The 126,728-nt window shown below is 66.3% G+C and overlaps 13 protein-coding genes and 1 pseudogene across 34 annotated transcripts; 8 read left to right on the forward strand and 6 right to left on the reverse strand.

The window, feature by feature from the left end:
• The first annotated feature begins 795 nt into the window (after nucleotides 1-795).
• On the forward strand, nucleotides 796-4,503 carry DPP7 (dipeptidyl peptidase 7). Of its 5 annotated transcripts, none has more exons than XM_057725177.1 (13): nucleotides 796-901; nucleotides 972-1,085; nucleotides 1,170-1,309; nucleotides 1,393-1,556; nucleotides 1,794-1,929; nucleotides 2,029-2,110; nucleotides 2,204-2,370; nucleotides 2,561-2,621; nucleotides 3,005-3,123; nucleotides 3,217-3,373; nucleotides 3,536-3,600; nucleotides 3,929-3,999; nucleotides 4,123-4,503. In XM_057725177.1, exons 1-13 carry the CDS (start codon nucleotides 814-816, stop codon nucleotides 4,256-4,258), a joined length of 1,500 nt encoding a protein of 499 aa, XP_057581160.1. In that variant the 5' UTR covers nucleotides 796-813; the 3' UTR covers nucleotides 4,259-4,503. The 5 variants fall into 5 exon arrangements, with proteins under 5 accessions (XP_057581160.1, XP_057581161.1, XP_057581162.1 ...); XM_057725178.1 differs by having other exon boundaries at nucleotides 803-901; nucleotides 1,812-1,929; XM_057725179.1 differs by lacking the exon at nucleotides 2,561-2,621 and having other exon boundaries at nucleotides 803-901; nucleotides 2,179-2,370.
• A 988-nt stretch (nucleotides 4,504-5,491) lies between these two features.
• Nucleotides 5,492-15,161, reverse strand: MAN1B1 (mannosidase alpha class 1B member 1). 4 transcript variants are annotated; one of them, XM_057723286.1, is made up of 13 exons: nucleotides 15,028-15,161; nucleotides 14,738-14,846; nucleotides 14,238-14,353; nucleotides 12,712-12,863; nucleotides 12,295-12,404; nucleotides 11,571-11,756; nucleotides 10,693-10,841; nucleotides 10,124-10,312; nucleotides 8,945-9,135; nucleotides 8,108-8,228; nucleotides 7,373-7,570; nucleotides 7,154-7,285; nucleotides 5,492-6,430 (listed from the first exon to the last, which is right to left on the reverse strand). In XM_057723286.1, the coding sequence occupies exons 1-13, from the start codon at nucleotides 15,130-15,132 to the stop codon at nucleotides 6,227-6,229; spliced, it is 1,962 nt and encodes a 653-aa protein (XP_057579269.1). In that variant the 5' UTR covers nucleotides 15,133-15,161; the 3' UTR covers nucleotides 5,492-6,226. The 4 variants fall into 4 exon arrangements, with proteins under 4 accessions (XP_057579269.1, XP_057579271.1, XP_057579268.1 ...); XM_057723288.1 differs by having other exon boundaries at nucleotides 12,712-12,866; XM_057723285.1 differs by having other exon boundaries at nucleotides 14,229-14,353.
• Nucleotides 15,162-17,022: 1,861 nt separating this feature from the next.
• On the reverse strand, nucleotides 17,023-17,123 carry LOC130847329 (U6 spliceosomal RNA; annotated as a pseudogene).
• A 6,309-nt stretch (nucleotides 17,124-23,432) lies between these two features.
• UAP1L1 (UDP-N-acetylglucosamine pyrophosphorylase 1 like 1) lies at nucleotides 23,433-29,339 on the reverse strand. Its single transcript, XM_057724389.1, has 9 exons — nucleotides 29,051-29,339; nucleotides 28,251-28,455; nucleotides 27,837-28,012; nucleotides 27,340-27,512; nucleotides 27,038-27,231; nucleotides 26,444-26,584; nucleotides 25,693-25,878; nucleotides 25,067-25,133; nucleotides 23,433-24,626 (listed from the first exon to the last, which is right to left on the reverse strand). The coding sequence occupies exons 1-9, from the start codon at nucleotides 29,337-29,339 to the stop codon at nucleotides 24,543-24,545; spliced, it is 1,515 nt and encodes a 504-aa protein (XP_057580372.1). The 3' UTR covers nucleotides 23,433-24,542.
• A 4,227-nt stretch (nucleotides 29,340-33,566) lies between these two features.
• SAPCD2 (suppressor APC domain containing 2) lies at nucleotides 33,567-41,173 on the forward strand. Its single transcript, XM_057724390.1, has 6 exons — nucleotides 33,567-34,152; nucleotides 36,696-36,808; nucleotides 37,242-37,388; nucleotides 37,672-37,779; nucleotides 37,876-37,980; nucleotides 38,065-41,173. The coding sequence occupies exons 1-6, from the start codon at nucleotides 33,567-33,569 to the stop codon at nucleotides 38,191-38,193; spliced, it is 1,188 nt and encodes a 395-aa protein (XP_057580373.1). The 3' UTR covers nucleotides 38,194-41,173.
• Nucleotides 41,174-49,211: 8,038 nt separating this feature from the next.
• ENTPD2 (ectonucleoside triphosphate diphosphohydrolase 2) lies at nucleotides 49,212-55,731 on the forward strand. Its single transcript, XM_057725242.1, has 11 exons — nucleotides 49,212-49,311; nucleotides 49,838-50,045; nucleotides 50,110-50,464; nucleotides 51,679-51,796; nucleotides 52,369-52,519; nucleotides 52,707-52,866; nucleotides 52,944-53,171; nucleotides 53,627-53,881; nucleotides 53,969-54,088; nucleotides 55,057-55,191; nucleotides 55,277-55,731. The coding sequence occupies exons 1-11, from the start codon at nucleotides 49,212-49,214 to the stop codon at nucleotides 55,478-55,480; spliced, it is 2,034 nt and encodes a 677-aa protein (XP_057581225.1). The 3' UTR covers nucleotides 55,481-55,731.
• A 1,592-nt stretch (nucleotides 55,732-57,323) lies between these two features.
• NPDC1 (neural proliferation, differentiation and control 1) lies at nucleotides 57,324-63,082 on the forward strand. Of its 2 annotated transcripts, none has more exons than XM_057725122.1 (9): nucleotides 57,324-57,574; nucleotides 60,230-60,376; nucleotides 61,539-61,673; nucleotides 61,763-61,936; nucleotides 62,018-62,084; nucleotides 62,174-62,258; nucleotides 62,339-62,421; nucleotides 62,533-62,629; nucleotides 62,714-63,082. In XM_057725122.1, exons 1-9 carry the CDS (start codon nucleotides 57,463-57,465, stop codon nucleotides 62,780-62,782), a joined length of 969 nt encoding a protein of 322 aa, XP_057581105.1. In that variant the 5' UTR covers nucleotides 57,324-57,462; the 3' UTR covers nucleotides 62,783-63,082. The 2 variants fall into 2 exon arrangements, with proteins under 2 accessions (XP_057581105.1, XP_057581106.1); XM_057725123.1 differs by having other exon boundaries at nucleotides 62,342-62,421.
• Nucleotides 63,083-68,122: 5,040 nt separating this feature from the next.
• Nucleotides 68,123-69,282, forward strand: FUT7 (fucosyltransferase 7). Its single transcript, XM_057724865.1, has 2 exons — nucleotides 68,123-68,153; nucleotides 68,241-69,282. The coding sequence occupies exons 1-2, from the start codon at nucleotides 68,141-68,143 to the stop codon at nucleotides 69,254-69,256; spliced, it is 1,029 nt and encodes a 342-aa protein (XP_057580848.1). The 5' UTR covers nucleotides 68,123-68,140; the 3' UTR covers nucleotides 69,257-69,282.
• Nucleotides 69,283-71,578: 2,296 nt separating this feature from the next.
• Nucleotides 71,579-91,590, forward strand: ABCA2 (ATP binding cassette subfamily A member 2). Of its 3 annotated transcripts, none has more exons than XM_057723139.1 (48): nucleotides 71,579-71,708; nucleotides 75,281-75,374; nucleotides 76,380-76,491; nucleotides 76,566-76,729; nucleotides 77,002-77,129; nucleotides 77,291-77,377; nucleotides 77,670-77,888; nucleotides 78,265-78,635; nucleotides 78,794-78,953; nucleotides 79,780-79,908; nucleotides 80,003-80,170; nucleotides 80,244-80,361; nucleotides 80,471-80,644; nucleotides 80,711-80,813; nucleotides 81,051-81,165; nucleotides 81,397-81,587; nucleotides 81,687-81,837; nucleotides 81,912-82,116; nucleotides 82,235-82,399; nucleotides 82,493-82,673; nucleotides 82,767-82,979; nucleotides 83,067-83,263; nucleotides 83,346-83,528; nucleotides 83,682-83,866; nucleotides 84,450-84,570; nucleotides 84,848-85,084; nucleotides 85,164-85,370; nucleotides 85,622-85,724; nucleotides 85,825-86,144; nucleotides 86,217-86,430; nucleotides 86,522-86,627; nucleotides 86,724-86,835; nucleotides 86,920-86,980; nucleotides 87,055-87,229; nucleotides 87,345-87,460; nucleotides 87,548-87,695; nucleotides 87,822-87,945; nucleotides 88,069-88,201; nucleotides 88,333-88,450; nucleotides 88,544-88,722; nucleotides 88,794-88,935; nucleotides 89,005-89,139; nucleotides 89,265-89,368; nucleotides 89,447-89,539; nucleotides 89,639-89,741; nucleotides 89,815-89,952; nucleotides 90,036-90,242; nucleotides 90,647-91,590. In XM_057723139.1, the coding sequence occupies exons 1-48, from the start codon at nucleotides 71,643-71,645 to the stop codon at nucleotides 90,680-90,682; spliced, it is 7,311 nt and encodes a 2,436-aa protein (XP_057579122.1). In that variant the 5' UTR covers nucleotides 71,579-71,642; the 3' UTR covers nucleotides 90,683-91,590. The 3 variants fall into 3 exon arrangements, 2 of the variants coding, with proteins under 2 accessions (XP_057579122.1, XP_057579123.1); XM_057723140.1 differs by having other exon boundaries at nucleotides 80,244-80,340; XR_009051435.1 differs by lacking the exons at nucleotides 89,815-89,952; nucleotides 90,036-90,242; nucleotides 90,647-91,590 and having other exon boundaries at nucleotides 89,005-89,117; nucleotides 89,639-89,684.
• Nucleotides 91,591-93,837: 2,247 nt separating this feature from the next.
• On the forward strand, nucleotides 93,838-99,434 carry CLIC3 (chloride intracellular channel 3). Its single transcript, XM_057723092.1, has 6 exons — nucleotides 93,838-93,928; nucleotides 94,766-94,875; nucleotides 94,957-95,082; nucleotides 95,196-95,302; nucleotides 95,384-95,559; nucleotides 95,638-99,434. The coding sequence occupies exons 1-6, from the start codon at nucleotides 93,893-93,895 to the stop codon at nucleotides 95,794-95,796; spliced, it is 714 nt and encodes a 237-aa protein (XP_057579075.1). The 5' UTR covers nucleotides 93,838-93,892; the 3' UTR covers nucleotides 95,797-99,434.
• Nucleotides 96,444-98,401, reverse strand: PAXX (PAXX non-homologous end joining factor). Of its 11 annotated transcripts, none has more exons than XM_057723090.1 (7): nucleotides 97,781-97,915; nucleotides 97,649-97,709; nucleotides 97,414-97,463; nucleotides 97,144-97,334; nucleotides 96,994-97,065; nucleotides 96,736-96,820; nucleotides 96,444-96,632 (listed from the first exon to the last, which is right to left on the reverse strand). In XM_057723090.1, exons 1-7 carry the CDS (start codon nucleotides 97,897-97,899, stop codon nucleotides 96,614-96,616), a joined length of 597 nt encoding a protein of 198 aa, XP_057579073.1. In that variant the 5' UTR covers nucleotides 97,900-97,915; the 3' UTR covers nucleotides 96,444-96,613. The 11 variants fall into 11 exon arrangements, with proteins under 11 accessions (XP_057579073.1, XP_057579072.1, XP_057579068.1 ...); XM_057723089.1 differs by having other exon boundaries at nucleotides 96,444-96,636; XM_057723085.1 differs by lacking the exon at nucleotides 97,649-97,709 and having other exon boundaries at nucleotides 97,781-98,401.
• A 2,660-nt stretch (nucleotides 99,435-102,094) lies between the features above and the next one.
• Nucleotides 102,095-104,782, reverse strand: LCNL1 (lipocalin like 1). 2 transcript variants are annotated; one of them, XM_057725280.1, is made up of 8 exons: nucleotides 104,771-104,782; nucleotides 104,319-104,533; nucleotides 103,827-103,966; nucleotides 103,234-103,307; nucleotides 103,036-103,146; nucleotides 102,767-102,825; nucleotides 102,407-102,432; nucleotides 102,095-102,232 (listed from the first exon to the last, which is right to left on the reverse strand). In XM_057725280.1, exons 2-8 carry the CDS (start codon nucleotides 104,415-104,417, stop codon nucleotides 102,142-102,144), a joined length of 600 nt encoding a protein of 199 aa, XP_057581263.1. In that variant the 5' UTR covers nucleotides 104,418-104,533; nucleotides 104,771-104,782; the 3' UTR covers nucleotides 102,095-102,141. The 2 variants fall into 2 exon arrangements, with proteins under 2 accessions (XP_057581263.1, XP_057581265.1); XM_057725282.1 differs by lacking the exon at nucleotides 104,771-104,782 and having other exon boundaries at nucleotides 102,181-102,232; nucleotides 102,724-102,825; nucleotides 104,319-104,677.
• A 36-nt stretch (nucleotides 104,783-104,818) lies between these two features.
• Nucleotides 104,819-108,972, reverse strand: PTGDS (prostaglandin D2 synthase). Its single transcript, XM_057725283.1, has 7 exons — nucleotides 108,788-108,972; nucleotides 107,728-107,867; nucleotides 107,546-107,622; nucleotides 106,885-107,001; nucleotides 106,642-106,743; nucleotides 105,985-106,010; nucleotides 104,819-105,734 (listed from the first exon to the last, which is right to left on the reverse strand). The coding sequence occupies exons 1-6, from the start codon at nucleotides 108,899-108,901 to the stop codon at nucleotides 105,985-105,987; spliced, it is 576 nt and encodes a 191-aa protein (XP_057581266.1). The 5' UTR covers nucleotides 108,902-108,972; the 3' UTR covers nucleotides 104,819-105,734.
• Nucleotides 108,973-110,061: 1,089 nt separating this feature from the next.
• LOC130846799 (collagen alpha-1(I) chain-like) lies at nucleotides 110,062-117,748 on the forward strand. The gene is made up of 10 exons (XM_057725252.1): nucleotides 110,062-110,271; nucleotides 110,558-110,667; nucleotides 110,986-111,182; nucleotides 112,999-113,099; nucleotides 113,413-113,574; nucleotides 113,725-113,808; nucleotides 115,022-115,966; nucleotides 116,767-117,042; nucleotides 117,275-117,306; nucleotides 117,547-117,748. The coding sequence occupies exons 1-10, from the start codon at nucleotides 110,062-110,064 to the stop codon at nucleotides 117,746-117,748; spliced, it is 2,319 nt and encodes a 772-aa protein (XP_057581235.1).
• The last annotated feature ends 8,980 nt before the right edge of the window (nucleotides 117,749-126,728 follow it).

Here is a 126,728-nt window from a genome sequence, read left to right on the forward strand (position 1 = left end):
AACCTGCTCTGGGCCTGGCTCCCTGCCCTCATCCCCAGCGGGACTGTGGTCCATCCCCACCTGTGCCGAGCAGACCGCCCAGCTCTGCGTGTCCGCCCCTCGCCAGGCCCTGGACTGGCACTGGGGGAGAGGGGGCCCTTCTGCCCTCTGGGTACTGAGGAGCCCGTGAGGGGGCTGGCCTGAGGGGAAGGGCAGAGGGTCCCAGATCCCAGCCTCGTCCTCCTAGCCTTCTCCACCCCCACAGGCTGCCCGAACTCCTGCCTGGGCTCCGAGGCCCCGGCTCGCCTGCCCCGTCCCTGCCCCAGCCACAAAGGCCCTCACTGTCGCTTGGACAGGCTGGGCTCCTTTCTGAGAGCCACTGACCCTCTTCGACAGACCCTGCACCCCTGTCTTTCTAAGGCTCCCTCTCTCCCCCTCAGGGGTTGGTCAGGCAGCGGTCCCCAACCCTGCCCTCGAGTGCGCCCCTCCCCCGGGCCTGCCCACAGGGGACCCGACCCTGGACTTGGCCGTGTGGCCGGGAGGGCTGAATGTGTGCATGGCACGGCGCGCGGGCCTCGGCAGTGGCCATTGGAGGACGGGTTTCTGGGCAGGCACGTCCCCCACCCCAGTGCCAGGCCCTTGAGCCCTCAACCCACTTCCTGTATCCCCATGGTGACCGTCTCCATGGTGACACAGGGGCGCCGGAAGCTTGAGGACCCAGAAGGAAGGACCCGGAAGCCTGGCGGCACTGCTCACAGCCCCGCCCAGGCGGTCACGTGAGGGGTCCCGCTGGTCACGTGATCTCACCCACCTGACCCGAAGCTGCCGGGCAAGATGGACCTGAGCGCCCAGCGGCGGGCGGCCCTGCGCTGGGCCCTGGCCCTGCTGCTGGCGCTGCGACTGCGCAGCCTGGAGGCCGGGGGTGAGTGCCGGCCCGCGGGCCCCCCAGCCCGCTCCCCTGGGTCCCCTCTGCTGAGCGCCGTGCCCTCCAGCCCACAGAGCCGCGGACCCTGACTTCCAGGAGGCCTACTTCGAGCAGCTCCTGGACCACTTCAACTTCGAGAGGTTTGGGAACAAGACCTTCGGCCAGCGGTTCCTGCTGTCGGGTGAGGTGGCCCTGCGGACGGCTCCTGCTGCCGGGTGAGGTGGCCGCCCCTCGCCTCACCCACCCCCTCGCCTCCACCCGACAGAGACGTTCTGGAAGCGGGGCGAGGGGCCCATATTCTTCTACACGGGCAACGAGGGGGACGTGTGGTCCTTCGCCAACAACTCGGGGTTCATCCTGGAGCTGGCGGCGCAGCAGGGGGCCCTGGTCGTCTTTGCTGAGCACGTGGGTACCGGCCGGGGCTGAGGGCGGGGGTGGGGGCCGGACCGGGGGCGCGGGGTCAGTGTTCCCTGGTCGCCTGTCCACAGCGGTACTACGGAAAATCGCTCCCATTCGGCGAGCGGTCCACGTGGCGAGGGTACACGGAGCTGCTGACGGTGGAGCAGGCCCTGGCTGACTTCGCGGAGCTGCTCCGGGTGCTACGGCAGACACTTGGGGCCCAGGACGCCCCCGCCATCGCCTTTGGCGGGAGGTGCGTCCCTGTCTCCTTTCTCTCCTGGAACAAACACTTGTTTGGCCCCGCCCAGAATTCTTGTGGGTCTTAGAAGTGTCGGTTCCTTCGGGGGCACGGCGTGGGCGCCTCTGAGAAGGGAGAGAGGAGGCAGGCGTCGGGGGTGCGTCCCGGTGGGTGAGAGGTTGCTGCCAAGTTGCCCTGGGGCAGGAGGGGGTGGGGTGGGGGACCGCACGTTAACCCTGCACCCCCGCCCAGCTACGGGGGGATGCTCAGCGCCTACATGAGGATCAAGTACCCCCACCTCGTGGCGGGGGCGCTGGCCGCCAGCGCCCCTGTCGTCGCCGTGGCAGGCCTCGGTGACCCCTACCAGTTCTTCCGGGATGTCTCGGCGGTGAGTGAGCCGCAGGCCCCCGGCCACCCCCCTGCCCCCCGCCCCCCGCCCCCCAGGCAGCCCAGGCGGCAGGTGCAGCCACACCCTTCCTTCCTCCAGGACTTTGAGGGCCAGAGTCCCAAGTGTGCCCAGGCCGTGCGGGACGCCTTCCAGCAAATCAAGGACTTGTTCCTACAGGGAGGTGAGGAAGCCGCCCCTGCCTCCCCGCCCCCATCCCCTCTCCCCAGTATGTGCCTGCAGCCTCCACAGGCCCTTGTCCTGCCCCTCCTGGCAGCCTACGACACGGTCAGCCAGGAGTTCGGCACGTGCCAGGCGCTGTCCAGCCCGGAGGACCTGGCCCAGCTCTTCGGGTTCGCCCGCAATGCCTTCACCCTGCTGGCCATGATGGACTACCCGTACCCCACCGACTTCCTGGGGTACCTCCCCGCCAACCCCGTCAAGGCAAGGCATCCTCCCCCGCTGCCGGCCACTGGGGAGGACAGGGTCCTGTGGACGGGGAAGAGCCCGGCTGCCCTGGGGTGGTCAGGGCTGGCCAGCCTTGGGGCCTGGCCCCCACTCTGGGGCCTGGGACCAGGGAAGGGCTCCGAGGGGGGAGGGGGTGGCCGGCTGAGTGCTCTGCTGGCGCCCCCAGGTTGGCTGTGACCGGCTGCTGAGTGAGAGCCAGAGGATCAAGGGGCTCCGATCACTGGCCGGTGCGTCTGCCCACCTGCCCAGACCGGCGCCGAGCTGAGGGGCCCCGTGTTGGTGTGGGCGCGGGTGGGCGGCAGCCAGCGAGGGCAGTGTGGGGCAGGGAGCACAGAAGCCTGCGCTCGGCCTTTGAGGGGAGGATGTGGCCACCCCCCTTGTGGCCAGCCTGGGGAGTGCAGCTCCGAGGGCCTCTGGAAGGACCCTGGTGCAAAGGGCAGCACAGCCCACCCCAACCCCCCAAGTGGGCTGACCCAGCGGCCCTCAGCAGCCAGGGCGGGAGCGGACAGTTCGGACCCCAGCCACCCCACTCCTCACCGGGCCCACAGGACCCCTCTAAGGGGGCAGCATGTGTGTCCAGGCACCCAGCCCCGGCACCCCTCTCCCCCAGGGCTGGTGTACAATGCCTCGAGCACAAGGCCCTGCTATGACATCTACCTGCAGTACCAGCCCTGTGCGGACCCCACGGGCTGCGGCTTGGGCCCTGACGCCAAGGCCTGGGACTACCAGGTATGGGGACGGAGGGCCTGGCACTGCCGGCTGTGGGTTGCTGCACGTGCTGTCCTGGCCCCCCAGCCTGACCGTTGTGCGGGTGTCCTGCAGGCCTGCACTGAGATCAACCTGACGTTTTCCAGCAACAACGTGTCGGACATCTTCCCTGACCTGCCTTTCACTGAAGCCCTGCGCCAGCAGTATTGCCTGGACACGTGGGGCGTGTGGCCCCGGCGGGACTGGCTGCAGACCAGCTTTGGGGGGGGCGGTAAGGCCCAAGGCAGGGCTGGGGGCAGCCTCTTTCCCCCTGCACTGAGCTGGCTCTGTTTCCCACACTCCAGGGATACATCTGGAGTCTGATCCAGTCCCTGGGTCACAAATTGGGGGGGCCCCACCCAGTCCCCACCACTGCTTGCTCTGTCCCTTTCAGACCTCAGAGCTGCCAGCAACATCATCTTCTCCAACGGTGACCTGGACCCCTGGGCAGGGGGAGGGGTGAGTCATGGCTGGGAAGTCCCTGCCCCTGTGTGGGTCCTATTGCTCTTTTGCTCTGGACCTCCTGTTTTTGGTCCAATCTCCATTGATTCCTCCTCTCCCTTTGTTGGTTCTATTCCTCACTTCTTATGGTAACCTGACAACTGGCTCATTCATCTTCACCTTTCATTTCTAATGGGACCATTCAAGGCTATGCAGTCACCTCAAGCTACTGCTTTAACTGCACCCCTCAAGCTGGGGCATGCAGCCATCCAACAGGTTGTGCTGGGAGGCTGAGGCCCAGAGCACACTGTGTACCCCTGACACGGAGGCTCCTTCCACGATACAGATTCAGAGCAACCTGAGTGCGGCAGTCCTCGCCATCACCATCCACGGGGCAGCACATCACCTGGACCTCAGGTGCGGTTCTGCCCGGGGAGGGGGCGCAGTGCCTGGCCTGGGCCAACGGCTGGACGTGGGGGAGGGTGGTGTGAGGCTCAGGCCTGCCAGCCCTGCTGAGTGCTCCCTGTGCCCACTCCTCAGAGCATCCCACCCAGCAGACCCTGACTCTGTCGTGGAGGCGCGCAGGCTAGAGGCCACCCTCATCAGCAAGTGGGTGGAGGCAGCCAGGCACGAGCAGCAGCTGCAGCCGGCACAGCACGAGGGGCTCAGAGGCTGAGGGCTGCTCCCTCAGGAGGACCGGGGGGACTTGCTGGGAGCCTGAGGAGCGTCAGGGAGAAGTCGGGGAGGAGCTCGGCTGGGGGGAGGGGTGCGGGGGGGGGCAGGGCCTTGCCTGAGGGAAGCTGGAGAAACACTGCTGGCCTGTCAGGCACATCCTGACCCATCTGGTCTGAGGCCTGGGACACAGTGAAGATGCTCACACCATCTCCTAAACTCAGCTGTTAATAAAATCCTCAGTTCCCATATACAGTCTTGAGTGACGGGGGACGCTGGCCTTTCCTGCGGCAGGCAATCTGCGACACCATAAGAGCCCACCCCAGCGATTCTGCACCTCCCTTCTCAGCTGTCCCCTTCATCCTCTTCATCCCCAACCACTGCAGTGTCTGCAGAGCTCTGCATCCCTCAAGTCCACCTGCTTGGGGCCAGACCTGGGTGAGGGGTGGGGTCTGCTTCACTCGGTGACTCAGGCCCGCTGGGCAGCAGACCACTGAGTGGGCACCCTGCTGTCCCAGGTCCCACACCTACCACGGCCCAAGGGGCTCCCAGGCTGGTAGCAGGCCAGAAGGGGAATAGTGACAGGGAGTACAGCACACCTTCCAGCTGGGAGACCTGCCAGGCAGACGGACATGGCCACAGCCACAAAGGGCAGGGCGAGAAGCCAATGCAGAGACAGGTGTCACACACCTGCGCACAGACGGTGCGGGGCCCGTGGGTAAGTGGAGGACGGCGGCCCCACAAGACGCACACGGAAGGCGCCAGGCCCTGCCTGCCTGACCCTGGGGCCGGTGCCTGTGCAGAGGCTTCTCGGAACAAGAATCACGTCTCCTCAAGCGGAACACAGAGAAAGGGCTGGCCTGTCCTACAAGGTCACTGGGATCTGGGGCCAGTCCAGATCCAGGGTTCTGGCTTCTCTCTGGAAAACCACCCAGGGTCAGGTCAGTCCTAAGGCACAGGCGCTGCCTGCTAAAGAAAAGGTACAAGACAGGACAACCATGCACCCTGAGAAGCCCCAGGCATGGACACCTCCAGACACCAGGGAAGCAGGCAGAGCACCGGGAGCCCGCCCTGCCCACTGGCACCTGCAACCAGCACGGGCACATCCTCACCCCCAACACTTTCAATCTACCTCCAAAGACAGAGACAAAGCTGGCTCTGGACACAGGGCAGACCTGACCCCCAGCCCACGTGCCACACCGGCGCTTCAGGAAACATACGTAGGGAATACCAGTTGGAACAAATGTACTTTTATCCCGACTGAAAAGTCCATCTATTTGGCTGGCCCGGGAGCAGGTGAACTGGCCTGCCCAGCCCCGCCCAGCCCCTGCAAAGGCAGGGGGAGGATCCCTGAGTCCAATGTGTAAACACCACAGTCAGCCAGGGGCCCGATCCCCGTGAGCGCACGGGTGCCCCGAGACCTCCGGATCAGGGCGTGTGGACAGGCTGTGAGGCCCCGAGGCTGAGCTGCACCCGGGCCGTCCCCTCAGCTCCTGTCTCTGATCACATCATGGGCTCTGGGGACCCCGAGTGGCCTGGGACCACCAGGGGGCCCGGGACCCCTAGGAGGCCCTGCATGACCAGCAGGCAGGTCTTCAGGCTTCAGGAATGTAGTCGTGATGGGATTTTCTCAGGAAGAAGCAAGAGGCTCCCCGGGTGGACGGGACCTCCCCGAATCACAGCGCTGATTTATTCCTAGTTGTTCCTAACCGTGTCCCGACGAGAACCAGGCAAGGAGCCCGGGACCAGCGGCAGAACACCGGTGCCCAGCGGCCACCCTGAGCAGCGAGGCCCCGAGACGTCCTGGCCCGGTCGCCCACGGGTCTCTGTCATCGGCCCGGCCTAGAGCACGTCCGGCCAGCTGGGTGAACCCTGCACAGCCAAGCTCAGGGCCTTGGTCCTGCCGACAGGCACTCTCTCTGACAGGACGCGTCGGTTCCCCGGGCGGCACCCCCCTGGGAGCCATCCCACCCTAGGCGGGGGCCCAGATGGGCAGGGGGTGAGCCTCTGTGTTGAACACGTAGGTGTCCAGGCTGAGCAGGTCCGGGTCGTCGGAGAAGAGCAGGTACAGGTACTTGAGCGTCTCCCCCAGAAAGAAGCTCTCCATCTTGTCCCTGGGCTGGGGGTTGTGGGGGTCCTGCACGTTGCTGATGGAAGAGTAGCCGCCCGAAGGGACCTGCACGAGCGCCGAGGCCACAGTGTCACAAGGCAGGCTCAGCCTTCTCGAGAGCTGCCAGCCGGAGGCACCCTCCGGCGCCCCCTGCCCCACCGCACCACACGCGGCCTCCCAGGGCAGGGTCTGGGGAGGGGAGGACACCAAGGCCCACGAGGGGACCGGCCGCCCTGGAGTTCAGCGGCGCGTCCTCCAGAGACCGCCTGGGGGATGCCAGCAGCCCTCAAGTGACCGGAGAAAAGTGCCACCTCCAGGACCTGTGCAGGCCTTGAAAAGGCCCTGAGGTCACCCGCCACCACCTCGCCTGCCACAGGGCACAGGTCAAGTCTCCGATCTGCCGGTGCGGGCGGCGGGCCCTGGGCGGGGTAGGACCTTCCCTGAGCCGTGGCCTTGGCTGTTGAGTCAGGCGGCTGGGCCTGAACACGGCAGGGCAGGGTGGGGGTGTGCAGAGGAGTTGGGTGGGGGGTGTGTGGGTGTCACAGCATCCGCCCTGGGGAGCAGCAGGCCAGAGGTCACCCTGGGTGGAAAAGTGTTGCCCAGGCCACACGGACGACCCAGGAGGGACACGCTCTGTGCCTCTCAGGCCACTGCAGGGACCCTCCCCACCCAGGCTGGCCCCCAACACAGGAAAGAGGGATGCCCCGGCCCCCTGGAGCCCGGGTCCTGTGCGCCCTGACCCTTGAGGGCGGCCCGGCAGTGGGGCCCGCACGGCGGGCGGGCGCTCACCCTCGTGTGCGTGTTGAAGCTGAGCAGGATCTCCCAGCCCCAGTCCTGGTACTTGCGGTCGCCCGTGAGGCGGTGCAGGTAGAACAGGCTCTCCACCGTCTCGGGCCGCAGCAGGTTGTGTCTGTCGCCCGCCTGGGGAGGAGCACAGGCTCAGGATTAGCCGCGCCTCTCGCCCTACCCCCCCGAACCCCGCCGGCCTCCGGCCCCAGGATGGCTCACCTTGACCTGCACGTCCTTATGGGACTTCTCGGGGTGCAGGTTGAAGTGCGCGATTTCGGGGCTCAGCCCCGTCTCCATCTGACGGTTCATCTGGTAGCAGGTGTCCATGAGCGCCCGGGCCAGCTCCATGTGGTCGGCAGGCAGGCCGTGGTGGGCGCCCAGAGCCAGCGTCCCCGGCAGGAAGCACACCAGGTGGTCCTGAGATCAGAGGGGCGCCTCACCACCACGGGCCTGCAGCCTCCCGGGCTCCTCCGGGGCCCAGCGCGAGCAGGCCTCCCACGTCCCCCGCAGCCAACAGGCCTGGGTGCCAGCAGGGCTCCGAGAGGAACTGAACCGCAGGCCACGCACGGAGCGTCCCACACAGGTACGGGAGACTGTGCTGTAAGGACCCCGTCTCCTGGGGAACAGAGCCGCGTCTCCCCAGTGCCCTGCCCCACTCGACCAGGGAGCACCAGCTGCAGGAGCGCAGGAGGTGGGGGGAGCCAGGAAGGGGGTTCCCCTGGAGCAGGCAAGGGGCCCTGGGGGGAGGAGGGGGCTCTGGGGAAGGGGCCCCAACACCCCACAGACCTCTGCTCCCCCGGCCACCACGGGACCGCCGAGGCCACGCAGCCCACGTCCACCCGTGACAGCACACGGTTCCCTCTAACGTGTGACTCTCGGAGCCGGCAGACATCAAGGATGAAGGGGGGGCCCCAGAGCCCCTCCCAGGCCGTGTCACAGCCCGCTGCTGCTCACCATTTTGGCGCTGAATCGGCCGTGGGCGAGTTCCCCCACGAAGGTCAGCTTCCCGGGTTCAGATCTGCGCAGCAGGTGTTTTTTGATGCCCTCCACGGCCTCGAGGTAGTCCTCCAGCAGCCTGTGCAGACCAGCAGGGCTCTGTGCTCGGGACAGGTGGGTGCACAGCCCCCAGCGTTCGTGGACGTGGCTCAACCCTGAGCTCCCGTCCCCATTCCCGTGGCTGTGAGGCCTGACCCTCTCTGGAGTGGCACCCCGCCCGTCTCAGCACGGAGGCCCCGTGGAGGTGGCCTTCTGTTGCCTCCACGGCCCCAAGGCACCACTGGAGCCCATCCTCTGCCAAGCCCCAGGCCCCAACACGCCCACCGCGGTTCTCTGAACCAGCCGGCAGGCTCCCCAGTTGGTGACACCCTCGTCTCACCCACGGCGACAGCCTGGAGCTGCCCCCAGCCCTCGATTCTAGGTCACAGCCACCCCCGGGCTTGGGGCTTGAGACTTGAGGGGATCCCAGGGCCCTCGTGAGGTTTTATCCCCATTTCCCAAACTGGACAAGGAGCGACTGGGCCGCTCTCCGGGAAAGGGTGAGTGTTCCGTGTCAAGGCTCTGAGCGCAAGGAAGACGGGACAGCCCTGGCCGCCTCCCGGCGGGAGCAGACGGGCAGAGCAGCTGCCACGACCCCGAGGAAGACCGCGGCCGCCCGGCGCCGATGAGCCGTGGACCCCCGTGGCCGCCCGGCTCCGCACAGGCCCGGAGGGGCCCCGGGCAGGCGCAGCTGCCGAAGGTTCCCGCCACCCCGAGCGCTGGGGGCCGCCCCGAAGGCAGAGAAACGGGCCTCACTGCGTCTCCTCCTTGCCGCCCTGGACCCACTGCTTCAGCAGGTACTCGTAGTAGCTGTCGGCCCTGGCGCCCAGAGTGAACACGCCCAGGTGGGTGAAGAGGCCGCTGCTGGTGCTGATGAACATGGGCACCAGCCCGTCCTTCTTGCCCCGCAGCGCGTGCACGTGCCTCGTCACCTCCTCCACCGCCTCCTGCGCACACGAGGGGCGGGCGCTGAGCGGCGGCTGCAGGGGGGCCGGCCTCCTCCAGACGCGGCCGCCTCGACGGGCCCGACCTCGGGGTGAAGCGACCCCCGTGACGGCGCTCAGCCCCCTCCTGCAGGGACGTCTTAGGACCGAGTGGCCAACATAGCGCGACTGTGTCCTGACGACACAGCGGCACACGGCCCCTTCTGTCCGGTAACAGGCAGAGGCCCCGACGACACACTTCTGTGCACACAGAGCCCAGCGTGCACGTGGAAGACACACAACAAACAGTTACAAAAGCCAAATCCGACAAGACACACTCACTAGGAGGTACGCGTGCCGCCCAGACAGCAGAGGGAGGTGGGTGCCGGGCTGGACCCAGACAGGAGCCCGGCTGTCAGGATGCCCGTGGCACACGGTCCAAAGCTCAGCAGGTGACCGGCCAGACACGCGGTCCACCCACCCTCCGAGGCCTGTCTGGGCTCGGAGAGGAAGGACCCTGAGCAACCCCGCAACCCCGAGGGCATCGTGGTCCCTCGACACCCAGATGCAGCCACTACAGGAGGCAGGGGAACCGTCCGGGCTGGAGACCGAGCCAGAGCCCCGTCCGTGTGCAGCTGCCGAGGAGGCGTCGGAGGAGAGTGTGGGGACCCCAGCGTGGGGGGGGAACGCTCTGTATTCACGTGACAATCCTGGTCACAAACACGCAAGCACACTCAACGTGCACGTAAGAACACTGGATCTCTCGACGTATAAACTAAACGTCAACTGACAACAAAAGATCTGAGAAAAGCTGACAGAATGAAGTCAACCTTAGAGAACGACCCACGAGCAGAGATGGTCCACAGCGGGGCCCTGCCCGAGGTGGGCGAGCAGACACCGCTGCAGGCGCTACACGGACGTCAGCCCTCCGTCCACGTGACGTGCCGGCCCCACCACCAGCAGGAGCCACGCGGGCAACTCCGCTGCCGCCAGAAGCACAGTCCCTGCGTACCTGGAACCTCTTATCTCCCGTGAGACGCGTGAGCTCTCGGAACTCCAGCTGAATGCTCGTCACCTCGGCCACCGTGCTGTCCGACGTCCAGCGGGGCGGGTGGGCAGCTCCCGTGCCGATGTTCACGTCGGAGTACGGGACCTTCGAGGGTGTCTGGAACGCAGGCAGTAAGCGCCTCCCCAAATCCTCCTGCCACACACCACGGCGGTGAGTCAGCGCCTCCGGTCCCACCGCGGCCTGGCTCCACGGCACCACCCCAACCCGTCACCCGTCTGCGTCTAATCCAGTGCAGAGACACGACTGTGCTGGCTTCGGGGGCCCCAGCCCTGAACAGCTGCCAACACTGAGCTGGGCCCGACCAGCCCCGGATGACCTTGCCTGCAGGCGGCAGGGCTGGCGACGGGGCCGCTGCAGCCACGCACGGGTACGGAGACAGACTCAAGGACGTGGGAGGAGAGCACTGGAAGCAAACGCCCCCACCCTGATCCCACGAGAAAAGGGTCCGCTGTGGAGCGCCCAAGACCCCAGCCCCCCCAGGACGCGAGCCGACCTCGGGCCGGGACACTCACGGCCTTCTTCAGGAAGAGGGCGTCCCCGGACAGGTGGAAGGCACTCAGAAGCCCCCCCAGGATGCGGATCGTGCTCTCAAACAGGTTGACGTCCACGTTTTTCTGAAACGATAACCTCTTGGACACCCACTTCCTGGCTTCTTCAAACTCTACCACGTGAAACAGCAGAGGTACAGGAACAAATCAATAGCTCCAGCGCTTCCCTGACCCCTCGCTCCCTCTGAGGCTACGGGCATCCCTGCAGGGTTCCAACGTCACTTCCTAGTGCAATGCGGGGGGGGGGGGGGCGCGCGGGGGACCCCAAAGTCTTCCAATTCCACAGAAAAAACGGAGCCACCGTGCAGCTGGGGAAAGGCCGTGCAGCGTCAGGCCACGTCTCCACAATCAAAGCCACGCTACAAAGGACCACGAGGGTAAGTGGGTGCCAGGCGGTCCTTAGCCCTTCAAGGCAGATGCTTAAAATGCCAGTTTAGGAACACCTAAAGACACATCATCCCAACTCAGCCCCGTCTGCGTGGCACGAGGGTGTTAGGGAGAGATTCGGGGTGCTGGCGGCTCTGCTGGAGCACGTGTCACCTCCCACCACAGCGCCCCTCCCCACGTGAAAAGAAACATGAGCTGGAAGCGGCCCCAGATGGCCACCCACGGCTCTCGGCTCTCGCCAGGAGGCGCAGGGGACGCCTGCCCTGATATCCTGGGGGCGCCTGGACGTGAGGGGACAGAGGAACTGCCCATGGCCAGCACGGCCACCCTGGCGCCCAGGACGAGGGGAGGCGCACCCCAGCAGGACACGGCGCGTGGACACACCCAAGGCCCGGTGCGATCGGCCCGAGGGTCAGGCACGAGAGCTTAGCCCCAGGCCAGGGGTGAGCAGATACCTTTCTTCAGACCCAAAATCCACATGGTGTCCAGGGCGTCGATCAGCGTGAGCCCGAGGCCGAACCACTCGCTGAAGGACTTGGACACCGGCTTCAGCTCGTCGTGGCCCCAGGCGAACTTGCGGTACCCGGCCCACGCGTGGCGGAAGGCTTCGACGACGGCCTGCTGGCGCTCGTTCTGCGATGCTGCGAGGAGGGCAGTGGGTGTGGCTGCCTGGACAAGCTGTCCTGCGGCCCCACGGCGAGTGAGGCTGATGTGGGGCACCGTGGGCCGCGGGCAAGGTCCCAACTGGACCCGCCGCCTGGCCCGGGCCCATCTGCCTCCACCAGGACCCGGCGGGGCCCACCCTCCTGGGCGCAGGGACACAGATCAGAGGCCGCGGGACCTGTACGGCTGCGCTGTGCGGTCCGGTTTGGGGACATCAAATGTCACGGGCCCTGGTGATCTGGACAAGAACACCTCGCCTGGCGGTGCGCGAGTCCTGTCCGATCCGCTGCGGCCACTTCCAAAGGCAGCAAAACGGGGAGCGGACACCGCCAAGGCCGCTCGGACACTTCCCCAGGTGCCCTCAGGGCGTGGCCAGAGGCGGCTTCTCGCCACACGTAGGGGGACCACGCACACACACGGGGCGACCGCGCAGAACACGCGTGTCCACGGCTCCGCCACACCCCCCTCCCTCAGAGCGCCCAGGGGAGGCCCGAGAAGGACCAGGTGGGACCTTACCTGGAGAGTTCTGCATCCTCTGGGCCTGTGGGGGAGGCCTAGGGGGCACCTCTGCCTTTCTCGACGGGAGCTGGGTGGTCTGCTCCGGCTCAGTCTCTGCGCCCCTCCAGCTGGAGGAAGAGGAGGGAGAGCGCTCAGAGCTGGGCCAGAGCTGCTGATGCCCCCAGGCCGCCACCCAGCTGGGGCTCAGACTCGCCCACCACGCGGAGGACCCGGAGGCCACGAGCGAGCCGGGCACCCCTCCCCTCCTCCCCGCCCGTAGTCCCCACGGGACACACGCTGTCTGGGAAGAAGGAAAACGCGTGTGAGGGATCAAGCTGGTTCTCTTCGTTTTCAGGAAAAGAAACACCAAAGAGACAGAGAGGCAGAAAGCCCCTGGGGTCCCACGTGCACGCATGACTGCCCTGCCGCCGGCACCTGCCGCCGTTCCTCGGCGCCGTGTCTTCCCGGCGGGCCTCGCCTGCCGCCTCCGCCCTCCCCTGCGCCGCTTCTGGCTGCCTCTCCTTGACGTCTCCCTCGGGGGCTCGCATCTGCAGGTTGGGTGGTCCCCGCCGCACATGCCTTGGAGGCTTCTGGACAGAGACGAGGGCCACGCGTGAAATGGTCCCATCGTCCACCTGGGACGCTGCCCCCCGTCAGACCCGGCGCGTGCAGGGAGCGCTGCGGGCTGGCTGGCAGCTGCCGCTTCCCAGAGGAAAGGGTTTTCGTTGTTCCTGTGATACGCCGCTTTGGGAGGAGCCCCTTCCTTGCCAGCTGCTGGCCTGACGACCCAGAGGGACGCTCTGCCATCGGGCGTGGGCGGCCCTGGACACACGTTTCTGGGTGAGGGGACCTGAGGGCAGCGGGGCAGGACTCCCGCCACCACGTCCCCAGGGAGGGTGCCGCAGACAGCACTGTCGCAGGCCTGCACCCCGACTCCCCACCTCCGTCCTCAGAAGGCGGAAGGTGGGGGCAGAGGTGGCAGGCCCGTGACCAAGCGCTGTGGGGAGGGCAGCGCGCCTCCTGGCTCCCGGCCAGTCCTCCGCAGCGCGAGCAAGCGGCAGCCCCTGCAGGACACGAGCACGCCGCCTCGCACACAGGAACGTCTCTGCCTTCCAGCGTCCGCGGAAACCTTGGTGGAGGATCCGTGAACACAGCCTCCTTCCCAGCATTCACACCCCACCGGGCCGGGCCCCCTGGGTCAAGAGAGCGGTCTGGCCCAAACTAGCGCGTTGCTGACGCAAGTCCTGGGGGCGAGTGCTGGCGTCTCACGTGTTGACAGCGGCCTCCTGTCTCTACCCCGGGCAGCCCTGTGGGGGTGTGAGGCCAGCACCTGCCCCACGATCCCCTCCCTGGGGGGATCTCGGCCCACATGGACACCCCAACCCGCAGTGGAGGCTGTCCCCAGGTGCAGAGCACCCCGGGTTCTCAACGCCCGTTCCCCCTTGAGCCATCTCCCTCTGCAGGGGACTTGCCCTGGCTCTCTGGCTGCCCCCACCGCCCTCTGGTCTACACGTGCTCTCCCCACCCCAGCGGGGAAGGCTGGGGGCGCCCCAGCACCAGGCCTCGCCCCTTCCTCCACGCTTTCTGGACCACAGGCACCCCGCACCCGCGCCCCCCCCAAACCTCTGTCCCGCCCCGCTCTCACGTTCGGGGCCCCCGCAGCTCCGCCTGGGCAGGCCCAGTGGAGCGCCCGCCTCGGCGTCAAGAGCCGGTGGCTCCTAGAGAAAGGGGATGGGACCCGGCACGGCCGACGTGCCAGGGGAGCGAAGTACAGCCTGTCCCTCCTCCTCTCCCCACAGCTCCTCCGCTCCACCAGCCCAGAGAAAGGAGTGTGAGGTCAGAACCGCAAACCGATGACGAGAAGCAGACTTCTTCCCAGTCTGCCCGGAACGGCCCGAGCCGTCCCCAGCTGCTTGCGGCCCGGCCCGGGGCCCGCGCCACCTACCGCTTACCCAGCGCACCTGAGGGGACGCCCCCGCCGAGGCCTCCGGGTTATCCGCGGCTCTCCGAGGAGCTGGCAAGACGGGGGCATGGGCTGGCCTCATCCTCTGCCCTTCTGCCGACCTGCCGGCCACGGCTAAACAGGAGAGCCGACGTCACCGGCGAGCCCGCGGCGAGCCCGGGAGGACCTTCAGAGCGCGCGCGGGGCAGCGGCCAGGGGGCTCTCGCCCCACGGAGAAGGCCGCGTGGGGCCTCCGGGAAGCGCAGCGCGAGCACTTCAGGAAAGGCCAAAGGGCATGGAACCCTCGCCAGAGCCCCGGGCAGCCTCTGGCCTCATCCCCGCCCGCAACCCAGATGCGCGGCGTCTCCACGCTCCACCTCCCGAAGGGCCCCCGGCGGCTCCCGCCTTCCCTCCTCAGGGACACTCCCCGGAGAGACGCGGCGGGGACCCGCGCCTCCTGCCGGCGCCCCGCCCGGCCCCGGGCCCCCGGGGACCCCGGCGCGGCCGCGGCGCTGGTACCTGTCCACTCGTCGGCCACGCGGACGTAGGACAGGAGGCCGCAGAGCCCCAGAAAGGCCACCAGGACGAGGACCACGTTGCGCTGCAGCCGCGACAGCTGCTTCCACCTCTAAGGGGGGCACAGACGGCGACAGCGGGCGCTGCAGAGCGCGCGGCGGGAACCCTCGCCCCGCAGCCCCCACCCGAGGACGCACGGCCCCGCGGAGGATGCCCGGCCGCCCCGCAGCCCCCGCACCGCGCCCGCGCCCGCGCCCCGGAGGCCCCCGCCCGGCCGCCCGCCCGCCGCTCACCCGCCAGCACGAGCGCCGCCTCAGGGCCTGGCCGCCGTCGTAGCTCCGGCCGGGGCTCAGCGTCACCGAGATGAAGTCCCGACGCGGCGGCGGCGGCGGGTACATGACCGCGGCGGCGCCCCGGGCGCCCTCGCCTCTCGGCGGTGTCAGGAGGCCCGGCTCCGAGCGGGGCCGGGAGGCCTGCGGGGCCGACTCCGGCGGGCGGCCATCGCGCCGCCGTCCCCTCCCCGCCCATCGCGCGGCTCCGCCAATGCGCCTCTGCCGCGCCCTCGGAGGGCCAGTGCGCCTGCGCGCGCCGTCGCCGCTGCGGCGTGCGGCCCCACGTCCTGCGGCGCCTGCCTGCCCGCCCCGCCGCGCGTGCGCGGCGCCCCCACGGCCTCCAGGCCCGCGCCTGCGCGTATCTGCCCCAGGGGGCCGCGCCGCCGGCCGGACTTCCGCTCCAGCGCGGCGGCTGGGGTTTCCTGGCGGCGCGACCCCGCGCGTCTCCGCAGGGCCCGCGGGCGGTGGGGCGCGGCCGGGCCTTCTCGGGGCGGCGCTGACGCCGGGCAGGGGTCCCGCCGCCGCGCCGCGTGGGCGGGGCGCCCCTCCGGCCGGGACCCCGGGTCTGCCCTGCGCCCCCCGCCCCCGCCGGGGCCTGGGGGGGCCGGGGGCGCACGCAGGCCCCGCGGCAGAGGCGCTGGGAGTTCCGTCCGCCTTCAAAGGAGCCGGCCATGGAATCAGCGAAATGGGTGTTTTCAGGGAAGGGAGAGGAACCGCAGTTGAGGATGTGCGAATATAGCACATGATAGTCATGTGCAGAGACCAGGGGAGGGGACGTTACTTTACGGAGAGAGAGGGGAAGTTGGCAGCGTCTGCTTTGTACAGAAGTCCATTGCTGGTGGGGCTCCGTCTTAGGTCTGGGGAAGTTCAGGATGCCATGAAGCCCACCTGGATCCACATGTCATGCTTGTCCCGAGATCCTGCGCCCTAAATATCCATCGTAATACTGCGCAACGGCATGTTTTCCCTGCAGACGTTATGTCCCTTTAAGACCAGAAGGTTTAACAGATGGATGCAGTCTGCCTGTGAAGAGGTTTGAGGAGGAGTGCAGGGCAGGGAATCATCCTCCTTGTAATAGAGTAGAGCCTGCAGGAAACCTTGTGTCTTCCAAATCAGCCTTTAAGGCTTGTGGAAAGTAAGAAGGAGTTTCAGTGAAACCTTGGGGCGTATTGTTGTCCTTCCCAAGTACAGGCTGAGAAGGTCTCAGCTGGCCTCATCAGCTGGAGTGCAGCCTCACCGCGTGTCACTTCACTGTGCTTTACTGTACTTGGCAGATTCTGTGTTTTTTTCAAATCGAAGGTTTCTGGCCACCCTGTATCTAGCAAGTCTCTGGGAGCCATTTTTCCAATATAGTTTTCTCACTTCCTGTTTATGTGGCAGATTTTGACAATTCTGGCAACTTTTGAAACATTTTCGTTACCGTTATATTTGTTATGGTGATCTGTGGTCAGTGATCCTTGATGTCACTATTGCAAAATATTACAACTTGCCTAAGGCTCGGATGATGGTTAGCATTCTTTGCAATAAAGTATTTTTATTTATTTATTTTTTAAATTAATCTTTATTGGAGTATGGTTGCTTTACGATGTTGTGTTGGCCTCCACTGCACAACAAAATGAATCAGCCGTACGTATACAGATATCCCCTCTTTGGACTTCCCTCCCATTTAGGTCCCCACAGTGCATTAGGTAGAGTTCCCTGTGCTGCACAGTATGTTCCCACCAGTTGCCTATTTTATACGCACTGTCAGTTATGTATAGGTGTCAATCCCAGTCTCCCAGGTCCTCCCTCCCCACCCCTTCCCCTTCGTAGCCATACGTTTGTTCTCAGCATCTGTTTCTCTATTTCTGTTTTGCAACTAAGATCATCTATACCATCTTTCTAGATTCTGCATATATGCGTTATTATATGATATTTATTTTTGTCTTTCTGACTTACTTCACTCTGTATGACAAAAAAAGTACGGAAAGCTTCACGAATTTGCATGTCCTTGCGCAGGGGCCATGCGAATCTCTGCATCGTTGCAGTTTTGGTATAGGTGTTGCCGGAGGCAGCACAAGTATTTTTAAAGTAAGGTACGTATATTGTTTTTTAGACACAATGCTATTTATTGCACACAGTAAACTGCAGAAGAGCATAAACAGAACTTTTAGATGCACTGAGACCAAAAAATTCGTGTGACTTGCTTTATTGCGATACTTGATTTTTGCAGTGGCCTAGAACCAACCCCGATATCTCTGAGGTGTGCTTGTACCAAAGGATGCACAGCATAGATTAATTACAGTGAAAAAATTTGCTTTCAGTAGGAGTGGATGCTAGTAGAGTATAGGGGTTCGCAACAGGGTTTCGAGGGGCCGCAACGTTGCTCATTGCTTGCACGTTCTGGACAGACCTCCATCCTCAGACAGTGGGCTTTCTCACAGGTTGTATGTAACAGTATTACAGGGGTAGCTCAAGGGGTAGCAAGGCCCTGAGCCTTGGAATCCTCTTATGGGCTTTATGCCCTGAAGGACTTCTTTACTTACAGGGTATTGATTAGTTCCGGAGAGAGGTTTCAAGCGACCGATTTGAGTCTTGGTGGGAAGAGCACTGTGGATGTCGCCAACAACAGTTGGAGATTTTGCCCACGAGGGGGGTGGCAGCTGACTCAATAGGGACAAATGATCAGTGTCTCCAGAGTCAGCTCCAGGACCATCAGAGACAAAGCAAAGCAAAGATGATGACGGGTGACTTACTTCACGTGGTTGGCTGTTTTGAGTGTCACTGTGAAATCCTAGAATTGTCTCCCCTTTTGGGAGAAAGAAATTTCAGCATGTTTCCTGAGCCATCTTGGCCTAATAAACGAATAGGGGCGGAGGAACTAAGGAGGGAGTGGTGGGTATCTCTCAGGGAGCCTAAACAAAAGAGAACAGGTTCAGAGACAGGACCCTGTTGAGGTTCATCAGAGACCCCCACCATTTGGACCACTTTCGTGCTCCGAGGAGGGGCTGCTTTACCGCTGTTGAACTGAGAGTGTGGCTCTGGTGCCAAAAGAGAGATTCGTTCCCAGTCTGGAGAGCTGCTTCTCTGGGCTGATGCAGAGGGAGGGTTGGGAAGAGCCCCTGCGGTTCCTTGGAGCCCCATCGTTGGGGGTCAGGGGGGCACTGGAAAGGCTGCTTAGAAGGCTGAAGGCACCTGAAGCACTTACACTTGTGACAATCTTTTTCCCAATGTGCTGGCTTTTTGTGATAATAGCAGGAACTGGGAGGGTTTGGGTTTTGTTTGTTGCAGAAAAAAAACTGATCCCACGAGAAACGAAGCACAACACTCGGAGAGTTGGAGAACTCAGGTTTATTGAGCCGGCGGACCCAGACGAGTGAACACTCCAAAATTCTGGGGCCCCGTTTCAGGGGAGTCTTCTCCTTATATAGGTTAAAACATACAGCTATAATTGGCTGATTGGCTACAAATCACTATAGGTCACGGGCAGTTACAGAGCGCGGGAGTTGCCAGGGGTTACGCACATAGCAGGGGGTCCTAACAGGAACTTGTAGGAGCCGGACATTCCATTCCCGTCAGGACTAAGGTCACAATTTGCATTCTCACATTGGTTGCAGGTTGAAGTTAATGGTCACTTAACAAGTCTATGTGCAAAGGGTCTCCAACAAAGGCTTGGGGTGGGTGCCTGAGAGCGAGACAGTCTTCCCTTATCGGATCACTCTTAGTAATTCATTTTACTGTTTAACTGAGAGTGGCGAGCAGGCCTTTGCAAGATAGAGGAGAGGAAGTTTCAATTTCCTCATCAGTTTAGGGACCTTCATTTGCCAGAGTTGAAGGTTAAGGATTTGAGTGGACTTCCTTTCAGTTGAGTAGTCTTGGGTGCAGGTGAGTTGGTGACTAAATTAGCTAAACATAGACTGGACGTGGTTTCCCATTCGACTCCAGTCCTTTTAACTAGAAGGGAAGGAGCCCAGTTATGCCTGTTAATGAACACAGATGAAAGGCTACCTGAGTGGATTTGTTACCAAACCAAACTTGGGTCCACTCGTCCATGCAGTAAAGCTGATCTCCAGACACTGGGTGGTGGAGAAGGAAGGGGTGGCAGTTACTGCAGGCTCCAAGCAGGGAGTCCTAGGGCTCAGAAGACCCAAACTCCCTGAAGGCTTTCAGGGAAAGGCTTTTAAAGATGGAGTAAGGGAGGGGGCTTGTGGGTGTGTGATCAGCTCGTGGACACTCTTCTGATTGGCTGGTGGTGAGGTAATCAGGGGTCAACATCATGAACCTCCTGGTCCCAACGAGTCTGTGGCCTACGTGCGGGTGGGGGCGGGGCAGCCCAGTTATCTTCCACCTGGCAGGGGTTTTAGTATCTGCAAAATAGCTCAAGGGTGTGGCTCAGAATATTCTCTGTAGCCCTTGAGGAGGAACTAAAGGTCCTTGGCTTTAATGACTAAACTGTTCCTTTTTGGTATTGCTTGTTTTCCTTTCTTCTGCATTTTTTCACTTCTCTGATTAAATGTACACTTTGGAACTCGGGGAAGGCCTGGGAGACTAAAGTGTTTCTACAAACAAGAGGCAGATGGAGGACATGGGGGTGGGGGTTGGGGGGGGTTGTTCCGCGAAGACCCCATAGGGTCCTGCTGGGTGACAGACTCAATCTCTAAAGCAAGATGAGAATTTTCTTTAAGGACAAACTGAAGTCGACTGGTAGTTGTGAGCACGATTGTCAGGTCGCTGCCTGCCAGCCTTAATTTTGTTCCTATCAACAGGCTTAGGAAAAGCTTTTGAAACGTTCAGTAAAGACCCCCCAGCAAGTCCTCAGGCCCTTGTGAACAGTCAGGGTCTGTTTTTCCAAATCCCTTTCAGAGCCCCATTTGGCCAAGTTTTATTCAAGGTGGTGAGGTCTGACCTTCACCAACAAACCTGTGGGCTAACTGATACAAACCCGAGAAGCCAGGTGACGCGTCTGCATCACTGATGTTAAACTCTGCAGCAAACCTGTGGGTGTCCTCAGTTACTCTGAGGAAAACTTTGTGGCTCGCAAGTCAACTGTACTTAGTTCAGGGAACATAAAAACCTAGGGATTTAGCATCTGGACCCCCAGAAGGCTTAACTTTTAATATGTTCGGGGCGGGGGGGAGCAGGGAGAGGTTTGGAGAAAAAGGGGAGTTCAACAGGAGGGTTGGGGGGGGCCCAGAGGAGGTGAGGATGACAGAGGGGGAAGGGAAGGTGGTGCTGGGGGCACAAGGGGGGGAGGGGAAAGGCCTCAGAAGCCACTTTGTCTTCTTTCAACGGTTTGCTAGCCTCAGTTAGCTTAGAAGTGGTATTTTGTAGAGGCAATTTTGGGCTTCCCTGGTGACGCAGTGGTTAGGAATCCACCTGCCAATGCAGGGCACATGGGTTCAAGCCCTGCTCTGGGAAGATCCCACATGCCGCGGAGCAACGAAGCCCATGGGCCACAACGATTGAGCCCACGTGCATAGAGCCTGTGCTCCACACTGAGAAGCTCGCGCACTGCAGAGTAGCCCCTACTTGCTACAGTTAGAGAAACCCTGTGCGCAGGAACACAAAGACCCAACACAGCCAAAAAATAAAATAAAATTAATTTTAAAAAAACTTAGAGGCAATTTTATTTTATCCTTTAAATTAATTAATTTTTGGCCGTGTTGGGTCTTTTTTTTTTTTAGTTGTGGCACACGGGCTTCGTTGCTCTGCAGTATGTGGGATCTTCCTGGGACAGGGATCGAACCTGGGTCACCCGCATTGGCAGGCAGATTCTCAACCACGGCACCACCAGGGAAGCCCCTGTGTTGGGTCTTAATTGCTGCTCGTGGGCTTTCTCTAGTTGCGGCGAGCAGGGGCTACTCAGTGCAGTGGCTTCTCTTGCTGCAGAGCACTGGCTCTAGGCGTGGGCTCAGTAGTTTGGCTCGAGGGCGCTAGAGCACAGGCTCAGTAGCTGTGGTGCAGGGGCTCAGCTGCTCCATGGCATGTGGGATCTTCCCGGAACAGGGATCGAACCTGTGTCCACTGCATGGGCAGACGCATTCCTTACCACTGTGCCACCAGGGAAGTCCCAAGAGGCAGCTTTAGAGTCCTAGATATGTTTGGAAGCCTCAAGGGACCGATTAAAATAAGTAACCCGGAAACTCCCCGGCGGTCCAGTGGTTAGGGCTCCGTGCTTCCACTGCAGGGGGCACGGGTTCAATCGCTGGGGGTTCGGGAACTAAGATCCCACATGCTGCGTGGCCAAAAAAAAGAAAAAGCATCCCAATTAGCTTTCTGATTTGATTCTGAGACAAACAAGTTTGGGGAAGCCTGAAGTTCCCCAGAATGGCCACTAGTGTTCTGAATTATTTTTGGTTAAAGGACCATAGTTTTTATTTTTATTTTTTTTGGCACATGGGCTTAGTTGCTCTGTGGCATGTGGGATCCGCCCGGAGCTGGGATCGAACCCATGACCTCTGCGTTGGCAGGCGGATTCTTAACCACTGCACCACCTAGGAAGCCCCGGGACCATAGTTTTTAAACATGAAACCAGCTGGGGTCCCTGAAGGGGGAGCCACACTTAGACCATTGAGATGACTGGAATTGCATTTCTCAGAGGTTTTCTCAAGAGCAAAAGACAAAATCCTAAATAACGTGATTCCAAAGGAATTTTACCAAAATTCCAGCAAGTTCCCAATAGGGAGAACAAACAAATAAAAGGACAGAGCCTTCCCCCAAAGCAAAATACCAGAACAGATAGATCTGAAATAAAGCCAGAGCGCTCAACCAGAAGGAGGGCCTGAATCCCAGAGCAGACCGGCCAAGGGCACATGGCAGCGGGGCTGTCAGTGCCCAAGGTTCACATCCTTCAGACCCCACTTCTGGACACCAAGAGATGTCCACTTTAAAAGTAAAGCAGCCGCTTATCTTACCAGCAAAATGAGTCCACCCGGGAATAGCAGAGGAATTGGAATTCAGGACGTGCAAGCTATGGCAAACCACAGGCAAATGCAAAAAACAAAGGACAGGAATGTGACTTTGTGAAGGAAAAGGGGACGTTACACTTGCAAGAAAGTCCATTGGAGGAAAGAGAGTTCAGGGTGGGGACGGGTCTCCTTGGCTGGGATCCTCCTGCCCAGGGATGAGCAGCGAGCCAGGGGGAAGCAAGCCCCTGCTCTAGGGCTCCCGGGGGACCACTCGGCTCAGGAGGGCACCCCAGCATGTGCACTTACTGTGCAACACCTGCGACTGTCTGAACCTGCTCCAGAAAGATCGTCCTCCCCTCCTGCCCCTTCCCTTCTAGGGGTCATCCCTGGGGTCTCTGTGGGTCTCCGCCGACACACAGCTCCACGGGCAGGTCCAGCGATGCGCTCGTGCCCCCCTCCCTGCACAACCAGTTACCGGGGAAACGGCGGCATCTGGGGGATGCACGTGTAGGAAGGCAGGTCACAGGCTCTCAAAGCCGACGGCACAGGAGCCCCCCACCCCCACCCCCCGGAGCTGGTTCAAAGGGCAGGTTCTGGGCCCGCCCCCAGGGGGCCTGACCCACTGGGTTGTCTCAGGCTCCCCTGAGACCCTGGGAAACAGCTGGACGGAGCTCAGGGAGGTTCCTGGGCGGCTCTTGTTCCCACAGGGCCCGGCAGGCTCCAGCCCCTGGATGGACACAGACCCGGGAAACCTGGTCCTGCTCCTGCCACACGGGCTGGTCAGAAACGAGTCACTGGGCCGGGCTCGATCACAGCTCCTTGTTTTTATTGGAAATCCCCACATTCTGTGGAAAACTGAGTTTGGCCATCTTTCAAAACGTAATTGCTTCAGTAGCGGCTGTTTGGGTCAGAGACGGCGGGGGCGTGTGGCTCCCGAGGTGGCAGGAGGGGGTCCTGGCAGTGATGGGATCCACTGACCGTGCTGCCCCTGAGCGCAGAGCAGGCACAGGGAGCCTCACCCACGAGAAAGGACTCAGCACCACCAGGGTGTCCTGGTCACAGTGTCCTACCATCCCAGAAGACACAAACACGGCAGAAAACTCAGCGAAGCGGACCCTGGACCTCTCTGTGCTACGTGTGAAACTCCATGTGAAAATAAAAAAAGTTTCTTCAAAATTGAGCTGTTTCAATCGTTTACCCAACGAACTCTTCTTGTGTAGAAAAGAGGTTGCCCGGGTGTCCCGGTGTGGCAGGGAGGAGCCCCTGGGCGGGGTGGGACCCTCAACCTCGGCCTCCTCCTTGGTGACCCTCCTCTGGCCCAGGCCCGCTGCTCACCTGTGGAGCAGCGAGGAGGAGGAAACTAAGGCACGAGCTTCCGTTCTGAGGTCGGAAAAGCCCGGCAGAGGCTGGATGGATGCAAAGTCGTCCTCTGGGCCTTGGGCGTGGCCCTGACCCCCCGTCACACGCTGAGCCCCGTCCACGCTGAGCCGCTGGCAGGATCATGGCCTCTGAACCCACCACTGGACAGCACCCTTCCCGGGGGAAGCACGGCCGCGCGGGCTGCGGAGCGGGCAGGGGGCAGGCGGCCTCCGCGGAGCAGCAGGCCACACTATACGATGCTCTTCACATCAGCAGCAAGACGCAGGTGCCCCCGTGTTGCTCTCCAGACGGGAAAGCGGGCAGTGGGGCCCGGAGCAGCCAAGCCAGGGGCAAGAGACCAGAGCCAGCCGGTTTCTCTCTGACTCAGCCAGGCTGTGGGGGTGCAGCAAGGGGCCTGTGCCCCCCCCCCCCCCCAGAGAGCAGGGCTGCAGCGTGAGCACCGGGATCCCAGAAGCTGGATTGGCAGGCTGGGCGGGGACGGCGCTCCCCTCCTGGTTAAACTCCAGACGAAGCAACCAGCACGGGAGTCCACTGCTTCCTGGGGGCTGAGGCCTCGGACAGAACTCGAGAGAGCTCAGTGCCAGGCGTGCTGGCCAGGCTTCCCGGAGAGCCAGCTCCCGCCCTGCTGTCGGCCTCTGCCGGGCTGGGAAGGGGGCTGGGCTGTGAACCCCCCCTCCAGGTTCAGCTGCCAGGGAGGGAGGGGCAGCCTCTCCCTGCGGGGGAAGGACACCGTCCCCCTCCTCCCGTTTCCTCATCTCTGCGGAAACGTGTGGTGCAGCCGCTGCTCCTTCTCACCACGTGGGTCTGCCTGGAGCCGAGGAGCCGCTGTCCTGTCCTGTCCTGTCGAGTCTCAGCTCAGACAGGCTGGCGTGGCTCTCAGCCGATGAGGCCATACTTCCCCGGGCCCCACCCCAGCCTCCTCTGATCCCCACTGTCCAAGGCCCTGAGTCCCTCTGCCTGCAGCCTGGACCCCACAGCAGGAGCGAAGCCAGAGAGCCTGCGTGGGCCTGCAGCAGGCCTGGGGTCACTTAGGTCCAGGGGAGAGTGGTGGGAGAGTTCCCACCCTCGTGGAGTAAACCAGTGTGCTTCCCTCTGTGGTCCTTGTTCCGCAGCCAGAAACACAGAGCAGCCTGCTTTCCTCCCCGGAGCCCAAGCCGGGGCTGCGTCCTCAGCTTCGGGGACACCGGGGTTGGCAGGTCTAGGAGGCAGTCAGGCCTGCAGTGCCCTGGCTGTGTCCTCGTCCAGGATGAGCGGGGACCCAAACTCCCGGCCTCGCAGGTACACTTCCAGTCCCTGGAAACAAGCAAGTCGTGACAACCAGATGTCCACCTCCTGGACTCCAGGTGAGCTTCCAAGTCAGCCTGGAGTCCGTGAGGGGCAGGGCCAGAGAGGCTTCTAGGAACAAGGGTTGGCTGCCCCCTGAGACCTCAGGCCAGCGCACGTCCTCCCACAGCGCAGGCCAGAACTCTCCAGCAAAGGGGGAGCCAGCCCTCCTGCTGCAGCAAGGTTACCACCAGCCCAAACCCCAGGCTCTGAGGACCTGGCTGGTCTTCGCCACCCGCCCACTTCATCACACCCACATCCCGAGAAGTCCTCTGCAACCGAGGGACCCTTTACCCCGCTGGTCGACGGAGGCAGAGCTGTGACTACCCACCCAAGCTCCCACCGTGTCCCCATCCTCCGAGCACGGGAGCCGACCCCAGGAGAGCCCAGACGGGCCCAGCAGTTCTTACCTCTCCGGAGTAGGACACCAAGGGCGAGATCTCACAGACGGCTGGAGGCTCTCCACTGCCGGGCAAGCTGGGGAGTGCACGTGTCAGCATCTGCTCAGGGGTGTGTACCCGGGACCCCCCCCCCCAATACCACCCACCACGGTGGTGGCCCAGTCCCCGCCTGGCCCACCAGGCAGTTCACCACACCCGCAGCCCTCCTCTAGGCAACCCCTCTTCCTCTGGACCCCCGAGCTCCGGGCACTGCCCCAGCCCAAGGGGCAGGCCCTGACTTGGGCTGGAAAACCCTACTCACCCCCCGCAGGCATCTCACACAGAGCCAGATTGAGGGGGTGGCTGTGGACAGTCGGGGTGGTAGAAATCTAAGGTCCTATCCTTTCCCGCCCTGAAGAGGGACCTCCTGCTGCTTGCAGATGTGGCACCTGGGTCTTGGCTTCAGAGCTTCTGCGTGAGCAGGGAGGGTGCGGCCCCCACACCCCCCGGGGCTCTGAGCAGACCTCAAGGGCTGGACACAAGCCGCAACCCCAGCTCAGACAGCAGCGCGGCCAGCAGGGCCCCGGGGCTGGGGCTTGGGCCGTGACACCCTGACACCCTTGTCCTTTGGGCTGCACCCTGCCGCACACGCTCACCTGGGCTGCTCGGGGAGCTGGGCCCCGTGCGCGTCCAGGAAGCGGGCTCCTGCCTGCCGAGCCCACCGGTAATGCTGAGCGAGCAGGGCCCGCCGGGCGGTGGACGGGTTGTCCCTGTCGGCCGAGTCCGCGTTCTTTAGAGGGGAGAACTCCTCCTCCCGCAGCACTTGGAAGGCCACGAAGTTCCTGCAGGAGTGGGGGGAATAGCTGGGGACCCAACGTCCCGGTCCCTGGCAGCTGAAGGCCAGGCCGAGGTGACAAGGACTACGCGGGGTGCCTGTTCTGCGGGCAGCAGGCTGGGGAGGCCCCCAGGCAGCACGTGAGTCTTTATTCCTGAGACCCCGGAGCTGCCCATGGTCCTTCCTTCCTTCCCCTTCCCACCAACCCCACCCCAGAACCTGGGACCCCGGGGTGAGGGCCACATGCCCTGGGACCCCCTGCAACCTCATCTGGACACAGCTTCCTAGCCCCAGGCCAGGGGCAGACGGAGGGCTCAGGAGACACCTGTGTCCCCTAAGTCCACAACCCCAAGGGCTCCAACTGCCCCGGACGCTCCCTAGGCCCCCACCCCAGGGGCTGCTTCCTCTGGCCTTCTCACCCCGAGACGCGCCGGCAGCCGCCCAGCTCCCCGCTGCGAAGGGGCACTCCCACTGCGAAGCCGCCAGCCTCCAGTTCCCGACCTGGCTGGGTCTCAGAACCACCACCAAGACCGGGAAAGGAGGAAGGAAAAACAACTGTCTGCTCCACTAACTTGGCAAATGGGAGCACGTCAAACACGAACTTCTCCATCTTTATCCCGTTAGGCTCCAGAGGCTTCACTGGATTCCCCTCCTCATCCACGTAGGGGACCTTCTTCACAGCCACGTGTGGCTTCAGCAACGGCTCCAACTCCCTGGGGAACAGGAGGCCAAGCGGAGGAAAGACGCATTGCACACAGGACGGCTTGGAGCCTCATCCCGCCTCCTGCACGCCCGGCCGGCCAGGGCAGGCGGGCAGCTGGACACAGCAGGCACAGAGCGGCGGGGGCCGAGCCCCGTCTCTGGACGGCAAGGCATCCTCATGCACCCCCGGCCCGAGAGCTGGGCGCCACGGGCCACATCCCTGCCAAGCGCGTGGCGACGGCAAACCATGGGGTGGAGGCGGTGCCCTGCAAACAACAGCCCCTCTCCAGGAGCGAGGCCAGGCCCACTCGGCTTGTAGAGCCTTGTACCAGCTGCCGGGGCTCTCTGGTACCTCCAGCTTGTTCAAAAGCAAGACCCTTTCTGCACCCCAACCCACAGCCCCACCCAGCTCAGGTCAGCCGCCCCCCGGCCGCGCTGGCCGGGCAGCCGCCTGCCCTGCGCACCTGGTGACCGTCTGGAGGAAGTCTCGGGTGAAGAAGTGGTTGCAGATGTTGCCCGCGTTGTAGAGCAGGCCCCCGCCGGGCGCACGCAGCCGCGCCGTGTCGGCGCTGAGCTCGCTGTACTCCACCACCTGGGGGACGCCGTCCACCTGGCACACCACGCCCACCGGCTCCTCGGGGTACGCCTTTTCCACCACCTGCAGCCAAGACCAGAGGAGCAGGGATGACCGACTGGGGCGGGGCCAGGCGTGGAGGGCGGGGCGAGGCGTGGAGGGCGGGGCGAGGCGAGGGGCGGGCAGGCTCACCTTGGCTCCACAGTCGGCGCCCCGCAGCACGCAGAAGCCGATGAAGGCTGGGTCGGCCAGCCGCACCAGGATGTTGTCCACACAGTACACGTGCACAAACTCCACTCCTCGCCGCTCCATGTCCTCTAAGATCTGGTTGTCCGCCAGCGCGCAGTACAGGCCCCCGTTGCCATCTGCAGAGGAACAAAGGGGAGGGCTTTGCAAGGGCTCCAGCCGGCCTCAGCCAGCTAGTTGAGGCCAAGCTAGAGGCAGGGGAGGTGTCTCGGGGCTGGACCTTGTGCCTGAGGCCGCCCACTCCCTGTCGCCATCCAAGTAGCCCTGTGGCTGTTCCACGTGACAGATGGGAATCAAGGCCCAGAGAGGGGAGGCCACTCCCTCAGGACCACACAGCCTCTGGGCAGCAAATTTTGGCCTCTGTCCCAGGACTCCTGACCCCTAGTTACCTCCACATTCTAGGCCAGATGGACCCTCCCTGCCTTAGGGATGGGGGGGCGTACCTGGCGCCATGGCAACCTTGTCTTTCTGCTCCAGGATGGCCCTGCCATCGAAGGTGACAGCAGGCAGCATGCGCTGTTCAAACATGACCACGTTGTTGGGGTCTAAGTGGAAGAACTCATGCTCCTTGAAGAACTTGGCCGTGGGCCCCAGCGTGAACTCACTGGTCATGATGTACCTGCAAGGGAGGCAAGGCTGAGCCAGCCTTTCCGAGGCCCGTCTGGTAGACGAGGCTGGCAGCAGGGTCCAGCCTTAGGGCAGTGGTCAGGCCTCTGTCTAGGTTGGTGCTGGGCTCTTTCCGGGGCTGTGCTGGGGTTGGGGTTCAAGTCTTGGTGTGGAGCAGGACTGGGGCTACACGGGGCGGGGGGTTGGGGGGGGAGGTCACTCCAGGGCCAAGGCAAGGCAGGAGGGCACACCAGGGCACGGTGCAGCGGGTCCCATGGCGCTCGCCAGCCAGCTGCTCCACCCGCCGAATCCGTTCTGCCTGCAGCTGGTACAGGGTCTTCTGGCTGGGCAGGCCCACCTGATACATGCCCTTGGGGTAGGTCACTCCCAGGCGGGTGCCCTGCCCCCCAGCCAGCAGCAGCACAGCCACCTTGTTCAGGGCGATCTGCTGGAAACCTGGGGGCAGGCGGCGCCATGAGGGGATGCCTAGAACCCTCCACACAACCACCCCTTCACTTTAGAGCAAACCACACCCGAGCCCGGCGCTCTGAGACGTCCGACCTCTCCAGATAGCATTCTGGTCTGGGCCCGACCCCGCCGAGGTTCTGAGGACGTCCTCCTGGGTTCATTCCCAACCTGGGTCCTCCCAAGGAAACACCAGGTGGGCCTGGCCGGAGCTGTGCATCGGGGGCCCTGGGCAGGCTCCCCTCCAGGAGTGACCGCCTCACCTCCAGGCCAAGAGGCAGGGAGCGCAGCTGCGCCGGCGCTGCTGTGAAAAGGGGCGCGTGCGAGCGTCCAAGGGGTCCCCTCCCGCCGATAAGTGGGCTGGGCAGCTGGCCACCCGGGCAGGCCCAGCAGCAAGCACTCTCCCCGGGGAACGCAGGCTGCGGGCTCCGCACCCCAGCCCGGAGCTGCACGCGAAAGGGCCGAAGGCTTCACGCAGAAAGCGGACCGCACGCCAAGCTCCCCGCCCCGCTCCCGCCGCGCTCCGTGGCCGAGGCCCCCTTCCGGCGTCCGGGGGCGCGCGCCGCCGGGACCCCGCCGCGCCTACCTGCCTCCTCCCAGAGCCGCCGCGTCTGCGGGTCGCCCCCGCTCGCGCTGCCCACGCGCTCGGGGGCCAGGGGCCGCAGGCGCGCGGCCAGGCCGGGCGGCGGGCCCGGGGGACGCGCCCGGGCGGCGGCCGCGCGCCGGCAGTGCTCGCGCAGCGCCTCCGGCTCCAGGGCCTGCAGCTGGGCCAAGAGCGCGGCGCGCGGGCCGGGCGCCAGCCGGGCGCAGAAGTGCAGGAGGTGCTCCTGGCCGGCGCGCCGCAGCCGGGCGCGCACGTCCCGCTCCGAGGCCATGTCGCCGCCGCCGCCGCCGCCGCCGGCCGCGCGGGCGCTCGTGACCCGCGCTCTCCGGCCGGCGTCACGGGACCCGCGGGCGGTGCCGGCCGCAGCGGGGCGGGCCCGGGGCGCGCCGCCTTGACCCCGCCCCGGCCCCCGCCCGCCGCGCCTCTCCTCGGCCCCGCAGGCCGCTCGGGCGCTGCCGGGCCCACTTCAGGGCCGACTCGCCCCCTCCCCGCCCGCCCGCAGCCCCGGGGGGCGCGCCGCCCGAGGCGGAGGCCGGGGTCTGGACCCGCTCTGGCCCCGTCCGCATTTACCGAGACGCCTGGCGCCGGGGACGACGGCTCAGGGGCTCAGCGAAGAAGCCCGCAGATTCAGGGCCGGGCGCGGCCGGGGCCGGCTGTCTGGACGTCACCCAGGCGCCCCAGAAGGCCACCCCGCCTCCTTGGGGGCTGCGCCCCTCACGTCCCTCCTCGTTCCCATTGCCACGTGACCGGGAGCGCACAGGGCACAGAAGCTGCCCCTCCACCCGTCTTGTTACTCAACTCTCAGGTTTTGAACACCTTGCTGTTTACAGACTTCCCTGTGAAAACTAGGAAAGAGTACCTTGAGCCCCTTGAGGACAAAACTTTCTTTAAGAAGCTAGTTTCATTAAGTCTAAAAGTAATACACGCCCACGGTTAAAACAAGTTCAAATGGTGCTTTAGGACCCAAAATGAAAAATAAGATCTCCCCCCCGCCTGTCGGAGCCAGCCTCTGTTAAGGAAGTTGTGTCTCCCGCAGGCAGGTTCTGCCCCTAGAGCCCCATCCCTTCCTCAGTTAGGAGGCGGAGCCTCACGGCCTCCTGGGGGCTGCTGTACTTCCACCTGGACCTCAAAGAACTAGGCCTGCCTCAGGGCCTTTGCACCTGAATGGCGCTTCCTCAGAAAGTCACATGACTTCCTGCCCCACTTTGCCAGACTCTCCCCACAAGTCCCGCCTGGGGAGACCCTCCCAACCTTTTCTGTTCTTTCCTGCCTTTTGCATCCTCCCCTGCCTGACTTCCCCGTGAGGAGTAAACCCCGCCGGAGCTGGGTGCCACCTGGTTCCCTGCTCTGCCCGTCACTTTAGATCCACGCCCAGCACCCAGTGGACACAGCCAGTGTTTGCTAATGGAACGGACGTGTTGGACCCCAAGCCTAGCAGGGTGACTGGGCCACACAGCGGGGGAGCGCGTGCGGAATGAGTGGATGGTCTGCTCCAGAGGTGTGGCCGTGAAGGCTGGTCCGGGGCAGGTGTTGGAGGTGGAGCACGTGGGTTGGGAGGTAGGGGACCAGGGAGCAGAGTGGGCTCCACACCCCAAGCCACGGTCCATGCAAACTCTTACTCCCCCTGCATGTGTGCCCTTGAAGGCAGGTGTGCAGACATCAATTTGGAGCCCATCTTGGTCAGGGGAACCCCTAAATCCTTCACCTGGGGGTGAAGCTGAGATGAGCAGTCTGGGCGACCGGGACTGTGTAGCCAGAGGCTCCTGCAGGCCCAAGAGCCTGAGAGCTGACCCACCTGGGCAGACAGGGGTGCAGACAGGCGGGAGTACCAAGGAGGCAGAGGTAGGTGACAAGTCCCTGGCCCACCTGCCAAAAGCAGGCTTGTGGCCGAGAAGCCACCTTCCCTTTGTCCTAGGGCCTAGTCCAAAGCATTCAGGGGAGCAGGACCCCGAGGCCAGCATGGGTTCCTGGTTGTCATTGCAGGAGTGGAGGCCAGAGAGCCCTGGGACACGCCCAGGACTAGGAGGCAGTTACCCATCCTTCACTTCATGCTCAGTGCTAGGCGGGGGACAGAGGGGCCCAGTGCCCCTGCCCACTCCAAGGAGGTCCAGGCTGCCACAGTGAAAATTACGACTGAGGTGGGTACCTCAAAAAGTTTAAGGGCCGCAGAGGATCCGCCTGGCCTGGGGCTCTGGGAAGCACCCCCGCCCTCCCCCCCACCTGGGTGACAGCAAAGCTGAAAGCTGCAGGTGGAAAAGTGTTGGGCCGGGCCGGAAAGTGGTGTGGAAGGAGGAAGTGATCAGAGTTCAGGATCAGAAGGACACGGGGGCTACGCCTTAGTCCTGCGCCCAGAGCTGGCACTGACCCCAGTTTCTTCCATGCCTCCCTCCAGTGCCCAGCCAGGGCCCATGGGAAAGCCCACGGACCAAGGACCAGCAGGGGCCACCTTCCTCACAGCTCTAGATGCCCTGAAAGGCCTCTGCTTCCTCAGCACAGTGGGTTCAGGCTCACCAGGGCCCTGGCCTGACCTGGGTCCTGCTGGTCATGTGGTCCTGAGAGGCAGCAGCGTTGTGTGCTGCCAGCCGCCGGCCTCGGCACCCACACTGCCTCCCACAGAGCTGTCCCCAGGCCTCCCCATCCCACAGGCCTCCCCCTGGTTTGGTGTTCCACCCAAAGGTGCTCTTTCTGCTGTGACCCCCAGGGTGGTTTCCACGGAGCACCACTGTGGACCAGGCCCTGCTCCCAAAAGCAGGGCTCAGCCAGGAGCTGACAGGAAGGGTGTTCCTGGTAGGGGAGCCACCAAGTGCAAAGGCCCAGAGGTGAGGGAAGGCAGATAGATACCCTAAGGATAGGGGCCTGGGGTGAGGGGGTGGGGGTGCTGGAAGCAGAGAAGGAGTGGGGAGATGAACTGCAGGATGGATGGCTTGAATGCCACCCCGGGACTCTGGCTCTTCCTGCCACTAAAGGAAGGGGAAGGCAGGGACTGACCAGTCTCCATGGGGTGACTCCAGGCTCACAGCTTTCTAGGTACCCCCCAGATTTCTTACCACAAAAGAGTCCTCGCTTTGCGGCATAGCCCCAGGGGAGAAGTGGACCCAGGACACTCCCTGGCCAGGGCAGCTGCCCTTACAGCCTGAGACACAGACCAGCGCCTGGGGCCCAAGGACACAGAGGCCCAGGTAGGCAGGCCAGCCAGAGGGTGGAGCTGAGCCCTTCGCCAGCAGCCTATCTGGAGTCGGTGTCTGGTGACTCTTTGCTCTTTTACCCCCAAAAGCGAACAGTCTGCTTCTAAAGCAACAGATAACACATTGCTCATTGCCAAGGTGCCAGCTGCATGGAGCAGACCATTGGGGGGGGGTGGGGAGCTGGGCAGGGCCTAAGGACAGGCGATGGTGAAAGCAGAGGTCCCGGGCAGACAGCATCCTGGGTACTTCCCTGGTTTGGGGAGGGTCCCACCAGTTGGTCCTGAGATGGGCTCCCAGAGCTGGACCGCAGGCTAAGCCCTGGCCCTCTCCCAGACTGACCAGACAGAGTGACCAGATCCCGGCTGGAAATAAAGCAGGGGCAGTGGGGCGGGGGGAGGGGGGGGTACACAGAGCTGCCCAGCTGGCCTAAGGAGGCCATGAGAGCCCAGGGAACAGCTGGAGGAGGTGTCCAGACAGAGGAAGGGGCCAGAGCAGAGGCCCGTGCAGCAGATGGGAATCTGGGGACACAGGAAAGGTGGCTTTGTCCTGCAGGCGGCAGGGAAGGCCAGGCTATCCCCAGGGGCCGGAGGAGGAGCCAGCAGCAGCGCGGACAGAGAGGCCTCTGTGAGGGGAAGCGCCCAGCTGGCTGGAGCCCACAAGCCTCTCGGGGCCTGCCCGGTGCCCCAGGGTTGTGCCGGGGGACCCTCAGCGACGAGCGCCCAGGGGAGCTAAAGGGGGCAGGCGGGTCCCTGGAGGGCTGCGCTCCCCATCCTTACCCCGGGAGGCCACCTGGGGACAGGTTTTCTGCAGGGGGCCTGGCTCCGCCCTTCGGAGTGGTGGGCTGGGCGGCCAGACCCGGGAAGGGCGGCACCGCGGCGCGAGGGCTGGTGTGGTGGGGGGCGGGGTATCAGGGGGCCGCTCAGGGGTCCCTCCCGCACCCGCGAGGTCGCGCGGTCGCGAGGAAGGCGGAGTCGGCGGCCCCGCCCCCTGCCGGCCAGAAGCCTCCCCGCGCCCCCGGCCCCTCCCGGCACGGCGGGAGCGCGCGAGGCGCCCGCCCCTCCGCTCGAAAATCAAACCGGGCTGCCGGCCTCTCAGCCAATCGGAGAGGAGATGGGCCAGCCTCGGCCAATGGCCGCCGCGAATGCTAATGAGCCCTGACGCGGCGAGGAGGCCCATTCAAAAAGTCGCCGCTATTGTCGCGGCGGGCTGCGCGCCGCCGGGCCCGCCGTCGGGCCGCGCTGGGACGGTGCCCGGGCCACGCGGGAGCCAGCCCGGGCCGGGCCGCGCGGGCCGAGCGCCGCCGGCGGGCGCCCATGGCCGGAGCCGCAGTGGCCGAGCCGGGCCGCGGGCCGCCCCCCGCGCCCGCGCCCGGCACGCAGGGGCTGCCGCGCGCCTTCCTGCAGAGCCTGCGCACCCTCTTCGACATCCTGGACGACCGGCGGCGCGGCTTCGTGCACCTGCGCGAGATCGAGTCGCGCTGGCAGGGCGCCGACGCGCGCGAGCTGCCCCGCGGCGTGCTCGAGGGCCTGCGCCAGGTGGCCCCGGCCAGCGGCTACCTGACCTTCGAGCGCTTCGTGGCCGGCCTGCGCACCTCGCTGCTGAGCGCCGACGGCGGCCCGCGGGCCCCGGCGCGCGCCCCGGCCCGGGGAGGCTGCCCGGCGCGGCCCGGGGACCGGCCGACGCCGCCGCAGCGCCTGGCCTTCGCGCCGGCCGACGAGCCGCGGACCGTCCTGGAGAGGAAACCCCTGCCGCTGGGCCCGCGCCCCGCGCCGGCCGGCCCCGGCGGCGCGGCCCGGAGCCTGGAAAAGCTGTGCGGCCCGGCCGAGGCGACGCCCGGCGCGGCGGAGCCCGCGCGGCCCCAGGGCGCGGCGCTGGAGCGGAGCCCGAGCGCGGACGCTGGTGAGTGCGGGCGGTCCCCGGCCCCGCCTCGTAGCTCCCCGCGCCGGCGCACCGGAGAGGGGCTGCCTGAGCATCTCCCAGCGGGGGACGAGGGCGGGCAGCTCTTCGTGGGCCCGGGGGCCTGCCACGCGCCTGGCGGCCCGAGGGAAACAAGACTCATCTCCATCCCGATGTGCCCAGGGCCCCGGGCCAAGGGGCTGGTGGGTGACTCAGCGAACCCCACCAGGAGCCCAGTCTGTACCAGATCCCAGCGGGGCGCCGAGAAACCTGTCCTGTGCGAGGGGGGCTCTCCGCCTCAGTACCTGCCACACCTGGGGACACCTGGGCCCTCGGGCTCATCTGGCGACTTAGGCAGAGGCAGTTCTCGCTGGTGTGGAGGGGGTCCCCAAGACTGTGACGGGCCCTTGCTGCCTTCTCGGGGTCCTCTCAGTCTGACAGCTCTGCTCAGAGGCCTGTTCCCACTGCCCCTCTCTGAGGCCAGGGCGGGCAGGAGCTGCCAGAGGCGGTGCAGGAGGACCTGGCCCGGCGGCGGGAAGGGCAGAGGGGTGGGTGGTCTCCAGCCCAGTCTTCCAGGCCTGGAGCTGTGGCGCCTCTGACACCTGGGAGGCACCGACCACAGCCCCTAGGGATGGCTTGGCTTCCGGTCCAGTTGGCAGGGACAGGAGATGGCTGAATAGTCCCCTGTCTATCCCTCAGAGCCTGCCCTGGGAACAAGACCGGCTTTATGGCGGGGGGCTGGGGGCTGGGCCCCTCGGCCCATTCAGCCTGTGCAGGTGCAGGCCTTCCACCCGGGCAGCTGCCGGTCCTTTCTGTGCTGCCCACCGCTCTGCCAGCCTCGGCGGACCCCCCGCCCAGCCTCAGACGTACTCCCAGCCCGTGACTGGCAGCTGGCGCTGCGGCGGCCCCCCAGCCTCCCTGTGAGCTCACCCAGCAGGCCCACGCGAGGCTCAGCGCTCCCACCCCCAGGCTCCTCCCTGCCCAGCCTCCCTGTCCCCAGGGGTGTGTGTCGGGAGCGGGCTTCTGGGTGTGGCCGGCCCTGTCTGCCGGGCCACTGCCATCCACGTGGCTGCACATCCACGTGGCTGCACACGGTTAGAAAGAAGCCATGGGGGTGGGTTTTGGAGGCCCCGGGCCTGGGGCCCCGCCCGACTCTGCCCCAGTGTCCTGTGTGGCCGAGTCTCTTACCGCAGCCCTCTGAGTCCAGGTCCGGGGTCGGGCACGTGGCCAGTGTCCGCCGTGGGGCAGTGTTCACACCAGTCCCTCTGTAGGCCTCAGGTCAGGGCTCGTGTTGTCACCTTTTACAGGCAGAGGCCCAGACAGGGGCCGTGACGTACTCTGGGTGCCAAACCTGGAGCTCCCAGAGCCCCCAAGCACCCCAGGAAGAGAAAGCCCCCACGTGCACAGCCTCCCAAGCCCTCGCAGAGGTCCAGGCCTTCCTTCCTGTTCCCTGTTGGGGCTCAGCATGTAGCCAGGCTGGCCTGAGCCCCACAGGCACCAGCTGCTCCATCAGGCCAGGAGGGGTGGGGCTGCCCTGACGGTGCAGACGAGCCCAGGTGTCCCCGGTCCCCCCAACCCCACCCCACTGCCGCGTCTCTGCTTTCCTCGCAGCACGGCAGGCTGGCACGTGGACGCAGCCTGCTTGGGGTCTGTCTGCCAGGGCCGGCTGCTGGCCCGTACGGCCACCTGGACGGGGCCCTGGCAGGCACACCTGTGCTCCTTTCTTTCCTCACCTGCCCACCGCCGTGGCGGGCAGGGCATAACATAGGGCTGGGGAGACAGGGAGGGGCCCCCCGCATCTGCACCTCCTCCTTCCCTCCTGGGCAGCCCTGCACCTGCTCCCCAAGGGAAGCCAGCTGGCCCTCCAGGAGGCTCTCCCAGGAAACAGCTGGCCTGCTGGCCCCAGACCCCCGGCTCCGCAGGTGGCCGCGTGTGCTGTAGGACTTTCCTGCCGAGGGCATGGCTGGTGAACGAAGACAAGGAACTGACTTTATGCTGTAGTCATCCTCTTGGGAGAAGTCAGCTCTCTGCCACCCACGCCCCACACTTCTCCTGCACAAACTCCAGTCACCCTTAAAGGGCCCGGGCGGACAAGGAGAGAGGAGTGGAGCCCAGAGGCCACCTCACTGGCTTGGAACCTGTCAGCCTTCGAGCCCCTAAGGCACGGGCCCTGCGTGTGCAGAGACAAAGCTCCTGCCCTCAGGGAGTTCACGCCTGAGGCGTGTGTGGTGCGTGTGCCAACACACAGCCTTGGCGGCCCCATGGCTATCCCCAGAGCAGGTGTGAGAGGAGCCTGTGGGGCTCAAGTGAGGACCAGGCCCCAGCCTGACACAGGCAGGGTGTGGGCCGGGCTCCGCTGGGGCCCGAGAGCCCGGCAGAGGCTCTGAATTGCTGGGGTTCCCCGAGGCGGGCAGGCCTGGACACCTGGCTTTGCACGGCTAGGGTTGGGGGTGGGGGGCGGACCCGGAATGGATCTTTGTGGGGTTGGGGGAATCGAGCTTGACCCCGCAGGCCTGGAAGTGAGCCAGGCCCCGCCTCTGCTGCAGGTGCAGGTGCCTGCAGGGCCCGGGACCTCGGTGTGGGGGATGCCCGGTGGGGCCCTGGTGCCCGAGGGGGACGTCGGAGACACACCCTCACCAACGGTGTGGACTGCGACCTGGTGAGCAGGGCCCAGGGGTCTCTGGGGGGCTCTCCATCTTGCCTGTGTTTGGACTTGGCCCCCACACGTGGTCTTCTGGACCATCCCTCTGCCTGGGAGAGGACAGCTGGGCTTGGGTTCTGGGGGAACCCGTGGTGGGAACGTCAGCGGCTCTAAACCCCTCTCCCCGTCCTGGTTTGAATCCACGTGCGGGACGGCCCAGGGTCGGTCCAGAGGTCCTTTGGGGGGAAGGCTCGGCCTCCTCCCTAGCACCGCGCCAGCCCCTGCCCGCTTCCCGGCCACGTTAGGCCGGTCCGGACACGGGGGGACGGTTCCCCTGGGGAGGCCTGCGTGGAGGGGCTGAGGAAGGCCAGGACCCCCCGGGGGAGCAGTGGGCTGTGCTCCCCAGAGGGTACGGGTGAGCACGTGGGCAGGGTGCGTGCCTGTGTGTCAGCTGAAGCAGGTGAAGGAGCTGGGGCAGGAGCAGGAGGTGCTGCTGCAGGGTCTGGAGATGATGGCGCGGGGCCGGGAGTGGTACCAGCAGCAGCTGCAGCGGGTGCAGGAGCGCCAGCGCCGCCTGGGCCGCGGCAGGGCCAGTGCCGTGAGTGATGCTGCCCGGGCCCCGCTGTCCCCGGGCCCAGTCCCCTCCCCCAACACACACAGCGCTCACCCACCCATCCCCGGGTACCCCCAGGTGGGCACACTGGCTGTCCCTCCGCCCAGGGTGCTGGGACCCTCCCCCGCAATGATCCCCCTACCTGCAACACCCCGGGCTCCCTCCTCTCTGCACAGGGACCCCCCTGCCATGGGGACCCCCTGAGGCGTTGGGGCTGACCCCAGGCTGGCCCTGCTCGCTGACCAGCCCTCCCCTGCTCTCCTCCCAGGACTTTGGGGCTGAGGGGAGCCCCCGCCCGTTGGGGCAGCTGCTGCCCAAGGTCCAGGAGGTGGCCCGGTGCCTGGGGGAGCTGTTGGCCGCGGCCTGTGCCAGCAGGGTGAGTGCCCCCCCAGACCAGCTCGGTGCCACCCTCACCCTTGTCCTAGAGGTCATGCCAGGGCTGCCAGGCCTGCCTGACCGTGCCTTCCTGCAGGCTCTGCCCTTGTCCTCCTCGGGGCCCCCGGGCCCCGCCCTGGCCCCCGGCTGGCAACAGCAGACCATCCTCATGCTGAAGGAGCAGAACCGGCTCCTCACCCAGGTGAGCGGCGCGGGGCGTGGGGCGCGGGGCGGGGCTGCAGGCCGGGCAGGCCCTGACTGCCCTCCCGTCCGCCTGCCCGCCCAGGAGGTGACTGACAAAAGCGAGCGAATCACACAGCTGGAGCAGGAGAAGTCCGCCCTCATCAAGCAGCTGTTTGAGGCCCGTGCCCTCAGCCAGCAGGACGCTGGGCCCCTGGACTCCACCTTCATCTGACTGGCCCGGGCACGGACATGGGGCCTCACGGCCTGGCCTGGCACGCAGCCCTGGGCGGGCAGGCACTTCCTAGAGCCCCACCTCAGAGGCGAAGGTGCCCTGGCCAGCCCAAGCACCACTCTCCCTCCTCCCTTCCAATCTGGGCTCCCCCAGCCCCAGGATGTTCTGAGACCCCAGACACTGACTCCATCCTGGTCTTGGGGCTGACCTGGGGTGGGACGCCATGGTGCCAGCACACCGCCTGAAGCTGCTACTGCCACTGTCAGTGGACAGTGGGGGACACCCTCCTCATGTTTGCAGATGTCAGGCAGCCCTGGGCAGTCCTGCCCCCTGTTTGCTGCTGGCCTGTCTCCTCTCCCACCTGGGGTCTCCAGTAAAAGGCACTGATTGCACTAGGCTGCATTTCCAAGAGTGGCCAGGAGAGGGCGCGACATGCACTGTTGCCTGTGGCGGGAGAGCCCCCACCGTGGTGTCTCAGATGGGGCCTGGGGTGGGGGACCCTGGGGTGGGCGGGGACACCTGCAGGCCCAGTGGGTGGTTGGCCCTGGGGGTCCCTCTCTCAGGGCTAGGGGGCTGTCCCTCTGCTGGGAGCAGATGGAGGGTGGCCTCTGGCCAGGCGGGGGGTCTGCTTGTATCCAGTTCCAGGGGAGCCCCCAGGGCATGGTGTTTGGGGTTTGCTGGATTCACACCTGGGCCAGCACTGGCCTGCTTGCTCCTCCTCACGGACCTGAGATGCCAAACAAATGGGTTGGCTGTCACCCCTCCTGAGCTAGACTCCACCAAGCACCTGTGACCCAGGCCCAGAGCCTTGGGCCTGCCAGGTAACCTCGCCAAGGCTGTGATCACCAGGGTGGCTCAGGTGTACCCCTCCCTGGGGAGGGCCCTGTCCCCAGGAAGGCTGTCAGCCTGGGCCTCCCAGGCATGCCCCAAGAGGCCTTGTAGGCCCAGCGGCCTTACCAGGCCCCCCCCAAGCAGATCCGAGGTCCCTCAGGTATGGGAACCTGCCACACCCTCCACCCCCCACCCCCAGCTTGGCCCGGGGTCTGGGTCACGGGAAAGGGGCCGCAGGGCTCAGGAGGAGGCTGGCAGCCATCCCGTCGGGGGTCGTTCCGTGTGTCCGGCGCCAGGCCTGCCCTAAGGGAGATACTCTGCTGGGCTGGGCCTGTGACCACCCCAGGAGGGGCTCCGTGCTCCCCACTGCTGCCCTCCCCCCGCCCCAAGCTGAGAACACAGCTGGCATCACAGGCAGGCTGTGTGGTCAGGGGCTCGGGACACGGGGCGCACACGTATGGAGCCCAGGACCTGGGGCCTGGAGGGGTTGTGCACACAGCCCTGGGTGGTGGGGGGTTGACCACAGAGGAGGGGTTCAGGGTGCAGGCAGCAGTTCCCCGCTGGGCCCAGCTCTGCCACGCGGCAGCGACCTGGCCAGAGACCCTCCCTCCACCGCTCTCAGGGCCAGCGGGGTTGGGGGCAGGGTAGGCAGCTGTCCCAGGGCAGGCCCTAAGTGGCCCAGCACGCAAGCTGCTCTCCTTGGAGGGTGGGGGTGGGTTCTTCTGGGGGCTCAAGCACCCTTTGACCTAGACCTGGGCAGGCTCCCTGGGATGGGGGGCAGGAAGGGGAGCGGGTCCTGACCGGCCCGGGACTTGTGCAGACCTGCAGCACGGAGACCCCCGAGCCTGCCAAGGAGGGACCCTCCCAGCCATCAAGTGGGGGCCACCCACCAGCACCTCCCCGAGCCCGCCCCTTTCCTGGTTCCCCCTCCCCCACCATCCCATGACCCGTCCCCCCACCTGCCCAGTCCCTGAGCCCACCCTCACCGGGAGTCTCTCTGTTCAAAGGCCCTCCAAACACAGCCCTGCACAATTCCAGAGCTGAAAACTGCCCCTCCCCTGCTTCTAATCCTGCCTTCACCCCTTCATGACTCAGGGCGGGCCTAGGCCCCAGCCTCCAGCGCTGCCAGCAGCTGGGCTGTCCCGCCTCCGGGCTCTCCAAGTGCTGCTGCATCCCCGGGAACACACGCTCCCGGCTGCACCGGCCCAGGTCTCTACCGTGGATACAGAGGGAGCAGACCTGCAGAGGCCTTTGCCCTGAGGGTGTCTGCTTTCTCCCTGAGGTCTTCACAGAACTTGGGAGGCAGGACCAGAACCCAGTGTTTGCCCCAGGGGTGCCACCCACAGAAGGTGAGCCCTTCAGCCGCAAGGTGAGTGTGGAAGGAACCTGCGACTCAGGGTGAGGCCTCTTGTGGCGCTGGCTTCCCCCGCAGGGCGGAAGGTGCATCCTCTTCACTTGCAGCCTGAAATCAGGCGGCCTGTGTGGCCCTAGAGACCCTAAGGGGAGAACTATAAGTGCCCCAGGTTGGCAGGGCCCAGGAGGCTGGCAGAAGCAAAACATCCTCGCTACAGCAGCGAGTGTTTCTCAGCCACGCGGGGGGGCGTTTGGGGCTGGGGTAAGTCTTGGGAGCTGTCCGTGCACCGTAGGGTGTTTCGCAGCATCCCTGGCCTGTACCCACGAGATGCCAGCAATGCGCGTGCGTGCACGCGCACACACACATACACACACTCAGTTGTGATGACCAAAACATCTTGTGCACGCTGCCAGGGTCCAGGGGTCAGAGTCTCCCGTCGCTGAGGGTCTTTGCTCTGGAGCAGGGCAACTCTGCCAGGCCTCAAGGATTTCCTGGAGGCCAAGTTCCAAGGAGAATGAGCATCTCCATCTTTAAAAACTTTTCACAAATACCACAAGGAAAGAATCTACTATGAGAGCCAGCAGAAACAGCAGATTCTGTAGCCACTTCAGATACAGGAATAATCAGAGAACACAAAATGACTGTTTTGTATGCCTGAACAAATAAAAGATCCTTGAAAGCATGAACAAGGAACCGTCTTTATAGTTTCTTGTTCTGTTAAAAAAAAAAAAAGTATAATCTGTTATTCTACAAAGGCGACCAATAGCATATGAAAAAGAATCTAATAGAACTAGAAATTTCCAATATATATAATAATTAAAATTTAAAACTCAAATGGCCTTCAGATGGAAGATTTCAGCAGAGCTGAAGGGAGACTTAGTGAATTCAAAGTCAGAGATGAGGAAATGGTTCAGAACAAGGCCCAGAGAGTCAGCGAGTTGGAAACTGCGGAAAAGAGGAAGATCTTGAAAGACAAAGGGAAAGGGCTGCTTGTCTGGTCAGATTTCCTGAGAGAAAGGCTAGGGCAGGAGGGACAATACATCAAGTTACACCGGCTTAAAATTTTCCAGAATTGTCTAAAAGCAAAAGCAATTCTCCGATCCAGGAATCCCAGTGGATCCAAGCCAGGATGAATAAAAAGAAATGACATTGTCTCTTATAAGACTGTGAAAGAGTCCAGAGACAAAACCAGTTGCCTACAAAGGAGCTGCCACGGTGACATCAGAGGCCAGAGAGAGTGCACGGCCTTCAGTGGCTGAGACTGTATGTGACTGTTAACCTAGAAGCCCACGCCCAGAGAAACGGTCTTTTGAGGGTGTGGGTAAAATAAAAGCACAAACTAAAGAGGAGAGTTTACCACCAACAGCCCTTGACTAAAGGCAATTCCGGAGAAGGATTTCAGAGAGAAGGTAAAATTCAAGAAGGAATTGTAGCCTGGGATGAGTGAGTTATCTGTGGCTGCAACACGTCAACGTAAAACTTCGTGGCTTCGAGACGTCCCTGGTGGTCCAGTGGGTGAGACTCCGACCTCCCAGTGCAGGGGGCCCGGGCTCGATCCCTGGTGGAAGAACTAGATCCCTCACGCATGCTGCAAGGAAGCTCGCACGCACCCTAGCCAAGACCTGGTGGAGTCTAAACTAATTAATTATTAAACACAAACGAAAAGCTTAGTGGCTTAAAGCAACACGTTTTCTTGCCGTTTCTGTGGGTCAGGACCCGGATGGCTCTGGCCTGGGATCTCGGGGGCTGTAGTCCCCCTGCTGCTGCTGGACCAGGAGGACCCACGTCCTAGACAGCACCTCCTCACGGCTGTGAACAGAACCTCGCCGTTTCTTGTCTCTGTTGTAACAAAAATGATACCAAGGACGACGCTGATCTATGGGGGTGGGGGGGCAGGATGGAGCCCAGATCATGTCCATGAGGCATGAGTGTGGGGAGGAGGGGTCGAGATAAACGTTTCTAAAGTACGATAGTTCATAAGGCGGGAGAGGACGTTAACTTTGTGTCTTATTTTACTGTGTATGTTACAATAATGGGAGAACCTGGTAAAATAGTAGTTATTCAGCGTATATCTTCCACAGAAGGGGGGGACGGGGAAATGGGGGAGAAAAGGGAAAAGACGTTCCACTCTGCAAGAAAAAAGAAAAAAATCAGAAAACACGTGATAAGACTGAAGAAATATGTTAGTGATCATAATATATGTGATGGGTTAAACTCCCCAGTGAAAGTCATCAGACTGGATTCTCAGAAACTCATATATAAGCTGTTTTATGAGACATGCCTAAAATATAATGACACCAAAAAAACAACAAAGCTCAAGTTGTTGTATTAATATATAACAAAATAGATTTTAAGGCAAGAGACATTAGTGTTGAAAAGAGTAACTATCTGATACCAAAAATTTTAATTTACCAGGAAGATATAGCAACCCTAAGCTTGTAATCACCCAATACCAAAATATAAATCGCAAAGATAGGCAGACATTTCACTGAGGAAGACGTACACATGGTGTAAAAGCATGTGAGAAAACGGTCAGTATCATTTGCCATTAGGAAAATGCAAATGAAAGTTACGGGGAGAATGGCTACACCCAGAGTGGCTGATATGAAACACTGATAACTGTGCTGGCGAGGATGTAGAGAAACAGGGCGGGTCACTCATGACTGGTGGGGATGTCGGATGATACAACCGCTCTGGAAAACAGTTTGGTAATTCCTTTTAAAACGGAAGTTGACTTACGGCACGTTAATTTCATGTGTCAGTTTGGCGAGGGTCTGGTGCCCAGTCCTTTGGTCAAACAGATCTTGCTGTGAAGCTGTGTTTTTTTTTTAATGGATTAATTTTATTGGCTGTGTTGGGTCTTCGTTGCTGCGCACGGGCTTTCTCTCGTTGCGGCGAGTGGGGGCTCCTCTTTGTTGTGGTGCACGGGCTCCTCATTGTGGTGGCCTCTTGTTGCGGAGCACGGGCTCCAGGCGTGTGGGCTTCAGTCGTTGTGGCACGTGGGCTCCATAGTTGTGGCTCACGGGCTTCGTTGCTCCAAGGCATGAGGGATCTTCCTGGGGCAGGGCTCGAACCCGTGGCCCCTGCACTGACAGGCGGATTCTCACCCACTGTGCCACCCGGGACGCCCGAAGCTGTGTTCTGGATGTGATTGATGTTTCCATCCGTGGGCTTTGCGTAAAGCAGGCTGTCCTCCATCACGTGGATGGGTCTCAAGCAATCAGTCGAAGGCCGTGAGAGCAAAGACTAAGATTCCCCCCAAAGGAAGGAAGGCTGCCTGCAGGCTGCCTTTGCCCTCAAGGCTTCCCTGGGCTCCCACCTGCTGACCTGCTTTGCAGACTTCAGACTTGCCACCTCCCACAACTGCGCGAGCCAATTCCTTAAAATAAATCTGTTTCCTTCTCTCTCCTTCTCCCCCCCCACCCACATATATATTCCCGTTGGTTCTCTTTTCTGTCTCTGGGGCTCCCTGACTATCACCTCACACGCGCAGTGATTGCATGCTTGGGCATTTATCCCAGAGAAACAGAGACTTATTTTCATGCAGGAACACGTTCATGATTCTTCAGTGGTCGCTCCCAACTAGACGCTGCTCAAACGTCCTTCCTTCTGTGTCTGAACAAACTGTGGTCCATCTGCACCACGGGATACAAGTCAGCAAGGAAAAGGGAGGAGCTCCCGGTAGCGCAACAGTGTGGAAGAGCCCCAGGGACGGTACGCTGGGTGCTGAGAGCCAGTCTCAAGAGGATACACTGTGCGTGACCCGCTCGTGCACCACATGGGAAATGACATGGCTGTGGAGATGGAGGGAGTGGGTGTGGCTGGAGGGGTGGTGCGAGGATCTCCTGGGATGGTTCAGTTGAGTTTCTTGGTTGTGAGTTTCTTGGTGGTTACATAAGGCTACACATGTGGTAAAATTGCAGACAGCTACACACAGATGAGTGCAAGTAAAACCAATGAAATAGAAGTAAGCTCCTTACATTGTACCAATATCAATTTGGTACAGCAACGAAGACCCAACATAGCTAAAAGTAAATAAATACATAAATAAATATGTATTTATTTATTTAAAAAACAACAGCAACAACACACACACACTGGGACTTCCCTGGTGGCACAACAGTTCAGAATCTGCCTGCCCCAGGACATGGAAGCAACCTAAATGCCCATCAACAAATGAATGGATAGAGAATATGTGGCATATATATACAATGGAATATTACTCAGCCATAAAAAGGAATGAAATGGAGCTATATGTAATGAGGTGGATAGACCTAGAGTCTGTCATACAGAGTGAAGTAAGCCAGAAAGAGAAAAGCAAATATTGTATGCTAACTCATATATACGGAATCTAAAAAAAAAAAAAAAAATGTGGTACTGATGAACCCAGTGACAGGACAAGAATAAGGATGCAGATGCAGAGAATGGACTGGAGGACACGGGGTTGGGGGGGCAGGGGGTGAAGGGGAAGCTGAGACGAAGTGAGAGAGTAGCATAGACATAGATACACTACCAACTGTAAAACAGATAGCTAGTGGGAAGTTGCTGTATAACAAAGGGAGATCAACTCGATGATGGGTGATGCCTTAGAGGGCCAGGACAGGGAGGATGGGAGGGAGTCGCGGGAGGGAGGGGATATGTGTATAAATACAGCTGATTCACTTTGGTGTACCTCATAAGCTGGTACAAGAGTGTAAAGCAATTATATTCCAATAAAGAGCTTAAAAAATGTATTTGGATCCAAAAAAAAAAAAAAAATCTGCCTGCCAATGCAGGAGAGACAGGTTTGATCCCTGGTCCAGGAAGATCCCACATGCTGCGGAGAAACTAAGCCTGTGCACCACAATTACTGAGCCTGTGCTCTAGAGCCCGTGAGTCACAACTACTGAAGCCTGAGCTCCCTAGAGCCTGATTGCCACAACTATACTGAGCCCACATGCCACAACTACTGAAGCCTGAGTACTCTAGAGCCCGTGAGCCACAACTACTGAGCCCGTGTGCTGCAACTACTGAAGCCCACGTGCCTAGAGCCTGTGCTCCACAACAAGAGAAGCCACGGCGACGAGAAGCCTGAGCACTGCAACGGAGAGTAGTCCCCGCTCGCCACATCTAGAGAAAAGCCCATGCGAAGCAATGAAGACCCAACACAGTCAAAAAAAACCCCCCCAAAACCCACACACACCTCCCCCCAAAACCAAACCAAAACAAAAAGAAACAAGAAAAAAAAGGAAGAAAAGAAAACACACACACACACACACACACACACACACACACACACACACACACAAAACAGGAAAAGGAATTAAAAAAAAAAAACCACACCCACATCTAAACAATTCATGTGTCAAATAAGAAGTCACAATGAAAATGAAAAAAAAAATTGTCTAAATGAGAACAAAAGGAGCAGCCTTCAAAAGCAGAGACCAGAGGGAGATTTACATAGACACTTAGATACTTACATTAGGAAAGAAGAAAGGCTTGTAAGTAATGAATTAAGCATTGAACTTCAGAAGTTGGAAAAAGAAATACAATAAATACAAAGACTATAGAAGAAAGAAATTATAACACATTATATTAAAATATTTTTATTGAGTGTACCTGACACTTTTTTTTAACTTTCCTTTCTTTTTTTTTTGGCTACACTGCACGGCTTCTGTGATCCTAGTTCCCCCACCAGGGATTGAATCTGGGCCCTCGGCAGTGAAAGCCTGGAGTTCTCACCACTGGACCGCCAGGGAAGTCCCTGACACTTTTAAAAAATATTTATTTATTTATTTATTTGGCTGCACTGGGTCTTAGTTGCAGCACGAGGGATCTTTAGTTGCGGCGTGTGGGATCCAGGTCCCTGACCAGGGATCCGACGCCAGCCCCCTGCACTGGGAGCGTGGAGTCGTACCCACTGCCCAGCAGGGAAGCCCCTAACAGGGTATCTTAAACAAGATCAGGCCAATGCACGAGCAGTGGAGAGACACCTCATGGCAGACCGCGCACATGAGACCCGCAAGGAGCAAGTGACAGAGCAGAAAACTGGCACATGCAGGCTAATCAAGCCCTTCCGTGATTTCACTCCAAAGGACTCATGTCCGGAGTGTACAGAAAGGATTCCCGCAAATCAGTAAGGAAAAGATCAACAGTCCCTAGAGAATGAACTCAAGATTTGAAAAGATGCTTCATGGAAGACAGGAAACACTCTGTTTCTTTAGTAATGGAGGAAATGCCATTAAAAGCTCAAAGAGGGACTTTCCTGGTGGCTCAGTGGTTAAGAATTTGCCTGCCAATGCAGGGGACACAGGTTTGATCCCTGTATCTGGGAAGATTGCACATGCCACGGAGCAACTAAGCCTGTGCGCCACAATTACTGAGCCCGTGTGCCACAACTACTGAAGCTCATGCACCTAGAGCCCGTGCTCCACAACAAGAGAAGCCACGGCAATGAGAAGCCCGTGAACCTCAATGAAGAGTAGACCCCGCTCTCCACAACTAGAGAAAGCCCGTGCACAGCAACGAAGACCCAACTCAGCCAATTAATTAATTATTTAATTACAAAATAAAAGCTCAAAGAGATTTTCTCGCCAGCTTCTCAAAAACCCCAGAGTTGCACAACCCCAACCAGAACGGTGGTGGGTGCTCTTGAGGTCACCAGGTGGCGCCACCATCCTGGAAACAGCACGGTATTTGCGGTGAAGCTGAGCCCCCACCTGGCTCAGGTCCCCAGCTCCTAGGCTATTCCCCAGGGGAAGCCTTGCCAGTGTGCAAAGGTGCACAGCAGCGGTCTTAGTGAACACAGCCTGAAGCCAGGACCGCCGAACCGCTCACAGATGAAATGTGAGATTTGCAACACTCACACCAGAAGACAATGCTTCATGTGCCAGTGGGATGAATCTCAAAAGTGCAGCAGGAGTGAAAGCAGCATGTTCCAGAACAGTGTTCCAGTATAAAGCAAACACACAAACAAATAGGAGGGAATCCCCCGTGGCTGAGAATCCGCCTGCCAATGCAGGGGACACAGGTTCAATCCCTGCTCCAGGAAGATCCCACATGCCGCAGAGCAACTAAGCCTGTGCGCCACAACTACTGAGCCTCCATGCCACAACTACTGAAGCCCGTGCACCTAGAGCCCGTGCTCTGCAACAAGAGAAGCCACTGCAATGAGGAGCCCACGCACCGCAATGAAGAGTAGCCCCTGCTCGCTGCAACTAGAGAAAGCCTGCACGCAGCAATGAAGACCCAGCTCAGCCAATAAATAAATAGATGTATATGAAAAACAAACAGGAAAAACGGTGTGTTATATTATTACGAGATGAAAAACGATAAAGAAAAGCAAGAGAGTAACATGTACAAAAGTCAAGACAGCAGACCCTCTCGTCAGGACCGCCAAAGGCTCCCGGATATGCCTATCCCTGTCCTGTGACTCTTCCCACGGGGCGTGCGAGCCGCGCCTGCTCCTCTGTGTCTGCTGCAGCTCCCGAGGCCGCAGGGCATCCCCAGCCCCAGGGGGCCTTTGACGCGCCTGCTGCACCCTAGACGGGCGGGGGGTCCCCCCACACACCGTGGAGCTGCTGAGCGTCCCTCACTCGCTGTGCGTGCTCGGAGCCAGGCGTGCCTCTGGCCCGTCAGAGCTGCTTGCCAAACGTTTGTTGAATGACTTAACGAGCACGTGTACGACAGAAAGGGTGCGATGAGTGAAGATGTTTCGGCCACAACACACTGGCTTCCGACGGAGAGACTGAGCCGGGGCAGCCAAGACCTTAACTGGCCTTGGTACCGCCCCCCTCCCCCGGCGGTCTGGATCCTGTCGGGGGAGGCGGGTCCTGAGGACCCCTGTCCCGAGGGCCTCTCCTGGCACCTCTCTGCAGCCACGTTCCTCTGCCTGGAGCCAGGGCCAAGCCACGTGCAGCACAGCTGCAGCCTCACCCCGCTGAGGTTCCCGGAGGCCCGAGGCCTGGGACTGCCCTGCCAGAGCCCCCTCCAACGGGCTGGGCTCCTGCCAGGGCCTCCCTGTGACCTGCCCCCCAGCCCACCTTCCAGGGCCTGGTCCAAGGAAGTCTCTGGGCCAAGCGGGGCGTTCCCGCCCTGGTCTCTCTAGAAGAGAACGCACTCCCAGCCCTCGCCATGGCAGTTCCACGCCCCGCCTTCCTCCCTTCTCTCTCCCCAGGCTAGTGTGGGCTCTGGCCATTGGCACAGGGCAGGGTCCAGGCCTCTGTGCCCCGGCCCCTCCTCTCAGGCCTGGGGGGCCCGCTTGGGCCTAGAGAGGTGGGGGGGCAGGGGCCGGCTGCAGCGCCAGGGTCTGCTCCCCTTTTGTGTGCTGGGCTCCCTCCGGGCCGCCTCTGTCTCCTTCTTTTCAGCCTAAACTGCAGGCCTCTGCCTCCTCTGAACTTTCCGGGGTGGAAGAAAGGGCCTGGGGGAGGGGAAGGGAACTGGCAGAAGGGTCCTGGAGCCGCGTGCTGGCCAGCCACACCCAGGGACTCTGCTGTGGCCCAGCCGGGCGGGGCAGGGGAGGCCGAGAGCAACGTCCCTGGGCCCCCACCCTTCCCGCCGGGGTCCTGGAAGAAAGGCTCCTTTGCTGGGCCTGAGACACCAGACCCTCAGCCTGGGCAGTAGTGCCAGCGATCCCAATTGTCCCCGCCGGTTCCAGCCGGCTGGGCCACGGCCCAGACCCTGTGTCCATCAAAGGCTGTCCTTTCGGTCCCCACTCACCCCACCCCTGTCGCTGGCACTCCCGGCGGTCCTGCCACGTGGCTCCCTGCTGCTGGAATTCCCGTTTTGCACAAAATGGGGGAGGCCCCTGGCCGGAGAAGAGAGGGATGCTTGGCCAGGGTGGCACGCAGGGCACATGGGGAGGCGCAGCGGCCAGACGTTTGGTGCGGTGGAGGGGCAGAGCTGCGGCCTGGGGCCAGCGGGGCACTGGCTCACCCCCGTGTGCCGGGACCTGGGTGCTGAGAAGCCCCGCGTGGGGGACCCTCTCCCTCGACCCCGGATGGGGCCTTGCGTGCAGAGGACCCTGCTCCCTCCTTGGGGAGCCTCTGGCCTCCCCTGTCCAGGCTTCTAGGCCCCAGGGCAGAGGCGGCTGCAGGGACGGCTCAGGCCCTGAGCCGGGATGGGGGCGGGGGCCGGTGGGGTGCTGCCTGAACTTGGGTTCTCTCGTTTGTGGGCTTTGTGTGGCTGTGGCCATCCTGCTCCTCTCTCTGCCTGTGTCCTCCCCTGTCACCTTGGAACGGGCGCAGTAAGTCTGGCTTCACCCTGCTTGGCACTCAGCTTTGAGCTCTCAGCACCTCCAGGGCGGGCCCCGCCTGGGTCAGCTCAGCGTCCTGGGGCCTTGACCATCGTGGTGCCCTGCCCTGCAGCCCAGGACTGGGCCGGCACGGCAGGCTGGCCAGCCCTTTCCTGCAGGGAGGGCATGGCAAGGACCCAGCCGGAGCCCACGTGGTTCCCGTAGCTGGCCGCGCCTCCTTCCTTCAGGACCAGGCCCGGGAAAAGCGGCTCTCCAGCAGCACGGCCCCGGGAACAAGACCGCCTGGGAGGCCGCCCAGCCCACCCGCAGACCAGGCCTCCCGCCGCGCGCCCTGAGGCCGGGGAGGCCTGCGCTTTCCCTAGAGAAGGTGGAGGGAGCCCGCGGGCACCCCGAGGCAGCGCGCGGTCGGCGGGCCCTCAGAAGTCCGGGACACAGGTCGGGAGAGATGACGCTCTGGAGCGGAGGAAGATAAGCGAGAGCCCCGGGGGCCCGGCTGCAGGAGCCGCAGCGCCGCGGCCGCGGCCTCTCTCACCTGCGCCGCGGCCCGCGGGCGGGGGCGGGGCGGGGGCGTGGCCGCCGTGGACCCCGCCCCCCCGGGCACCTACCCCGCCGGCCCGGGCCTCGGGCCCCCGACTCCCCGCCGCCGCGCCGTCGACGCTCGGTCCGCGCCCATGGCCGGGAAGGCGCTGTCGCTGCTGCCGCCGCTGCTGCTGGCCGCGGCGGGCCTCGCCGGCCTCCTGCTGCTGTGCGTCCCCACCCGCGACGTCCGGGAGCCGCCCGCCCTCAAGGTGCGCGCTCCACTCCCCGCGCGGCGGGCGGGCGTCCCGGGCCCCAAACCCGCGCTCCGGCCCCGGGTGCGGGGCGCGGCGCCGGCGCTTCCGGGGGGCGCGGGGCGCGGGGCGGGAGGCTGACGTGCCGGCACCCCTCCGCTCGCCGAGCGGGCCGCGCAGCCTGTCACGGCGCGGCCGAGGGGCGTCTCTCCGCGCCCCCGGGCGCCCCAGGCCGAGGCCCGGCCCGCGCCCCTAGCAGCTTCGGCCTCCAGGGAGGCATCGCCTCGGGGTGCGGCCCAGACGGGGTGCGACAGGCGCTGGGGCCCAGGGACCCCTCCCCAACCTCTCGGTGGCTCCCACCGTGCGGGGCCGGCCTGGCTGGTCCTCAAGGGATCCCAGCGGACTAGGCCTGATCCCCCCACCCATCCCCGCCAGACTCAGCCTCGGGAGCCCTAGCTCCCTTAACCCTCTCTTGGACCTGTGGGCCGGCTTGGTGCATCCGTGGGCGGTGGGTGCCCCAAGCCCCAGGAGCCCAAGATGGAGACTGCAGGGGTGGGCGCTCTGTGGCCAAGGGCCACCACCGGGTAGGGGAGGGGTGGGGCGGGCGACTTGGCCTGCTGCTGCTGGAGAGGACCCGAGTGGCCCCTTTCCGAGGCTCGGCGGGGCATGCTCTCCAGCGTGGCTCTCTCTACTGGAATTCGGGCCCCTGGGGGCAGGTGCTGGAAAGCAGCTCTTGCATGTAGGTGCTGACCTCACCCAACCTGCCCAGAAGGCCCATGGGGCGCCTGGGCAGCTCTGCCTTTGAGGCCCAGGGAGGGGGCCCTCGCCTATCACAGGTCCACGTTCAGCCTCAGTCCAGCCTTCCCCCTGGGGCCCTCGCCCTCAGATTGGGCTGAGGTCAGAGAGATGGGGACAGAGGGGAGGAAGGAAGAGCAGGCCCGAGGAGGTTCTTCCTGCAGCTGGCTTCTCTCCTGCGGCCTGGGGACCTCATGCCCCCCAGGGCAGGGTTCCAAGGGTGGTCCGGGGACCCCTGACTCTGACCCAGCCCCTCCGTGTGCCAGGAAGGGTCCTGCAGTCAGAGGGCCATCTACCTCCACTCCCATTCTCCCCCCAACCAAGCTGTGCTACAGGGGTTGTCCCTGGTTTCTCTGAGCCTCAGAACTTCATTCTGAAGCCTCCACCCTTGACCCAGGGTAGGGTGGGCTGGGGTGGGGTGGGTGGAGAGCTGAGAGAGCCAGAGGGCATGGCTGCAGACCCCCACCCCCCTCCTGAGGCTGATCCACCCCCCACCCCCCCAGTATGGCATCATCCTGGACGCCGGCTCCTCCCACACGTCCATGTTCGTCTATAAGTGGCCGGCGAACAAAGAGAACGACACCGGCATCGTGGGCCAGCACAGCTCCTGTGACGCGAGCGGTAAGGGCTCCCTGGCCTGGATGCCCACTCCCTGCAGGGCCTCAGCAGCCCTCTCTGGCCTTAGCCTTTGCAGATTCCAGCCATCAGAACCCTCTGCTTGGGGTCAGATGGGGCCCCGTCCAGGCAGGAGCTGCAGGAGCCCCCCAGACAGAGGCTGGGCCCCTGGGCCTTGGAGGGGCTGTGGACAGTTCCTAGAAAAGAAGCCCCAGTTAACAGCTGGAAGGTTTGGCTGTTACTCTACATCCCAGGTGGAGCAAGGAGGGGTTCCGGGTAGTGGACGGGCACACCCAGGCCAGCCTGTGGGGAGGCTGGGCCAGGCTGACAAGACCCAGCGCTTTGTCCTGGCACCTGTGTGCACGTCCGCTGGGCAGGCGGCAGCTCAGAGACTGTGGGTGGCACACGGGCGGGCCCTTTTGTCTCTGAACCGGGCGTCTCTGAGAATCTACGCTGGGAAGTTTGGTCTGAGCTCCCACCTGGTCTAGGAGCACACCGCCCCGCCCCCGGCCCCCTGGCCTGTGGTCCACCTAGAGGCTACCCAGCAGGCTTAGGCTCATCCCGCTGCCTCCCTCTAGGCGGGGGCATCTCTAGCTATGCTGACAACCCTTCTGGGGCCGCGCAGAGTCTTGTGGAATGCCTGAACCAGGCGCTTCGCGATGTCCCCAAGGAGAGACATGCGGGCACGCCCCTCTACCTGGGCGCCACAGCGGGCATGCGGCTGCTCAAGTGAGTGCCCCCCCCCCCCGCCTCCTGGCCCCCGGGGACCACGACAGCCTCAGCACAGGGTGGGCCGCGCACGTCCCCAGCAGCAGCCCTGGGGTGGGGACCCCCAGCGGGCTGGGCAGGTCCCGTGTGCCCTCGCAGCGGGATCAGCCACCTGGGGATGCCCCTCAGAGTCCTCCCTGTGTCACAGTCTGACCAGTCCAGAGGCTTCGGCCAACGTGCTCGCGGCCGTGACGCAGAAGCTGACCCAGTACCCCTTTGATTTCCGTGGTGCCCGCATCCTCTCGGGCCAGGATGAGGGGGTGTTTGGCTGGGTGACCACCAACTACCTGCAGGAGAACTTCATCAAGGTGGGCCCGGTGCTGCCCCATGAGCTGGGGGTGTGGGCACTCCCCCACTGGCTGACCCCGAACCCTACCTCCCACAGTATGGCTGGGTAGGCCGGTGGTTCCGGCCAAAGAAGGGGACGCTGGGGGCCATGGACCTGGGGGGCGCCTCCACCCAGATCACCTTCGAGACAGCCAGCCCAGCTGAGGACCCAGCCAACGAGGTCCAGCTGCGGCTCTATGGCCAGCACTACCGCGTCTACACCCACAGCTTCCTCTGCTACGGCCGCGAACAGGTCCTCCGGCGGCTGCTGGCCAGTGTCCTCCAGGTGCCCTCCACTGAGTTCTCCTGGTGGTAGGGGGCCCAGGGTAGCGGGGCCGGGAGCAGGGCCTCAGGAGCAGCCACACCGAGGGGGCTTCTCCAGGAAACAACATCGGGCTTTCATCCGCGGGAAGGACCGGTGGCAGGGCTCAGCACGGGCAAAGGCCCAGGGCCTGGGGGCGGGCCTGGTGAGTACCTGGCTGGGGAGAAAGGAGGGCCATGGCCAGGTCTCAGAGGACCACGACTGCCTGGCCAAGGGGTTTGGTTTCTGTCCGGCAAGAAGGGGGAGCTGTGGATTGTTCCGAGCTCAGAAGTGATGTTGCCAGAGTGGAACCCGTGGGAGAGTCACCAGGCGGGGGCTGTGGTGGGGGGGGCCCCGCCCAGGCTCCCAGGATGAGGGTGAGGGCGGCGGGCAGTGCTTGCGGTGGGTGCGGTGCCACACACACCCTCATCACTGCGCAGAACCACGGCTTCCACCCCTGCTGGCCGAAGGGCTATTCCACTCACGTGCTGCTCCGCGATGTGTACGAGTCGCCGTGCACCGCAGCCCAGCGGCCCCAGCCCTTCAACAGGAGCGCCAGGGTCCGCCTGTCGGGAAGCGGTGACCTTGCCCTGTGCCGTAGCCTTGTTGCTGAGCTCTTCAACGTCTCCTCCTGCCGCTTCTCTAGATGCTCCTTCAACGGCATCTTCCAGCCCCCTCTGGCTGGGAAGTTCATCGTGAGTCCCCAGGACTGGGGGTGGGGGTGCGGGCATGCCCCGAAGTGCCTGGGGTCTGCTCACGGTGTGACCGTACCCCCCTTGCAGGCCTTCTCTGCTTTCTTCTACACGGTGGACTTCCTGAGAACTGCGATGGGGCTGCCTGTGGAAACCCTGGAGCAACTAGAGGCAGCGGTGGTCACCGTCTGCAACCAGACGTGGAGAGAGGTGAGGCCTGCTCCCCACTCCTCCAGGGCTCTGTGTGCCGCGGGCACAGCCAGCTAGTGTCATGCCTCCCGATGGTTCATTTGCTCTACGAGTAGAGGGGGCCCCGGGCCTCTCAGAGTGCCCACTGCACTGGGGGTACTCTGCTAATCAGACTTGGGAAGCGGCCAGTCTATGGCAAGGAGGCTGGAAGCCAGATGAGATGAGATTGCAGAAGCCTCGCTGAGGCCTGACCCTAGGGTCAAGATCTGGAGGGCGGTGGTAACAGCCAGTGCAAAGGCCCTGGGGCGGCAGGGAGCATGCAGCGGACGGGCGGGGAGGAGTGTGGCTGCGAGAGTGTGGGGGAGAGCGGCCAACCCGGGGAGAAGCGCAAGGACTCAGGGCAGACTCAGCAGATAGAATTGCCAGGGCTGGGGGGGGGGGGGGATGGGAGGAGCTGAAAACAACTCCCAGGTTTCCGGCTGCTGCCGCCCACCGGACACTGGCTCCGGTGAAGTGAGACGGAGCGGTTTGGGCACGTGGAGGAGGCGGTGACTCCGGGAGAAACACTCTGGTGTCTGTGGGGCTGCGTGGTGACCGAGGCCCCATCCTGTCCTCTGTGTGTCTAGTCTCAGGCAGGCGTGGGGGTGGCGGGCACGTGGGGAGCAGGAGGCACGCCCAGGGGGCCGGGGTCAATCCTGGAGCATCTGCTGTTCCCCCGACCGTCGACAAGGTTGCTGTGGCCCTCTGCCCCCTGGGTGGCCAGTCCTGCTGTCCCTTGGAGGTCTACCTCCCCGGCGTGCGGGCTTGCGGACACCCGCAAGCCACGCTGCTCTTCCCCGAGGGAAGACCCCTGCCTGGGGGCGGGCCCCTCAGCCTCCCTCTTTCTGGGACCTGCCACGCGGTCTCAGCCCTGCATTGCCTCTCTGCGTCTGGTGGGGCAGAGACCTCCCTGTGGTCTCTGGCCCTACGGCCTCCCACCTGCATTCCAGCTGCAGGCTCGGGCCCCGAGGGAAGGCGCCCGCCTGCCCGACTACTGCGCCGCATCCACGTTCGTGCAGCAGCTGCTGAGCCGCGGCTACGGCTTCGACGAGCGCGCCTTCAGAGGCGTGGCCTTCCAGAATAAGGTGGGAGCGGCTGGGCCCGCGCGCGGGGGGGGAGCGCGGCTCCCCGGGCGGCGCGGAGGCTGAGGCTGTGCCGCCCCGCCCGCAGGCCGGAGACACCGCGGTGGGCTGGGCGCTGGGCTGCATGCTGAACCTCACCAACCTGGTCCCCGCCGAGCCGCCGGGGCTGCGCAAGGGCACAGACTTCAGCTCTTGGGTCGTCCTCCTGGCGCTCTTCGGCGCCATGCTCCTGGCTGCGTTCGTCCTGCTGCTGTGCCAGGCGCGCTTCACCAAGTCGCTGAGCATCGTCTAGGGCTGGGCTGGGGGCAGCCGCCCTAGCCGCACGCACCCCCCGTCCCCGTAGCCCCCAATCCCGCACCCACCCCACCCTCAACATCTCTGTTCCTAATGCAGCCCGGGAGCAGCACTCTAGCTTCCACGCCCACATTTGGCCGGGCCGGGTGAAAGGAACGGAACCCAGCCCCCTCCGGCCGCGTCCAGCCTTGGCTTCACCTCAAGGCCTTGGGCGCCTTCTCCTCTCACTGGGGTGGGGGATTCAGACACCCCGCGGCCCTCAGCCTGTGAGTGCAGGGCGGGGTCTCCAGGGGATGGAATCCTGAGAGTCCCCTCCCGCCCCCCGTCTTGGGTATCAGGGGGAGGGTCAGAGCCCACTTGTACAAATTTTGTAATAAAATTTTTTTCATGGAGCAGTGAAGAGCGTGTCCTTGGGGTGGGGCCTCTTTGCTGTGGCCTGCCCCCCCTCCCCACAGCTGTGTGGGCCGGCCGCACAGGCCCCTCCTGGTCGCGGGGAGGACCCCGGCTGTTTCTAGTTCCTTCTTCTCCGGGCCCAGGCCCGGGGTGGTGCTGACCCTGGTCTCTTGCCCCCTGGCTGTGGCCCGGAGCAGCTGCCAGCTGGCTGGCCTACAGGAGCCCCTGAGTCCTGGAGTCTCCGGCCAGCAGAGCCCCTGCAGCACCGGCAGGTCAGCGACAGTGACAGCGGCCGGACTGGAGGCCGCGCCTGGCCTGGAGTTGGGTGGGGGTGGGGGTGGCCGACAGGGCAGTGAGTGGGCAAGGCGGCTGCCCCCGGTGCAGGCCGTGCTCGAGACACCGGAGGAGGGGGCGGACGCTCTACAGGAGGTGGTGTGGGGGGAGGTGGAGATCAGGGCCGGCGGGACGCAGGGCCCGCTGCTCAGGATGGCTCCTGCAAACTGGCTGTGGAGGCAGTCGCACCGGACTCCCTTCCCTCCTGCTCCGGGCTGTCCCCCGCAGCCCCAAGAGACATCAGCCGGCCCCCACCCCCCGCCGCTCGGCAGCCCCCTCCCCGAAGCCCTCTTTCTGCGGCGTGGGAGGGCGTGGTCTCGGCTGCATCGCCCCGCCCCTGCCCCCTGCTGGGACGCGCGCGCGGACAGCGGTTCTGCGCGGCCGGCGCCTGGCAGGGGAGGGCGGCAGTCCTCGTCCGGCTCAGCCCCGGCCCGGCGCGCACAGCGCACGCACTCCTGCGGGTTTCTGAGCCGCTTCCCGGGCCCGAGGGCAGCCAGCCCTGTCTTGGGGGGGCGGGGCGGAAGCCCAGCCCCGGGGGGCCCGCCCTTGCTCTCCCCGTGACGCGAGCCCGGGAGGCTTCCAGGCGGGGTGAGGCGGGGGTGCCCTCGGGGGCAGCAGGCGGCGGCTGAGGAGGCGCGTCACCGTGCTGGCTGTCGTGGCGCGCCCCGGGGCTGAAAGGCTGCCACCCGGGCACCGTGGACAGCGCCCAGCTGGCTGTCACCCAGCTCGCTGTTGCCCCCTGGCGGCCTCGCTGAGAGCGGCCGCCGGCCCCGGCCTAGTGCTTCCCGCGCGTGTGTCTGGATGCCCGGTGGGTCTCTGGGCACCCCCGCGCATCCCTGTGCGCCCGCGCAGCGGTGTGCGCCTGCTGTCGCTGCAGGCCCGGGCAGGTCCTCCGCTCCAGGAGGGCGGGGGCGGGGTGGCAGTCAGCGGCCCGAGAGGGACACCCATGGCCCGGCGGCCCCTCGCCTGGGGAAGGTCCCGGCACCCAGACGACGCGCTGGGTGGGCGGGGAGGGGATCGGAGGGGCGGCAGGGGGCGGGGGCGCAGCCGCCCGGCGCTGGCCCGCCCCCGCAGGTGGGGCGCGCAGGCGCACTCCCGGCACGCGCGCCCGGCGCCGCCTCGCCCGGGTCCCGGGTCCTTTGCCGCAGCGTCAGCCGCGCCGCCGCCTCGCCGCCTCCCCAGCCGCGGCGCCCAGAGCCCGCGCCCAGCCCCGGGCCGCGCGGTGCCATGCTGCCCCGGCGGCGGCGCTGAAGGATGGCGACGCCCGTGCCTCCGCCCTCCTCGCGGCACCTGCGGCTGCTGCGGCTGCTGCTCTCCGGCCTCGTCCTCGGCGCGGCCTTGCGCGCTGCGGCCGCCGGCCGCCCGGGTGAGCGGGCGCCCCGGGGCGGGGGTCGGGCCGGTCCGCGGGCCTCCGCGCCGGCCCCGCCTCGCCCGGGCCGGGTAAACAGGCGCGGCGGGGAGGGCGCGGCGCCGGGCCGCCCAGGGGCTCCTCTGGATGGGGCTGCTCGCGATTCTGGGCAGCGAGCCTGCAGCGCGTTCGCGTCTCGTCTTTGTCTGGGCCCGGGCGCCTGCTGGGCCAGTGTCTCGGGAGGCCTCTCTCCGCGTGGGCCGCGGCCCGCAGGCTGTCCCGCGGGCGTCTCTGTGTGCGCGGGCCCGGCCCCGGCCCCGGCCCCGGGTGCCTGCCGCCTCGCTGCCGGTGTCCGCCCTGGAGCCGGAGTCGTGGTGCGGGTTTGTCGCTAGGCCTCGGGTGGTGGACGCGCGCCTTTGCTTTGCTGCCGTGGCGGCTCTGAAGTTTCCTGGGGCGTCTGACAGCTTGTCGCAGGCCTAGGGCCTTGCCCTGGCACCAGTGGGGACGGGAGGAGCTTACAGTCTCTGCTTCCCCACTCACCCTCTGCCCTGCAGGGCCCCTCCATTCTGTCTTCTGTGCTTGGGGGTGGGGGTAGACTCAGGCGGAGAGGGATGAGCCCAGCGTCCTGGGAGCCCCTCCCGGCTTCCCAGATGGGCACTGAGGCTCCAAAGCTCTGCAGGAACCAGAATCCAAAATGCATGCTGCCAGGTGGCGGCGCTGGGAGACTCTGTACCCACGCCTTCGCTCGTCTCTCCTGGCAGCCCCGAAGGAGAGGTGCTGTTGTTAGCCCATTTTACAGATGAGGACGCGGAAGCACAGAGAAACTAAGGGGCCAGTACACGCTGCAGCTGGGATGCTAACCTGGGTAGTGTGCGTGGCCTGCGTATGTGGCTTCCTCCTGGGCACAGCACCCCTGGACAGAGGCCTGGCATGATCAGGAGACGCTCCCAAGGAGGCTTGAGGGCCAGAGCACGGCTGGCGGTGATGGTGGACGGCCTGGCCCCAGGGCGCACCGGGTGGGGCCTCTTGAGGAAATGGGTTGTGGTCCCAGTACTAAGCCTGTGGGGTGGGCAGGTGCCGCCCCAGCTGCCCTCCGGCGTTGTGCCGGCCCAGATGCGGGGCAGCGTGCCTGCCACTCTCCAGCTGCTGTTGTTCCTGGGACCTCCTCCCACCCCCTGAGGCTGGAGCAGGGACCTTCCCAGGGCTAAACGGGCAGGAGCCCCGTCCTCCTGGGGCGGGGGGCTGGGAGTGGAGGGAGGCCTCTGGAACCCAGGACCCAGAGCTAGCTCTGGACCTCAGGCCCCTACCCTGGGCCTGGTGCACTCTGGGTTCTCAGCACCAGGGGCCGAGACTGCCTGGCTCCTCAGGTGCCCAGCTGGTGGGTTGGGTCCAGACAGACCTGCTGGCACAGGCTTAATGTTTAACTCGCCCGAGGCCCGGGTCCAGCTCACGGATATCGGCAGTGATACTGGCCGACCCAGGTTATGCAAGACGGGGAGACCCCTGGGGTGGGAGCTTCGGCCCACTTGCCCACCTGCTCCAGGAGCTGCTGGAACTTCCTTGAAGGGACGCCTACGGCCAAGAGGCTGTGAGTGTTAGGTTACCAAGGAAACCAAGCCAGGCCAGCCAAAGTCTGGAGAAGGACAGAGCTGGTATTCCTGGATGCCCCACGACACCCTCCTGCAGTGGGGGCTTGGCAGAGGGGACTGGCCCTGATCATCCGAGGATGCCCCCATCCCCACCTCCCCAGCCACGATCGACGGTTCTGCTGGGTCTCCCTCTGGCTCCGCTGGCTCTGCTGTCCCGTGACTGGGGCCAGTGTCCCAGGCTGTGACACATTCTCCAGCTTTGAGGCAGCTTAGCTTCTGCATCCAGAGTGGAAACTGAGTCAGAGAGGGCCACTGCCCTCCACCCCCCAGCATCAGGATGGGAGCCATGCTCGTGTGAACAGGATGCTGAGGTCTGGGCCCCAAACTAGAAATGGCCTGGCCTCTAGTCCAGGCCCTCCCCAGTCCTGGCAGTGGTGGCTGCAGGAGTGACCCCGGCCTGGTTTCTGTTTCCGAAGCAAGTGAGACCGGCAGACTCCATCCCAGGTTTCCCCAGCCTGGCAGCTCCTCTGTGCCCTGGGAACAAGCCAGCGGTTAGATGTGGGGGGAGTGACTCATTCCGTGCCATCTCCCAGCTCAGGTCTCCAGGGCTGTAGGATGTCATGATGAAGTTTGAGGGGGCAGCCCTGAAATGGGAGATAACCCTGAGGTGGTGGGAGAGAGAGACCTGGGTGCCACCTTCTGGGGCTCCCAGGCTGGGCAGGGGGTGAGAGACTTGCTGTGGGACAGGTTGAGACTGGAGGTGGGACTTGGAGGGCTGCATGGCCCTGCCCGGGAGAGCTCAGTGCGCTCTGGACGGTGAGGGACAGTTTCTGTGCAGAAAGCTGGCTCAGGCATGGAAAGTGCACTCTGGGGAGTGGGTGGGGCAAGAGAGTTCCGATAAGTGTTAGGACTGTTTGTCTTCCTGGTTCTGATCCCTGGTGCTGCGCAGGAAGGGCCTGCCTAGAACAATGGCCGGAGCCAGGCTTGGCCAGCTCTGTAGGGAGGGGTTGGGGTGGCCAGGACTTCTGTGCAGGGGCTGAGTCAGGCCGGCCGTGACCCTGTTCGGCCTCCGCTTCCTTCCCAGATGCAGCCGCCTGTCCTGGGAGCCTGGACTGTGCCCTGAAGAGGCGAGCGCGGTGCCCCCCAGGTGCGCATGTCTGTGGACCCTGCCTTCAGCCCTTCCGGGAGGACCACCAGGGGCTCTGCGTGCCCAGGATGCGCCAGCCTCTGGGTACGGCTTCCTCCCCCCACTGGGTACATGTGCCCCCAGCTCTCAGGGAGCCTCAGCTCTCAGGTCTCCTGTGCTTTGTGGGGTGCCAGTCACTCTCCAGGTGGCCTGGCGATCCTTTCCAGGTGGCAGCAGCCCAGAGCTGGGTGGCGGGCTGAGGCCTGGGGCAGTTAGCCTTACCCAGGGCAAGAGGTATGCAGCGTGAAGTGCTGGGCTGATCCTGGGAGAGGCAGGGTCAGAGTTCCCCAGGCCTGGGTCTGTGTGGGGTGGGCGCCAAGCCCCTCAGGCACCCACTGCTCCACCCCCTGGGCCGCCCCTGCTCTTTGCCCAGAGTCCCCCTCTCTCCATCATTCACTCATCCTGCCTGTGTGACTGTGCTGGTGGTGCCCTGCCCGCCGGCCTGAGCCCAGAGTGTGTCGGGATGGCGCCAGCCAGCATGACTGCAGGTGTGGCGGGGCATTGGGGGCGGGGGGGTGGGGGCTGAAGCGTGGGGGTGGGGGTGGGAGGGGCTTCCTGGAGAAGCGTCCTCCTGGCAGCACGTGGGGGGGCCTGCTGCAGGAGGCACCTGCTCTGCCCTTTGGGTGCTGAGCGGGGGTGTCTATTCGGAGCCTCTGTCTGGATGGTGGCCCCCACAGCAGGGACCAGGTGGACCCAGCCACGGCCCCACCCCGGCAGCTGCCCTCCCTTCCTCCTGATGACCTGGAGGAGGAGGGTCCAGAATGGGGCTTCTCCCCCTTCCTTGGGGAGTCCTGCCCATCTTGGCAGAGAAGGCACTGAGCCCGGTGATGCAGTGTCGCCCTGCTCCTCGCACTGCTTTGTGGGTAATAGGTGGAGTGTGGGGGCGACACCCCTGCCCTTCTCCTCCTGGCCTCTGCACGTTCCCCGGGCACCTCCACCTCCTGCCCACTTGCCTGGGAACGTTGCTGCTCACATTGAGCTCCCTCAGTTGTCACCATGGCAACTGGATGGCTGGGGCCGCAGGCTGGTACCTGGTCCTCTGGCTGCCCGTGCCTGGGAGGAGCCTGTAGGGAGAAGGAGGCCTAGGGCTGGGGACCAGCTCCCGGATGGGCCTTTCTCTCTCTCCCTCATGGAAGGCCACCTGTAGCCGGTGTTGCCAGGGAGGGGCTGGGGGCCTCTCCAGCTGATGGCCCCTCCCCCTCCCCAGGGGAGGGCTTGCCGCAGCCCCGACTGGAAGAGGAGATCGACTTCCTGGCCCAGGAGCTGGCCCGGCAGGAGGCAGGGCACTCCAGGCTCACAGCCCCACCCCTGCCCGAGGGGCCACAGCGGCTGCTGGAGGCTGGTGAGACCCTGCCCCCCTCCTCCGCCTAGCTCCCGGCTGCCCTGGACCCCAGCCTGGTCTTGCTCTTCTAACCTGCCTTCCCCCTGCAGCAGCCACCCTGGGGCTCTCCGAGCGCGGCCAGGGCCCCAGGCTGGATCTCCCCTCTCCGCGGGGAGCCCCTGCGCCCACCCCCCGCGCCGCCCTGCGCTCTGCTGTGTCGTCTGGGCCTGTGCACGTGTCCCCCCTGCAGCCGCGGGGCGGGCGCGGTGACAGCCTCACCCTCGGTAGGTCTGGCCGGGCGGGAGGCGGGGCTCTGCCCGAGAGGCTGCCCTGGCCGCCGCCCTCACTGCTTCCCCTGCCTGCAGTGCTGATCGTGGCGTGCTCCGTGGCCGGAGCGGCCGCCCTCGCCGTGGCCGCGCTCTGCTGGTGTCGGTGAGCGCGGGGCGGGCTGGGGGCGGGGGGGGGAGGGGGCGGGCGGGGACCCCGCGGGTCTCAGGCGCGGGTCTCTCCACCCGCCGCAGGCTGCAGCGAGACACCCGTCTGACCCAGAAGGCCGACTACGCGGCCCCTCCGGCGCCCAGCTCCCCAGCCACGCCCGGGATCTCGGTGCGTGGCCCCGCCCCTCCTCGCGCGCCCCGCCCCTCCCCTCTGTCTCCGGGCCTGAGCCGCCCTCCTCACTCCCCCAGCAGCCCGGGGACCAGCGGCTGGCACACAGCGCCGAGATGTACCACTACCAGCATCAGAGGCAGCAGATGCGGTGCCTGGAGCGGTGAGGAGCCCCCCTCAGCGCGGCCCCCTCCTCCCCCCCGCCCGCCCCCCCCCCCCCACCCCGGGCCTGCCGCCCTGCACCCTATCCCCAGCCATCCTGCCCCCCATCCAGGCATAAAGAGCCGCCCAAGGAGTTGGACTCTGCCTCCTCCGACGAGGAGAACGAAGACGGCGACTTCACGGTGTACGAGTGCCCGGGCCTGGCCCCAGTGAGTGCGGGGGCAGGGGATGGGGGGACTCACCAGCTGGGGTGGGGTCCCTGCCCCGGGCCCAGCTGACGTCACCATTCGCAGACTGGAGAGATGGAGGTGCGGAACCCACTGTTCGACCACGCCTCGCTGTCCGCGCCCCCGCTGCAGTGACCTGAAGGCGGACGCCCACCCTCTTGAGGACGCGCTGCCCACTGGTGGGGAGGGACAGGGCCCAGCCTTTCCCGTGAAGGACATCGCATCCTGCCACTCGTGTGCTTGTGGCTGGGCTCCGGGTGGCCTGGAGCCCCCGCTGGGGAGACGCTCCCTGCTGCCAGGGACCTTCTGTGCCTCCTCCTTGCACCTGTCCCCCAAGTCCGGACCCCCAGTGGAGGGGAGGAGGAGAACCCTGGAGACCAAGCGTGGATTGGGAATGCTGGAGACAAACCAATTAAAGTACGTTTCAAAACGTTGGCTGAGTGTGCTGGAGGCCGATCTCCTCCCCCCACTGGGGGCCACGATGGAGGGACCCTGGAGTGGGGGCCTCGGGCTTCCTTCCACACCCCTAGAAAGGGGGGATCTCTGTCCCCTGCGTGGGAAGACCCTGTCACCACCCACTGGGGAAGAGAGGCTTTATTTTTGGACAGACACAGGACCACCTCTAAGCTCTTTCTCCTCCAGGCCTCCCCCTACCAACACATCTGCCCCGGAGCCAGGAGGGGCGGAGTGTGGCAGAGGGCCGGGCCAGTCTGGAGGCTGGCGCCCCTGCCTCAGAGACCCCGTCCTGCATATGACGAAAAGGGCGGGGAGTGGGTGTCCGCAGACACCTGGCGGTGGACACCCCAGGCCTCCGTTCCTGCCCTGCGTCCACCCGGGCCAGAGGCGGAGGAGGGACGGGTTGGGTTGCGGGACTTGACTGTGGGCTCTTTGTGGGGACCACCTGGGCTCCCGGGCCCCTGCAGCATGGGTGGGGGGCGTGCCAGACAGAGGGACTCGGGCCACACACAGGTGGGTGGAGCAGGGCGGGGCAGGTGTGGGCGCAGAGGCGGCAGGGGCCCCGAGTGCTGGGCTGGGTCTTGGTCCTCCCCAACCCCCCCACCGAGGAGCAGGAAGGCCAGTGAGGGGGAGAGGGACCGTCAGCCGAAGGCCCAGAGTGGTGGCAGGACTTTGTGGTCAGAAGTGCCGAGACGAGGGCGGGCAAAGGGGTTTCCGGAGTCCAGGGAGCGGCCGAGGCCCGGTGCAGGCAGGGTGAGGGGAATCAGACTTGTCCGCCCCGCCAGGGCTGGGGAGGAGGGGTAGGTTGGGTTCAGAAGCCCCTTAGTGACTCCTAGGGATAGGGGGGTCCGGAGAATGCCGGACCTCTGGCCCCTGGATGGATGGGGGCAGCCCTGAATCGGGAGGACAAAGCCAACTCGGGACAGTCAGGTCCCTGAGGTGGGGCTGGCAGGGGAGGTGGGGTTGGCTCTGTCCTAAAGCAGAGTCCCCCCCCCCCCCCCCCACTCTGGGTTTGTAGCCTCGGGCTGGCCCGCAGCGGAAAGCCTCGGTTTCCCTTCAGTGCACTGCTGTGGAAGATGGAGGGGGCAGGTACGGGGAGCTGGGAGCGAGGACAGGGTGGGATGGGGGCAGGGCGATGAGGACCGCTGGCCAGTGTTACTCAATCTGTGTCGTGAGGGAAAGTGGCCACAAAGAAAACTAGGGGGCAGAGAGGTGAGGGCCTTACTCAAGGGCGAAGGCCGCCCGGCACCCAGGCTGAGCCGGCCCAGGCCGGTCTGCTCACCGGCTGGACGTTCTCCTGGAGCCCTGGGGTCAGTCCCTGGGGTCCTGGCACTTGCTTGGCTTGGGCAGAGAGCGGCTCCCCCACTGACCACCTCCCGCTTCCAGACAGCAGCGCCCAGGCAGCGGGGGTGGAGAGCCCCCAGCCCCAGCCCGCGGGCGCCGCAGCGGGAGAGGGCCAGACCTGCTGCCCACCTGTCTGCCCCAAGGGCTGGCCTGAGCGGAGCCGGCTCCGGACACTTGTCCAGAAGGCCTCCTGGTGGCTGCGCTCCCAGCCACCAGCTCCTGCAGGAGCAGATGCAGGCAGCAGAGGGCGCCCACGCACACCTTCCTCCCGGGGAGAGGGTGAGGCAGAGGCTTTGGGGAGCCCCTTTGGGCAGGTGGGTGCACTGAGGCTGGCAGCTGGCCAAGGGGGCCCCAGGTTGGGGGTGCAGCTGAGGGGGCAGCACGAGGGCAGTGCCGGGAGGCAGTCACAGCAGGCGGCAGCCTTCAGCCTCCCCGTGGACCACCTGGAGGCCGCCAGCCCCTCCAGCCCTCCTTCCCGTCCTGCCAGGCCTGGGAGCATGGCCACATCCTGTCCAGGGGGAGCTCCAGGATCTGCTGGGGGCTCCTCCAGGGCCCTGTGCACCGCACCCGAACCTGGCCCATCCCTGGGTGCTGTGCTGCCCCCGGGGGAGCGGGGCAGGGTGGGGGCTTGGAACGGGGACCGGACCAGCCACCCAGGCTGAGAGGAGGGTCGATCTTTCCGCAGTGGGAGGACATCTCCTCCTGGGGTCTGCAGCTGGGGAGGTTCCCACTTCCTAGGCTCTTGGCCAGGGGCCCACCCCACCCCACGGTCTGTGTCACGCACGGTCTTACCCCCAGGGTCTATGCTGGGCTGTGGGGGTGTCACCCTCTGGCGCCTGTTCTCAGGAGGACACCAGGCTGGGGAAGCTTCCTAAGGCGCTGAGACACAGATGTGTCCTGGGGGGCTTCCCCTGCCTGTGGCTGCCCACTAATGTGACCCGGGTGGGGGTGGGGCTGCCGGAGGCCGGGCCTGTGAGAGTTGCAGGTGGGCTCGTGGCTCCAGGTGCGGTTGGGCCAGAGGTCAGCCAGCAAAGGTGACGGTGGGCAGGGCCGCTGGGTTGGGGACAGGAGCAGCAGCTCCAGCCCCAGGGCAGCCCCTTGCGCCCCAGGGCCCGTGAAAGGAAGGGTGGTTGTAGGAATCTGGCCAAGCTCTGCCCGAGCTCCCTTGGGGCCGACGGAAGCCATAAAAGCAGGTGGGGAGCCGGCAGGGAACTGCCTGGGGCCTTGCGCCCCGTGAGGGGGCTGAGGAAGACCCTGCTCCCAGGGGACCCCGAGTCCATGCCCTCCCTTCCCTGGCCCAGCCCGCCCACCCCCATCTCATTGCAGAGGCTGCCAGAAGGGGAGTGGGGAGCAGGGACCCCGCGGACAGGTCGGGGGCCCTGCGCTCGGGGCCCCCCGGGAAGCCGGCCCCGGGGCGGCCCCAGGCTGGGCTGCGGGAGCGACCGTGTGTCCCTGGGCCCCAGATGCTCACGGCTGCTGAGCGGGAGGGGGTGCCTGCCCGTATCCTGGCAGGAGGAGGCCCCACTTTCCGTTTGACTCAAGCTCTCTCACCTTTTTCTGTTTCTCTGAGACTGTCTCATTCTGACCCATTTCTGGGCCAGACCTCGGAGTCCCATTTGCCAGCCAACAGGTTCTCACGAACGGGGCCTCTGGCTGCCACCCTGAGCTGGCAGGCGTGTGAGGGCCCCGCAGAGCAGCAGAACCCAGGCAAGGGTGGGGCCATCTCCTTCAAGTCCACCCAGGAAGGGAGCAGGCTGCGGGTGTGGGTGAGGCTGGTGGCAGGGCCCCGGTCGGCCTGGCAGTGCAAACAGGAAGGGCAGAGGCTCTGGCAGCCCGGAGCCGGGCCGCTAGCAGGCTGTGGTGGGATTGGCGCCTTCCTGCTCTCCCCCACTGCCCGAGGGGTGCCCGCCACAGGGAGGGGAGGTGGGCTCCTCCGGGCCCCCCGCCGGGGAAGAAGGCCCAGGTGCCCCGTGGTCTTCTCCCTAAACGCCGGGTGCTGGACGGGCAGGGGCGGCAGCAGACGTCCACTCCGGTCAGGGCCTGACCCTGGCCCGCAGGAGCCGGGCCCCGCTGCTGCAGCCACGCTTTGGGCTGCCAGATGGTTTCCGACAGATCCCACAGCCCCTCCTCCCCGCCTCGACGTTGCACAAGGTCTCACCGCAGCTTGGAGGTTACGCAGCGGGCGGGGAGCCTCAGAGGAGCCAAACTGTCCCCCTTCTCCTGGACTTGCCTCTGTGCCCCTCTGTGGGTCTGCTGCCATTTCCCCGGTTCCTGCCCTGAGGGCAGCACCTGGGGGAGGCCAGCAGCCCTGGGAGCCCAAGCGCGGAGCAGGACAGGGGCTTTGGGCTGGTGGGAGCCCCCTTGCGATTCCCGGTTGCTGTTCCTTCCACGACACCCAGCCCACAGCCTCCAAGAACCAAACTGGCCTGAGGCCTTCAGGACACTAGCCTGAGGGCTGGGCCTTGCCTGGCCACTTCCAGCCTGGGTGAAGGAAACTGATGGCTGAGAGCGGGGTGAGGGCCAGAGCCAGGGCCGTCCAGCTCAGAGGAGCCAGAGCAAAAGGGGAAGGAACTGGACCTCTGTGCCTGGGCCCCCAGGATTGGCTGGACGGTGGGGGAGGAAAGGGACTCTGGACTTCAGCCTTCCTTTTCCTGGAGCCGGTGCCAGCCCCCTGCCCACGTCAGGGACACAGCGACTCCTTCCCTTTCCAGCCTGGAAAGCCCCCTACCTGCCCCCGCCCCCACCCTGGGCTGTGAGGCCTGGGAGAAGAGACCCGGAGCCCCCAAGGGCAAGCCTCCCACCCTAAGTTCCTGCAGCTCTTTCCGGCCCGGCCAGGACCCGGGCCCCCCCAGCCTGGGGCTTCTACAGACACATGTCCTTGGGTGGGGAAAGAGGCGTGGCAGGCCCACAGCCCATCCCGGGGCCAGGCCCAGCCTGGCATCTGCCCACCGTAGGCATGTGCCGGGGCCTCAAGGGGAGACACTCCTAGGACGCTGGGACTGAACCCCTCTCTGGGGATCTGGGTTCCGGGACAAAGGTGTCCTAGAGGCAGCAGGGGTGGGGTTGCCCAATGAGAAGCGACGGATGGGAGAGACCTCAGCCTCCTGGCGAAGAGCTGAGCGCGGCACATCTGCAGCGGGAGGGTCTGGGAGCCCACTGCGGAGTCAAGTGGGCGGCGAGCAGGGGAAGTGGGTGATGACACAACGTCGGGGGAGGCGACGCTGGCCTGAGCGCGGGTGGCCTGCAGGGGAAGCACGCCTGCTCTCCACAGGCACCCCAGTCCTGGGCAGTCGGGGCCAGCCCTGCTCAGGACGGCCTCGCGTTCCCTGAGGCCAGGTGGGCCGTCTCCTCCTCCTGCCTCCCATGCCTGCCCAGCGAGTCATCTCTAGGCCTTTCCAGGAGCCAGCAGGAGTAAGGGGCACAGCACTGGACCCTGGCTGGGCACCCTTCCTGTAGCCACCTCCCTCAGCAGCCAGAGATCTAGAGAGGGAGGCGGGCTGAGGATGGTGGTGATGCCAAAGGTCACCTCAGGGCGGGGGAGAGGGCGGGACAGGAGCGGGAAGGTACCCTGGTTGCCTTCATCCTGAGCAGATGAAAGGACAGCATTTCCAGGTGGGGCTGAGCGTGGGCGTGCAGCCGCGGCTGTGATTTGAGAACCTCGGGCTTCTCGAGTAACGGATCTGGTAGCTGCCAATGTGTCATGCTGGTGAGTGTCTTCAGGGAAGCCTGGGCTGGGAGGATGGGGCCCACCGTGAGCCCGAGGAGACAGCCTGTCTTCCTGTGTCCCGTGCAGGTGTCAGCCCCGCTCCGAGGCTCAGGGCCCTGGCAGGCCTGGCCGCGGCGGCCCTCCTCTCGGCCCTCTGGCTCCTGTGGCTGCTCGACGCGGCCCCCGGGGGAGCCCGAACGCCCCAGTCCACGATAACCATCCTCGTCTGGCACTGGCCCTTCACCGGCCAGCCCCCGGAGCTGCCCAGCAACACCTGCGCCAGCTACGGCGTGGCCCGCTGCCGCCTGACCACCAACCGCAGGCTGCTGGCCAGCGCCGACGCCGTGGTCTTCCACCACCGCGAGCTGCAGAGCGGGAAGGCGCGCCTGCCCCTGGCCGAGCGGCCGCACGGGCAGCCCTGGGTGTGGGCCTCCATGGAGTCGCCCAGCCACACCCACGACCTCGGCCGCCTGCGCGGGGTCTTCAACTGGGTGCTGAGCTACCGGCGAGACTCGGACATCTTTGTGCCCTACGGCCGCCTGGAGCCCCGCGAGGGGCCCGCGCCGCCGCTGCCGGCCAAGAGCAGGCTGGCCGCCTGGGTGGTCAGCAACTTCCAGAAGCGGCAGCAGCGTGTGCAGCTGTACCGGCAGCTGGCGACCCACCTGCGCGTGGACGTGCTGGGCCGCGCCGGCAGGCGGCCCCTGTGTGCCGACTGCCTGCTGCCCACCGTGGCCCGGTACCTCTTTTACCTGTCCTTCGAGAACTCCCAGCACCGGGACTACATCACTGAGAAGTTCTGGCGCAACGCGCTGTCGGCCGGCGCCGTGCCCGTGGTCCTGGGGCCCCCGAGGGCCAACTACGAGGCCTTCGCCCCGCCCGACGCCTTCGTGCACGTGGACGATTTCGGCTCGGCCCGCGAGCTGGCCGCCTTCCTCACCGGCATGAACGAGAGCCGCTATCGGCGCTACTTCGCCTGGCGGGACCGGCTCCAAGTGCGGCTGTTTGCCGACTGGCGGGAGCGCTTCTGTGCCATCTGCACCCGCTACCCCGACCTGCCCCGTGGCCAGCTCTACCAGGACCTCGAGGGCTGGTTCCGGGCCTGAGCTCCACCGGCTGCAGGAGGCAGGGGCGGGTGGCTGGGGGGCTGGAGGTAGGTGCTGAAATCAAACCAGCGGCATCCGACCCCCCCGGGGCCACCGAGAGGCTGACGTGGAGGCTGGGGGCCAGGAGGCAGGGGTACCCTGGGCAAGCTGCCGGGAGGCGGAGGTGGGCGGGCGTTGCGGCCACTGCTGGGGGCAGAGATGAGAGCAGGGAGGGAGTAGTGGGGCTGCCTGCGGCGGAGGCCCTCGCTCCCCGCCTTGATCATATCTTGGCCAGGTCAGGGCTGTCCTCAGATGGGGGCTGAGAGAGGCTGGAGGCAGGGACCTCAGGGCTGGGGACATGCCACCTGAGGTCTGTAGGGGCAAAACCCGTGCCCCCGGCCTCTGTAGCCACCGTGCCCCTGTCCGGGATGTACGGACACATCCACGTAGACCCATGTGGCCCGGACGCGAGAAAGCCTGCCAGCTTGTTGGGATTTCAAAGCCTGCACCCGTCAATAAAGAAGCAAAGGCAAGAACGGCCTGTGCCTGCCGCCCGGATCCCGCCCACTCCACCCCGGGCCTCTGTCCTCCCGCTTCCCTCAGCCCCGCCGCACGGCCCTGCAGAGAGAGAGCCTTCCCTGACCCCTGGAGGCCGAGGTGCGGGAGCAGTGGCCGAGCTCAGAGATGCGGCGGGGCTGGAAGGTGCCCCATCTCAGGGCCTTGGGGTTTCATTCTCAGGCTGCGGGCGCATCCAGGGCGTGGCGAGGTCTGGTCTTTGATGTGTGCCTCCCTCTGACTGGTGGCTGGTGGCAGCGCGGGCATCGAGGAGGCACCCAGGTTACTGCCGCAGCCGAGGGAGCCTGTGGCAGGCCATGGGGGGAGGGGAGGCTGGTGGTGAGCCGCTGGGCGGCACTGACGGGGCCCGGAGAGCAGATGGTCCCGGCCGCAGGTGGGGTGTGTGGCAGGCGGAGGCAGGAAGCTGCCCTCCCCCTTGGCAGTGGCTTCTGGGAGAGGCCCGCCTGTGACTTCCTGCCCTGACCGAACCCCACGAACTGACCGAGGAGAAGGAAGTGTCCTCAGGCTGCTGGGGGTGGACGGGGTACCGTGCTCCGGCCCTCCTCTCCGGGCTGCTCCTCCTCCCACCGCGAGGAAGGCGCTGGGAGGGGGTGGGGAGCTGTGGGCCTCCAGACCTGCCGCTCAGACACTGGACACCCCTCGGTCTGCCCCTCCCACTCACAGGCTGGGACACTGAGGCTGGGAGGGGCCATCAGAACCACCGGCCTGGGCTCGCGCCGCGGGTCGGCCTGCCCTCGGCTGCCCTCTGCGGGCCTCCCGGGCAATGGCTCTCCTCACCGGCTTAGACCTGGCCTGGGTCTGTCCAGCCAGGTCACTCCAGCAGGCGCCAAACCACCTCTGCGGACTTCAGGGGACCCCAAGCTCCCGGGCAGAGGCCAGACTCACCCTCACATGTAGGGACGAAAACGAGCCGCTCACAGAGGGGGCAGCCTCAGTCTCCCCAACACGGACCCACCCCGCCTGCAGGGAGCAGCTCTCCGGGTCCCTTCCCTTCCTCGCTGGGCCAGGGAGTTGCAGCCCTGGCCCAGCCCAGCCAGGCCCATCCTGCCACTTGGTCACCGAGTGGCTCCTTCACGAGGAACACGGGAAACTCTTACAGGGGTACGACAGCCCACCTGCAGCCCTCCTCACCAACCCCACCCCGTCGTAAGGGGTGCAGGTCCGGGTTGCACCCGGTCGGGCAGGAAAGCCGGCTCCTGAAGCCTAGAGAGCGGCGCCCGCCCTGCATGGGTGCCATCTGCGTCCAAGAGTGAGGTCCCCTCCCCGCGTGTGGGCGACAGCCCCTTCCAGCCCTGAAGTGCCCTGGGCCCTGACTCTTAGGTCCAGACGAAATTCCTGCCATCAGTCCTTCTGCACGGAGGGCAGGCGGAGGTGGAGACCTGGTGGGGGCCGAGCCGCCCCCAGCAGCCCCTCAGGGCGCCGTCGGCCCGGGCCGGGGACGACCTTGGGGCGCCTCTGGGCCAGGAGGATTCCCAGGGGCTGGGATGCTGCGCGTGGGAGAAGAGCGCCCGCGAGGGAGTGAGTCGGGGGTCTCGGCTTAGACGTGGGCTCTCGGGCGCGTCCCTTCCACTCCTGGCAAGATGGGGGCGACCAGAGCTCCCCGGGCCGGATCAGAGCTCGAGGGTCGGCCCAGAGGCGGCGGGCGGGGCCGCGGGCGGGGCTCCGGGCGCCCGGCGGCCCCTTTAAGCGGGGGCGGCGCGGCCGCCGGGGCGGAGCCAGCGCGGAGCCGGTCCCGGACGCCCGAGACCCCGCCCCGCGCGGGCGATGCCGAGCGGCGCGGCGCGCAGAAGAGAGGCCCGCGGCGCGGAGGCGGCCGGAGCGCGGCCCCGCCATGGGCTTCCTGCACCAGCTGCAGCTGCTGCTCTGGAAGAACGTGACGCTGAAGCGCCGGAGCCCGGTGAGCGACCCCGCGCGCCGCGGGCCTGCGGGGACCGGAGGCTGCGCGCTCCGGGGCCGGCGGCGCGCTCGCCGCGCGCATGTGCGGCGGCCCGGTCGGGCGCGCGCAGACCCCCGGCGGAGGCGGGCGCGGCTGCGGCGGTCGCCCCCTCCCCCGCCCGCGCCCCGGCCGCCGGGGAGGGGGCTCGGCGGTGCCCGGGCCGCCGCCCGCGTCCGCTGACATCCGTGGCGCTCGGCTGAGTCACGGGGCGGGCGCCCTCCGCAGCGCGCTCTCCCGGGCCAGCTCCGGGGGTGGCAGGTGGCCCCCCCCGGGACCCTGGGGTCGCCGCTGGCCCTGCTTCCCGCGGCAGAGGGCTGGCTTGGGGTCTGGATCCAGCTCAGAAGCTCTGGGGTCTCTGGGCCCAGCCCCCTGACGCCCCTGCAGGGACGGGGTCCCTCCCCTGCCTGCAGCAGCCCTCTGTCCTTGGCCGGGCACCTCCTCCTCCTCCTCCTCCTGCACATCCACTAGCCCTTATCCCGGCTTTCTCACCACCGGCGACGTCCTTGCCGTGGCAGCCTCGGCCAGCCCCAGTCCCTGCACCCTCGTGTCCGTTGGGGCTGTCCGCCCTGAAGCTCATCCACCCTCTGATGCCCCCAACCCCCAACCTCCTCTGGGGACTGGGTCCTGCTGTTTGGAGCTGTGGCCACCAGGCTCCCCAGCTCCAGCAGCCGACAGGGACAGAAGCCCTGGTGAGGAGCGGTGCCGGCATGGCGTGGACGTCACCGTGGTGACCGTCATTGCTCTGGCCCCAGGAAGGGCAGGGGCATCTGCGGACCTGCCCCACTGGCAGCAGCCACGCACCTCAGAGGCTTGGGCAGCTCGGGTTCCAGACTGGGCCTGGGGATGTTCCAGGATGGGGCCCAGAGCAGGTCGGGGTCTGGAGACAGAGCCTGAGACGGAGGCATCCTCCTGCCCGTCTTGCGTCTGGGAGGCTCCTGTCCCCCCGGCCCCGGCCCCCCTTGGGCCGGCCAGCTCCTGCCTAGGTCCCTCCTTGAGAGGGGTTTCGAAGTGCACAGCAGGAAGCGCAGGCCTGCAGATGGGCAGGGTGGCCATCGTCACCACGGCCTGGCAGCACTCCCCTGGGTGCCTGGCCCTGGCAGGGAGCCAGGGTGAGTACGCTCCTGCCCAGGGCGCCCGGGGCGGGCCGGCACTGGGTGCCATGGGGCAGGCCCGAGGCCCCAGGCGGCCTCTGGTGCCCTTCCTCCACCCCAGGTTTTGGGTCACTGGGGACGGCAAGGCGGGGGCGGGGAGGAAGGGGGATTGGGACGCGGGCATATATCATTATCGGCCCCAGAGTTCTTGGCAGGAAGGACCCCCAGGGCTGGGAGCAGAGGCTCCAGTGATGGCCCCAGCAAGCACTGGGGACCCCAAGGCTCAGGGAAGGGACCAGTGGCTCACTGGGTACCTGGCAAGCAGGTGGGAGGTGCCCACTGACCTACACCCAGGAGTGGCCCCCACGGGCCAGGTTGGCCCCCTCCCAGAACCTTCCTCGCTCTGGCCCGCAGCACTCCCAGGGCATGGTTAGGTGTGTGGAGGTCCTTGGTCTGTGGCCACAGCAGATCTGAAATTCTTCCTCCAGGTGGTTGAGGCCTTGCTGGGCTTGTGCCCTGGGTGGGGGATGGCTGGATGTCGGGCACACTTCCCCCCTGTTCCGGGAGGATCTCAGGCTTCACACTTGGACACCTGGGCTTGGCTGGCAGAGCTTTTGCCCTGCGTGCAGCGTGCCTCACTGAGGGCGGGCTGGACCCGGCGGAAAGCTTGGTCTGGAGAGTGGGAACCGAGGATCTCTGTGCCCTGCTCGCTCCCTCTACCGAAACTCTGTGCCTCGGTTTCTCTGTCTGTCCGTGTGGCCTGTGCCCTTTTAGCTGGACATGGGTCTTCCCTGGGGCACAGGCTGCTCCTGGTGCGGGGACCAGGTCACTGTCACCAAGTCCCTGGAGCGGGGGGTAGCACTTCCATCCTCAGGCCTCACCTACTTTCCCTTTGATGCAGCAGGAGGGGGCCTGGAGTGCGACAGCATGGGGCCCCCGGCTGGTCTCCAGGGACAGGGGTCTGACCACCCTGCAGGCCGCTGGGTGGGGCGCCCAGGTGGGGCTGAACCTGTACTGCCTGCCGTAACCAAATGCCCCTCTGGCCACCCGCCCGCCAAGCAGGCCTCCCTACTCCCAGCAGCTCGTGCGAGGCCGTTGCTATAGCAATGAGGAGGCAGCGAGGCCTGTTGCTGCAGTTCTGTGGTGGAGGTGCCCGGTGGCAGGGCGGGTGTGGGTGGGGCTGGCATTGCAGCCGCGACCCCGGGCCCCCTCGCTCTGTGTGTGTGTGGCAGGCGCCTGTCCCAGTCCACGATGCCAGGGTGGGGGTGGAGGCTGGCACGGGCTGGGGCGGGCGCGGGGCGCGGACACACAGCGGGGTGTCGCGGACCACAGAGCCCTATTGTCAGAGCTGAGTAAACACGGCAGCCGCTGCCCCCACCCCAGGGGGACCAGGGGCTCGGGCCCTGCGAGCGCCGCCGACGGGAGGCTCTCAAGTCTGTTTGGGGTGGGGGGTGAGGATGAAGGAAGCCTGGTGCCTCTGAGAAGGGCTGGGTGGGGGTGGGGCTCAGGGTGTGCCCTTGGGTGCGGTGGTGGGGGCTCCCCCACAGAGCAGCTGGCCTGAGGTCCTCCTCCCCCTCCCAGCCCTCCCTCCCTGAGCCAGGAGAGGTGGGGGCGGGAATGGCGAAATCCTTCCGCTTTCCAGGTGAGGCAGGGAAGTCTGGGCCCCGGTCCCCTGGCCCTTCTTTCCCACGCCGAGCAGGTCCCACCAGGGCTCATCTTGGTGCCCAGACGGGAGCGGCAGAAGCTGCCCTGGGACACTGAGCAGAGGCCCAGGCAGGCAGGGCTGAGCCCCCCGGGGCTGAGGGAGGGGCCAGGGCAGCACATGGTGCCTGTGCCTCAGGGACATGGGGCTGGCAGAGCCCTGACCAGGTCCTCCTGGACGCTCAGGGACCCGGGCTAGAGCCAGGCCTCCCCGGCCTCCAGGCCTCACCTCCCTCGGCCCTTGCGGGGGGTATGACGGCGCCACAGGGATGGGGAGGAGGGCTGACCCGGGCGGGGTGGGAGCTGCGGGCCAGTCCCAGAGACTGCCCAGGCACCGCTGCAGGCGGGAGGGGAGGATAAGCTGGGCAGGCGCGTGGGGCAGCGTGCAGCGCGGGCTGGCTGCTCTGTCCCTGCTGGCTTCAGTGTGACAAGCGGGTTCCAGGCTGGGGGGCGGGAGACCCGAATTGCTTGAGCCAGGTGACACGGACCCTCTCACTCTTCAGAGAGGTCGTGGTAGGAAGGGGCTGTGGTCTGTGGCCCTGGAGGGGCTGGGTTGACCTGTGGCCCCTGGGGGAGCACTGAGGGTCCAGGCTGGGCTGGGCTGGGCTGGCCCTGCGGGGAGGGTGGTGTCTGTCTGGTAAGGAGGGGAGGCTTTGGGTCTGTCCTGTCCGGCCCTGGGCAGGTGGCGTGGGAGGCCGGGCCGCCCTGCGCAGGGGGACTCACTCAGCCTGCCCTTTCCAGTGGGTCTTGGCCTTCGAGATTTTCATCCCCCTGGTCCTCTTCTTCATCCTGCTGGGGCTTCGGCAGAAGAAGCCGACCATCTCTGTGAAGGAAGGTGAGGGTCCGGGGAGGCGGGACGGGGGCCAGGACACAGCTGGGTGGGTGGGCGGGGCGGGCAGGCAGCCCTCCCTGCAGCACGCACGCGTGTCCCGTGTGCATGTGACCACACGCGTGTGAACTGGCTCCCGCGGCTCCTCCCGGTGCCGTCCGAGAGCCCGTTCCGCCCCCACCCCGCGCGGTCCCCGGCCGGGCCTCCTGGCGGGGCTGGAGGGCGCGGCGGCGGCGCCCGGTTCTCACTGTCCTCCTCTGTTCTGTCCTGCCCCTCCCCGCATGGTCTCTGTCCTCCTCCCGGCCTGCATGCAGTCTGTAAGTGCGCGGCCGCCGCCTCCCGGCTGGCCCGGGCAGCGGCCCCCGGAGCCCTGCGGGGCCTCCTGGTGCGGCTCGAGCCTTCCCCCACACCCTCGCTTGCATCCGCAGCCCCTCCTTGGCCAGCTGGGTCCTGCAGGGGCCCCCGACCGTCAGGAACAGCTGGCTCTGGGGGAGGGGGGGAGGGGAGTCGGGGGGGAGGTCGAGGGGGAGCCACCTGGACCACAGCGGCTCCCAGGCCAAGCTCCCCGGTGTCACCTTCTGTCTGTGGGGCGGCCTGGCCCTGCTTGCAGGGTTGGGGCACCCAGCTGCTCTCCACTCAGCCTTGTGGGCGCCTGCATTCACCCCACTAACCAGCTGGCCGGAGAGGTCAGAGGTCGCTGCCCAGGAGGGGCCCCGTGGGCTCCCCTGGGCGCTGTGGGCAGTGTTACATCCAAATTCTTGGGGGGGGCGTGTCAGAGCATCTTGGCTTTGACTGGCTGGGGGAAGGGATGGCGAGGTGCCCTCTGACCTCTGACCTGTTGGGGTCATTTGCACTCGTGCTGGCGGCCCTCTATGTCCTGTCTGCTGCCTAAAGCTGCTTTTCCTTCCTGACTTTCTCTGAATCTCTCTTCTCGGCCTCTGTCTCCCTCTCCCTTCTTGATTCCACCCCCACCACCCCGCCCTGGGGCCCCTCGCCTGCCCGGCGCCCCAGCCTTCTACACGGCAGCACCCCTCACCTCCGCCGGCATCCTGCCCGTCATGCAGTCGCTGTGCCCGGACGGCCAGCGGGACGAGTTCGGCTTCCTGCAGTACGCCAACTCCACGTGAGTACCCCTCCGACGCCAGCGGCCCCCACCCCAGGCCTGGCCACCCGCGGTGACATCCGGTGCCGCTGCAGGGTCACGCAGCTGCTGGAGCGCCTCAACCGCGTGGTGGAGGAGGGCAACCTGTTTGACCCGGCGAGGCCCAGCCTGGGCTCGGAGCTCGAGGCACTGCGCCAGCACCTGGAGGCCCTCAGCGCGGGCCCGGACACCTGGGAGAGCCACCTGGACCAACCTGCAGGTGCGCCCTGGGCGGGCGGGGCAGTGCCTGTGCTGGGGGCCGAGGCCCGAGCTGCAGTGGTAGCTGGGTTCAAAGCCCAGCCCGCTCCCTTCCTGCTGTGGGCCTGTGTCTGCCTCAGCCCCGCCACCTGGACCGGCACCCGTGCTTGGGGCCTGGCGAGCCGCCCGCCACGGTGGCTGAGCCTTGGTGATAGGAGCTCAGCTCTGAGGCTGTCTGGGGCACCTCGGCCCCGGACAGGGCTGGCCTTCAGCCCCACCCTTCTGCCTGTCCAGTGTCCTCCTTCTCTCTGGACTCGGTGGCCAGGGACCCTCGGGAGCTCGGGCGTTTCCTGACGCAGAACCTGTCGCTGCCTGATGGCACAGCCCAGGCCCTCCTGGCCGCCCAGGTGGACCTGCCCGAGGTGAGGCGGGGCGAGCCTCAGCAGGGAGGCCTGTCTGCTCCTGGGGAAGCTCCCACCAGCCCTGGCCGCTCTCTCTGCCCCGCACTGGTTTCTGGTGGGGACGCTGGGCTCCAGTGCCCCCAGCCTGAGCCATTGGCCCCCCCGCCCCGTCCCCACTCCAGGTCTATCGCCTGCTTTTTGGCCCCTCGCCTGCTCTGGGTCAGGAGTCCTGGGGCCGCCCAGGCAGCAATCCCCTATTCCGGATGGAGGTGAGGGGCTTTAGGTGGGATGGGAGACGTGCTGCCTGCTTCTGGGCCGGTGTTTCTGCCTGGGTGGGTGAAGAAAGGGGCCCCCTTGGGGGGTGGGGGAGGGTCCCCAGGAGCCCGTCGTGGGCCCGGGGAGGGGGAGCAGGATGGGGATGCGGTGCCCCTCCCCCCACCCCACCGCTGCTGCAGAACTCGGGTGGTCTCAGGCCTGGCACTGCGGGTGGGGCAGGCCAGGCCCTTGGTTTCCTCTTGATCAGGGCTCCTTCTCAGCCGTCCCCCTGCACCCCGCCCCCAGGAGCTGCTGTTGGCCCCTGGCCTCCTGGAGCAGCTCACGTGCACGCCAGGCTCCAGGGAGCTGGGCCGGATCCTCGCGCTGCCGCGGGGCCAGCAGACAGCGCTGCAGGGCTACCGGGACGCCGTCTGCAGAGGGCAGGCGGCAGCGCGAGCCCGGCGCTTTTCGGGACTGGCCGCTGAGCTCCGGAACCAACTGGATATGGCCAAGATCGCTCGGCAGGTGAGGCCCTGCCTGCCCGCTGGCCCACAGATCTGCTGCCTGGGCTGGCGGAGGAGCCAGGGCTCCTTGCGAGGTGTCCCTGGGGACCCCTGGGCCTGAGGCTGTGCGTGGTGCCTGCGGGCAGGTGTCCTGCGGCCCCCCCAGCGCGGGGCCCTGTGCCGCCTGCCCTGCTCCAGGCCTCCGCCCAGGTCTGTGCCTCCCAGCCCCTGGCCAGTGCTCCCCTGACCCCCAGGCTGCTCCCCTCCTCCCAGCCTGTGTTCCCCGTGGGTGTCCTCCTCATTCCCCCCGACCTCAGCCACCCACCTGCACGTCAGCCCTGGACACCCCGTTCCCTTCCTGGGGCCTGCGTTTCCCCACTCGCCCTGTCTGCCCTCAGCTGGGCCTGGATGCCCCCAACGGCTCCACCCCCCCGCAGCAGCCACCATCCCCACGGCGGCTGCATGCGCTGCTGGAGGACCTACTGGACGCCCAAAAGGTTCTGCGAGACGTAGACGTCCTTTCGGCCCTGGCCCTGCTGCTGCCTCAGGGTGCCTGCGCTGGCCGGCCTCCTGGGCCCCCAGCCAGTGGCCCTGGTGCGGCGCCCAACGGCACCGGGTCTGGGGCGGGCGCGGGCTCCAACACCACGGCCGAGGAGGGTGCCCCGTCGGCTGCAGCCCCAGCCTCCTCCTCAGACATGCTGCAGGGCCAGTGCTCGGCCTTCGTGCAGCTCTGGGCGGGCCTGCAGCCCATCCTGTGTGGCAACAACCGGTAGGTGGGGGGGCGCGCAAGACGGGGGAGGGGCCGGCCCCAGGGCTGGCTCTGACGCCCCCTCCCTGGTCCGGTCCACTGCCCCCACCCCACGTCCATCAATCGACACGCGCACCCACCCTGAAGCCCCACCCTGAGCTCTCGCCCGCCTGTCCCAGGACCATCGAGCCCGAGGCGCTGCGGAGGGGCAACATGAGCTCCCTGGGCTTCACGAGCAAGGAGCAGCGGAACCTGGGCCTCCTCGTGCACCTCATGACCAGCAACCCCAAGATCCTGTACGCGCCCGCGGGCTCCGAGGCAGATCGCGTCATCCTCAAGGTGCCCGCACGCGTCCGCTGCGTGGAGTGCTTGGGCTGCACGTGTCCTCTGGGGCAGGAACTGGAGGAGCTGGGTAGAGGGTTCTGCGGGCCGGGGACCCCTGAGCAGACATGGGGCGGGCTGGGGGGGTCCGTAGGATTGGCATGGGAGGCGCACAGCCCTGGCTCTCCAGCTCCGGCTTGGCTCTGTGAGTGAGGGGACCCGAGAGTGGGTTCAAGGTGCAGTGGCGCTTTAAGGTCGCCTTGGGGATGCACTGGATGGCTGGTGTGGTGCAGGGTCTTGGCCTGGCTGGGTGTGGCCAGGGTCGGGCAGCGGAGGATAGAAGAGGGGCTGCGGGCAGAAACCGTCCGGAGCTGCATCCAGTGGGTGAGGTTTGGGCGGGGCAGCTGGGTGGTTTGGGGCTGGCTGAGGGCAGGGTGGCCATGGTCATCCCAGGGTAGGAAGAAGTAGAAATCAGGGCTGGAAATGGCCCAGGAAGGGGAGAGGCAGTGCAGGGGATCCCTGGGATGAGCACGGGGGCAGATGAGGGCCACGTGTCAGGACTGCCCAAGGGATGTGTGGAGGGGTCCCCCAAAGGAGCGGGAAAGGCCCCGCTGCTGCGGGGTGGGGACTGGAGGCCATGCTTCCCTGGGAGCCAGGCCGAGAGGTTTCGGGGGAGGCGCTGAGGAGAGGCCTGGATGGGGAGGGCTTGGAGCTTCCAGGTGGAATCTGGCCAGACCAAGATTGGTGGTTGGTGGGGACTGGCCGTAGGGGTAGGCAAGGAGTGACAACCCCTTCGCCGGCCGGGGTCCTCCCACGAGCCCGTGTTCTGCCCTCACCCCTGCAGGCCAATGAGACCTTCGCCCTCGTGGGCAATGTGACGCACTACGCCCAGGTGTGGCTCAACATATCCGCCGAGATCCGCAGCTACCTGGCGCAGGGCCGGCTGCAGCAACACCTGCACTGGCTGCAGCAGGTGCTGGGCTAGCGTGGGGCGGTACGGAGCCCACTCTGCCCCGGGTGGTGGCCAGCCCAGGCCACCCTCTGAGCTGGCCTCCCTCACCCCCCAGTACGTGGAAGAACTGCGGCTGCACCCGGAGGCCCTGAGCCTGTCCCCGGAGGAGCTGCCGCCGGCCCTGCGCCAGGACAACTTCTCCCTGCCCAACGGCTCGGTCCTCCTGCAGCAGCTGGACACCATTGACAACGCGGCTTGCGGCTGGGTCCAGTTCATGTCCAAGGTGGGTGGGCGAGCCCCGCGGGGCCCCGCTGGTGCCTGGGGTCGGCTCTGAGGACGCCCCTCCCCTCCCCCAGGTGAGTGTGGACATCTTCAAGGGTTTTCCGGACGAGGAGAGCATCGTCAACTACACCCTCAACCAGGCCTACCAGGACAACGTCACCGTGTTCGCCAGTGAGCCAGTCCCCAGGGCAGGTGCCCAGCCCTTGCTCCTCTGCCTCGGCCCTCCCCTCGCCCCTCCCCGTCCCATGGCCCTTTGCCCCTGGTCCTGCCCCCCTTGGCCCCACCCCTCATCCTGTCCCAGGTGTGATCTTCCAGACCCGCGAGGACGGCTCCCTGCCGCCCCACGTGCGCTACAAGATCCGCCAGAACTCCAGCTTCACCGAGAAGACCAACGAGATCCGCCGGGCCTACTGGCGGCCGGGGCCTAACACCGGTGGCCGCTTCTACTTCCTGTACGGCTTCGTCTGGATCCAGGGTGAGGGCCGGCCCTGGGGCTGGGGGGGGCGGGCGCGGCCTCCGCTGACCGCTGCCCCCACCGCAGACATGATGGAGCGCGCCATCATCGACACCTTCGTGGGCCACGATGTGGTGGAGCCCGGCAACTACGTGCAGATGTTCCCCTACCCGTGCTACACGCGGGACGAGTGAGTGCGGACCAGCGCTGGGGGCGGGCACCTGTGGCCCCGCCCCACCCGTCTCTTCAGCCCCACCCCTGCCTTCACGCCCCGCCCCTCAACCCCGCCCCTCCCTCCGTGCCCCGCCCATCAGCCCCGCCCCTGCCTCCACGCCCCGCCCCTCAACCCCGCCCCTGCCTCCACGCCCCGCCTCCTCGCGCCTTGCCCCTCCCCTCACGCCCCGCCCCGCCCCCGCCTCCTTCCCAGCTTTCTGTTTGTTATCGAGCACATGATGCCGCTCTGCATGGTGATTTCCTGGGTCTACTCTGTGGCCATGACTATCCAGCACATTGTGGCGGAGAAGGAGCACCGGCTGAAAGAGGTGAGGGGGTCACGGCAGAGAAGACGGAGGAAGGGAGAGACGAACACGGGGCAGGGATAGAGGCGGGGAATGGGGGGATAGAGGCGGAGAGATTAGAGGCGGGGCAGGAGTGCAGGTGAGGGGGCAGCTGTGGGCACCCCTCCCTCCCCGGGCCCGGGCTCCAGGGCAGGGGCAGGGCGTCCCTCCCCGGTGCCCCCGTCTGCGCCCTGCCCTCCGCTGCCTTGCCTGCAGGTGATGAAGACCATGGGCCTGAACAACGCCGTGCACTGGGTGGCCTGGTTCATCACGGGCTCCGTGCAGCTCTCCATCTCGGTGACGGCGCTGACTGCCATCCTCAAGTACGGCCAGGTCCTGGCGCACAGCCACGTGCTCATCATCTGGCTCTTCCTGGCCGTCTACGCGGTGGCCACCATCATGTTCTGGTGAGTGCCGCGAGGCCGGCCGCCGGCTGGAGGGTGGGCTGCCAGCGTGACTCCGAGACTCGGGCGTGGCTGACGGCCCGCGGCCCTGCCTGCCCCCAGCTTCCTGGTGTCCGTGCTGTACTCCAAGGCCAAGCTGGCCTCGGCCTGCGGCGGCATCATCTACTTCCTGAGCTACGTGCCCTACATGTACGTGGCGATCCGCGAGGAGGTGGCCCACGACAAGATCACCGCCTTTGAGAAGTGCATCGCGGTGAGGGCCGTGAGGGGTGGGCCAGGCGCGGGGGTGTCCACCTCCTCTCCCCCCTGACACTGCCGTCCTCTCAGTCCCTGATGTCCACGACAGCCTTCGGCCTGGGCTCCAAGTACTTCGCTCTGTACGAGGTGGCGGGCGTGGGCATCCAGTGGCACACGTTCAGCCAGTCGCCCGTGGAAGGCGACGACTTCAACCTGCTCCTGGCCGTCACCATGCTGATGGTGGACGCGGTCGTCTACGGCGTGCTCACGTGGTACATCGAGGCCGTGCACCCAGGTACCACGCCCTTTGGAGGGGCGGGGGAGGGGAGGAGGAGGCTGTCTCTCAGGGGCACACACGGCCCGGGGTAGACGGTGGTCCCGGACCCTGGGTCAGCCCCCGCTTTACGCTGCAGGCATGTACGGGCTGCCCCGGCCCTGGTACTTCCCGCTGCAGAAGTCCTACTGGCTGGGCAGCGGGCGGACGGAGACGTGGGAGTGGAGCTGGCCGTGGGCTCGCGCCCCCCGCCTCAGCGTCATGGAGGAGGACCAGGCCTGCGCCATGGAGAGCCGGCGCTTGGGTGAGTGGGCGCCGGGTGGGGGGGGGGCCTGGGGCGAGTGCTGAGCTGTGGGGCCGGGGGCAGCCCTGACGGTGAGCCTTGGCCGCGGTGCAGAGGAGATGCGGGGCATGGAGGAGGAGCCCACCCACCTGCCGCTGGTGGTCTGTGTGGACAAGCTCACCAAGGTCTATAAGAACGACAAGAAGCTGGCCTTGGACAAGCTGAGCCTGAACCTCTACGAGAACCAGGTGGTGTCCTTCCTGGGCCACAACGGGGCCGGCAAGACCACCACCATGTGAGTGTTGGGGCTGGGCTCAGAGTCCCCGACGGAGGCGGCAGGGAGGGCCCGGTGCGGCCGATGGGGGCCGTGACCCTGCTCCCCGCCCAGGTCTCTCCTCACCGGCCTCTTCCCGCCGACGTCGGGCTCGGCCACCATCTACGGGCACGACATCCGCACAGAGATGGATGAGATCCGCAAGAACCTGGGCATGTGCCCGCAGCACAACGTGCTCTTCGACCGGCTCACGGTGGAGGAGCACCTCTGGTTCTACTCGCGGCTCAAGAGCATGGCCCAGGAGGAGATCCGCAAGGAGATGGACAAGTGGGTGGGGCGCGGGGGGCCGCGGGGCCGCAGGCAGGGGTACCGGCTCCCGCAGCCGCTGGTCCGACCCTGCTGTCCTGCCCTCAGGATGATCGAAGACCTGGAGCTCTCCAACAAGCGGCACTCGCTGGTGCAGACGCTGGCCGGCGGCATGAAGCGCAAGCTCTCTGTGGCCATCGCCTTCGTGGGCGGCTCCCGTGCCATCATCCTGGACGAGCCCACCGCCGGCGTGGACCCGTACGCGCGGCGCGCCATCTGGGACCTCATCCTGAAGTACAAGCCGGGTGAGCGGGGCGTGGGGGGGGGGGAGGCAGCGGCCCCCGCCCGGCCCCGCCCCTCCGCCCCCTGACCCCGGGCTTCCCCCAGGCCGCACCATCCTCTTGTCCACCCACCACATGGACGAGGCCGACCTGCTTGGGGACCGCATCGCCATCATCTCTCACGGGAAACTCAAGTGCTGCGGCTCCCCGCTGTTTCTCAAGGGCGCCTACGGGGATGGCTACCGCCTCACGCTGGTCAAGCGGCCTGCCGAGCTCGGGGGCCCCCAAGGTCTGTGCGGAGGCTGCCTGCCCGGACCCCTTCCCGAGGCCAATGAGGTTGAGGGGCTGGGCCCCCACCGTTGCCCCGGGGGCCCGGGGCGTTGGCTGGGCCTGGCTCACCCTCTCCCTCAGCCCCTGAGCGAAGCCCTCCCTGCCCTTCCAGAGCCAGGGCTGACAGCCAGCCCCCCCGGTCCAGCCCCGCTGAGCGGCTGCTCCGAGCCCCAGGTTTCCCAGTTCATCCGCAAACATGTGGCCTCCTGCCTGCTGGTCTCGGACACCAGCACCGAGCTCTCCTACATCCTGCCCAGCGAGGCCGCCAAGAAGGGGGCCTTTGAGCGCCTCTTTCAGGTGTGGGGATGGGGCGGGGCTCGGCTGGTGGAGGAGGTGGGCCCAGAGGAGGAAGGGGGTGGGGCTCAGGAGAGAGGTTCGTGGAGGAGGTGGCGCCGCCCAGGAGGTGTGCTCGGCAGAGGATATGGGGCTGGCAAAGGATGCGGAGCTGCGGTAGGGCTGGGGGCGGGGCCAGTGGAGGAGGTGGGGCTGCAGGGTGAGGTGGGGCTGTTGGAGGCGCGGCTGGACTCAGGGGCGGGGCTGGGGCGGGGCCAGTGGAGGAGGTGGGGCTGTTGCAGGAGGCGCGGCTGGACTCAGGGGCGGGGCTGGGGCGGGGCCAGTGGAGGAGGTGGGGCTGTTGCAGGAGGCGCGGCTGGACTCAGGGGCAGGGTAGGGGCGGGGCCAGTGGAGGAGGTGGGGCTGTTGCAGGAGGCGCGGCTGGACTCAGGGGCAGGGTAGGGGCGGGGCCAGTGGAGGAGGTGGGGCTGTTGCAGGAGGCGCGGCTGGACTCAGGGGCGGGGCCGGTGGAGGTGGCGGGCTGCAGAGGGCGGTGGCCCGGAGCAGGGGCGGGGGCTGAGAGGAGCCTCAGCCGGTGCTTTCACAGCACCTGGAGTGCAGCCTGGATGCGCTGCACCTGAGCAGCTTTGGGCTGATGGACACGACGCTGGAGGAGGTGTTCCTTAAGGTGTCAGAGGAGGACCAGTCGCTGGAGAACAGTGAGGCCGGTGAGAGGCTCTGGAGCTGCTGATCAGCCCTGCCCCCATCCCCCACTCCCCTACCCCCCCAGGTCTGAAGTTGGGCCTGGGGCTGCTCACTCGTCCCCTGTCCCTGGGGACCAAGGGTCTTAGGTGGGAACAAGGATCCAGGACTCCCCAGGGTCAGACTGGGTCTGAGGCCCTGGGTGGGTGAGTGAGTGTGGAGTCTGGGGTCCCAGACAGGCCTGCAGCTGGCAGGCAGCCCTGAGGCCCCCCACCCCTTTCACTGGCCCTTCTGCCGCCATAGACGTGAAGGAGTCCAGGAAAGATGTGCTGCCTGGGGCCGTGGACTCGATGACGGGGGAGGGTCACGCTGGCAACCTGGCCCGGTGCGCGGAGCTGGCCCAGTCGCAGGCGTCCCTGCAGTCCGCGTCCTCAGTGGGCTCTGCCCGCGGGGACGAGGGGGCCGGCTACACTGACATCTACGGCGACTACCGTCCCCTTTGCGACAACTTGCAGGACCCTGACAACGTCAGCTTGCAAGGTGGGGGGCGGCTGGGTGGGGCCGGGAGGGTCCCTGGAGGGTGGCTGGGGACCCCTGCTCAGTGTCCCCTTCCGTGCAGAGGCCGAGGCGGAGACCCTGTCGCGGGTTGGCCAGGGCAGCCGCAAGCTGGAGGGTTGGTGGCTGAAAGTGCGCCAGTTCCACGGGCTCCTGGTGAAGCGCTTCCACTGCGCCCGCCGCAACTCCAAGGCGCTATCCTCCCAGATCCTGCTGCCTGCCTTCTTCGTCTGCGTGGCTATGACCGTGGCGCTCTCCGTCCCAGAGATCGGTATGGCCGCCTGGCCAGGCGCTGGGACGTCCGCCCCACTTGGGAGCCACGTGGGGGACCCACGCACGTTCCGGGCCTGGGCGCTGCGCCTGAGGCTGGCAGGCACACTTTGGGGCTCCTCTGGGATTCCTGCTTTTTGGGGTCCAGGCCCCAGACTTGGGCCCTGTGGGCATTGGGAAGAGGGGACCTGGGCCTGGGAGGTGCTGGCAGGACGTAGGAACCTGCTCGGGCCTCCCTGTGCACCCTGCCAGGCGACCTGCCCCCGCTGGTCCTGTCCCCCTCCCAGTACCACAACTACACTCAGCCCCGTGGCAACTTCATCCCTTATGCCAACGAGGAGCGCCGGGAGTACCAGTGAGTCCGCGCGGCGGGCCGTTCTGGGGGGCGGGGGCCGGTGAAAGAGCCGGGAGGAGTGGCTCTGGCCCCCCACCCCGACTGGCTCTGTCTCTCCCAGCTTGCGACTGTCCCCCGATGCCGGCCCCCAACAGCTAGTGAGCACCTTCCGGCTGCCGTCGGGTGTGGGTGCCACCTGTGTGCTCAAGTCTCCGGCTAACGGCTCGCTGGGGCCCACGCTGAACCTGAGCAGCGGGGAGTCCCGCCTGCTGGCCGCGCGGTTCTTCGACAGCATGTGCCTGGAGTCCTTCACCCAGGGGCTGCCGCTGTCCAACTTCGTGCCGCCTCCACCCTCGCCCGCCCCGTCCGACTCCCCTGTGTCCCTGGACGAGGACCTGTCGCAGGCCTGGAACGCGTCCCTGCCGCCCACCTCTGGCCCAGGTACTGGCTGGCGGGGCTGCCTGGGGCTCGGGGCAGCTCGGGCGGGACGGACCGTGCCCTTTGTGCCCGCAGAGAACTGGACGTCGGCACCCTCCCTGCCGCGCCTGGTGCGAGAGCCCGTCCGCTGCACCTGCTCCGGGCAGGGCACCGGCTTCTCCTGCCCCGGCGGTGTGGGCGGGCACCCGCCCCAGATGAGGGTGGTCACAGGCGACATCCTGACCGACATCACCGGCCACAACGTCTCCGAGTACCTGCTCTTCACCTCCGACCGCTTCCGGCTGCACCGGTGAGCCAGGCGGGAGGGGTGCGCCAGCTGTGGACGAGGAGTGGGCACCGGTCACCCGCCCGGCCTCACCGGTCCTCGGCTTGCCACCCAGGTACGGGGCCATCACCTTTGGCCACGTCCAGAAGTCCATCCCGGCCTCGTTTGGCCGCCGGGCCCCAGCCCCGCTGCGGAGGGTCGCGGTGCGCCGGGCGGCCCAGGTGAGTGCCGGGGCCCCGGGCGCGGCCGCGGCTGGCCCTCGCCCGAGGTCCGCAGCGACCCACGGGGCTCTTGGGGTCTCTTTGTGCCCCCCGCAGGTTTTCTACAACAACAAGGGCTACCATAGCATGCCCACCTACCTCAACAGCCTCAACAACGCCATTCTGCGTGCCAACCTGCCCAAGAGCAAGGGCAACCCTGCGGCCTATGGTGGGTGAGCTGGGGCGGGCGGGGTGGGCCAAGCCTGGGTGGGCGCAGAGCAGGCCCCTGAGGGTGCCCTCCCCTGTGCCGCAGGCATCACCGTCACCAACCACCCCATGAACAAGACGAGTGCCAGCCTCTCCCTGGATTACCTGTAGGTGCTGGGGGGTGGGCAGGGCTGGGGACTGTGTGCTGGGCAGGGCTCAGGGCCGCCTCGCACCCCCCCAGGCTGCAGGGCACGGATGTGGTCATCGCCATCTTCATCATCGTGGCCATGTCTTTCGTGCCGGCCAGCTTCGTGGTCTTTCTGGTGGCCGAGAAGTCCACCAAGGCCAAGCACCTGCAGTTCGTCAGCGGCTGCAACCCCGTCATCTACTGGCTGGCCAACTACGTGTGGGACATGGTGTGCCCCCAGACCCCTGGCTGTCCCATCCTCCCGTCCCCTGCTGGACCCCCAGTCCTGCCCCCGGCCCCTCACCCCCTCCCCGGCCCCTCACCTGCCACCCCTGCTCTGGTAGCTCAACTACCTGGTCCCGGCCACCTGCTGTGTCATCATCCTGTTTGTGTTTGACCTGCCGGCCTACACGTCCCCCACCAACTTCCCGGCTGTGCTCTCTCTCTTTCTGCTCTACGGGTAAGGGGCAGCGGGCGGGCGGGGGGCGTGGGCGCGGCGGGGCTCGGGCTGCCCAGTGACCGCCGCCTGCCCGCCCGCCACCCGCAGGTGGTCCATCACCCCCATCATGTACCCGGCCTCCTTCTGGTTCGAGGTCCCCAGCTCGGCCTACGTGTTTCTCATTGTCATCAACCTCTTCATTGGCATCACGGCCACGGTGGCCACCTTCCTCCTGCAGCTCTTTGAGCACGACAAGGTGGGATGGGGGCGGCGGGGCGATGGGATGGGATGGGGAGGCGGGGCGATGGGATGGGGACGGCCAGGCAATGGGATGGCGGAGCGGAGCGGCTGAGGCTGTGCCCTGGCCCCCGTGACCTTCCAGGACCTGAAGGTTGTCAACAGTTACCTGAAAAGCTGCTTCCTCATCTTCCCCAACTACAACCTGGGCCATGGGCTCATGGAGATGGCCTACAACGAGTACATCAACGAGTACTACGCCAAGATTGGTGAGGCCGGAGGGGCGCGGGCAGCGCGCGCCCCTGGGCAGGGAGGCCGAGGGGGCTTCTGGGCCTGAGGGCAGCTGGGGGTCTTGAGGCCCCAGGCCCAGCCTTGAACCAGCTGCCCCACAGGCCAGTTTGACAAGATGAAGTCCCCGTTTGAGTGGGACATTGTCACCAGGGGCCTGGTGGCCATGACGATCGAGGGCTTCGTGGGCTTCCTCATCACCATCATGTGTCAGTACAACTTCCTGCGGCAGCCGCAGTGAGTGGGGGCGCGCCCGGCAGGGTGGGGGGCCAGGCTGGGGATCGCCTTCCTGCCGGGGCCACCGCGAGGGAGGGGCACCCGGGGATGACGGGCAGCCCAGCCGGGCACTGCCCTCCCTGTCCTCCCAGGCGCATGGCGGTGTCGACAAAGCCCGTGGAGGACGACGTGGACGTGGCCAGCGAGCGGCAGCGAGTGCTGCGGGGGGACGCTGACAACGACATGGTCAAGATCGAGAACCTGACCAAGGTGGGCCCTGGGCGGGCGGGGCCCAGGCGGGAGTCCCGCTGGGTGGCCGGCCTGCCCGCCCCGCTGAGAGGGCCGTCCCCTCCCCTCCGCCAGGTGTACAAATCGCGGAAGATCGGCCGCATCCTGGCCGTGGACCGCCTGTGCCTGGGCGTGCGTCCCGGCGAGTGCTTTGGCCTCCTGGGTGTCAACGGCGCAGGCAAGACCAGCACCTTCAAGATGCTGACGGGCGACGAGAGCACGACGGGGGGCGAGGCCTTCGTCAACGGGCACAGGTGCGGGTGGGCGGGCGCCCGGGCGGGTGGGCCCGCGGCGGCAGCTGGTGCTGACGGTCCTGTGTCCCCAGCGTGCTCAAGGAGCTGCTCCAGGTGCAGCAGAGCCTGGGCTACTGCCCGCAGTTCGACGCCCTGTTCGACGAGCTCACGGCCCGGGAGCACCTGCAGCTCTACACGCGGCTCCGCGGCATCCCCTGGAAGGACGAGGCCCGGGTGAGGGGCGCCCGGCGGGGGAGGGGGCTGGTGCGGAGGGTGGGCCCCTGACATCGCTCTCACTCCCAGGTGGTGAAGTGGGCCCTGGAGAAGCTGGAGCTGACCAAGTACGCCGACAAGCCCGCTGGCACCTACAGTGGCGGCAACAAGCGAAAGCTGTCGACAGCCATCGCCCTCATTGGGTACCCTGCCTTCATCTTCTTGGTGAGCCCGGGGTCGGGGTGGGGGGCGGGGGCCCCGCCTTCATCTTCCTGGCGAGCCGGGCAGAAGCGGCTGGTGGGGCCGGCTGGGGTGAGGGGGGTACAGCAGCTGAGCCTGGCACCCCCCAGGACGAGCCTACCACAGGCATGGACCCCAAGGCCCGGCGCTTCCTGTGGAACCTCATTTTGGACCTCATCAAGACGGGGCGCTCCGTGGTGCTGACGTCGCACAGGTCCGTCTCTCCCCCCCCCCGCCCTGCCCCGCACGCCCCCCGCCCCCGTCGCGTGCCAGCCTGTGCGTCTCCCCGCAGCATGGAGGAGTGTGAGGCGCTGTGCACACGGCTGGCCATCATGGTGAACGGGCGCCTGCGCTGTCTGGGCAGCATCCAGCATCTGAAGAACCGGTACGCGGCCGGGGTGGGGGGTGGGGGGCCGCGGGGCCGTGGCGGGCGGAGGCCGGGCCCCCCCGGCGGCCGGGCTGGGGCCAAGGGCCTGTCGCACAGGTTCGGGGACGGCTACATGATCACGGTGAGGACCAAGAGCAGCCAGCACGTGAAGGACGTGGTGCGGTTCTTCAACAGGAACTTCCCGGAGGCCGTGCTCAAGGTGGGTGGCGCCCTGCGGGGGGGGGGAGGGGGCACTGCCCCTCAGCCTCCGGTCTGACCCCTGCGCCCCCCAGGAGCGGCACCACACGAAGGTGCAGTACCAGCTCAAGGCGGAGCGCGTCTCGCTGGCCCAGGTGTTCAGCAAGATGGAGCAGGTGGTGGGCGTGCTGGGCATCGAGGGCTACTCGGTCAGCCAGACCACCCTGGACAACGTGAGTGCCCGGGCCGGGGCCGCCGGGCCCAGCTGGGCCGGCCCCCGCCCACCCATGCCCCTGCCCCTGCCCCCGCCCCCCAGGTGTTTGTGAACTTCGCCAAGAAGCAGAGTGACAACCTGGAGCAGCAGGAGACGGAGCCGCCCTCGGCTCTGCCGTCGCCGCTGGGCCGCCTGCTCAGCCTCTTCCGGCCGCGGGCCCCCCCCACCGAGCTGCGGGCGCTCGTGGCCGACGAGCCCGAGGACCTGGACACGGAGGACGAGGGCCTCATCAGCTTCGAGGAGGAGCGGGTGAGCAGGGCCTGAGCGTCGGGGCGGCCCGGCCACACGGGGGGCTCCGGGCTCGGGGCGGGGCTGGGGGAGTGGCCCCGGGGCCCCGGCCGTCCTGATGCTCGGACCGGAGTGGAGGTGGGACGCCAGGGCACAGGCAGCGGGGACGGGACCAGGTGGACCCCACACCTCGGAAACGGGGCATTTCAGAGACGGGCGGAGCAGAGGCGGCGGGAGCAGAGCTGGAGACGGCAGCCACCGGCCCGGCAGAGACGGGCCACGGGCGGGGGCGGGGGGGCGCGGGCGCTCGCCGCCGAGGGGACGCGCGGGGCAGAGAGGTGAGAGGGCCCGCGCGCGGCCGTCCGGGGGGGCGCAGGGGCGGGGCCCGGGCCGCACGCCGAGCCAGGCCCGCCGCTGTCCGCCAGGCCCAGCTCTCCTTCAACACGGACACGCTCTGCTGACCGCCGGAGCTCTCAAGGTCACGCTGTGGGAACGCCGGTCGGGCGGTGGCCGAGGTCCCACCCTGTGCCCCCAGCGGCCAGGCCCTGGAGGGGGAGGTCCAGGACCGAGGGCTTCAGGCGCCCCCAGCCCGGCCCCTCTCGGTCACCGCGCCGCCCTCCCCTCGTCGTGCCAAAGGCTGGCCCGCCCCGGGCTGCGCACACCCTCACCCTGCTCTGCCTTAAAGCCTTGGGGTCTGGCCAGCCCCTCGCCTCTGCTCCTGCCTGATTCTGCCCACCACCCCCAGGGCCACGGGGTGGCCCGGGCTACCAGGTACCACCCGATCTCTCCTGGCAGGGTCTGGTCTCCTGAACGGGCTGTTCTCTTACATCCAGTTTGGATGGTGGCTGCTGCCGGCCTGGGGCTGAGGGTGGGGGTGGGCTAGGTCCCCCCAGGGTGCCTGTTTATTTTGCTTGAGGACAAGGCTCCCTCAGCCTGGTTTCCCACAGGGAGGCCGTTGTCATGGGCCGGGGAGGGGCTGCCACGCGGCAGTGGGCCGGGTCGCAGGAATGGAGACGCTGGCCCCACCGGCCAGGTGAGGGGCCAGACCCCCTCCCCATCGCCTCCAGCTGCCATCGCTCTCCCACCCAGCTTGGCCCCTTGCCCGCCCACCCGGGAGCCGGACCTGTATGTAGCGCACAGATGTTTGTTTTAAGTAAATAAACAAAAATTCCATGCGAGCCTGCCTGTGTGGGGTGAAGGTGGGCACACTGGATGCCAAGGTACAGCCCCTGCCCCACAGGCACCCGGCTCAGGTGGGGGAGGGTGACTGGGTCAGCCTGGAGGACGGGGTGGGCTCCTCTCCCCTCACCGTCCCTTCTAAACAGAGCCATTAAGGTGTTGCTGGGAAGGCCCTGCAGGCAGGGGCTCAGGAGGGACGTCTCCAACACAGGGACGAGGTCCAGGACAGCAGCTCCCGGGACCTCAGGCCGAGCCTTCCCTGTAGGGACCATGAAGGGAGGAGGGCGGGCGGCCCCCGGGGCCCCTCCGGGGGCTGCTGTGTGGATGTGGCAGGGGTGGCAGGGAGGGTTAGAGAAAATGCAGGTGGCCTGGGTAGGCTGTGGTCTGCTTAAGGTTGGTGACTGTGGGTTTGTTCTCACTTCTTTAAAAACATTTTTAAAACATGGTAGAAATGTCACGCAGTGCAGGCGGAAGGAAAGCACGGGTTGGACGTCTGTGTTTCCACGTCAGAGGTTCCCCTGCAGGATGCACACAGCATACGTGACATACACACGCTGTGTGACCACATACATGTGTGTGACATGTGCGCAGTTTTCCAGTTGGCTGGGCTTCGCTCTCCTGCTTGCCTGGTCTGCGAGGGCCGCCACAACAGTGTGCCATCACCGGGGCGGCCTACGCGCAGACGTGCACTCTGGCGCTGTCTGGGGGCAGGCTGGCTCCTCCTGAGGCCGTGGGGGACGCCCTGCTCTCGCGGGTGCTGCTGCTTCCTGGCCATCTGTGGGGCCCAGGCTTCAGAGGCAGCGCCCTGACCTCCGCCGCCACCGCCGCACGGGCTCTCCCTCTGCGCGTGTGCACGTCTCCACGTTCCGTGAGGACAGTCGCGCCGGGTCGGGGCACATCTTCGCCCCCTCCTCCGTCTGTGAAGACCCCACCTCCAAATAGGGCCACGTTCTGAGGGAGGGGGCTGGGCGGGGCACGGCTCAGCCCGTGGCAGCAGTGCATCTCAGGCCAGTGAGCCCCCTCCCCCGCCCTTTCCTGGGGCACCCCCGGGGGCCTCCGTGTACTTATGGGGACGTCTCGGCGGCCACTGCGCTCCGCCGGGGGCGCCCCTGCAGTGCATTTCCCCACACCCTTGCCAGGGATACAGTTGCCACATTTCTGCCCGTTGAAACCACAAGCCTATGCATCTCGTTCTTATTTGTTCCTAAAATAAGTGTACAGTGAAACACACTCTCACGTGTCCTGTTGGTGTTTTATTTCCTCTTTTCTGAACCACCTGTTCATTTGTCCATTTCACCACGTTGCTAACAGGGTAAGGGTGCTGTCACACACAGGATGTCTGCTGCACAGGTGCAGGTGGGGAGGGCATCCTCCCTCCCCCGGGGGCAGTCTGGGTGGCAGGGAAGCGGGGAGCGAGCGGGGGACCCCCAGTTGTCGAGGAGCAGCCCCGGGCTCGCGGGGGGCCCTCTGCCAGAAGCCCTGACCAGTGCGGGGTCCTGAGAGGGGCCCTCTGGTTGGGGGGCCGAGGCCCCGGGCTTGAGCGGAAGGTGCTGTGCAGACCCCGCTTGCTGCCGCAAGGTGGCGCGGCGCCACAGCGGCCCCGCCGCGCCGCCCCGCCCCGCCCCGCCTCTCCCCGCCCCGCCCCGCCTCTCCCCGCCCCGCGCGCCCGTCCCGGGGTGGGGGGGGGGGCAGGGGCCGCGCGTGGGCCCCGTTGGCGCGGGCGGCTGCACCTGTGGGGCTGCCAACCCCCCCCCCCCCACCAGCCTCCTCGGGCTTCTTCCTTCCAGCCTGGAGGGGGCGGGGGCCCCGTGGGTCAGAAGGTTGTGGCTTCTAACCCCACGAGTTCTTCCTTTCAAAGGTTAAGAGGGAGAAACCGCCTTGAGCCCACACGGAGGGGCACAGGTGTGGGGTCGGCCGGTAAAGCCGCCTGAGCCCAGCCCATCCCCCGTGGGCACGTCTGGAATGTGGGCCCCGCCCTGCGTGGGGGGGGCTGCAGCGGGCAGAGCTCAGTGGGTGGGAGGCGGGCGTGCCTTCCAAGTGGCTTACGGCTGGCTCTCGTAGTGCCCTGGTCAGCACGTGCCCAAACAGGCTGGGGCCAGGCTGTCCGTTTCTCCTCCCACTGCTCGGCTTTCTGGGCGGGGAGCGCTCCCAGGCTGCGGGGTGTGCACTGCAGGGAGGGTTGTTGGGTTCCTGGGGGGGGGGGTCTTGATCTAGAGCTGCCCCCTTCCAGGCTGGTACCCCTCTTTCCCCAACTACCAGGGCACTGGCCGCCTCCTCCATCACACCCGCTGCCCCTGCCGTGGAGCCCTCCGCGGCTCCCAGCACTCAGTTCCCCACACCCTCACGCCAGCCCTGAGCCCTGGCAGCCTGTCCCCCGCCCGCCCGGTGACTCCACGGGGCGGGCGCTGGGCTGGGGAGGGCGGGGCACTCAGGGAGCCTTAAAGAGACGTCCCCAGGTCCCTGCCCAGGCCCTGCCGACGGATCTCCCCACCATGGCTGAGACCGCCAAGCTCCAGCTGTTTGTCAAGGTGCTAGGCTGGGGGGAGATCTCTGGGAGGGGGTGCTCTGCAGGGCTCTACTTTCTGGGGCAGGCGGGGGGGAGGCGGTCTCTGTGGCAGTGTCTGTCCCCCTTCCCCTACAGTGCGCTCAGGCTGTCCTATGGAGGCTGCGTAAGGAGGGGGCAGCGGCCAGGGGGGTGGGGCGGCACTGGTAGAGGGCCCGTGAACCATCTCCAAAGGGGTTGGGGTGGCTCCGTCCTGACTCGCAGCCTTGACTCCTGGGCACAGCCCAGCCCTCCTTGAGAAAAAGCCCCTTGGCCGGGATATGCCAAGCAGGGGGCCAGTGGCCAAGGCCCAGTGGACCTCGGGGTCATGAGGCAGTCGAGAGGGGGGCTGGGCCAGGCCGCCCCACCAGCGCCCAGATCTGAGGATCCCTGTGAGGCGCTGCCAGGCCCTGGCGTCCACCTACCCGTGGACGTGGGGCAGCGAGGTGCCCAGCGTGACACGCTGAATCACTCAGAAAACAGCTCACCTGGCCCACCCCACCCTTGCAACCAGCCTGTGGGGCCTGATGCCCTGGGGCCTGGCCTCCGCCCAGGCTCTGGAGATAAGGGTCGAGGGGCCAAGCCCTAGATCCAGGGTCCCACCCCCGCAACCCTCGCCCTGGTGCCCTGGCGCAGCCTCCAGGCCCCCTGCAGCTCTCCCCACTCCCAGGGAACACGTGAAGGGCCCTCAGGGCCACTTGTCCAGGCCGTGCCCGACTGGAGCTGGAGCCCTGGCCTCGCTCCAGCCTCTTGGCAGTGGGAGGCCGCGGGTTCCCAGGTCGGCTCCCTGCCGCGACACCCCTCTTACTCCACGCCCCCCCAGGCAAGCGAGGACGGCGAGAGCGTGGGTCACTGCCCCTCTTGTCAGAGGCTCTTCATGGTCCTGCTTCTCAAGGGCGTGCCCTTCACGCTCACCACTGTGGACACCCGCAGGTGAGGCCCTGCCCCAGGACCCTCCGCGGCCTCGCCCCCTCGGGCCGACCGCCCGCTTCCTCTCCTGCCTTGCGCCCACAGGTCCCCAGATGTGCTGAAGGACTTCGCCCCGGGCTCGCAGCTGCCCATCCTGCTCTATGACGGCGACGCCAAAACGGACACATTGCAGATCGAGGAGTTTCTGGAGGAGACGCTGGGCCCCCCAGAGTGAGGGCCCGGGTGCAGCGGGGGAGCAAGATGGGGCCTTCAGGCGGGACACCCCCAGGACAGAGCCTGGCAGAGGGCAGCAAGGGTCTGACCCCAAACCCCTCTGCCCCCAGATTCCCCAGCCTGGCGCCCAGATACAGACAGTCCACCGGGGCGGGTAACGACGTCTTTCACAAATTCTCCGCCTTCATCAAAAACCCAGCGCCCGCGCAGGATGAGGGTGAGCGCGATCCCGAGGTGCGGCGAGGGTGGGGGGAGTGGCGCTTCCCGGCCGGGTCCTCACCGTGTCCCTTGCCCCCAGCCCTGTACCAGCAGCTGCTGCGCGCCCTCGCCAAGCTGGACAGCTACCTGCGCGCGCCCCTGGAGCACGAGCTGGTGCGGGAGCCGCAGCTGCGCGAGTCACGCCGCCGCTTTCTGGACGGGGACCAGCTCACGCTGGCCGACTGCGGCCTGCTGCCCAAGCTGCACATCGTGAACGTGAGCGCCGGGGCTGGTGGGGAGGGGCGGGGCGGGGCGGACCCTTGAAGAGACCCTGACCGCGCCCCTCGCCTGCAGACGGTGTGCGCACACTTCCGCCAGGCGCCCATCCCCGCCGAGCTGTGCGGCGTCCGCCGCTACCTGGACAGCGCCCTGCAGGAGAAGGAGTTCAAGTACACGTGTCCGCACAGCGCGGAGATCCTGGCGGCCTACCGGCCCGCCGTGCGTCCCCGCTAGCGCCCCCACCTCCCCCGCCACCCGCCCACTCATCTGCAGCCCCATAAAGGCATCTGCCTCAGTGAGCGTGTACGGACATTCGAGGGACCAGAGGCCCTCGCAATTTCTGCCACCCCCAAACTCCCACCATGAGACGCTCAGCTCCAGGTGATGGCCTGGAAAGACCGGCAGAGAGCCTGGTGGGTGGGGTGCGGTCCATCCCCCTAATCTTCAGGGATGGAGGGACTGGATTGGGCTCCCAAACCAGTCAGGCCAGGGCGGGGCGGCAGGATGGTTGGGGAGGGTGGGGTGCAGAGTCCCATCTGCGCAACGCAGGGGCTCGAGGCCAGAGGGCGGGCCTGCATTCCGCAGCTCTGCCCCAGGAGGCAGGCAGGCCACCCCCAACTTATCGTGTGGGGTCTCCATCAGTGAGGCGTGTGCCCAGTGGGCGGGAACAGAATTCAAGCCTCTGAGAGCCCCAGCCCTGCCTTGCACAGCCCTCTCAGCTCCTGGGCTGGCCGGGCAGGGGCAGCTGGGTCAGGAGAGCTGGGCAGCTGTGCCAGGGAGCACACAGCCTGACGTGGCCCCACACCCAGACAGCAGGCCCGGGAATCCCCAGCCCTCTCTCAGAGCAGCCCCCAGGAGCCAGAGCCTGGCCGTGACCTCCACCAGATGAAGATGTTTATTTGACGGGGAAGGGGCTGGTGGAGCAGGCTTGCTCCTGCCAGGCAGCAGGATGGACACGGGCCGGTGGAAGGGTCCCAGGGGCTGCCCCTCCCCTCGCAGGCGGACTCCTGACAGCCACACTTTTTGCTGCACCTTCAGGGGTCATCAAAGTCTACACCACCAGCTGGCTTCTTACTAGGAGAGAAGAGGGGATGACACTTTGAGGATGTGGAGCAATGGGTGGGGTCCAGGGCTGGACCCTGGGTACAGGAGGGAGGGGGAGTGGGTGGGCACCTCTTGAAGCCAGGGTTGATGAGAGACTCTCCAGGACACCGCCTCTTGACCCCAGGTCCAGGGCCACCTCTCTGAGGATCCAGGTCTGGGGGAAACAGGATGAGGGAGGGGGGCTCCTGATTCCAGCAGGAACCCAGGGCCACACCCCACTCTCCACACAGACAGATCCTCTCTCTGGAGCTTGAGGCCTGTTCTGGGGAAACTGAGTCACAGAGGTGCGAGCCAGCCCCAACCCAAGTCATAGGTGACAGGCCTTACCTGGTAAGAAGAGCTGAGGCCCCACCTGCCGGGAGCTCTTCCTGGGGCTGGCAGCTGTCTGCTCCACAGCAGCTGGGGAGAAAGCAGGAATGGAGGCCCAGGCAGGGGTTCCCTAGGGAGGGTGTGAGGTTCCCCCCACCCCCACCCTACCTGCCAGCTGCCGTTCCAAGCTGCACACGCGCTCTGCCAGGCCCAGCGTTAGTGCCTGCAACCTGGAGGCTGCCTCCGGGCCTGGCACCTTGGAGAGGCCAAATTCCAGCGCCGAGGGCCCCCCTGAAAGGGTCAGGGATGCTCTGTCCTCCTGCAGGGTGAGAGTCACAGCTTGCCGCTCACAGGCTGCCCTGGGAAGGGACGGGGGCTGAGTGCTGCGACCAGACCACTCGCTCCGCGTCCACCCTGCCTCCCTGCTCAGGAGCTCACCTGAACAGGGGGGTGATGTCTTCAGCCGCACTCAGGCCAAAACGAGCTTTCTACAGGGCACAGGGACTGGTCACCGGGTGCCGGAGGCCCTGGGACTGCTGGGGACCCCCCAAAGCTGCCCGACCCGGAGCCGCCCGGGGCCCAGCTTCGGACTCCGGCTGCAGCGCGGCGGGGAGGGCGCCCGAGCGGTGCGCGCTGCAGGCGCGGGGGGCCGGGGTGGGGGACCGTTACGCACGAGGGCCGCCAGGCTGCGCGGCGTGAAGCAGGTGCTCCAGAGCCCCGCGGCGTCCGTGACACTGCGGGGGAGGGGCGGTCAGGCGGCGCCCGGCCCCGCCCGCCCCGCGCGCCCCGCGCGCCCGCTACTCACTAGAGGTTGAAGCCACCGCGTCCCCCGGCCGCACGCCCCTCCCCCTCGCAGTAGCACACGAAGCGCGCGGCCCCGGGGCCCGGCGGCAGCGTGCAGAGCGGCGGCGGCGACGGCTCCATGGCCCCTCGGCGGCTGGGGCCCCGGCCGCCGGGGCTGTGGGCCCAGGGCGCCTGCGCGGGCGGGAGGCTTCCGGGCGGGGGCGGGGCCGGCGCCGGGGGGCGGGGCTCCGCGCTTGGGGCGGGGCTTGCCGGGGCGAGGGCTGTGCCGCGCGGCGGGGTCCTCGGGGCCTCTTGGAGCTTTACGCCCTGCGCTGTCCCCGCTGGGTCCGGTGTCCCCTCTTCTCGCAAACCCTGACCGGGCGCCGGCCCCGGCCGGCCACCGCTCTGGCCTCAGACTGCTCTGACCCCCTCGCCGGTCCCTGCGGCCTCCCCCCGGCCTCCGCACCCAGCTTCCTGGGGGCCCACTGAACAAGCCAGAACGCAGAAGTGAGTAAAGCGTGGTGACCGGTGCAGCAGGCTCTGCCACTCGTGCCTCCGTTCCGCTGCGCCGACCCCGCACCTCTTCTTTGCCCCGCGCTGTCCCAGGCCTTGGGCACACCTTGATCAGCACACAGGGTCTCATCTCCTGCAGCTTGTGAGAGCTCCTGGGATGCAGATATAAGCCAATGAAACGTGAAATCCTCAGGCCTTGCCAAGTGCCTGTGACCTGCAAGGAGAGGGGGCTGGAGCACGCCAGGAAAGGGTGTGCCAGGCGGCCGGGGCAGCCCCTGCAGAAGCCCCGCAGTGGACACGGAACAGTTCTGCTCAGGGCTTTGCAAGAAGGCCAGGGTGACCGCACTGAGGTGTAGGAGGGTGGCAGGTGGGTTTGTAGGCTGTGCTAATATATTCCAAGTATGTCTGGAGCCAAGCCTGCCTCATCGCCTCCTTTCTCCTATTTCACAACCCTCACACCCGTCCCCACGAGGCCCCTGCCTCTGACTGCTGTACACGCTGTGTATCTGCTCTAACCATTAAAAAATAAGGAGGGACCTGCCTGGTGGCACAGTGGTTAAGAATCCACCTGTCAATGCAGAGGACACGGGTTCGATCCCTGGTCCAGGAAGACCCCACATGCCCCAGAGCAACTAAGTCTCTGCGCCACAACTACTGAGCCTGCGCTCTAGAGCACCACAGGCCACAGCTACTGAGCCTGATGCAACAACTACTGAAACCCACGCACCTATAGCCCACGCTCCACAAGAGAAGCCACCGCAATGAGAAGCCCACGCATCGCAAGGAAGAGTAGTCCCCACTCGCCACAACTAGAGAGAGCCTGCATGCAGCAGCGAAGACCCAACACAGCCAAAAATAAATAAATAAATAATAAATCTTAAAAAAAGAATAAGGAGGAGGAGAAAAATGCATTACCTAACTGCTTAGAATGTCCACGTTGAATACAGGGGTAAACGCCGCCTGCCGCCCCCCTCCCACCCCCGCCCCTGCAACACCAGTGCCACTGTTCCTTTGACTGTGAGATTCCTTTCCCAGACACCAAGGTCATGCTGACTTGCTGTGTACCTGCTGTAGCCCGAGTAACACAATTCAAGTGCTTCTCAAATCCGGGTCTCCTGCCTGGCAGTCCTCAGTTTAGCTCAAATAAAACTTTCCTATTCGTATTGGATTTTTTTTAAATTACTTTTTAAATTTTTGGCTGTATTGGGTCTTAGCTGCGGCACATGGGATCGTCCCTGCAGCACACGGGGTCTTTCTCTGTGGTTCATGGGCTTTTTGTTGCGGCATGCAGGCTTCTCTGTAGTTGTGACATGCGGGTATTTTTTCTTTCTCTCCCTAGTTGTGGCGTGCAGGCTCCAGAGTATGTGGGCTCAGTAGTTTGGGGCTCACAGGCTCTCTAGCTGAGGTGCACAGGCTCAGTAGTTGTGGCACATGGGCTTTGTTGCCCCGAAGCATGTGGGATCTTAGTTCCTCCACCAGGGATCCAACCCGCATTCCCTGCATTGGGAAGAGGATTCTTTACCCCCGGACACCAGGGAAGACCCTCTATGCCTATCGTTGATGTAAATAATCAATAACCAACCTGAGCTGATTAAGACGGAGGGTTGGAAAAAAAAAAAGAAAAGATACAATTTAAGAAAGGAAAGAGGGAGGGTTGGGAGGAGCCCCGTCTCTGACTGAGGGTCAGGAGGGTGCTGGAAAGGCTGCTTAGAAGGCTGAAGGTGCTGGAGTGCTTAGGCGTGCGACCGTCTTTTTTCCGATGACCTGACTCTTTGCAATGATAGCGGTGGTGTCAGCGGAGGGCCCGTCAGGGGGCCTTCGCTGGCCACCTAAGGTCTCGGCTTTTACTCTCAGTGAGATGGGACCCACGGGGGCAGTTGTGAGCGGGCAGATCTTCCACACGCACCCCTTGGCTTCCGGGTGGAGACCTGGCTGAAGGCTGCCCCCCGGTGGCCAGCATGGGAGGTGCAGGACTGGGCTCATCTGCCGCTGCCGGGGCGCGACCCTCCCCGGGTCCAGAGGGGCCCTGGGGGATGACCCCAGCGGGCCAGGAAGGGCACACTGCGTCTCCCCACTCCAGATCCTTCCCGGGGGGCCAGAGGGACCATTTAGTGGGGAAGGCAGGGGCCGAGAGCCTGCTAGAGAGTCTCCCCCCCACCCCCCACCTTGGATCCCTGCTCTTGGGCAGTTTCCACCCCATCCTCTCTTGGTCCATGTGGAAGCTGTATGACAACCGATAGATCAGTCGCTCGATAGATCAACTGGGAATTCCCTGGCGGTACAGTGGTTAGGGCTCTGCGCCGTCACTGCCGGGGCCCCGGTTCGATCCCTGGTTGGGGAACTAAGATCCCACAAGCCGTGCAGCGCGGCCAAGGAAAAAAAATCCGGTTGAGTCGATCAGTTGGGTCAGCACCAGTCTCTCTCTGCAGATGCCTCTCTAGGTAGGCAGGTGGCATCGTGCGGGGAGAGGGGCTGGCTCTCTGGGCCTTCCCACCTGCTCCCTGCCCCAGCGGGACGGGTGTCGGGCTGGGGGCAGGGGGCAGGCTGGTCAGGGCCCCGCCCTTGTAGTGTCCACAGTGGGCCCGAGGCTGGCAGTCAGCCAGGCAGCAGAGGCATTGGCGGGGCCTCCAGGGGTTGGGTGCAGGTGTGGAGGGGCCGTCCGAGGCCCCTGGGATGTGGGGGCTCTTTATCCCAGTGACCTCCGTGTCTGGTAGGACAGGGCTGTGTCTTTTTTCTTATTTATTTATTTACTTATTTATTTTTATTGGCTGCGTTGGGTTTTTGTTGCTGCTCGAGGGCTTTCTCTAGTAGTGGCGAGCGGGGGCTGCTCTCCTTGCGGTGCTCAGGCTTCTCATTGCAGGGGCTTCTCTTGTTGCAGAGCACGGGCTCTAGGCTCTCGGGCTTCAGTAGTTGCAGCACATGGGCTCAGTAATTGTGGCGCACGGGCTTCGCTGCTGCTCGGCATGTGGGATCTTCCCGGACCAGGGCTTGAACCCGTGTCCCCTTCAGTGGAAGGCGGATTCTTAACCACTGCGCCACCAGGGAAGTCCCGGGGCTGTGTTTCTAACGAAAACGAACAACTGAAGAGCAGAAATAATAGGGTAACGAGCTGTCACCCAGACGGAACCACGACCAACATTTTGACACACGTGCACCTGGTGTGAGTTTTTCCTGAACTGGTTCCGGTGCAGATATTATGCCACCTTACCCTCAGATGCCTCAGGACCAGTAATTAAAGGACAGCGCTACCTCCCTCGTAAACACGGTGGCAGGACAGAGCTCTGCCTTGTGGGCAGGGGGCAGGGGCCGGGGAGCAGGGGGGCTGGAAGGTCACCTGGGGGCGGAAGCGGCGTAGACGCCCCTCGGGCTGCGGTGTGGGAGGACCCTGGGGCCCGAGGAGCCCAGGCGTGCGCTGGGTGTGGGCCCGGCACCGAGCTCTCCAGTGGCTGCACGCCTGTCTGCACTGTGGAGCGAGGGCAGCACCCCTGGCCTGGCACCTGGGACCCGGAGGGGACCCAGGGAGGCCACTGCGGCGCCCGGCCTGGCCGTGGAGGAGCCTGCCTCCCGCAGGGCCAAGCCCGGCCCCTCCCGGGCCTGACGCCTGCCCCGTCGGCTGGGCACAGCGGCCCTGCCAAGGGGTCACGCTCCGCTCCCCGGAACCGGCGTGGAGGGGCAGTCCTGCCGGGTTGGAGCCCGAACCCTGCCGTGTCCCTCCCAGTCTGGGTCCCAGGCCTCGGGGGGCGCCCCTGCCCCATCCCCTGGGCTCCTCTGCCCCATTCCCCTATTCCTGCCCCCACCCGCAAGAAAGGCACAGCGCTGGCTTTTAGAGACCGTTTATTGTGCTGGGGGTGGGGCTGGGGTGGGGTGGGCTCACAGAAGCCGCTGCTCTGTGAGGAGGGCTGGGTGCACGGAGCTGGTGGCATCACGGCCCCCTGCTCCGACTCCTGGGCTGGGTCCTTCGCTGTGAACCGACAGGGCAGCAGCTGTGGGGGTGGGCGGCATCCTCTCACCGCCTCCTGCCCTCCCTGGGGCCCCCCTCTGTCCCTCCCCCACCCCTGCCCCCAGGACAGAGGACCCCCACAGGGCAGCCCTCTGGAGGGGGCGGGGGGCCCCCCGGCCAGCCGCGGGCACTCACCTAGGAGAGGGCGCCAGCGCACTGGTCTGTGGAAGATGGAAGAGAGCGGGGCCTCAGCAAACACCCAGCGCCCCTCCCGGGGGTGGCGGCCCCAGCCCTCCCCCGCGTGGCCAAGCCCCCCTGCCCGTGACCCCTTCCTGAGACCGACCGGCCAGGGCACCGCCCACCCGCCCCTGGCCCAGACAGGCCAGGGCACCGCCCTCCTGCCCGGCATCCGGCTCAGCGGACGGAGCCTCGCAGCCTGGCTCCCGGCCCCGGTCTGGGTCTGGGGTCTCTCCGCTCCTGCAGCGCTGGGTCGGCGTGGGGACAGGGCTCACCCGACTGGGGCAGCAGGGCGCCCTCGCTGGGGTTCAGGCCCACCTGGGGCGCCAGCTGCTGCATCTTCTGGGCTCCTTCAGGAAAGAGCTCTGGGGCCCGGGCTGAGGGCAGGGAAGGCAGTGAGCAGAGGCGCAGGGCGGGGAGGGGGAGGGGCCCCAGGAGACCCTGGGAGATGCTGGTTCCACTGGGAAGGGTGCCTGGTGACACCCCAGAGCGGACCCTGAAGGCGGCCCCCGAGAGAGGCTGTGTGGGGGTGAGGAGGGTGTCGGGAGTGCCCCCCTCAGGCCGGGCGCCCACCACCCATCACCCACCGTAGAGCTGCAGCCAGACGTTCCTCACGTCCCCCTTCTGCGTCTCCAAGTACAACACGGCGAAGTGCTTGTAGTCGGTGAAAACCACCCGGATGTCGGTCTGGGCCATGGCTGGAGGGGCGCGTCCGCTGAGCCGGGGCCGCCCGGCCGCCCCGCCGCCCCCCGCGCTCGGCCCCCTCCCCGCGCTGCCCGCCTCACCTGCGTTGCTGAACTGCCCGTCCAGGGCACCCTTGGTGAAGAGGACGTCCATCGTCTGGCATCCGCCGTCAGGCCTGGGGAGCAGGACCCCGGCGGCCTGAGCCGCGGCCCCTGCCCGGCCGCCCCCCTGCTGGGCCCCCGAGGGCGCTGCCCGAGCTGCCACACGGGCGCTGCCCCTGGCCACGTGGAGGCGGGCGGCGTCCGGCCTGCCCCGGGGCCCACCCGTCCCCCCATCACATGGGTGCTCAATCACACAGGCGCTTTGTAACTCACAGGTGAGGAGACACCTGGGGGCCGGGGGACACAGCCAGGGGACGCGGGGTCTGTGAGGCCTCCCGGTCTCCCCTCCAGACACGCACACGCACACGCGCACAGAGACGCTGCTGCCCCTGGCCCAGGCCTCAGGCGGGGCCTCTGGGGGGCAGGCGAGCTGCAGGCGGCTGCCCCGTGGGCCCCGCAGCCTGGCGCCGGGCAGGGCCTGGCTCTGGCTCGAGGATGGGCCGGGGGCACCTCCGGCTCCTGCTGGCTCTCATTTGACCTCACGCCGGCCAGGCCTAAGGCCAGTTTAAGGGGGTGCTCGTGGCATCACTTACGTAGGGTACCCAAACTTGAGGCCCAGATCGCCGTTGGCCACGGGGGTCACTAAGACCACGGACATCTTCATGTTGTCCTTGGAGTCCTGGAAGACCTGGTCGTCCGACGCCATCGCAACCACGTACCAGGTGCCCTGGAACTGCAGGGAGGGGACAGGGAGAGCTGGGGGGCAGCCCCTGCACACCCACCCTGACCCAGAACTGGGAGGGGCAGCTGCCACTCAGCTGGTTTGGGGTCCGGGGAGCGGCAGGGGCACAACCCAGAGGCGGGGCTCAGGGGCCCGCTGTCCTCCGCAGCCCGCCCACCCCGCGTCGATGAGCAGAGGGACGCAGGCTCTGTCCCCGTCCCTGGGCTTGAGCTACGCGTGGACCAGAGAGGGTACCGGCAGGGCTGGGCTGGGCTGCCCCAGGCCTCCGGCCTCTCCGGCTAGAACGCAGCCAGAGGGAGTCTGTCTGTGAGGAGCAGGTGTGTCCTGGGGAGTCTGGGCACACCTGGCTGGCGTCGAAGTTGGCCTGGATGGGGACCTGGGCCTGGCCTGGGGGCGCGGCCAGCAGGGCGAGGGCCAGGCCGACCAGCAGCGTCCGCAGCATCGTGGACGGTGTCTCTCGGCGACCACACAGGCTCCGGGGCGGGCAGGGGAGTTGGGGTGGCCTCTCCCGCTGCACCTTTATGCCCCCAAGACGCCCTGGGGCGCTGGCCTGCTGGCCTGGGACAGAGCCCACTGCGATAGGCCCTGATCAGGTTGCACCCTGGAGCACCCTGGCCCAGGGGCCTCCAGCCAACCCCGCCCAGCCTGGCTGTTTCCTCCCAGGGGGGTGCCGGATGCCCCGGAGCAAGGGGAGGACGGCTCAGCAGGCCCCCTGGGACACGGCCCCCAGCCTCTGGCTCAGGCCCTGCCTCAGGCCCCCTCCTCCAGGAAGCCATCCCAGAAGTTCACCCTCACCTCTGGGCCTCACGCGCCCTGGCGCCTGGGCAGGGCCCAGCTGAGGTCTGCCCGAGTGGGGCCTGGTGGGCAGGCTGCCGTGGGCACTGACATTGTGAGCAGGAGGGCCTCGTCGGATGGAAAACCAGGGGTAGCAGGGGGTGAGGGACTGGGGGCAGGGGAGCCCCTACGCCAGGGCTCTGGGCCAGCTTTGGTGCCACGGGCCTGGCTAGTGGGCCGGGCTGTGCCCTTGAGGACCAGGCCAGAGGCGAGGGGCACGGGGGCTTCCTTAGGCGGCCACAGGAGATGGGAGGGCGGCCTGTCTCCAGCCCACTCGGGCAGTCTGTCCCAGCCTGCGGGGCACGGACCCTCCAGCCACCTTCCTATGTCTCCAGAACCCTGACCTCTGCCCAGTCTGAGTGCACGAATCCCAAGCCTTCAAAACCTCCCCTGGGGCTTGGGCCGCTCCTGGCCGGGGGGTGAGGGGCAGGCTGTGGGCACCTGGCCAGAACCGGCTCAGCTACAGCTGCGCCTGAAGGGAGTGTGGCTGGAGGGGCTGTGGTGAGGTGGGGGCCCGAGCGGAGTGCTGGCCGTTCCCCTGAGCCGTCCTGGCTTCCGACACAGCCGCCTCTTCCTCCCACCGGGAGCACAGCTGGCAGGCCCTGGCCCGCCCCAGGGCTGGGGGTCACGCAGAGCCAGCCTCCAAGATTCTACAGGAGGGGAGGGGAGGGGAGACCCAGGCCCAAAGCAAGAGGGGGGCAGTCAGGTCCCCGGGCAGCTGGCCAGAGCCGGGCCCGGGGGCAACGACCGCAGGACAGACAGGCGGAGGCCAGGCTGCGGACGTGCTTCCCGCGTTTACTCTCGGGGCTGGGGCAAAGCCTGAGGGGCAGAGGCGGTGGTGAAGGAGCCGGCGCTGGGGTCTCGGGGGCGGCGAAGGCGAAGGTGGAGCAGGGCGGGACGGCCGGGTCCCGGGGGCCGGGGTCACCTGGCCGAGAGAGCAAGGCCTGTCGGTGCCTCTGCCTCCTCTGCCCTCCCCGGGGCGCCCCCAGCCCGCTCCCGGCTCCCCCCGCGACCTCGCTGAACCCCAGGGGAGCCCACTCCTCCTTGGAGCAGCCCCCACGGGCCGGGACCCACCCTGCCTGGCGGGTGGGTGGCTGTGCTGCTGTTGGAAGAATGCGGGAGTGGACGAAGGCGCGGGGGGCGCGGGGTGAAGGCAGCCCCCAGCCCCCACTCACCTATGTGCTTTCCTCCGCGCACTTGTCTGTCAAGAAAGAAGCCCGGGCCGGCGGTCGGTGCCCCAGGCGGGGGGGCACCTCCCCCACCCCATGCCTGCCCCCACCCCCCGCAGCCCTGGAGAGCATCTTGGTTGACCCCCGAACTGCCGATTCCATCACCCCATCACCCCCACCCCTCCCCCGGCCCTGCTCCTCTGAACAAAGAAGGGGTCCTGTCCCCACCCGGGCCCAGAGCAGGCCGCCCGCCCCGGGGAGGCCACGGACGCTGAGGCTCTGGGAGCCGGTGAGAGTCCCCGTGTGGTTGTCCCTGTGTCCCCATGGCACCCCCAGCCCGCAGCTGCGTTTCTAGGGCCTGCCCCCCGCCAGGCTGGGCACCCATGTACCCCGGGGGCTGACCCAGGGCCTGGCACACAGTGGGTGTGCGGTGAATCCGGGGCGGGGGTGTTTCCTGGAGGAGTACTTCCCGTGCCCGGCCCAGGGGCTGCAGGCCAAGGTCATGGTGTGAGGACAGACCGCCTGCACTCCGGAGGCTGTGTGCCGGTCAGTGGGCGGTCTGGCCGGACGAGCCCCAGCCCTCGGCCGCCCCCGCATCAGGAGACTACGTGTCTGCCTCTAATCTGACCTTAATCCCCGCCCGTGAGATGAGCAGCCCCTCACCCGTCTGTGGCAGGAACACAATGCCTTCCTCTGTGAAGCCCTGGGCCTTGGCAAAGGTGGTGAACTTCTCCTTGACCTCAGCTTTGGGGGCCTGGGTGCGGCCTGGGGCAGGAGGAGAAGCCGCTGGCCTCCGTCTGGGAGACTCCCACCCTGCCCCCCCCCCCCGAGGCTCGGGGAGCCCCCAGGCTGCCCCCGTGGGTCGGGCCTCAGGATGGGCCGTGGGTGCGGGCGTGGGGCACGTACTGTAGAGCGTGGCCATGCTGAAGTCCTGGCCCGGGCCACGGAGGCTCTCGGTGTAGAGCAGGGCATAGGCCTCGTAGTCGGTCTCCACCACCGACACCTCATGGTTGCTGCCCCAGTCTGGGAACCCAGGGGACAAGCCCGTTGGCGGGGAGCCTTGGGGAGGGGCGCCCTGCGTGGGCTGGCACGGGAGGGCCCCGGAGGCTGCTGGGTCCAGCTGCCTTCCCTGCCCCTCCCCAGCCCCGCTTCCTGCCCGCACAGCCCTCCCACGGTCCAGCGTCCCCAAACCAGAAGTCCCAGGGCCAGCAGACACACAGGCTCAGAAAAGCAGGCGTTCGTGGGATGGCCACAGACCCTGCGGCCAACTCCTCTGGGAGGAGCAGAGGTCCCCGCGGGGAGGTGGCTCCCGGGCAGGGAGCGAGGAGGGCAGCGGTCCTGCGGTGGAGAGCTGGGCAGGTGTGGGGGGAGCCCTGGAGGGCAGCAGACAGCGGGGGAGGTTCCATCCTGGGGCAGGGAGCGGCCTGGCAGGAACGTGGGGCAGAGCCGGGCGACCCCGGTGCAGGGCCGTCACCCACCCCCACGGGCACTGCTGGGCAGGGCATTGCCCAGAGCCCCAGCCGGCAGTGTCGCTCCTGGCTGGACCCGGGCAGGCAGGGCCACTCACGGGGACTGGTGTAGCTGTAGCGGCCCGGGGGGCCCGCAGGGCGCAGCAGAAGAGTCCGCGTCTCACACTGGCCTTTCCTGCGGGCAGGTCACCCTCGGGTCAGGGGTCAGGCATGGGGGGGCCCTGGACCGCGACCGCGGGCGGGGAGGCTCTGGGCCCCAGAAGCCCTCACCGCTGCCCACCTGAGGAAGGTAGACGTGAGGTTGAGGCCGCCGCCCGTCGCGGGGGCCACCACTGACTTGCACATGGACAGCGCCTTCTTCTTCTCCAGGAACCAGCTCGAGTTGGAGGCAAGGCCCGAGGTGAACCAGCGCCCCAGGAACTGCGGCGAACGGCCCCCACCCTGGTCGGCCAGGACCCTCCCTGACCCGCGGGGGAGGGCGCCCCTCTGGGCACCCGCCTCTCCCCCTCCCCTCCCCGCCTCTCCCCCTCCCCTCCCCACCCCGGCCCGCCCCGCCCCACCAGCCCGGCCCCGCCCCGCCCCCTCCTCCCGCCCCGCCCCGCCCGCCCCCTCTCCTCCCCTCCCCTCCCCCTCCCCTCCTCTCCCCGCCCCTCCAGCCCGGCCCCGCCCCCTCCGCTGGGTCCCGTCGCCTGGCCGCAGAGCTGGCCGCGGAGCTGGCGGCAGAGGGCGCCGGGGCCGTCCCCGGAGAGGTCCGAGTGGGGCGCGGGGCGCGGGGCTGGAAGACCCATGGACGTGTCCCCGCAGCCCCCGAGTGGGAGCGTGCCGCCCGCTGTGCGCGTGTGGGGGGTTGCACGTGCGCGGGGGTCGGGGTGGGGATGGGGGGTGGGGATGGGGGGTGCGGGGCGCGGACCCCGCGCGCACTGGGTTTCTGCGGCCATCCCTCGGCGCCACGCGGTGCCCCAGCCCCAACTGCGCGCTCGTGCCCGGAGGTGTGTCCTGGGACCCCGGTGTGGAAGGTGTGCCTGTTTTCCTGGGTGTGGCGAGCTGGCTGGGCTAACCGTGTCGGGTCAGAGGTGGCGCGCACGCAGGGGACCCGCGCGTCCGCCTGTGCCGAGCGCGCGCTCGCAGGCGCAGGTGCTTCCCTGCCCCTCGGGGATGATGGGCCAGGATCTTGGTTGGCGCATTGCCCGGGGAAGGCCTCTCGCAGTCGGCCTCCGCCTGCCAGTCCAGCCCTCCTTCCCTTCAGCTCCCCCTGCCCAGGGAGACAGTCGGGCCCTGGGGAGCACCTGCTCCCCACACGGCCGTGTCCCGCCTTGGGGACCAGGCAAGGAGCCCCTCACCTTGTCCTCTTGGAAGTTGGGCTGCAGCGCAGCCTGGGCCTGGGTTGGGATCTGCAGGGCCCCGAGGACCCCCAGCAGGGCCAGCCCTGTCCCCAGCACGTTCAGAGTGGCCATTCTCCCAGAGCCGGGCAGGCAGCGCAGGCAACGAGGCGGGCAGGAGGCGCAGAGGCCGCCGGGGAGACCCCTATTTATGTGCCCGGCTTGGCCTCCACCCAGGGCACAAGGACAGCCCCCTGGAGGCTCGTGATGCCGGGGGGAGGACAGGGCCGCTGAGCCCAGCGGCAGCCTCGCCCCCCACAGGCTGCTTATGTAAGAGGCACTGACGAGGCCAGGCCTGGCCCGGCCGCCCTGGGCTGAGTGGGGGAGGGGGCGGCCAGAGGCCCCTGCGTGACTGCTCCTTCTCCAGTCCCAGAAAGACCTGCCCCGGCAGCCCAGATGGGGGGGGGGGGGCCCAAGGGCCTTGGTGCTACCCTGCCTCTGCGGCTTCTGGGGCCTCTGGGGCCTCTGGGGCTGGGACACCGCCCCACCCCCCCACAAGCCCTACCATGGTTCCACCTCCAAGTCTGGTGAGGCTGGGTGGGGACGCAAGGCCCCGTCTGCACTGTACAAGTTTGATCCTGAGAGGCCCAGCAGGCCCCAGGGGGGATGGGATACTTGGGCCAAGGTAAAGAAGCCGAATCTGCCCCAAAGTGGAGTCCGAGGGCCAGGTGTGCTGGGAACGGCTTCCCCCACGGCCAGCTGTCTGGGCCCTGGCTGGTGCCCCCTGGGCACCCTTTTCAGCCCGGGGCCCCTCTGGCCTTGGGCACAGACCCATACCTCGCATCACACCTCCCCACCTGCACGGGTCCCGCCCACCTTTTGGGACTCAGCCTGTCCTGTTACCCGGGGTGCGGAGGCTCGTACCTCCCCCAGCGGCAGAGGACGAGAGGATACCTGCCCACCTTACAGAGAGGGCCGCCTCCCTTCAGAGGCCTCCCTGGGTTGATGGGCTGTCTGAGGTCCTGGGTCCTGTTCAAATCTGGCAAGTGTCACCTGTCCTTCTGGTCCTGCCCAAGGCCACCCCAGACCAGCCGGGGCCTTGGCACAGGATTGAGCACGGTCAGTGGCTCTGAGCAATGGCGAGTGCGGTGGGTGTGGGCAGCTGGGGTGGGAGTTGGGGGAGATAAAGCTGGAGAGGGAGTTCGGTGTGTGGTGCAGACACAGAGGGGATACAGCTGTGGCCAGTGAGGGGACAGGGCCTGTCATCCCCAGACACAGCCCCAGCCCACCGCGGGATGCAGGCTCCTGTCCCACTGCCTGGCGCCTTCTGCCTGGAAGCTGGATTCTTGGCAGCCCTGGCCTCGCGTTGGAACGGCCCCAAGCCTGGCCGGAAACCATCGAGGGGGAGGCGTGGGTCAGGTCAGCTCCCTGAATGGGACCAGCATGGGCCCTGCCGCCCACCTAGTGGGGGCACGAAGGTGGGCACCAGGCCCACGGGGGTCCCGGTGAGGTTGGGTGCCTGCACCTCAGCCCCCACGGGCTTCCTGGCCCCGGCTGGCCCCAGCTGTGGGGCTGTGGTCCCCACCCCTCGATGGGGCTGTGAGGCTGGCAGGTTCCACCCTTCGTTTCCCCTCCCCAGTGGCCAGGGGGTCTGGGAGCACAGACTCGGGTTTCTCGGGGCGGCGCCGAGGGCTCCGTCAGCAGGCTGCCTGGGGGTGCAGGGGAGGGGCAGAAGCAGGCCTCAGACCCCCACCCCTCTGCCCCGGCCTCCCGTCCGCACCCGCCCCTCAGGCGCTCTTCATGCTGCCGGCTGTGGGGCGACAGTCTGTCAGGACAGGCGGGAGCTGCGGGGCTGATCCCCGGACCCTGCCCTGCCCCTGGGCTGCCCAGGCTGCAGACCGGCCCGGGAGCAGACCTGCAGGTTCCTTTCAGGATGGGAGAGGGGCAGGAAGAGGAACGTCACGGGCTGAGCCTGGCAGCTCTGTGGCCTTGGGGAGGCCCGTGGCCCTGGGTGGCTGAGCTGGAGGTCCCTGCCCAGGCCAGGTCACATCAAGACAAAGGCGCCTCCGTGGGTGGTAAACATGTCACAGGGCAAGGCGTGGAGTTTGCCAAAGACGGAGGGATGGAGAGCGTGGGGGAGGAGGCAGCCTGGGACGGGAGGACCCGGGGGACCTGGGCCTGAACAGCTCTCACCTGGGCAGGCCCGGCTAACCCACCAGGAGGGGCAACCGGGCCAGGTCCCCAGGGGTCCCGCAGACCCTCTTCAGAACCGAGTGGCTCCGGGGACCCCAGGTATCCGCCCCCCAGGCCCACAGACCCCGTGTCCCCTTCGCCCCTGCCCCTGCCTCGCCATTGGCACAGACCGTGGCCGTGGATGAGGCCCGGTGGCCTGGAGAAGGGGGAACTGCTTCTTCAGGTCAGGCATCAGCCCCTCGTGTCCCGGCCACTCAGACGGCGCTGGGTGGCCTGTGCTGTTTCGTGAGCACTGTGGAGTGAGGAGCTCGGCCTCTGGCCCCTTCCTCGTGGATGGTCCTTGGGAAGACCCCAGGTCTGGGCAGGGGTGGCCGCTCCTCCCTTGGGTCCCCAAGGGGTGGGGTGGAGACCCCCGAGGGCCCCTAGAGGGTGGTCTTCAAGTGCTCCACGTGGAACACCGCGGAAAGCCGGCTGTTGGTGGTCACCATGCCCGGCACACGTTGTCCTCCAGGGTCCTTGCAGGGTGGGTGGCAAGGGGTCAGCTCTGCCTGGCAGAGAGGCCCAGGCTTCTTGCTGAGAACCACACCCGAGAGCAGCCGGGGCCTCCTGCCCCGGAGCCGGGCCGCCCCTCACTCAGCAGCCACCGTGCTGCCCAGGCCAATCTAGGGGGGGTGACAGTCGTGAGACAAAGGTCCCCCCTGAGGGACGGAGAGGAGGGTGGTGGGGAGATGCTGCCCGGGCAAGGTGGGGGCAGGGCTGCAGCTGGAGGCCCCTCCCAGACGCGCCGGGTCCTCCCTTGGAGCCTGGCCGCGCCGCTGCTCTGGGCCCTGGGTCCTGCCCAAACCCCGCGTCCTCGGGCTGCCCCTGGGGTGGGGGTGGGGGGCTTCCCTAGATCTCCTGACCCCCCCATCTCGCTGCTTCCCTGTCTGTGCCCTCTCCTGAATAACTTACCTGCCGAGCTCCAGTCCGTTCCTTGCCACGGACCCCCACCCAGCCCTTGGGCCAACCCTGACCCCCCCGCAAGCCCAGGGTGACGGACCAGCCCCACGGTCACTGGCCTCCCGTCTGCACCTGCCATGCCACCCTCACACGGTCCTGAGGACCCAATGTGGCTGCTCCCCCCCCGGCCACTCAGCAGCTCCTGCTGGGGCAGCCACCGCGATGGCTGGAGGAGGGCTCTTTCTGACTAAAAGCCTCTGGGCACCAGCGCTCCAAGCCACCCTTTCATGCTGATTGGCTCCTGCAGGGCTGGTCCAGATGCCACCTCCAGGAAGCCCTCCACGAAGGTCCTGGTGGGGTTCCGGGTGGACCCGGCCTCCCCCCTGCCACTCCGGGACTCCCCGCCTCTCCGTCTTGTTCTAGGAGGACCTGTATCTATTCCCGTCAGTGTCCTGTGCGTGCAGGTGCTGGAGGGGCCAGGACCTGGGTGGAATGAATGAGTGAACGCAGGCAGGCCTGCAGGCCCCCGTGAGTCTAGTCTGGAGCGGGGCGGGGGGCCGGGTGGTGAGGGGAGCCGTCCTCACGTGCTCCCAGGAGCGGTGCTGCAGCCGCTGGCAGGTGGGGACCTACATCTTTAGGTGGCCACGGTCTGTCTGCCTAGTACATTTCCCACCAGGCAGAGGCTGGACCGCAGGAGGGCTGGGGCCGGGCAGGGCCCAGGGTCTCCCAGAACCCCCGCCCCGCCCCCGTCCCTGCCGCCACCTCTGGGCAGCCTGGCATGGGGGGAGCAGGGACTCTGGGCTGGGCCTGCGCTGCTGGCGGGAGCAGGGGGCCGCCAGGCTGGAGCAGGGTGAGCCTGGGCTGGCGGGACAGGGTGATCATAACCCCTGGCCGGTCCTCCTGCACCTCAGTTTCCCCTTCTGCACAGAGGGAGGGAGGATGGTCTCACCTCGCTGGGGCTCACAGGAATTAGGCCGAGCGTGGACCTGGGCGCGTCTGTCCCTGGGAACCTGTTTGCAGCCATGGGGGGTTTCTGCGGGCGGGGCTGGGCTGAGGTCGGGGCCCTGGGCTCCTCCCTCCCTCCCCGGGCTCTTCCTCAGGTGCCCCTCCAGCCCCCCACCCAGTCCTCCTGCAAGTGGGGCTGCAGGGCACCCTGAGCAGAGGGGGCTTGGGTGGGGGCTGGGATCTGGCCCAGCTGCAGGTGAGTCAGGGCAAGAGTTCAGGGCCCAGGAAGTGGGTGCCCAGGCAGCTGCTGGGCCCGGCAGCTGGAGGAGGAGGCCCCCTGAGAGCCCTGTGGATGGGGACACCTGGCACCAGCCGCCCAAGGGCCGATGATTCACCTTTTGCCAGGTCCAGGCAGGGTCAGGCCATTGCCAGCAGCCCCGCAGAGATGCCTGTGTCTTCCCCTCCCCCGGGGCTGTGCGGGATGGAGGCCGGGGTGGGGGCCGGAAGGGGCGTGCCACAGGCACCAGGACCCCCACTGCGCTCTCTGGACCCCTTCGCTCTGCTCTGAGCTCGGCCTGCCCGTGGTGGGCAGCGCGGGCTGGGCCATCTCTGCCCTCCCAGTGGTCACGTGCTGGATGTGGGGTGGCACGGCTCCCCGGCACCCGCTGAAAGCCCAGACGCTGTTCCTGGCAGATCAGGCGCTGCTCCCTGGTTCTCATCGGGACGGGCAGGTGCGGGTGCTGAGAAGGACACACCCCCGACCCGAGAAGGCAGGGTGCCTGCCCTGAGCCCAGGAGCCAGACGCCGGCCTCTCAGGAGCCCACGCCACGCCCTGGCACCGGGAGGGACCCCTGAGAGGCTGATCTGGGGTCCCCCCTTAGGTTCCTCCCCTCTCCGGGCCCAGCGCAGCATCCAGCAGCTCTGGGCGTGGCTGGGCTCAGGCCTTCCGTGGGCCTGGCAGACACGTGAGCCGCAGACGTGGCTGCTTAGCCGTCAGCAGGGCTGAGGCTGCAGTTTCCCTGGAGCCCAGGGCCCGGGCGTGAGGGGGGACGGGTTTCTGCCTGGGAGGCCCGGGGCAGGGAAGCACGGGGCACAGGCTCGCCAGGAATTGGCCTGGTCCTCGAGGGGTCATTGATGCCCTCCCCTGCTTCTGGGCGGGCAGGTCGGAGACAAGCCCGGACCCAGGCCTAGGCTTGATCTCCTCCTTGGGGAGCAGTGCCAGGCCCCGGTCCCCATGCAGTGTCCCCCAGAGATGGTTGGCCCTTCAGAGCTGAGGCTCTCCCAGCACCCGGTGGCCTCTCGCTGACCCATGGCTAATGGAGTGCCTGCTGGCCTCAGATGGGGACTCACAGGGACCTCGTGGACCCCACGTACTTGCCGCTTGGCCATCGGCCCCCACCCCCACCCGCCCGCCCGCGGGAAGGGGCTCTGAGGGAGGGCTGAGCTCGTGGGCAGGGGCAGCCCCACTGGACCGCACCGCGGCCCTCAGGACGGTCCCCCACCCTCCAGAGGCGCCTCCCAGCCCCGGGGCTTGCCCCATCCAAGATGCGCCTGCCATGGGGGGATCCCCAACCAGTAGATGTGACGTAGAAGAGGGGCAGTGCCCGGAGTCACCTAGAAGCTGTCAGGCAGAATATTCCAAAAAATCTCCGCAGGCCTCATCCTCATTCCCCGCTCCCGCCCCCCGGCTCCCGGGCTGCCCCGGGAAAGACCTGAGGCAGCCAGGTGGAGAGAAGGCCGAAGGGGGAGCGGCCGTGCTCCCCGATGGGGCACCTGGGCCCGAAGTGGGGTCGGGGGTGCTGGGCCTACAGCGCGAGGCCACCAGGGCTGGGTGCCGAAGGGGCAGCCATCTCAGGGCTCCTCCGAGGGCAAGAACCTCTCCACCCCCGCCCCAGCGACCCAGAGGGGAGCGGCTCTGCCGTGTAAGGAGGTGCCCCAGAGTCGGGGTGTCCCTGGATGCGGCCTTCTCTGAGTTTCCGCCCACTCTTCCCCCGTGCTGGCCCCGTCTCTGTCTCTCTGTCCCCTCTCTGCTTTGGGGCGTCCTCTGTTGACACCTGGTGAGGACCATGCCCAGCTGGCACCTTCTTTGCCAGCCCGGGAGGTTGGGCTGCTCCAGGAGCTGGAGCTGTGTGGGGGAAGGGCGGGGGGACAGGATGAAGCGTTGCTGCCAGACCCCAGGGGGGCCCAAGGCTGGTCACGGCCGGCCCGAGGCTACTCCTGGCCAGCAGGGCCCAGGGCCGGCCGGCCGCCTCTGGAGAGGCGGAGGGGCTGCAGCGCTCTGCCTTCGAGAGGGCCCAGCAGGGCGGCGGGGAGAGTGGCCTGCCCCCGCCACAGCCCCGCGTGCCCCCGGCCTCCCGTGGGTGTGACCCGCCGCCTCGGGCCCCGGAGCAGGTGGCATCCAGAAGCACCGGCGCAGTGCGGGGGGAGCTGCTGGAGCTGAAGCCTGTGCCTGCGCCTGTGGGAGGCTGGGTGCACGGCCTCAGGGCAGGAGGGGCCTGTGGGCACCACGCTCCTGGGCGCAGCCATGGAGGGTGGGCCCTCCTGGGCCCCTGCGGCCCCGACGGGACCCCGAGCCAGCACGGCTTCGTGTGGGGCCTGGCTCTCCCGGGGCCGCCGTGCAGCCCCCTGATTCTGGAAGTCGTCTCACCTCGTGGCCTGACCGTGCCGGGCTGGCCCCGGGCTCCGCGCGTCTCCCGGTCCCGCTGGGGCAGCGAGGCCACCCCTCGGGCCTCGACCTGGGTCCTCGGGCCTCGGCCTCGGCCTGCTCCTGCGATGGGCACGCTGGCCTTTCTCTCAGGGCCCGAGGTGGCCCCGGGGGGCGGGGGCCACAGCTCTGAGCAGGGGGGCCCCCAGCGGGGGTGGCGCTGGGCAGCGGGCACCTTGGCCCCAGGCCTCCGTCTGGGTCGCCCCCTGCTCCCCACCCCCCACGCCGCTGCTGGGTGCCGTCGCGGTGGCCCGCGTGTGAGGACAGGCCCGGCTCTGTGGGTCCTGAGAGCCCAGCGCGGGCCAGGCCAGGAGCCAGCGCAGCCCTCGGGGGCGGGGGCGGAGGGTCAAGAGGGGACACGTCGGAGAGGGCACTCGGGCCGCCTGGCCTGGGCCCCGGGGCTCCGGCCGCCGCCCACAGTCTGCCCTGCAGCTCCTGCCACCCCCCACCCCCCACCCCTGCCGCCTCCCCCCCACCGCCTCCCCCCTGCACTGGGCGGTCCTGCCGGGCCCCTCCTGGCACCACGTGGGGGAGGGGCGGGGGCACAGATGTGGTCTCGGGGGACAAGGCCCAGGCAAGGCCTTGACTGGCTGTGAGGACGGGGTCAGCCAAGGGCCAGGCTGGGCTCCAGGGCGCCGGTCCAGTGTTTTAGGAGAGGGGCCGCTGGGCCATCTGGGCGCGGGGGGGCCACGCAGAAACAGGTGGGGGCTGGGGAGAGGGAGGAGGAGGGGCAGACGGATGGTGGGAACGGCTTCTGGTGAAGGGAGGGGTGGCCCGGGCAGGGGGACCTAGAGGGTGGGGCAGAGGCAAAAGAGGAGCCTGGGTCTGGGGTCCTGGTGCCGGCGGCCGCCCTGCTCCAGTTTCCTGATGCAGTTAAGGAGGCCCAGGTCAGGGCCTCTCTCACACACACTGGGTCTTCCGAGGTCCTGAACCTAAGTTGGTGTTTGTAGCGTTAATCTTTCATCTCAGGTGTGCCCCCTCCCCAGCCTCCCAGCACAAGCCCCACAGGCCTGTCCCCTCCTTCTCTCCGTCACACAGATGGGCCCCGTGAGTGCTCTCTGCCCTCGGGGAGACCCTCCCCTGCCCTGGCCTCCCCCATCTGACAAGCTGCCCCCCTCCGTCCCCTCCCCCATGCCCCGGTCCAGGCTGCCCTCGCTGTGCCCTGGCCTGGCCTTCTGCTGCCTGGGGGCCTTCTGCTGCTCCACTCTGGGGCCTGCAGTGGCCCCTGGTCCTGCCCAGGACCTTCTTCCTGAGCCCCAGCACCCAGCCTTGCTACCCGGGTCCCGATGACCTCCTTACCAGGCCAACCTGGGCCAGGACAGGTGTGTCTGAGGTCCAGTACCTGTCCCAGCTGGGCAAAGAGCCCCTGCCCAAGCGCACTCCTGCCTGGCCCCTGCACCTCGGCCCCTCGGGGCGCCTCAGCCCTCTCCCCGTGGAGGACCCACGTCCTCCAGGCTGTGCCAGGGGTAGACCTTGGGGCAAGGCCAGGTCGGGGGTACCGAGGTGACTGAAGCCCCTGGACGTGTTCGGGGCCCTGGGCCTGGGCCTGTCGCGCTCCCAGCAGGATGGTGCCACCCGCAGGGGTCCCCGGGGCTCCATTCTGGGGTGAGGAGGCAGGAGGTCTGGGCGGCTGCTGGCCTGGCAAGGGGGGGAGGCAGGGAGTGGGGGAGGGGCTGGCCTGAGGGCCACTGTTCATGACGGGTTCACCCCGCTCTGCTCTACACCAGGATGAGCTCACCTCCCTCCAAATCCGGGAAGGGTGAGGTGTGGCCCCTTTGCTTCCTGGCCGCAGTAGGGCGGGCGGAGCGGCAGGGGGGTGGGCGTCCAGGGAGAGCTGGGGGTGGGGAGGCTGCAGGGGCCCTCCTTGGACTTGGCCCAGCAAAGATCAGACAGTGGCTCCTTCGCCCCTCCTGCCCTGTTCTGGCTCCTGGCCCCAGAGTGGGGTGCGGGGGTTCCACGGGCTGGCCTCCTGACACTCACGTGGCCCCGGCCCCCGCAGCCACTGTCTGAGCCGTCGGCACCCACACTGGGCATCAGGGTCTCCCGGGCCAGGACACCTGCTGGGAGCTCCTGGCCAGGCCTGGCAGGTGGTCACGCAGGCCCCGGAGAGAGGGCCCTCCGTGTGGAAGCCGCCCCCGCCTGCCCGGCCTGGCAGGCACGGCTCTGGCCCAGCCACCCCGCTCCGGGCCTGGGGCAGCTGAGCGCGTGGCAGGGCGGGCGGCAGGGAAGGACAGCGTGTGTCCGGGCCGGGCACCCAGGTCCGGTCTAGGCCGGGGCCACCTGAGGCCGCCACCCAGAGCCGGGGGGGCAGCCAAGCCTCTTTCTGGGGGAGGCCAGGGCCGCCGCCCCCCCTGCCCCCCCCCGGCCCATGGTGGCGCCTGGCTGGACGCGGAGGCCTCCACCCTTCACGCCCCGGGGCCTGAAGCGGGAGCCCCTGGATGAGGCAGACCGGCCGGGGGTCCCCCAGAGAGACTTTGGCCGGGCCCCTGTCCCTTGGCAGGGCAGTTCTTGGGGGCCTGGGGGACACGGGAGTTTCTGGGTTCAGGGCTCGGTGGCCCGGACCCTGGCAGGGGCGGAGCCCCTCACCTGTAAAGCTCTCCGTGTGGGACCCGCCCACAAGGTGACGGGTGGGTGAGGGGGCTGCCGGCTGGAGGGCGCACGCACCTCCCTCCGGGCCTGCGGGGCCTCTGGCCGCTCTAAGGCCTCGAGCGGGTACCCTCCTCTCCCGGGGCTGAGCGCTCACACGGGTCGCCCCGCCTGGAGCTCAGCCTGCGCCGGCAGAACCAGAGCTTCTCATCGGATCCCGGGCCTCTGCGTGCCCCCCGAGGCCCCCGCCCTCAGCCGCGCACGCCCGGGCCTGCTCCCCGGGAACCCGCTTCCCCTCAGGAGCCAGGGCCCTGGGCAGCCTGGCCTGTGTGGGGAGCTGCACCCCACGGCCGGCGGCCTGAGCTGAGGGCACCCCGAGAGCGGGTAGAACCTCATTCCTGGTGTGTCTGGGAGGGTGCCTCTGGGAGAGATTAGTCTGTGATTTGAGGGCTTGGCGGGGGGCCCAAGTAGAACAAAGAGGTTGGGCGTGAGGTCACTCCCCGTCCTTCCTCCCCCGCCTGCGGACATCAGGGCTCCTGCCTCTTGGGCGTTTGGACCCAGACCAGGGCCTACACCGCCCGTCCCCAGGTTCTCAGGCCTTCGGACTTGGACTGAATCACACCCCCTACTCTCCTGGGGCCCCAGCTTGCAGGCGGCAGACTGTGGGGCTTCCTGGCCTCATAACCGCGAGCCCATTCCTAGAGTCTATTTCCCTCCCAGCCATCTATACACGTATCCTATTGGTCCTGTTCCCCTGGAGAACACACAGGGGCTTGTCGACAACCCCAAGGTTGGATAACTTCTGACCCTGGGGCTCTGGGGCTAAAGTGGGGGAGAGGCAGAGAAGAGGAGGCTGCTGCCTGGGTGGGTGGGCCTTGGGGAAGGGGCGGCCTGGATGCGCTAAAGGGCTGTCCCACTAGCAGACCAAGAACTAGTAAAATAATAGAATACCAGAGCCAGCCATTGAGGTTCAGGAAAGACAACACAGGTAGAAACCTGGGATGACTTCTCAAGACACAGAGACAAGGCACAAATCAATATGGCAGGACAAAAAAAAAGTCTACAGACATCCAAGAGTAACGAGAGAACCTTCACAAAGAAATGGGGAATTTCCCAGCAAACCCACCAAATCTGGATTCCAGAAGAAAACGTCTGAGCAAAGGCAGGATGGGTCCACAGACCTTCCCACCGACGGACCAGGAGGCCAGCGGTCACTGACTTGCTATCTCCTGCATGTACGCAAAGTGTTTGAATAAGATCTTTTTTTACATAAACTTGAAATTTTAGACTAGTTTTAGATCTACAGAAAAGTTGTGGAGGTTCCCATGTACCCCACCAGCTCCCCTGCGATTAACGTGTCACGTTAGTGAGGAGCATCTGTCGCGGTTACTGACCCAACGGTGACACGTCTTTACCTGAAGCCCATGCTCGGTCCCACCTCCTCAGTTTCCCCCAGACACCCTTTCCTGCCCCGGGACCCCACCTGGGAACCACACGACAGCCGGGTGTCGGGGCTCCTCAGACTCTCCGGGCTGTGAGTTTCACACGCTCTCCTGGCTTTTGCTGACCTTGAGGTTTGGAGGCCGGGGCAGGGATGGGGACCGCCCCTCTGCCGGGATTTGGCAGAAGACCCGGCTTGACTGTGGCTCAGACGAGATGGCAGTTTGTTTCTCTCTGATGTAAAAGCCCAGAGGTGCTGGTGGCTGGGGCCCACATGGGGCCTCGAGGCTCGCGGGCCTTCCTGCCGGCTGCGTCACCACCGTGCGTGGCCTCTGCCCCACGTTGCTGGTTTGGTCCTGTCCCCGCCAGCACCGAGGACAGGGGCGAGGGTACCCCTGTCTCAGAAGGCTTCTAGGAAGATGCGAAGATCACCGCACGTCTCTGGTCCAGAGTGAGCAGCCAGAACGCCGGGAATCACGGTCTGCATTCTGCGTGGCCGTGTGGGCCACTCACATTGAAGCTCCACAGACAAGAAGGCGAGGCAACTCGTGCCCCTCCCTAAGGACAACGGCCACAGGCCCCCCCGGTACCCCCACGTCCTGTCCTCTGGGTCTGGATGAGCTTCTCTGGTCCTGAGACCTGAAGCCTGAAACCCAGGGCGTCTCCTCCCCACGGCTGCCCATGTGCTGGCCTGAACATCACGTGTGCAAGAGGATCAGGGGTCAGGCAGCCTCACTGGGAATTGGCAGCGCCGTCGGACGTCCGGCGCGCAAGGGACCCGGATCGCTCTCTAGGGGGAGAGGAAGGGTCTGGTCTGGTCTGGCAGCCCCTAGTCCTGGAGCCTGGAAGTGGCTCCCCGTCCACCATCCTCTGTGGCCAACCTCCTGTCACCCAGGCGGCAGCCACCGTGCAGGCCCAGAGGCCAGGACGGCCCTCCTCCCCTTCCTGTGAGGTCTGCGTCCTCTGGGCCCTGGCTCTGTGCTCCCAGGTCTCAGGCCCTCCAGGGTGCGTGCTGGCCCCTGGCTCGTCTGCGCTGGAGACCTTGGGGACCATTCTCCATCCAGTGGCCAGCTGGGCCCCACACTGGGCGCAGGTGGGGCAGGACAGTGGAAGGCCACCGAGGAGGGGAGCCTGTTTCAGTGGCACACAGATGCGATACCTGGGGGGACCCGGGTTAGAGATGGACAGTCAGCAGATCTTGGGGGGAGGTGGAGGGGAGCTGTGGGGTCCTGGTCCTGCGGCTCCCTTGGCCCAAGGTAGGAGCAGAAAGGAGAGTGGCAGGTGGGGAAGGAGCCACTGGGGTCCCAGGGGTGGTTGTAAACCCAGGCCTGGCGTCAGAACAGGGCCGAGGTCACAGATGGTGACAGAACAGGGGAAGGGAGGGGCGGCTGGAGGCCTGTGCCCGGGGGTCTCGGGGCCCCGACACAGAGGAACCAGGTGCTTTAGAGGCTGCAGAGAGGCAAGGCCGGAGGGGAACCCGGAAGGCCGAGGGGCACGGGTCTGGGGGAGGAGACTGGCCCCCAGGATCAGAGGTCAAGAGAGGTCACAGAGGTTACAGCCCAGAACGGGGCTTGTGGGCTGGCAGGACCCAGGCTCCACCCACTCCCAGACAGAGGAATGTCCTTTCCCGTGTGAGAATCCCAGTCACTGTCCCCAGCTGTCCCAGAGCCATGGGGACAGTCGTGCCTGGGACTGCGCCTGGCCGTGGAGGAGGGAGGCTGAGATGCTTGCTCAGCCCTAAAGGAGGCTGGACCAGAAGATGGGGTCGGGACAGATCGGGAGGGGAGGGGCTGAGAGGTGAGCAGGGCAGGGGCCTCCCTGCCAGGCTGGGCTCCCGTGGCCGAGGCCTGGGCTCAGAGCTCCGTCCAGCTTGGCCACAGCTGGGCCCTCAGCCCCAAGGTCCTCTGGGCATCAGGCAGGGCTGAGCTTGGCGGGACGAGGGACAAGGGTGCCTGGCCGGAAGGATTCAGGAAGAGCAGGCACCGGGCAGGGAGCCAAGAGGCAGGGGCTGCAGGCAGCCGTCCTGCCGAGGCTGGTCAGACACAGGCAGGCGCTCGGCCGGCGGCAGGTGTGGGGCGGCTCCCCACCATCTCGCAGAGGATGGAGCCCCCCACGCGGGGTTGGCAGTGGCGGGCGGCCTCCAGCGCCTCCTCACGGGCCGGGAGTGGGATCCCTGTGCCCCGCGGCGGGGCTGACCTCCCAAGGGCTCTGAAGAGCCGCTCCAGGCCTGCAACAGGCGCCCAGAGCCAGGCTTGGAGAAGGACCGGGTTGGCGGGGACCTGGGGAGGGGCTGTACCGGGCTCCTGGAAGCGGGGCCGGGGGGTGTGGGGGGGCGGGCATGGCACTGTTTCTGCAGCTGCAGGGCGAGCCCGGCGCCGGGAGGCTGGCTGTGGCCCAGGTCGGGGGAGGGGCGGGGCGGCAGCGGGCTCATGCTCGGCGCGGGAGGGCAGGGAAGGCCACCACATCCCCTAGCACTAACGAGCGGCACGCAGACACGGCTTCCAGATCACAGCGCCCCGTGAGGGCCACCGTAGCACCTCCCTGAGACCAGGTGACCGGGGTCTGCAGGCCTGGGGTGCATGTCCCTCAGCCCCTCCCTCCCCTCCTCCTCCTCTTCCGCTCCTCGCAGCTGCGTGCGTGTGTGTGTGTGTGTGTGTGTGTGCGTGTGCGCGCGTGTGCGTGTGCGCGCGCGTGTGTGCGTGTGCGTGTGTGTGTGCGTGTGTGTGTGCGCGTGTGCGTGTGCGTGTGTGCGTGTGTGTGTGCGTGTGCGCGCGCGCGCGCGTGTGTGCATGTGTGTGTGTGCGTGTGTGTGCGTGTGCGTGTGTGTGTGCGTGCGCGTGTGTGTGCGCGTGCGTGTGTGTGTGTGTGCATGTGTGCGCGTGTGTGTGTGCGCACATGTGTGTGTGTCTTCTCCCTCCTCTGCCGAGGCTCTGTCTCCCCACCTGTAGCGTGGTCACCTTCATGGCTCCTGCCCCAGCCAGGCCGGGCAGGGGGGTGTGAGGTGCCCCTCCCCACCCCCAGAGGGGAACAGGTCTGGGGGCCGGAACTGTGAGCACCTTGACCTGCAAAACCCCCACGGGAGGCTGAGGAGAAGGGCTGCACCCTCCCCATCGCGCGCTGCGCCCGGGCCCTGTCCCCGCCCCCAGGGCTCAGGCACAGCCGTCCCCAGACGGCCGGCCCTGGGTGGGGGCAGCTCCCTGCCCCGGAGCCACGCTGCCCACGCTGCCGGAGCGAGTGCTGCAGAGGCCTCCAGGGGCCCCAGCCCCCTGCCCCCGTGGGACCTAAGAGCTCACAGGGCACCAGCACGCTGGAGCCCCGAGGGCCTCGGTGGAGGCAAGACGTGACACAGGCCCCAAAGACGCAGGGGAAGGTGGCAGGGGGGGTCCCGAGGGCAGGCCAGAAGGACACGCCAGAGGGGGGTCTGCTTCTGGGACAGCCCCGGCCTTCCCAGCCCAGACCCAGGGTCACTGTGCCCCTCATCCCGGCCCTACCCCTGGGACAGAGCCAGGGGACCCCGTGGAGGCGCAGGTGCTCCAGGGGACCTCTGCTGTCCAGGGTCTCAGAGGCCCAGTAACTGACTGAGTGGAAAAAACCCGACGCCCAGCTAATCCGCACAGACCTAAGGAATACACTAACTTCCTTCAAAACAAAGCAGCTTCCCGCCAGGGCATTCCTCTCTGAGCTGCCTGAGCATCCCCCCCGGGGGGAGATCCTTCCGCAGAGACACAAGAGGCAGTGCGTCTCGGGCCGGAGGCCGGTGTGCACGTGTGCGTGAGCACGCGGGAGACGATGTTGCAGCGCCCCCGCCTCCCAGAGGCGGGCTGGGGAGCTGAGGTGGGCGGCCACACCCTCCCCGGGGTCCCGGGCCTCTTGGTCCCTGTGCCGGTTCCTTGGTGGCCGGAGCCCCTTTTCCAGTCTGCCCGGAGGACACCGGAGCTGGTCCCCGGGATGACCGCCCAGGAGGAGCCTCGTGGGTCCCTGGTCTTGCTGTCAGTTCCGGGGGCGGGGGGGACCCTGCCATCCAGCCCCGGACCGTGCAGGCTGAGCTCTGGCTGCGGCACCCTGGCCTCGCAAGCCTTCTCCAGCGAGGCCACCAGGGAGGCGCAGAGGGACTGATGGCTCTGGGGTGCTCCGGGGCTGCGGACAGGAGGGCCCTGCCTGCTGGGTTGGCGGTGGCCTTGCTCTCCCCCCGGGGGTCTGTCCCTCCCTCTGGCTCCTGAGAACCGGTCAGCTTACACAGGATTGGCGTGGGGGGAGCCTGGCCTGTCAGCACCCCCTCTTCCCCTCCGTGCTGTGGTCCCAGCCTCCCACCTGGCTCCCTGCCCAGGTCAGAGGGCCTGCAGAGGTGGGCAGCTTGGTGGGGGCCCCGTCCCAGGCTGAGACTGGTCCCAGAGGCCTCACCCAGCCCCGTCCCTGGGCACCTGGCCCGTGGTCCCCCCGGGGGGGCACAGAGCCCCCTCCACACACACGCGTCCCCCCCGCTTCTCAACAGAGGCATCTGGACTCCCCAGGACCCGGGAGAACGGGTCCCCCGGCCCTCCCCGCGCCCCGGGGTGAACAGAGGCTCCCCACGTCCCCTTGTCACATGTGGACTGAGTGACCCCGCAGCACGTGGGCTCCCCAGCCACGTGGCACCGTCCTCCTCAGGGCCCCCGTGTCCTCACTGGGCAACGAGGCCCAGGTTACCCTCTGAGCAGGGGCTGCTGGTAAGGGTGCTTCCCAGGGGCCCGCGTGGGCACCAGGTCTCAGGACCCAGAGGGAGGGCGGAGGGCAGGGCGGGAGGGGATGCAGCTCAGCTCTGCACCCGCAGACCCACCCTGCAGGCTGGCACTCAGGACCCCATCACCCGGCCCCTCCGCTCCCTCCCGTCCTCTTCCAGGAAACAGGCAGCGTCAGCTCTGGAAGCCCCCGGGGCTGGTCCCGGCCCAGCAGGCCCAGGTGGTGATGGGGGCTCTGGGGCCAGGATAAGGAGCCTTGATCCGGCCGCCATCTGGGCCTGAGGCCACGGCTCAAGGCCCGTGGCGGGGGCGACACGGCTCCAGCCAGCAGCCCCCCGGTCCCACTGCCACCCCCTCAGGACAAGTCCTGCCTGCTCTGCCCTCCCCCCGTCCACGCAGCACCCCCCAACCCTGCAGGGCCTGGGGCGGGGGAGGGGCTTCACACAATGCCTGGTCCCCACGCCCAGGCCCTCCCGCCCCTGACGCCTGGTCACGGGGTTCGCGTGTGGGCCAAGGCGGGCCGGGCATCCGTCTCCTCGCCCTTTCCTGATGCCGCCTGGGTTTGACGGTCAGGCCACGTCGGGCGGGTCCACGTCCACCGTCCGGGCCCACGGGATGCAAAACCCGGGTCCTGGCATTCTGCACAGCAGGGAAGCACGCAGGGTGTTTTCCTGCTGTGGATGCCCCATCCTCACAAAGGCCTTGTTCCTGGAACCGCGGGCTGGCTTGCGGGGACCAAGCGCAGTGACAGTGGGGGGAACGCCCGGAGGCGGGGGGACAGGGACCAGGCAGGGGTGCAGGGGGGCTTGGTCACTAACACATCCCCTGACCCACTTCCTGTCCAGGACACGTTCAGCTCTGCTTCCCCCGGGACACAGTAACTGAATTAGAGAAGGTGACCGCCGCTGGCAAAGAAAGGGATTCTCCTACTGGCTACCAGTCCCTGGCAGGAGGGAGAGCGGGTTTCTGTACAGAGTGAGGCCCGGGGGCCGCCCGGCACGTCCATGCCTGCAGGGCAGGCTGGTGGGACCACAGCCACCAAACACTCAGCCACCTGCGGGATCCAGGGGTGGGCTTGTCCATCAGGGGCGGAGCCGGGCCGCCGAGGGCAGCGGAGAAAGGAGGCCCGCGTGTCGGCCGCGCCCGAGGCCGGGCTGGGAGCGAGGACCCGCGGCCCCGCCCCGCGTCTCTCTGCTCGAGCGCGTGTGTCCCCTCCGTGCTTTTTCCTCCTTTCCGTGACTGTTTTATATACACGTCGTTGGAGGTTAACTTTACCATCGTGGCGACCAAGGGTGGGAAGCGGGTGGTTCCGCCGGGCGACCGTCGTGGGGACCGTGCGGCCCCTCAGCGTAGGAGAAGGCGGGCCCCTCCTCACCCACAGTGGGGTCCTGGTCTCCTTAGGGGGTCATCCTTTCCCACCACTCTCGGGAAGCTCTCACGTGCGTGGAAGCCAGCGGAGGGTGCCGTGCCGGGCGCCCTGCTCTTCACCTTCGGCCTTTCGGCCCCAGCCTGTCCCCCATTGCCCTCCGTCTCTGAGAGCTTCACCCCGCACGCAGTTCTCTGCCGCCAGCCTGATGCGAGTGGGGGGGATCCCCTCGCGGGCTCCCCCGCCCCCTCCCCCTCCAGGTCCCTGGGGCGCAGCCCGCGGCGGGTGGCCCGCGCCCCGCGTCCTGACACGGGTGGGTCCCCTCTGCCGTCCTCGGAGCCACGGCAGCCAACGTCTCTGCCCTCCGACTTGCTATTTTTTCTTGTGACAGTTTAGTAGGTGTTTTGTTTTGTTCTGTTTTCGCATGTTCCCGTTTCATTGAAATACTCCACGCGAGCGTGTAAAGGTGTCTGTGACATCCTCCTGTGACCACTGGCATCATCTCAGGCTGTGTTGGGACACCGTGTCTTCGACCTGCCCCACCGTCTGTTTGTACCTTCTGCGTCTCTCTCTGTCCTCCTTCCTTTCCTCCTTCCCTCACTCCCTTATTTCTCTCCCGTTTCCGGCCTTGCACTGGTTCCTCCTGAGACGCCGTTGGGGCTCGCGCTGCTGCTCTTTGCACACGTGACGCGGTTAAGCCCTCCCCGGTCTCCGCCGCTAACACGCGGACGAGGGCGCGTGCCCTCTCCTCCAGCTTCGGGTATGTTCCACCAGCTTCTCTACGAGGTGTTTTTAAATTTGTTTCGTTCAAAATATCTTCTAATTTCCTTTCTGGTTCATCAGCGGTTTAGAAGAGCATTTCTTTCTTTTTTTTAAATTTATTTATTTATAATTGGCCGTGTTGGGCCTTCGTTGCTGCACACGGGCTTTCTCTAGCTGCGGCACGTGGGGGCTACTCTTCGTTGCGGTGCACGGGCTCCTCATTGCAGTGGCTTCTCTTGTGGAGCATGGGCTTTAGGCGCATAGGCTTCAGTAGTTGCGACACATGGGCTCAGTGGTCGTGGCGCACGG

Source organism: Hippopotamus amphibius, chromosome 2 (genome assembly GCF_030028045.1).
Source record: "Hippopotamus amphibius kiboko isolate mHipAmp2 chromosome 2, mHipAmp2.hap2, whole genome shotgun sequence".
Taxonomy (NCBI): domain Eukaryota; kingdom Metazoa; phylum Chordata; class Mammalia; order Artiodactyla; family Hippopotamidae; genus Hippopotamus; species Hippopotamus amphibius.

Bases quoted from the DNA above. Each gene is read 5' to 3' on its own strand.
- PAXX (XM_057723080.1), bottom strand. From the start codon at position 98,401: ATGAGACCCTGTGTGCTGATCAAGGTGTGCCCAAGGCCTGGGACAGCG. The intron at 97,066-97,143 runs GTAGGGTGGGGG...CTTTCTCCCCAG, and splicing joins CTTGGAACGGCAGCTGGCAG to CTGCTGTGGAGCAGACAGCT. The intron at 96,821-96,993 runs GTAAGGCCTGTC...TGTTTCCCCCAG, and splicing joins GCCTCAGCTCTTCTTACCAG to ACCTGGATCCTCAGAGAGGT.
- ABCA2 (XM_057723139.1), top strand. From the start codon at position 71,643: ATGGGCTTCCTGCACCAGCTGCAGCTGCTGCTCTGGAAGAACGTGACG. The intron at 86,836-86,919 runs GTGGGTGAGCTG...CCTGTGCCGCAG, and splicing joins GGGCAACCCTGCGGCCTATG to GCATCACCGTCACCAACCAC. The intron at 88,451-88,543 runs GTGGGCCCTGGG...CCCCTCCGCCAG, and splicing joins AGATCGAGAACCTGACCAAG to GTGTACAAATCGCGGAAGAT.
- CLIC3 (XM_057723092.1), top strand. From the start codon at position 93,893: ATGGCTGAGACCGCCAAGCTCCAGCTGTTTGTCAAG. The intron at 95,303-95,383 runs GTGAGCGCGATC...CCTTGCCCCCAG, and splicing joins AGCGCCCGCGCAGGATGAGG to CCCTGTACCAGCAGCTGCTG. The intron at 95,560-95,637 runs GTGAGCGCCGGG...CCTCGCCTGCAG, and splicing joins CCAAGCTGCACATCGTGAAC to ACGGTGTGCGCACACTTCCG.
- SAPCD2 (XM_057724390.1), top strand. From the start codon at position 33,567: ATGGCCGGAGCCGCAGTGGCCGAGCCGGGCCGCGGGCCGCCCCCCGCG. The intron at 36,809-37,241 runs GTGAGCAGGGCC...CCTGTGTGTCAG, and splicing joins ACGGTGTGGACTGCGACCTG to CTGAAGCAGGTGAAGGAGCT. The intron at 37,389-37,671 runs GTGAGTGATGCT...CTCTCCTCCCAG, and splicing joins GCCGCGGCAGGGCCAGTGCC to GACTTTGGGGCTGAGGGGAG.
- MAN1B1 (XM_057723287.1), bottom strand. From the start codon at position 15,132: ATGTACCCGCCGCCGCCGCCGCGTCGGGACTTCATCTCGGTGACGCTG. The intron at 12,405-12,711 runs GTGCCGGCGGCA...CTCTTCCTCCAG, and splicing joins GCGCCGAGGAACGGCGGCAG to CTGGAGGGGCGCAGAGACTG. The intron at 7,571-8,107 runs GTGAGCAGCAGC...CTCTGATCTCAG, and splicing joins GCCGATTCAGCGCCAAAATG to GACCACCTGGTGTGCTTCCT.
- LOC130846799 (XM_057725252.1), top strand. From the start codon at position 110,062: ATGCAGGCTCCTGTCCCACTGCCTGGCGCCTTCTGCCTGGAAGCTGGA. The intron at 115,967-116,766 runs GTCTGCCCTGCA...TGGGGCCTGCAG, and splicing joins GGCTCCGGCCGCCGCCCACA to TGGCCCCTGGTCCTGCCCAG. The intron at 117,307-117,546 runs GTGAGGTGTGGC...CGGCCCCCGCAG, and splicing joins TCCCTCCAAATCCGGGAAGG to CCACTGTCTGAGCCGTCGGC.
- DPP7 (XM_057725177.1), top strand. From the start codon at position 814: ATGGACCTGAGCGCCCAGCGGCGGGCGGCCCTGCGCTGGGCCCTGGCC. The intron at 1,557-1,793 runs GTGCGTCCCTGT...ACCCCCGCCCAG, and splicing joins GCCATCGCCTTTGGCGGGAG to CTACGGGGGGATGCTCAGCG. The intron at 4,000-4,122 runs GTGCGGTTCTGC...CCCACTCCTCAG, and splicing joins GCACATCACCTGGACCTCAG to AGCATCCCACCCAGCAGACC.
- NPDC1 (XM_057725122.1), top strand. From the start codon at position 57,463: ATGGCGACGCCCGTGCCTCCGCCCTCCTCGCGGCACCTGCGGCTGCTG. The intron at 57,575-60,229 runs GTGAGCGGGCGC...CTTCCTTCCCAG, and splicing joins TGCGGCCGCCGGCCGCCCGG to ATGCAGCCGCCTGTCCTGGG. The intron at 62,259-62,338 runs GTGCGTGGCCCC...TCACTCCCCCAG, and splicing joins CAGCCACGCCCGGGATCTCG to CAGCCCGGGGACCAGCGGCT.
- PTGDS (XM_057725283.1), bottom strand. From the start codon at position 108,901: ATGGCCACTCTGAACGTGCTGGGGACAGGGCTGGCCCTGCTGGGGGTC. The intron at 107,868-108,787 runs GTGAGGGGCTCC...CGTTCGCCGCAG, and splicing joins CCAACTTCCAAGAGGACAAG to TTCCTGGGGCGCTGGTTCAC. The intron at 107,002-107,545 runs GTGAGTGGCCCT...CTGGGTTCCCAG, and splicing joins CTACAGCTACACCAGTCCCC to ACTGGGGCAGCAACCATGAG.
- LCNL1 (XM_057725280.1), bottom strand. From the start codon at position 104,417: ATGCTGCGGACGCTGCTGGTCGGCCTGGCCCTCGCCCTGCTGGCCGCG. The intron at 103,967-104,318 runs GTGTGCCCAGAC...CCCTCCCTGCAG, and splicing joins CCAACTTCGACGCCAGCCAG to TTCCAGGGCACCTGGTACGT. The intron at 103,308-103,826 runs GTAAGTGATGCC...CCTGCTCCCCAG, and splicing joins CTCAAGTTTGGGTACCCTAC to GCCTGACGGCGGATGCCAGA.
- UAP1L1 (XM_057724389.1), bottom strand. From the start codon at position 29,339: ATGGCCTCGGAGCGGGACGTGCGCGCCCGGCTGCGGCGCGCCGGCCAG. The intron at 28,456-29,050 runs GTAGGCGCGGCG...GCCTGCCCCCAG, and splicing joins GCGGCTCTGGGAGGAGGCAG to GTTTCCAGCAGATCGCCCTG. The intron at 25,134-25,692 runs GTGAGCGTGTGC...TGCACTCCCCAG, and splicing joins CAGCTCCCCGAGCAGCCCAG to CTTGCCCGGCAGTGGAGAGC.
- ENTPD2 (XM_057725242.1), top strand. From the start codon at position 49,212: ATGGGGAGGCGCAGCGGCCAGACGTTTGGTGCGGTGGAGGGGCAGAGC. The intron at 53,172-53,626 runs GTGCCCTCCACT...ATCACTGCGCAG, and splicing joins TGCTGGCCAGTGTCCTCCAG to AACCACGGCTTCCACCCCTG. The intron at 53,882-53,968 runs GTGAGTCCCCAG...CCCCCCTTGCAG, and splicing joins CTCTGGCTGGGAAGTTCATC to GCCTTCTCTGCTTTCTTCTA.